This window comes from Falco cherrug, chromosome 2 (assembly GCF_023634085.1).
Source record: "Falco cherrug isolate bFalChe1 chromosome 2, bFalChe1.pri, whole genome shotgun sequence".
NCBI classification, from domain to species: Eukaryota; Metazoa; Chordata; class Aves; order Falconiformes; family Falconidae; genus Falco; species Falco cherrug.
Window position 1 is genome coordinate 107,856,956 of NC_073698.1, and position 144,179 is coordinate 108,001,134.

Below are 144,179 nucleotides of genomic sequence, written 5' to 3' on the forward strand. Positions count from 1 at the left end.
GACAGAAACCTGATCTGCAAGAACCTGAAAATCCGTTACTCCCTAGGAGAGCAGTGCTTAGCAGAGGAACAGGTGATAAGAAGCAAAACCGCATGGTACTTCACATTTTATTTCTTGGATTAGTAACTACTTATTCTCCTCCAGGATGTGTTTGAGGGGCAGGTTTCATCTGCATTCTCCTTACTTGACTAGATGTAAAATAGGCAATAAGGAAATCTCCCCTCACCATTGATATAAAGAGGTAAAAGCTGCCATGGCTGTCTCACTGTTGAACCATTGCATTCAAAGAGCACTGTGAAGTTGCAAAAATGCACCAGAGCACTTCAGGGAGAGAAGACGAAAAGTTTTTACATGGGAGATTGTAACCTTGGTGCAGGACACCCTGCTGCTCTCTCCAGAGACAGGGTAAGAGAGCAGATGAAATGCAAGTACCCTGCTGCAGTGTAATGTGTTGGGCCAAAACCCCTTCCCAGGTCCCAGATGGTCTCGGTCTGCCATGAAAACTGGCACCGAGAGGAAACGTGAAGCCCCTGAGGAAGGGCTTTCCTTGTGGGTGCCCACAGCCATGGCCATTTCACCACAGCACCCGGCGCTGTTCCAAAAGGCCGTGGCCTCAGTAGCCCCATGTTGTGCGATAGTTGGGGCCATCGCTTCACTGTTTCTGCCCCAGGGCTGACAGGGCAGCTGCCCATTTCGCCTTAGCTAAAGGTTGTGGAAGACGAATGCCAGTAATAACCATAAAAAAGAAATAACAATTGCTATAATTATTTTTAAAGGCCAAAGAGTTCTAACGTGCGCTGGTTTCGGCAGTGCCAGATCTACGGTCTCTAACGCCTCACGCCGGCAGCAGGGTGCTGGGGAGGGGGGAGCGGGGGGCGGTGACTGCAGCGGCGCCTGCCCGGGCCGGCCCCCGCACCACGCCCCTGCCCGGTACCCCGGCTCGCCACCGGCCCGTGCCGCAGGCCAGGAGGAGGCTGGAGGCGGGCGGGAAGCCGGGCGCCATTACAGCCCCAGGCCGCCGCAGCGGCGCCCAGCGCGCCCCACACAGCGAAGGCGGCCGCCCGGGCCGAACTACCGCTCCCAGCAGGCACCGCGGCGCTGGTTGCGCATGCGCCTGGCGAGGTGCCGCGCATCCTCCCTCCCTCCCTGCGCCGCCCCGCCCCTGCTTGCCGCCCGCCTCTTCCCTCAGCCCATTGGCTGGCGCTCGCCGGAAGCAGCGCGCCCCGCGCCCCCTGGGAGCTGTGGTTTTCCCGCCGCCGCGGCGCGCCGCTGCGTGTGAGGGGGCGGCCCGGCCCGGAAGCAGCCGTTAGCAGCCGGCGGCCGGCGCTGCTGCGGGCGGCCATGGCCGGGCAGTTGGCGGTGCTGGGTGAGCGCGGACGGTGGCCTAGGGGCCCGGTCCGCCCCTTGGGCGGCTGCGGGGATGTGGTGACCAGGGGGCGGGCGGCGGTGGGGCCGGGAGAGCGCGGGCGAGCGGCCGCCCCGCCGGTGGCGACACCCGTCTGGCAAGGCCCGGGTGCCTGTTGTCACCTCTCTTGGGGCGGTGGGCGCCGACCGCCAGCGCCTGGGTTCGCTGGGGCTCTCGCAGTCTCTGCCGGCGGCTTTTCAGGCTGGCGCGGCGGCGGCGTTCGCTGCTCGGAAAGCCGGGGCGTGCGGTGGCGTGTTGCTGAGAAACGCCTTAGAAGATTCTCGGCCAGAAGTAAAAGTTCTCTTTCTCGCTATTCCGTTTGAAGCGTACTTGTGACCACCCTTCCTTGCTGGCAAAAAGTTTGCCCAGTCTTTGAAATTTAACCTATTTAGATGTCTCTCAGATTTTGCATGTTGGTGCTTGGTTTTCCACTTCCAAGGCATTGCTTTTAGGTAGACTTCTTGGTTTCTTGCTTTGTCGATTATATGTAAAACTAGAAAAACACAAACAACCCGACAAAACCAAAAACCCTGTTCTGCACTTAAACTAGTCTACCCCTTGGTTTCAAAGCACAGAAGAGATTGAGAGGTGTGGGAAGATGCTCTTTGGGGGCTGTGACTGAAATTGGAGTTAGCATGTCTTGCATCTCCTTATTTTTAGACTTCCATTGAAGTTGGACGAGATGTTTGAGTTGGGATTCTGTTATTTCAGTGTGATTCTGTGCAGCCTCATTAACTAGATGTCCCTTAGGGGTTATTCATAGGCAATTCCTCCCAAAATACTAGTTAGCCTATATTTTTGAAAGACCTTGCAGAAAGAAAAAGAATCACAAGGTGGTGATAGTTTGCCTTTGCTGTGCCTCTTGGGCATTTAAAAATCAGTTTAGTGTTTTGTGCCTAAGATTTTTGACTCTTCTGACCACTTTTTATTGAATTAAGAGACCTGAATTTGCAGGTGCCCGATTTTGAAAACTAAGGAAGTAGCTGAACAGGCTTTAGACCCTGAAATAAAACTGCATGAGCTTTAGTGTATAATACTGTGTAATTTGCATTGATTTCGAAGTTCGCAGCAGTAGGTATTCTAACTCTTACTTTTTAAAAATCTGTGTTTCAGGTTCGGCTATTCTGGCTCTCTGGTTAGCTGGCTATCTAGCACAGCAATATTTACCAATGCCTACACCAAAAGTAATTGGCATTGACCTTGGCACAACTTACTGCTCTGTTGGTGTCTTTCTTCCTGGAACAGGGCAGGTGAAGGTTATTGCAGATGAAAATGGGCACAACAGCATACCAAGTATAGTCTCATTCACAGACAGAGGTGTGTATGTAGGATATGATGGCCTAGAACTGGCTGATTCAAATCCTCAGAACACCATATATGATGCAAAACGATTCATTGGCAAAATCTTTACTTCAGAAGAACTAGAAAGTGAAAGTAGCAGGTATCCCTTTAAGGTAAGTAGCCATCTTATTCAGTTCTCTCCAAGCAGTAAGCTATAGGATGCTTGAAACATGTAGTAGGTGACCAGCTTGTCAGACGTTGAGTCATTTGGCTAAATCTGATATGCTTGAAAACTGTAAGAGGTATCCAGAGAAGGGGGGAGGAAATGGTTGTAGAAGTTCTGTTCCTCTGTGTGAGAGCTGATAGTAATTTTCCAGAGGACTCTGTCTTATACTGTGGAATGTGTTTCTGCATAAACTTCCATCTACTTCTATAAAAGTATAAATTTCGACTGGAAATTCCAACTGAAACTTGACTTCTTTTATAATATTCTAAAAAAAAAAGTCATGTCTTCTCTATCCCAGTGCATTTTTCCTCTAGTATTTTTCTAGTGCTTACTCGACCAGCAGCAGATCTTGAAAGCTGTTTTTTAAAAAAAGTATTGCGTTAGTTTAGCATAGTGCAGTATTTGCTGAAAAGAGACAAATTCTCAGGTACTGCATTCGATCTTTGCTTTCTTTCCTTGTTAAGAGAAGCTGTTCCAGTACCAACCTGTTTACTTCCTTTCAGAAAGAACCACATGTGGGAAGCTTTATCAGCTGGCTAGACCTAGTCGTTAAAAAGCATTAATTTTATCTCTGAGTGTGGTATTGAAGATTACTACGCAGTTGCTAGGTCTTAACTTCTTAATGTCTTGCCTGTGCATAGTGGGTGTCACTACTTTGGGTACACTCACACCTCTTAAGTAGCATGTTTTGTATAATACTTGTGATCAAGGAACAAAAGTGATTTAGGAAGTGGCAAAAGCACATTCATGTTTTTCCAGAATAAACAGACTGTATGCAAATAAAACACTTAGCAGGAGCAGGGGGGGACAGCATAAGAAAAAGACTTCTTACCTCTGGGTTGTGTTGCTTTTTCCTCCTAGATTTTCAACAACAATGGATCAGCTGAATTTTCTGTGATGACTAATAAAACATTTCGTATCACTCCAGAGCACATTGGCTCTCAGCTGCTACTGAAATTGAAAGGAATGGCAGAAGACTCTCTTGGCATCCCCGTTTCAAAGGCGGTCATCTCTGTGCCAGCAGAGTTTGATGAAAGGCAACGGGAATCTACCATTAAGGCAGCTAACCTCGCAGGTGATGTCTTTTTATTCCAGTGTTTTTGTGGGAAACTTTTAGGTCTATTTCACTCACAGCAAAGTCTTTGGGGAGGTGATAGAAAACCTTAGAATGGATATTACTTAGTTTTTTTACAGACCATTGACAATTGTGAGGAGCAGCAGAGACCTCTTGGGTAATGACAGGTGCAGCTACTAATGCACAGATTGCTAGAACAACTAAGTTTTACTTCAGGCACAGCAATGGTTTTAGTATTCTTTAAATAGAGAGTTTTTACAGAGTACCTTTGGACAGTAATTTAAGGAGAAACAGAACATGTGAAATAAGTCTCCTTAGCAAGGTTTTCCTGGAAGAAATGTGTTTGAGCAAATCATCATACATTACTTTGCCCTGATGCTGAAGCAGTGCTACTTTAGTAGTACTTACCTTAAATAAGGAAAAGAGTTCATTGAGTATTACTGCTTAGAAGACTATTTTCTTTAGATCTCATGTTTTACTTCGGGTAAATTTGATGGGGGGGGAAAAACAACCCACAAACCAAAACCACCCAGCTAATGGCAAATGTCATTATGATGTGAGAGCTGCAGGTTCTTGAAGTGTACTGACTGTTGCTTTGTATCTTTGCTCTTTGTAGGGCTGCAGATTTTGCGAGTAATCAATGAACCCACAGCTGCAGCTATGGCTTATGGGCTCCACAAAGCTGATGTGTTTAATGTGCTGGTGGTGGATTTGGGTGGAGGAACTTTGGATGTGTCTCTGTTGAACAAGCAGGGAGGGATGTTCCTCACACGAGCTATGGCAGGTGAGAAAAATGCTTTCTTTCCTCAAGGAGGAGGGGGGAAAGGAAAGGTACACCTAAAGTCACTGTTAGAGGGGCTTTTTTTAAAACAGAATGTGTTCCCAGCTGCCTTTCATGCAAAATTAGGTTTGTGACTGGTGTCAGAGATGAAGATAATGTTGTGGTTTAACTCCAGCTGGCAATCGAGCACCATGCAGCTGCTTGCTCCCTCCCCCCTCCCAACCTGGAGGGATGGGGAGGAGAATTGGAAAGGAATGTGAAACTCAAGGGTTGAGATAAGAACAATTTAATAATTTAAACAGAATAAAAAGGAAAGAACAACACTAACAATAATAATAACAGTTACAATGGAAAGGTGGGGAGAAGGATAAAATCCAAAGGAAAAGGGAGAAAGGAAAACAAGTGATGCATAGTATAACTACTCGCCAATGCCCAGCCAGCCCCCAAGCAATGATCCCCCAGCCCCAGCTAACCCCCCAAGTTTATATAATACCAAGCATGATGTCCTGTGGTATGGAATACCTCTTTGGCTGGTTTGTGTCACCTGTCCTGGCTGTGTCCCTTCCCAGTTTCCCGTGCCCCTTCAGTCCTTTTGCTGGCAGGGCCTGAGAAACCAAAAAGTCCTTGACTTAGTGTAAACATTACCCAGCAACAACTAAAACCATCAATGCGTGATCAGCATTGTGCTTTGGCTCTGATGTGAGAACAGCACTGTACCAGCTACTAAGAAGAAAGTTAATTCCATCCCAGCTGAAACCAGGACAGATAAGCTTACAGGTTTTGGTTGACTGAAAGGAGTAAGTTGTGGCTTCCTTTTATCTGTGACTGTTAACTTTTGTGCCCACTAGTAAAGTGCTGGTGAGTATTAGAATTACTTTGACTGGACTTTTGGAGTCTGGGAGTGTTACAAATCTTTCTATTGCCATTGTCCAAGCTGGAAATACTTGCCAAATCATTGACATGTGCCTTAGAACATCCTCGCCTTGTGTTTGGCTCCACCTCAGTTGGGCAGGGCTTGGGAACTGTTAACCCAGAGGTAAGTGTTGTGATATGTATGTGCCAGAGTGTTTAATCACCTGACAAAGAGTTCTGGCAGCAGTGTTTGGTAAAACTGTAGTGAATATGCAACTGCTTTTCAGATGACCTGGATTCAGACAGGTCTGAGGTGCAGTGCTGTCTGCGTTGCCTTCAGTCAACAGTTCTGGATGTGAGCTGCTGTGCAGTCCAGTAAGGGCAGAACAGCAAAAAATACTCCAGCAGCTTCATTCTGATTTATCTTGACAGAGGTTCACTAGGTGAATTCCTGTTTTCAGTCAAAACAAAATGGTGGAAACTCTTGAGAGTATTGTTCAACACAGGTGAAAATCTGCAGGGCGTGTTTTTCACTATTGAATGGAAAGCATGAACAATTGTTGGAAAGGTTTTGAAAACATGGTGCAAAAATAATCTTTCAGTTGAGGTTGGTTATATATTATACTTTTTTCCCCTTTCTTTCTGAAGGCTAATACAAGATACACCTGTTAACAGAGCTTGACGTTCACTGCTTGCATTTTATCATTTCCTTCTGCTTTCAGCAGGGTTTATATATACACTTCAGTAGCATGTAGCTTTTTGTGTGGGTGCATGAAGATGTTGAATAACTTGAAACTGTTAGAACAATAATCCAAATAAAGCTGTACTGCAGGCAGAGAGAGAAATTTGAAACTGGGAATTTTAATTGGAAAAACAATTTGCTGTGAGACATTGCACTTCAGTTACAGGGTTCCAGCTAGAAATGTATCGGTGTTTTCTTCTATAGAGAGTACCTCTGAGTTAACAACCGCTGCTTTTTTTTAGTTCCAGGGAGAAAATGTTAAGGAAGGTGGATTCTGAAATAGTTGTTAAATAAAAACCTGGAAATTACTATCCATCATGTGTTTTCCAGCGGACAAGTTACCTCTGCTCTTGCAGTGCTGTGAGCTCTTGGCTGTGCTTATGGTCCTATTATCACTGCTCTGGCCCCTTGAACACAGTCTCCCAGTAAAAAAGACAGTGTGTGCTGCTTTCTGAAGCTTTGAAGGTGATGTGTGTGATGTCTTCTATTCTGATCTTTCAGGTAACAACAAACTTGGAGGACAGGATTTTAATCAGAGGTTGATGCTGTATTTGTATGATCAGCTCCGTCAAACATACGGTTCTCTGCCAACAAGAAAAGAAGAAATACATCGCCTCAGACAGGCTGTGGAAGCAGTTAAATTAAATCTGACTGTTTATGAGGCAGCTACACTAAGGTTGTTGTTGACTATGCCAGAAAGGAAACTTACCAAAGAACTTCCAGAAAGTGAGGTAAAACCAGACACTATGCTAAAAGGCAAGCCTTCACAAAAAACACAAGATCTGAAAAACTTTGGAGACACTTCAAAAGTAGAGAACAACTTTGTCAAAGTTGTGTTTGAAATGGAAATCTCTAGGAAGCTATTTGAGATGTTAAATGAGGATCTTTTTCAGAAGATTCTTGTGCCCATTGAACAAGTTTTGAAGGAAGGCCACCTGCACAAAGCAGAAGTGGATGAAATCGTGTTAGTTGGAGGTTCTACCCGGATTCCTCAAATACGCAAAGTTATTCAGGATTTCTTTGGAAAGGAACCTAACACCTCTGTAGATCCTGATCTAGCAGTTGTAACGGGCGTGGCCATCCAAGCAGGAATTGTTGGTGGGTCCTGGCCTCTTCAAGTCAGTGCTATAGAAATTCCTAATAAGCATTTACGGAAGACTAATTTTAACTGAAAAGAAACTCTTCCCCAATGCATTCCATCTCTCCACAAGTGTACTCTGATGGTGTATACCTGTCTGACTGGCAGTGGAGCCTAATTATAGCTGTATTATACTTCTCTTTAAATCTATTCCAGTTTGGTGTCGCTGTATGCATAACTGTTAAAGTTAGATGTTATTTTAAAGGTACAAGTAATTTTTGAAGTTCTGAAGTGTCCTGTATTTGCTTGTAGATTGGACTGTGGATGAAAATGCTAGTGATGACGCACCCATGTTTTCTTGCTAAATTTTATTAGCAAATCCTGAAGAGGTGTATGTTTAAAATACAAAGGGCATGTCACCAAAGGTTAGGGATAATGTGGTGTGGTACTGTAGATGTTGCCAGGTCCAATGTGTTTACTTGGAAAGAATGTGAAACAGTGTTAACGCACATAGCACTAGCAGTGTTCAGTTTAAATGTATTTATTACGTTGAGTCATTTGAGCATTTAAACACCTTTCTAAAAGGCATGATGCAGCTTGAATGAGATTTAACACATTCACTTGATTCTTCTGCTGTTCATAACAGCATAGTGGTATTACTGAGGCTATATGGCAAATTGTCTCATGTTTCAGCCGAACTATATTAAAACTTGTCCCTTGCTAATGTAGAGTTACTCAGTGTGTCTCCAAGGGCTTATTACTTCCTGATCTGGTTTTGATGGTTAACATAAGGTGTTGCTGTCATACCACTGATGTTCTCCACAGAGAACAAGGGCATATTGCCAGTTATTTATACCTCCCCTGCCTTATTTGAAAACTGCAGTAATTTTACGTGTCTTAAAGCCACACCTGTATATCTTTCCTTGAATTTGACCAACATGAATTTCATTCTGTATCTGCAAGCATGTGATGTCTTACCCCTGGAGTACCCAAAACCATGCTGTTCTCAGGGAGGAAGTGTGGGACAGAAGGGACCACCTGGATGAAGTCTAGTTCCTGTAGTCCTAGTACATGAAAATTCACCCAACTACTTCGTACTTCTTAGCTTGTGTCTCTGGTTTAAGTTTTGTCATACCCTCACTCTAAACTGAATGTGGATCAGAGACTGTAGCTGTTCTTTTGGGCAGGCAGCAGTGTGTGTAACTCGGGATTTGAGGTGGAACTTCTTAGGACTTCATTTTAGGCAAATAGTTTGCTACACAGCTATCTGGCAAATGCATGAGGAGACAAAAATTAATGACCTGAAGGAAAAAAAATAATATTGGTGACGTTCTGCTCTCTTTGGAATGTGAAATCAGTATCTAAAGGTGGGTTGAATTCTTTTCATTGGAGAAACTTCTACACAGATAAAACACTTTATTCAGCTAAGACTGGCTTCATCATCTATCAACCCAGTCTTAGTCGGGTAAGCTCTAGTGACAGGTGGTTCTATGCATTTTCTTGTATTCTCCGGAATAATTTTGTTTGCATTAAGCTTGCCATGATAAAGCATGGGGCTTAAATTTATTACTTAATCTATGACTCTATTAAAGTAGGCTTATTATTCTCCTGGCGGTAGGCCTGACTTACGGTACTGCCAAAGATCAATTGTGCTGATTCAGCTGTTTGTATAGCTATTGTCTAAAGGTATCTTTGAAGTAATCCAATTATAAACATCTTGAATTGGATCATAGTTCCATACAACCATTCTGTCAGCATCGTTTAACTTCGATTCCCAAAATACTACCAACTAATTTCCTCTATTAAACCAAAGGGACTTTTTTTTTGAGGATTTTTTTTTTTTTTCTCTTTGTAACCTCTTTGAAAGTGACCCTGTCTAAGTCTGTGTGGAACTCCAGGAACTACATCTGCATTGAAACAAGTGCCTCTTCAGTGAAATCATGGCTTAATATGCCAAGATATGGTACGGTTCTCGTACGCAGTTGCTGTTTGGGGCAGATGTAAACATGTATTCAACGTATATTCCAGTGTCTTTGGAGTCATTGTGGCCTTTCCTTCTACCCTGCTGTAAATTTCATCTCAAAGTCTACTGGAGTTACAGTAGATCTTTAGTCTTCATTTTTTTAATGCACTGTGTAAAATGAGAAGACCTGTATAAAAACAGAACCCTATCACAGTGAAGTTTAAACTACTGGAGGCTTTTTGCAGTTTTGGGACTGCGGGTAGGAGTGTGGGGAGTAACTTGAAACTTAAAACTCTCAGTGCAAATAAATGAAGTACTTTTTTTCTTTCATATACTCCTTCACTTGGAGGAGTTAAATCTCCTTCAGTGTTAATCTGTCAATTGTAAGGGAAGGGCGAGTTGTTTATCTTAAATATTTCGCGAAAAGGTTATTTATTCAGATTTCTATGCAGATTATTTTTTTAGTAGAAAAATGGCTGCACATTGGGTATTTCACAATGCATCTGTATTTATTAAGTAACTTTTCTGAATTCTGCCATAAAGTTATTTATTTTGTATCTTTTAATTTTAATACTGTATTTTGGCACAAACTGTTGGATTTTAAGATGAGTCCACTGTACTAAGTGGGTATTTCCTGCTGTGCACATATACTGCTTACCAGAAGTCTCTCTTTAAATGGATATTTGAAGGCTGAAATCTTCCTGCAGTCCTTGAAATCTGAGTGTGGTTGCCTGTGGTGGTGGGTGTGTAACAAATTTATTTAGCTAAAGCTTGTTTCACGAGTTAAAATTCTGAAAGTATAAATGTCTCACCAGTTGTATGTTCCTGAATTGTTTCCAAGTGCAGATGTTGAAATGCATTTTATAAATAACATTTTAGAATATTTTTAATAAAAGCAATTTCTGTCCCTTGGACATTTGTTTCAGTTTTGCAGGGAAATACTGTAACGGCACTATTTCCCTGTCTTCCTGAGATGCCTTTGGAGGTTAGAGGATGAGGTTGTAATCCTTTAACTGGTCAGGGGGTTGCTGTACCCTGAAATGACAGTGCTTCTCTGGGAATTGACGCAGAAGTGCTAGGAAGTGGGGTGGAAGAACAGGAAAAAAACCCTCTTCAAGCTGCAGTTTGGGGTGGAAGAACAGAACTGTGGAGAAAAACGCGGGTTGGTGCAAGGAAAAGCAAGGAGTGACTGGGAGGAAGGGGGAAGCACTGACAGGGAGGGAAACCCAGGTCAAAGGGGGCGATGGTGAACTATTTGCTCCTGTTGGGCATGGGAGCAGTTCCCACCCCTCCTGTCCTTCCTGTCCTTGTGCCCTGCCTGCTGGACGACAGGATGTGGGGCAGGAACAGAGCCTGCCTTCCTCCTGTTGTCAGCACCTGCAGGATGGATGTGGGGAATGGCTCCCTGCAGGTGCAGTGTGGAGGATGCAGACAGGTTCACGCAGAATATGAGTAAATGTGATGTCTGACAAGTTGCAGGTTGGGAAGCTTGTCCCAGGTAGGTGCCAAATTGTTCTTTGGTATTTCCAGCTGTGAGAGGCTTTCTGCATGTATGTCATCCTGGCATTCAGGCTGGGAAATGTAAGGTCTAGACAGCCTGGATGATGGTGCAGTTTCATAAATTAATCTTTTAGCCTGCACTATGCGTGTTCATGGACTACTGCTGCCCAGAAACAGAGCCAGAGAAAATGCTACAGCGCATTTGTGAGCCTCTTGCTTCCCCAGGGCAAAAGCCATGATGATGATCTCGAAGCCTAGTCCAGCCTTCCCCCAACAGGCAGCCAGGGGCAGAAATGGGGATGGTCCTGTGGGAGAAAGGCGGCGTTTCCCTCAAACGTCTTCCCAGTTTCTCCTGTGTTGCTGCCAGGGAAGTGTCAAGCAAGGGCTAGAAGCAGGACTGGGGGAAGTGGTGCCTGAGCAGGTGCTGCCTGTGGGATTTTTGAATGTTGCAGGGAAGTTGAAGCAAAGCATGAGCAGGTTCTGCTCCACGCTTCTCTGTGAAAAGGAAAAAGTCATCGTGCCCTTCTGCACCTTGATCTCCCTTTAGACTTTGCCCCAACACCCTGGCTGTCCCACCCTTCCCTTCCTTAACCCCAGCAGCCTAGCTGGAAAAGGAAGGGAAGCAGCAGCTCCTCAAAGGGATGGACAGTTGGGTCCCTCACGCCATCTCCAACCAAGCGGAGCCCACCTGCCCAGGCAGAGGGCTCTCTGAGAACAGCCCCGAGCACTTTCTCAGCAGCCTCAGCAGTCAGCGGCCCCTGGGGGCCAGAGCCTTTCCCAGGGGGTGGGTGCCTATGAGTAGCCCCAATGGGACAAGGCTGGGACCTGACCCCCAGGGGTTACTGCAAAATTGCCTCTCCCTGCCTACCCTAAGCCTGTTAGGTCATTCACTTTGGTCAGCCGTTGCTGCATGAAAACGTATCGGGAGCACATTATGCTGCCTCTGTCTCTACTGCGCCTCCTTTTCCAAAGTACTGCTATATGGGAGGACTACAGCTTGCAGAACGACCAGGAATGGCTATTTGGGTTTTGCTGACGCTAGTCCACCATTCTATTTTTTCTAAGACTTTGCAATTACTGTCAGCAGCTTTCTCCAACTGTGGTCTGAAGGTAGGACAAAGCTGTACGGCGATGTCAGCCCACCAGTAAGCACAAAAAACCCTCCACCCCACAAATAATAATAATTAAAGTAAAACTTACCGTGCACTAATGCCAGTCCTCAGATTATTTTCTGTGAACTTTGTAAAAGGGATTGGGTTTTGAGGTACTGGAGTCTCCCTCCCTGGGCCTTATGCCTGAAACTTACTAAGCAATTTAGGAATAGGACTCATTTCGGTCCTTCCCTGTTCCTCTTGTGATACTTCCAGGTAAGGGTGGGTTTGGAGGGGAGCACGAAGGTGGGTGAGGGATGGGGACAAGGTTGGGGGAAGCAGAGCCCCAGGAGAGCCTGCCGGTGGCACTTTGAATGTCACAGGGAAGTTAAATGTTGGTATGGAAAGGGTCTGCTCTGTTGGGAAGATACTGTTGGCCTCACTTGAGGGCATGGGGGAAGAGGAAAATGAGATGAAAAGCAAAAAGCTGTGTTCTCTCCTGAGAAATGTTGTCATACCAGTCTCTTCCAGACTTGGGTTTTATTTTGGTTTTTTTTTTAAAGCAGTTGATGGGGATCTTCTCTCAGATTTTGAAGAGAAGATTGCATTGATTGATTCGGTATTAAATTTAAAGGGTTTCAGGGACTATAATAAAAATTAAAATTAATGTTTGTGGCCTATACGGGTTTAGGTATGTTTAACTCGCACTTTCAGCAAATTTACACAACCTGTCCTGCTGCTGTAATTAGCATTGAGGTTTGCATAAGAATCTACAAGCAAAGAGATAGCCGCACCTAACTCCGTTTTTCTGGGATTCATTTACCATGTGATTTTGTAATGCTCAGTTAGATACATAAGATGTGGGTTTCAGTTTCTTGAAATAATTTTTTAGTTATTCAGAAATCACAAGGGTGAAAGGAAAATTAACTTAATGTGGCAAATTTATTGCCTCAAGAATTACCTAAGCGTACAGGCAAATACGCGTGTCCTAAAAACCAGCACCAAATGACCTCTGCCTGTATGTCCATACAACAAGCAGTTCTGTTTTTTTTATGAATTTGCAATTATATTAAGAATGTGTTAACTAAATAGGCATAATGTCAGAGCAACCTAAGTACTATTTTTTTAATTAAAACCAGTGTGTGAACAGCAAGATTTATTTTTCAGTCTTTACTAGTGCAACACTTAAAATATGCCATGAAAATCACTGCTTCATTATGTTTTCCAGTGCCAGTATGATCAAAATATGTGATTTGTATAAAATCAGAAAGACATTTTAAGAAACTTGATCAATATACACAGATAGTAGTTGTAGTAAATAGCAATGCTGTGAGGAGCTTTTGAGTAAGCTAGTTATTTTATATGGAATATCATATATTCCATATAAAATATGTGGACTGCCAGATATTCCTTGAGTGTTTACTGGAGTAAGGAATTCTCATCTTCATTAAGAAATCAGTCATTAGTTGTCTTTATGTTCTTATGCCAGCCTCTGCAACCATTTCAGAAAAGGCACCTTTTCGTTGTAACAAATTATGTGGTGTATCATATTCGAGAATCCTTCCTGCATCCAGAACGAGCACTCTACAATGCAAAAGCACAGATTACAGGAAAAGAAAAACCAGCCCTTCACCCATTATTTTCCAGTCCTTATACAGATGTTTGTGGATACTGGGAACTCTTATTTACAAGAAATATCATTGTACTAGGTAATTCGTTGGTTTCTAAAGCTAGGAACTCCTATATTAAAAAAAAAGCCTTTTGAAACTGGCATTTACGCTTAATTGGTAAAAATGCTACAGTGTTGTCCATTTACTCTAGAGAATTAAGTGGTCTTAATAGCAGCTTATACCTCTACCTTAGCAGGAAAAATATTAAATTAATTCTATAATTGGAAGGGGAAAACAGAACACAGTTTATCAATAATTAATATTGCTGCTCAAGTCTTTTGTGATACCTTGGATTGTACAGATACAAAGATACTAAGGATAAAAAGTGTAAAATTTAATTTCTGAAAACTGATGTCTTTAAAGGAAGCCCTTTATTTTAAAAATGGCTTAGCAAAACTTACCTCTCTGAATCCATGACTGTATGTAATCTGTGGGCTACAGTTAATACTGTGCAGTTGTAAAACTCTCTTTTGATGGTGGACTGCACCAAATTATCTGTTTCCATGTCAACAGAAGCTGTTGCCTCATCTAGGACCAAGATTTTTGTCTTTCGAAGCAAAGCACGAGCCAGACAGACCAACTGTCTCTGCCCAACACTGTTAAAAAAATTTTGAGGTCAGGTCAGGCACACTGAGGAAGGGGAGAATAATATAAAGTAGAGATTACTGTAGAGCCTACCTGTTCTGTATTTCCTAACAACACTTTAGACTTCTGGAAAGACTAGTGAAATATAATCAGCTCGTTTTAAAGTTTTTATTTCTTATTGCTCAGCATACCAGTAACAGTTAAGGTGTGACTCTTAAACACCTGTGGCTGAGCTCTGTAGCATAAATGCAGTCTTGCCTTCGATTTCTGTAAGCCAGATTGAATGCTAAAACATTTTTTAATACTGTTCACTGTAAAAGTCTGGATACACCTATATGTTAGCTGTGGTGCATGCCTTCTAGAAACTTCCTCCTGAAAATGATCTGTCAAAAAAATTAAAAGTTGATATTCAGTACACTCCATTTAAGACCCGCCCCTTTGCTGCCAAAAACTTCAGTATTTGCCTTCTTGAGCTTAAGAGTCCTTTTATTCCAAATGTCACCTTCCTTACATAACTATGGGTTAATGTTTTACAAGGAAATAATCGGTTGCTTTGCTTAAGCAAATAAAGCAAAGGAATGAGCTTTCTCCAGTTTTGCCTTCTTTCCAGGTTTGGCATTTTTGGAGGTTTGTTTTGTTGTTGTTTTTTTTTTTTAATTTAAATAAACGAGCACTTTTCTATCTAAATCTAATTAGGTGGTGCACAAATCGCTCCCCTCCCTGCTCCTTGATTTACACCTACTTATATACTTGGGCTGCAAATAGTCTGCTTCTTGGCTTCCCATGCAGCACCGGCCATAGACTTTACAGAGATGTGACAAGTTAAGCCACCTCAAAGAAACTCCTACTACCAGAATAATTCTATTTAGAATGATGGGAGAAGTGTCATTTTTACACTGATACTTTCTGAAGTAAATTCTCTGAAGGAACACACAGTTTTACAGTACAGAAAATAACTGCAATAGCACTATCTTGTTTACGTACCTGAGATTTTCACCGCCTTCTGAAATCTCATGAAGAAGCTTCTTTGGGAGTGACTGGACAAAAACCTTTAAGTCACACAGTTCCAGTACCTCCCACAGTTCAAGATCTGAGTGTTTTCCAAGTGGATCCAAATTTGACTGCACTGTCCCAGAAAACAAGATGGGGTCCTAAATAACAGCAGAACATGAGTGCACAATGCCAACACAAACCTAAAACACAATCAGCCATAAATCCTTATGTTATTAACATAGGGAACTGGGACAAATAATTTTGGAAATGAAGCTTTGCGAGGTAAATTGTAACGTTTTGAAGCTGGTGGATGAAAAAAAAAATATCTTGTGGAGTCTTTGTGTGCTCAGTTCTTCCATAAAGGTGAAATATGAAGAGCAACAGATTTCTTAGGCATTCTCTGTGCTGCCGGGTCTATGGCTGACTTAAAGACCTGCCTGGCACCTGGCAACTGCAAAACCACATGAATTATTACTGTTGTCAGCTTTGCCAAGCACTGGATGCTACATTCATAAGCACTTTTAAGAAAAACTAGCAGGCTATGATTGTAAGTCAAATATTCTTTATTTTGTCCAGGAAAGGTGACATTCAGCAATAAGAACAAAAGCAATTATTGCATAAATAAGCATCACTAGCTTTTGTGCACTGGATACAGCAGAGAATGTCTGGAACGCTAGACGTAGACTAGTAAATGCCAGGATGCATATGGATCACATCTAGTGCTTACAACCGTAGAAACAAGTACTCTAGAAACAAATTAAGTCTAAAACAACTCGTAGAAACAAGTTAAGTCTAAACACCTTTTTTGGATGCACACGAATTTTTTTTTCTTAAAAAGGCGAATTTAAGAAAACAGTACTTGACAACGTACGAATACCTGCACAGATTTATAAATGGAACCAATGTTTCTAGAGGCAGTGAACAGACACCTTGACTAAGTGCAGTCACAGTCACTGTGACCCAATAGTTAGACTGTGAAAGGCCAACACCATTCACTAGCAAGTTCCGTGCAAACAGAACAGCGGTAATTTTGAGGGAGCTAAGCAAACAAAAAGGACTGTATGAGATCTTGTGCATATTCCTCATTTAAACTGCATGTTACTTGCATTTAGAACAGCATCAAAGTAATTTGCAAATCTGTACCTTTCAATATAATTGTTAAAAATCGTTTGTATGAGATACTTTTTCAGATCAGTCAAGTGAATGTGCACACTGAAAGCTCTGGTATCTTGCCATGCCCTTTTTTCTGTCCCAGACTTTTATCTTTGTACAGCTCCATTCTACTGACCTAGGCAGTTCAACCCTCCACACACCACCTATTCTCTTCAAGCTCCAGTCTCCATTTTTCCACCCTTCCAGTTCTAGTTTCCTTCTCTGGTCCCAGCTTGCTAGTCCACTGAACTTTCCTGTACCTCTCTCAACTTAGTTGCATTAATGTGGATCCGACATACTCCGTCCACAGTAAACCAGACCTGCAACTGCAGTTGAGAAAAATACTGTGCAATTTACAAATGTCAGATGTCATCCAGATGTGTAGGGTATTAGCTGCTTAAAACAAGAAAAAGGTAACAGCCAAGCATGTGTGAATTGTTGTGTTTTGAAGTCCTGCAGCATAATCTCATTTGGTTCAGTATTCTCATTTCTGAACCAAAAGTTGTATCAAAACCTGTAAATTTATCATTCCCCTGAGCAAATATATTTCTCAAAGGGAAAGCAGCAAAGGATTTGAAGGAATATATACGCATTTTTTTCTATTCAGCCCATTCTTAGAAAGACCCAGCCTATTCGGTTTTAAATATTAGCCTTGTCTCCATGCTCAGTCTATGGCAGAGACACATAGGAAATATTACCAGGATTAAAGCTCCAGAAAAGCAAGCAAAAAAAACCCCACAAAACAAAAAACAAACCTTCCTTTGGAAAATATCAGATAAATTTATTAAAAATTATGTTCACATCACCCATGCACAAAAACGGTTTTATGAATGGCACTCAGGGAACTGGCAAAAAGTCTTCAGGTGACCATTAAATTTGTTTTCTAGGTTTTACTTTACGCTAGAGCATTTGAATGTAAATCAGTGTACCAGCATGAACACAATCCTAATGATATGTGAACATTTTTCAGGAAAGCATTATGCCAAAAGTACTGAAGATTAATGTCTAATCAAATAGCTAAGATTCTCGAAAGTTCAATTCTAAAACCTGATAGACCATAACAGACCTATTTTCAAAGATCAGTAAAGTTCTATTGGCGTTTTATGCCTCTGTCTCTTGGTAGCCTGTGGACTTCAGGGTTATAATTTCTCAAAAAAACCCAAACAAGTGTCTTGTGTTAGTACAGGGAAAAAAAAAAAAAGTTATCGCTAAAACACATCTTACCTGTGGAATAATGTTAAGATTTTCACGTAGGTCATGGAGTCCAATAGTTGATATATCGATTCCATCAATAATTATTTTGCCTTGAGATCCCTCTAGAACTCTAAACAAGCAATTTGTGAGTGTTGATTTACCAGCTCCCGTTCTTCCAACAATTCCAACCTGAAACAAAGTATTCTGATGAAGCCTTTAACATTCCAATGTACACATTCTACATGAAAAATTATTAGTGAATTCAGTTTCAACTTCCAGTTCCAAACATCAATTTCTTTGATCAACATACAACCCTATAGGTGGAAACCCACTTTCGGAACACGTGACTGACAATCAGCTCTCCCTCAGAAGCTGTGGAAGCCTACACCTGGTTCCCTGGGAACCCTTTCTGTTTCTCCTCCCTTTTGTCTAGCACTCCTCAGCTCCATCCAAGGACTCTAAACTAGGTCTTGCTTGGTGTTCCTTGATCCCAAACCCAAAATTGATTAGCACCAATCTGGCAGCGTATTTCTCTACATAAATATTCATCACAGTGGACAAGAGGTTTAATTTCAAATTTGGACTTTCCCTAAAACTACCAAATTCATAAAACATTATCTCAGTTTCTTACAGGGATAAAAATGTCTACATAGTAGAGGAAAATACTTTTCCTTTTCTCATTTGTCTTCTCTTTAATGTCTTACCCACTTAACATCTTCCCTGTTCAACATCATCTTGCCATATCTAGTATTGGAGTTTCCTCATATGAAATCTTTTTGAAGTAAAAAGTTGGAAAACAGAATTTTATACCCAGATTTATCTCTTATTATATACAGTACCTTCTCTTTACTCCGTGTCTGAAAAGAAACATCATCCAGTGCTAAACCAAGATCCTTCCTGTACTGAGCCTTGTAGTTAACAAACTCTATTATCCCTCTATCCGGCCACCCTTCTGGTGGCCTTTTTGACATTATCCATGGTTTCTGGAATTAAAATCATTGGTATTTCAGCATATGGCAGTAAAAATGTTGCAAATTAATAAAAACATTAGGAAGATTACATATTTCTTTAAAAATCCCAGCAGGTTTAGGATAATTCCAATGCCACGTAATGGAAGGAGAACCTACTTTCATAAACACAACTTGGCAGAAGCACCCTGACTGGGTTTTTGGTTTGGGGTTGTGTCTTTTTTTAACACCTTATACACATTTAAAAAAGTAAACTCTGTGTAACTGGGTAGTTGCTAATAGTATGGTATTTGTTCCATCAATGGACAGGAACTGAGTTTAATCTGATGCCTAATCTCCCAGATATTTAAAATGCATGGGTTTTGAGAAACATTTTGTTTTAAGAAGTAGAGTAGGAGAGAACAGGAAGATGTGGACAAAGGTTAAGAAACATAAACATGGCAGGAGGGTAAAAGAGAATGACAAAGTAGAAAAGCATCTTGTTTCCAAGACAGACCAAGGCTCTCATGCCTCCCTGACATGGGAACTGCTTTCAGAAAAGCATAATAACCAAGGCAAATTGGTTTGAAACAAATATCTCTCCACACATGAGGTGAGTAACATTTAGGGGTCTGCAAGGCTTATCTTCCTCTCTTCCCCTCTTAAAATGTTTCTCTTGGTGGCACGTAGCATAGAGAATTCACCTGAGCTGTAGCTGCATTAGTCTTACTACAAAATCCATTGCTAAGAAGAATGCCAAGAAATTTACTACTCAAAATAGGAATAAAATTGGTATGACTATATATGTAATGAAGAAGCTACATATTACTCTCAACATAAAAAAAATCAGAAAGTATTTAATAACAAATTATAACCTGCTATTACCACTCATCAATATTAAAGTCAGTAATTTTCTATACACATAAATTATGTGTATAGAAATTATGTTCAAGAAGAATGCTCACCATTTCAAGAAAAATGCTCACCTCTTTATCCATTTTTGCAAATTCACAGATTCTTTCAATTGAAACTGCATTGGTCTCGATTTCACACGCTTTACGCACCCAGAAATTTAGACTCTGAATTATCTGGGGAAATAGTTCCATCAAAGAACATAAAAATTTTACTCTGCTAAAATAAAGCATACTGATTTCAAAACTTACCCTGACTTTAATTACCTCATAAGCTGGATGCTTAATCACAGAAGCAAAAAAGTGTACAGAAAATGATGGTACACCAAATGAACTATCTCTTAGAAAATCACTGATCTGAGCATTCCTCTGAGCAGTTCTTGTCTGCTTTCAGACTGCCCAATGGCTACTGTAATTTTCACTAACATAACAGCTCCAGAAATCTGAAACTACTTCAAGATCAACAGAAAGTGCAAGGTAATTGTACGATACGTTGAAAGGAAAAACTTATATGGCTCATATTGTATGTACATTATTGCACGACTCCCATGTAAAGTAAACCAGCAGTACTTAACAAAGAATTTTTAATGAAGATATTTGTCTACCATGTCTACCAAATTTGTCATCTTCAAGCACTGGGAATGCTTACACACAGAGAATAGGTACCACTCCCGTGGCACCAATTCTGTGGTTAAATATTCCCACTTCTGTAGGAAAAAAGTGAGCCGAAGAATTCTTGGAGTCAACCATTTTGAGATGCTGTATGTAACTAAATAAAGAATGGCGCCAATTTGACATCAGATGAAGCTGAAAAATTGTGCAGTACCTGTGATTGTCATCACCAAGATTAAGATGATATAAAGGAGATTTTTCTATCTCTGGATAATAGAAAATGGAACTTTTGTGATTTGGGGGTGATGTGGTTATGCCACGACAGGTCTATATATTTTTTTGTATTTCTATTCATGAGTATCTCTCAGCTGCGTTTCTGAAGCACTCACCACAGTGAGAATCTGAACACCACTAGACTCCTGAGTATCACAAGAACATAAAACTTGGATGCTTAGCTTCTGTATACATAATGCTTAGGATTTACTTTAACTAGCAACTTACCAGTACAGTTTACCTTACCTCGAGACACATTTCAAATGTGGCTCTCATTTATTACTTTTACAAGGACAACACCCAAGTAAATGATTTTATTAGTAAGCATTCCTACATAACATTTAGTAAGTGAACAAGAACAAGAAATCAAATATGAAGTATGGCTGTGCATGACTAGGCTTCTTATTTGGTTTATCAGAACACTTAAAAACAAGTCATACTCAGTTAACTTGATTTTTAAGTATGTTTTAATAGTTATTGTTTCATCTAAATTCAAAAGTGGATAATAATTGATGTGAAGCTTCTCAGAATTAATGGAATGCAAAGGAAAACTCTGTTCTGCCCATGGGATTTAGTGTTGCTAATGCTACTGTGCATATTCACCTACTCAGCCACATTGTATGTATCCTTCTTTTTTCATATGCAATGTGGTAGCAGCAAAAAAAGAAAAACATTACTTACATTTAGAGCATAGGATATTGATAAACCCACTGTAGAAGAACTCACTGTATTTCCAGCCAGTACTACAAACACTGCAGCAAAGAAGACCATTAAATTTCCCAGAAATTCAAGCCTGACAGACAGCCACCTGTATTAAATCAAGGCAAAGAAAAAATGTGAATTACCTACAAAATTTTTGATAGTACAGCAAACATATTGCTAATATAATGACTCTTTGAGATCATTGTATTAGCCATATACTCACTTTACAAAAGAGATAAGTACTATTATTCCCATTTTACAGGTGGACGGGGGAGGGAATATAACATGTCTAGAACTGGCAGCACTGTTAAAAACAAAATGCAGGTGTCTCAACTCCTGGCTAGTGCTCCCTTTACTCTTCATACTGCTTTCCTGCTCTTCCTATCTGGAAAAAAATCTGGTGTATGACTGAAAACCAGATCTGAAAATCTTCACCTTGCTAATCTCTGCCCATAGCTGAACTGAATCACAAAGGAAGGAGAGGAAATGGACGTATTTCCTTAAACGCAAGATTCCACTCTCTAAGACCCGCCCAGTGCCTGTAGGTACAGACACCAGGTTACTTTCACGTGAACTACCAAAATATAAATTCAATTTGTTCGTAAACTTGTAAGAGGAACTGTTAGCTGAAAGTAGTACACTCCATGCTCATGACCTATTGGTAAACATTTTTTTTAAATTTTTTTTCCTGTTCGTTGTTGTTGGTTTTTCGTAACAGGCTCATCCCAGGCAGTTTATGCATATTTTCTATAAACCTGCTAGTTTCTGGTACATAAAGAAGAAACCCTAGTGCTTAGACATAATCTACCCATCATTACAAAAAGTGGTGGATAAATTGCTCTTGTCCTCCTTTTTCCCAGTGGGTTCCTCTGACTAGAGGTAAACCCTTAGTTGTGGAATTCTACAGAAGAAAGTCTTAGTCACAGATGCAGATCAGCTGTAAAGTACCTGTTTGAGATAACATTGTTGTAGAAGTACACTAAGTTCTCATACACGACATCATTATTTCTTCTAATGAATCTTCCTTGGTGGCCAAACCCTCGAATTGTTGAGCGCCCTGCAAGAGTCTCACTGAAGTGGGAGATCACAGGAGAATGCGATGCTCCTGCTAGTCGTCGAATTTGTCGTGAACTCGCTATGTAGTATCGCTAATAAAACAGTAGAGACAAAACAGACATTTTAAGTCACTACAGTTTCTTTTACCTTTTTTTGTTTAAAATATTTGCCATATGTATTTCCAGTTAAGAAATCTGTTCAGTAATTCCTGCAAATTTTGAATATGAAAAAGTTGAATGTGTCTACACATAAAAAAAGCTATTCACAAACATTGTAGAAAAAGAAAAATCTGTCTCTTGGGACACACCAATATTTTAGTGCTGACATAACTGAAATATATAAATTACTGGCAAGTTTAAAATAGGAGACTATTACTTCCAAATTCTATAGAAAACGTGCTATAGCACAAGAGGTGTCTAACAACCGACCAAAACTTTTGTGTAAACTTCAAGTTAGAATGTTCTGTTTCCTTCTCAGATGAAATTCAGCCTTTATTTCATTCATTATTAAGGAGATATTATCTGTATTTAAATTATTTAACAGACTGAATCCAGGCACTCTTTTCCTTCCTCTGTATTCTTATTTTAAGAATCTTTTAAGGTCTTTAATCACAGACCACCCTTTGAGCATCAAGAAACAAGAATGCAGCTGTTAGTCTTCCTGAAACATTACTTTTTGGTTTCTCAGTAGTGTAACTGGCACTCTAGACAAAAAACAGCACAGGTAGTTTAGGCGTTATTCTATTTTACATCTGTTGTTTCAGGGTTACCCTTCAACTTTTAATTTTCACTATTATATACAGCGTTTTTTTCAGGTAACTTAATCAAATTTTTCAGTGGGATCTGTATCAATACTGTATCTTCCTAAGAAAAAGGCAAATATAAAGAGAAAAACAGAAGATGTTAAAATTTCCCAAGCATTACAGGATATATTCAAGAAGAGTTCTAATTTCCTTTTAAGAAGCTGAGGATTTTTTTCTGAAAGCAATTTCACATGTGTTCTGTATACATATATATATATATATGTATGTATGTATGTTTGGGGTTTGTTTTTTGGTTTTCGCAATAAAGAATAATTTAAGCCGGTATCCTTGATTGTTTTGAACATTTGATCCACATATATTGAGAAATCCTTATAAAAGCTTAATGCACTTACTTGGATAGTAAAATAAATGCATCCCAGGGGAATAACTACCACTATGAATAGTGGTGAGGCAGATGTGATAACCAGAATGGTTCCAATAACATCTAGTGTACAATTTAGCCAAGTTCGTAGGTAGTAATGGAAACGTATGTCCACTATAAATAAGTCCTGTAACGATGCACAGAAGAATCAATATTTTATGTGTAAATTCCACTAAAAACTTCAAGAAAGTATCTTTAAAAATGGAATAAAACTGAAATATCTAGTAGCATCCCCCCTGATTATATCCTAATGAATGTATTCATATATTATTATTTGCCTAAAAATGAAAAAGACATAATAGCTTTTAGACTACTTGTATGTCAGAGAACAGGCTCAGAGTGTGTAAAGTCAAAAAGAGACAGCTCTTGCTATTTTGTTACTCAATATTATTTAGCTTACATAAAGCATATCAGACTGAAAGGAGGCCAGGAATTCAAATCCTAACTCTGTATACTCCTGTTCATAGTTCTGGAAGCATATTGATCTATTACTAATCTCTTACTATATGTGGTAAAGCTTTTTCAAACCCAGTTTATAATATATCACTACCAAAGACTAGGGGCTTTAGTGAAACCTAAATCAACTGATCTTTTAGTGTATTATACAACCACTCTTCTATTCTAGAGAGCAGAGCCACCAACAGTCACTGTATTTGAAGTAATCAGTAATGCATCAGTAATGCAACGATCTAATTATGATGAGAGTGGGAAGTATTAAAGTCACAGTGAATAGCACTTGTATGTGTATTAGAGGTTCCAGTTAAAGCCAAAACACCACAAACAGAAAATAACATCCACTTTATGTCTATACACCTCCAAGAACATGAATTTAATGTATTAATTGGTTTTGACAATAACATTTGATTCTGATATACAGTATACTATCTAAGAAAAATACAGGTTGGTTTTTTTTAAAAAAAATCAGGTTTAGGTCTCGTAAACTCATTGCACTGCAGCAACAGTTTTAGAGGAATGGCCTCCTAATAGTCTTGGATAAGGTCTATACAACTACTAATAATATGGTTTGATGGTTTTGTAAGAAAATAGCTTGAGACAGTTTTTTAAGATTTTATGCACTGAAACAGCTTTCTACTGCTAGATACCGCATTCACTTATTTTGATATCTTTAAGTTTTCAACAATACTAAATGGAATTAAATCTGTAGTCACTCAAGCTTCATTCTCATAAAATGGAAAATACGCATGATTTTTCTCCTTCACCTTTGTGAATCTATTGATGATCTGACCAACTGGATTAGTTTCAAAACACTGAAGAGGAAGGTGCAACACGTCATCTAACAGCTGATGATGCAATGTCCGAGAGGCAGACAGGGATCCCTTGGTGAGCACATAAGCACCACAGCAAATGAGAAGACCTTGTGAATGGATAAATTAAAAGACATTATGAATGGTTGGGGAGGGAAAGGAGATGGAACTTGTTTCTGTCACTTTTCTACCACAGTGAGCAATCCAACAGTTGTGCTTCACATCTTAGTTTTACAAATGCACATTTTTGTATTTTGTTGATACATGTGACTATTTCATAAGTATGTTTTTCCTGCAGTTAAGTCTTTCATGTTAGCATGCCATAACACATCAACACTGATTTCCTTCCTCATTGAGATGCCAACATAACTTCATTTGGTTACGCTTTGATATTCCAAAAATTCACAGAAGTATCATAAAATTAAATAGCATTTTCTTCTACATGTCTGTATATTTCTTCTCTCCCCAGGTTAAACTATTATACTGGTTTGCATACAATTCTGTTTATGAAACAACCAGGACTATTTCTTTACTAATACACATTCAGGCAGATTAAACTCAGCAAATGGTGAGAAAACAGTCAAAAATGTTTATCCTTGCCTTGTATGAATCCCAGAAGCCCATAGATGAGAAGTTTATAGTTTTGTGATTGTTTCCACTCTGTAAAATCACTAATTTTGGCTGTTTCTGCAGTCCAGGTGCTCAGCCACAGATTCTGTCCAATGGCTAGTGCATTTTGTGCTAAATAAGCAGCTATGGTGAGCCACATCCATCGCCAGCTGAAGGCTTGGAGGTATTTCAAAACGACTGATATTTTCATCTAAATACATTTAAAAAAAAAGAATATATTTTTTAAAAAGTTACCCTTAAAATCATTATCATTGTAAATACAGATCCAAGTTATATAATGGGAACGGGATAAATCTAAATTATTTTTTAAATAAATCTGACAACTTAGGTATATGAAGACATACTGTAAAAACACTTCCCCTCCCACTACACTCTGCTCTTTAAGGATACATATCATAGGCAAACTTGCTTGTGGTATTTTCCAGTGTCAAGACTTAAAAAAACATACACATGTAGATTATACGAAACAAACAAAAAAACAAAACAAACTAATCCCCCCCAAAACCCAAGGAAACAAAAGTGCAATTCCTGGGCAGTTTGTATGAAGCAAATCTTACTCTATTCATCAATGGGACTAGAAACTTTAGACCTGCCACTCTGGGCTGCCGGAGTCAATGACATTAGTGTCAGCAGGAAAAATCTCATCCTTGGTGTAGATGAGGACTAATGGGACCAAACTCAGCTAGGCCACTGGAAAGGCAGAACTTGCAGAAGCAGAATAATGACAGATTCTTGGATTTCATTACAGGGTCTGAAGTGAAATGAGCTGTAGTTGGCACAAACTTTTCTGTCTCTTCTGCAAACTCCTTTTCTCAAGCGTCTATTTCTACCATCTTGCTAGAAACTCACACCTTCTTCCCCCCTTCTTATTTTAATTAAACTACAGCTTCCCAGTAAGTTTTGACCTTCTCCACACTCCTGTTTCACTTGTTCTTTTTCCCTTCCCTAGCAACTGGCACGTTTTTTTAATGGAAACTGCAGAAAGTGTGCTTCTAACATAAAACAATACTGCAGTAGTATTACCATGCAAAATTTCTACTCCCTCCTCCAGTACACAGGTATTTATAAACTTCCTAAAGGTAAGACAGGCAGAATGTTTTTCTAACAGAGGTAAAAGCTTTTTTCATCTTCTTCTTTATGAAATATGCAAACCAGACTGGAGCTAGATGTAATGTGAAAATACAGCCAGTAGCAGATCATCAAAATAGAAAATCTCAGATACCTACTTTAAATTTGATAAAAACCTGTAAAATTTATTTTAAATTCAGTAATGAGATGTCAGGCAACCTTAACAAGAAACAGAAAACTGTAACTGCAAAATAATACGTTTATGGGAAAAAAATAAAGTCAAAGCTTTTTCTATTAGTATACTTACGCCACCAGTGGTAACTTTTTCTTTATTGTTAGTGAGTGTTTTCCATTGATCGAAGGAAGAACTGCAAACAAGAAACACTTTCAAGTCTTCTTGTGAATCCTCATACAAAGAATAATCAATTTATTTCTCAGCAAAAATGGTTACTATAAAATCTTGTAATTTTTTCCTATGGAGACACAAACTGTCCTCACGTGTACTGTTTTTCTTGTTATAATAATATTATGGCCAGAAGACACACTAGGTATGACCTTTTCGTTTCTTGTATAATTACGTGTAGAGAAAACTGAGCTTGCCCTGCATAAACATCAGCGAGAGATGTAAGACTGCCCTTTTCTGGGCCATGTAAGTGTTGTGTTGTGCAACTTGGCTCTCAGACCTTGTCTGGGCCCAGGATTAGGGCTTATTATTTGACGCTTCCAGTCCTACTACTTTTGGACCAGGGTGGTTAAGCTTAAGTGTCCTGCATTCTCTGAACTTTCTAGGTTGAGTCTCATCTACTTCATCTTTGCACTACCTTACATAACTGCAAATACAGCACTACAGTGCTTTACAAATCCATCTAGGTGGTTATTCACTATTAGAAAGCCCAGAGGTTTTCTTAAAGGTGGATAAAGACAAATCAATATTACAAAGGAAAAACAAAGAGCATAAACAACTTGTTAATATATCAAAAAGTCAGATTTCTGCCAGGGAATTGTGGTTGCATCCACACCAGTGACCTCAGTTGATCTTCTGAAAGTCCCCTTCATTCCTGCTTAATGTACTTTGGTACACACTGTGAAGCAGCCCATGAACTGGACCTCCTGAACTCATGCAGCACATTAACGAGACTTCTTTTGTATAAAGTGAAAACAATGTGAGCTCCAGATACACGCTCTCAACTGCTAATGGGCATTCAGGCTTAACCCGTGTTTACACAGTGAAGCATAGTGGTGCAGCCTTCAGCACTTTGTGTTGTTCTAGCACTGCATCACTTAAGCAATGGCTAATTTTTTTTTTTTTTTTTCAAAATACTTACTCTTTATATTTCAGCAGTTCTCTTTGTTGCAGACTCCTGCCCAGCTGGCCCCCTTCTTTTGAAGAAATCACTGTAAGGGGGGGGGGGGGGGGGGGGAAATAAAAAATGTATTTTCAGTATTATACCACGAGTAAACAGATACAGTACAAGAAGTTAAAAATAAAAAATGGGAACAAATTGATGCATTGCAATAATTTAAATTACGAACACCTTAAGTCGACCTAGTCTTGGAATAAGTACTACACAAGACAGACACACTTATGACCAAATGCTAGAACTGTGAGAGCAGGTAAATCTCCCCCATGAGCCTAGAGTCTCTTTGGAATTCCAGTCTTGCTTAAAGTATTACTATCCCTGTAAATACTAACGTTAGTGTTTATCTCAAAGTATTCTTGGATCATGGCCTGCATTTCTGTTCTTTATGTGTTAATGAAAGGAGTCAATACTTTTTTCTTCCAGGAATGTATTTTTTTCTTCTTTTCATATTTGATGTTATTTTTGTCCACAGACCTGTTAAGACATAGATATGTTTCCTGCGTCCATCTATCCTGCTGAATGTGCCTCTGCTGTATAATTTTGTATCACAACACATTGCATACCATTTCTTCTCTTCATTGCTTTGGTTCCCCTTCCCTCTCTTTATTACGTTTCACGAATAATACATGTTTCCTTACATGGCTACCTCATACCTTCATCCCAACACAGCTAACTCAAGACTGCTCACTGCTTTCTTTTGCAAATTTGCTATTCTGTCTGTCCACTCCCCCCTGTCAAACCCCAGCAAATATTTGAGAGTGCGGGCTCCAGTACAGGGCCTGAATGCACCATTTGTGCATTGTACAGGCTCAGTTTAGAGGTGCTAAGCTAACTGGAAACCAGCATTATAAACGTCTGCAGATATTCATCTCTCATAGGACTCCTCTGTGTCATGTGGAGAGATTGCTTCTCTCATAATTAAATAACCACAATTAATATCCTCTTGAAGTACATGATGAAAACAGGTCAAACAGACTGCATTGTCAATGTACGTGTTCCTTTCCTGCAACTCTATAAAGGGCCCGTATTGAATAACTCAGGTACAGAAGCTGAATCCCAATCTATATGAATGATTTGTAAGTATGATTTTTTTAAGGTACTATGCAGTATTTGTTTGTTTATGCTGTCTACCTGTTGGCTGGAAGTATTTCATATGAGTACTAAAAGGTTTTGGTTTTGCCTTTTTAGCCTACAAATGGACCATATTCTCCTTCCCTGCTGTGCTCAACGATTACAGCAGTCTAAGGTGATGGAAACAGGAACATCCAATATAAATCAGGACATAATCACTGACACTGCAAGATTAATTTGAAATTTCCATAAGTTATTTATTGGGCAATAAATCCTTAGCAGAATCAGGTAACTTTAACAGGTAATTAATACAGTATGTAAAAGAAGCAAACAGCTGCATAAGGCAGTTTTATCACACGTTCATTAGTTGAAAGAGTAAACCATTTGATCTCAAGACATTAAAGCCTGATTTTTTTTATTTTATACCCTATAATTCTATACCAAAACACAGACAGAAATACCCTACATTTTCCAGCAATTACTGTATTCATTTACAGGAAGAAGAGGAGGAATATTTTGACAAGCTTGAATGAAAACTAAAAATACTAAGCAAACACAGTATACAAATTTTCTCACCTTCCACTGGGGTTGTCTTTTCATTTGTATGCTCTGCACTGAAGACTTGAATAAGCTCAGTAAAATTAGCTCTCTTTGAAATTAGTTCTTGGTAGGTCCCCATTTGACTTATTCTGCCCTTTTCCATTACTATTATAAGATCGGTGTGAGGCAGGAGCGTTACGTTATGGGTCACCAATATATGAGTCTGGAACACAATGTACCATATAAATACAAAGAATACAAAGTGTATATTAGAAGCAGACATTATATTATGATAGCTGGAAAGATATGGAATTTTTCTGGGATTTTGCTCATTTATTTGTCTATTATTATTATTATTGTTACTTATTGCCTACTTTATTACATGAATTTTAATTGTTGATTGTAATGTCAAACTTTATGCCTATAGCTATTTGCTATGACTTGCACTTATCTGTCTCTTAATGTGTATCTCCTGGTCAGGAATGGTTTAGATTAGGTTGTAAAGATAAGAGGTAGATATTACAGGTTTTAACATACTACATGTAGTTTCATAATCTCAATAACAAAATCTGCTTACAAGTCTACCATCACTAGAGTTCTTGCTTCTGCCAGACACTTATAACCCATGAAGCAGATAAATTAAGAGAAGGGAGAAGCGAGAGAGGGAACGTGAAAGACATTTACTTTATAGTAAGTAACATATTCATAATAATAAGTATTTCATAGTAATACATGTATTTTGTGGGCATCAGCCAGCAGGAATGATTTGTCCTAATTCATGACACTGAGGAGAGATTTTTTACAAGCTGTCTTACTTTCCCATGTGAACAGCTTTTAAACAGGAGAGTCTATTCCTTCTGATTCTACTTCCCCCTAAGAATTTCTTTGTTCAACAAGAATCCTTTCTTTCTATAACCTATACTGGCTATAACCTATTTACTGCAGTGAGGCATCAACAGTGACCATGATCAAGAGTGATCAATATGCAGATCACAGCACTCCTCAAAAGCTGCCAGGAAAGAAAAATGAGCAAATATTATATGAATCTTCCAGGCTCCCAGGTCAGGCCAGCCCTCAATCTTTTTTTTGGTCTGTGCTATGCCTTCACAATAGGCTTCAAATTGGCACAATCAGCTGTGCTTTTTATTTAGCCCCTTTCTTCAGAATGACTTTCATCAACATGCTAGGTAAGAGATGAGCGTTTGCAGAATGACCGGGACCTCTACTGTTGTATTGTACAAAGCAGTTCATCCCCAAATTGAAAGGATGACACCCTACTTCACCTTGCTTTTTAGGAGACCTGAAGGTCCAATTAGCTTCTCAAAAAGGTGTTTCCCAATGTGTACATCCACAGCAGACAGGGTGTCATCCAGAAGATACAAGTCAGCATTGCTGTACACAGCTCTAGCGAGACTCACTCTCTGCTTCTGCCCTCCACTTATATTGACACCCTAAGAAAAGAAAGACAAAATAATCCACATTTAAATATGAAATACTAAAGAAGACCAGTGTATCACACTCAGTTGCATCATTATTTTTTTCAGGTAATCAAAGTAAATTTTATACTAGATATGAAAATAGAAAGGTTAGCATTTGGATTTTCAAGTAATTAGAGCAAAGCCTGGCCTCTGTTGATTAAATTCCCACTCCAGAATGAGCAAATGCAAATACTTTAGAAAACTACAAAATAACTTTTATTTACAGTCATACAGGCATTTTTAGAGTATAAAGGAAACCTGGAGAACAGGACAGGGCTGACTCAAACTTCTGTATAGAGAAGAGCTATTTTAATAATTATAAGAGTTCAGAGCTTGAACAGAAGTTAAGTTCAAAGTAAGTAAGCTAAGTAAGGAGATGGGCTAGATGTATTTGGCTGAGGACTGATTAATCATCAGTGACAATTATAAAATAGATAATATATAAAACCATAAAAGCCATAACTTAACTTATCGCATCATTTCTGACACCTCAAATTCTTACCCTTTCTCCAATCTCTGTTTGGTCTCCATTCAGTAGCTGTTCCAAATCTGGCAGTAAAGCACAAGACTCTAAAACAAGTTTGTAGTACGGCATATTTAGATTTGCACCAAAAAGAATATTTTCCTGTAAACTGTCATTTTGAATCCAAGCTTGCTGAGAAACATATGCCACTGAACCCTGAAAAGAATAGGAAACAATTTTTTTACTTGGGCTTTCTGAACATGAAAAATAGCTTTTAAGAATACATTTTAAATTCCAGCTTTAGCTCAAAGTAACCGGTAATTACCTCCAAAACTTGAGTATTATTAAACAGTTAAAATTTTGACTAAGTCAGATAATAAAACGAATCAGTTGAATATTCCTGTATAACAGCTTGCCTGTACTAATTTAAGAGCACGTACTTTGAATAAAACTAACAAAGCTGGGACATATATTGAGCAAAGTCTTGCAGGAAAGATGTCAGTGACAAAAAGGCATTGGTTGTAAGATTTACATGCAGCAATACAATTTGATTGTGTTTTTACATAACATGCTGTGGAATGTGTCAGTCATTAGAAATTAAGGTTACAGGACAGAAGTGATAATTAGAAATGCTCCTAGATCTTTTCTTCCATTAAGCTACATGACCTGTGAAAATCTATTAATTTTACAACAACAAATTGATAGCACACACTTACTGGGTATATGCCTTCCTTGTTAAGATTCTACACAGTTTATCTTTTTCCTCTTAATTCCTACTCTCAGATTCAGAACACCTCAACTTCATATTCTTCCCCCATCCCCCAAGAGTGACAGAATACTGTACTAGATTTCCATAGGAGTGGATTTTTATTCAACATTTATTTTCAAGGCTGAGACACTTTTAATGTTGCCACATCCACTTGCAACCAGATTAACCCACATTGTGCTTATCCATTGAAATTTATTGGCTCAAACACTGTAGTCGGTTTTCAAATGTTAACTCCCTCCATATCTATAACCTATAAAAAACTTTCCTAAACTCTTTTCTGGGATGGGGACTTTCCCTGCTCTATGTAACTACAAGACAAGTTAAGCTACAGGGTTTCCTATCACCAGGTAAGCCAGCACCTTAATTCCACCTCTGCATAAAGTTCAACTTTTCCCTCTATTTCCATATCCTGTATCTTCTCTACACATAAGCCATTGCAAGAAACATGATCATCTTCTACAACAGTTTATGACTGCTCCAACTGGGTCATGTCTGTACAGCTGTTCAAAACCAGCAACCATTAGATGTTTGGGCTCAATATATGACTTAAACACTCATGATTTTTGCACTGAATTATACAGATTATAAAAAAATGAAAATAGCTTTGTAATCACTTTGGTTGAAAACAAAGAGAAACTGTTACACCGTTAACAAAGTGTCATTGTGTTGCTTTTCTTTGAAGATTTAGGAAGCTGGAGCTACCTTTGCCAGTATTTATACAATCATAAATAGTTGAGGAGGAAAAACTACACTTTCAAATGCAGTTCTGCTTAATTTAGGTATTGACGAGTGGGCAAAGCAGGGCGACACGGACAGACAATCTTACTCTTCTCTGAACTGTTCCTTCAAGTTTCTCCATTTCTCCAAGAACAGCAGAAAGAAAAGATGACTTTCCAGATCCAACCTGTCCCACAACAGCAACTAAAGAGCCTTCAGGAATGCTGACATTCAAGCTGGAAATATTGAGGAAGACAAGTTAGTTATCCTCTCTGTAAACATTCCATCATGTATGGGTTGTGGTCACTGAAGAAAGAGATACTCTATTTTACTCTCAGAATGATGAGAAACTAGTACTTCAGTTTGCATATCTTTTGACTATATACTGTTCGGAAACTTGCAATAATGACTTCAAGTATAAATTTATTTGTCTGCAAGTTAAGAGATTGTGCTTTCATCTGATCATAATAAAAATCAAATGGGAGACAGTCTAACCAATAGGTGGTCTTATTTCTAAGGCCTGCAGTGCATGTTCCATCTTACTCTGACAATCACCTGCTAGACTTCTCACGTAGCATCTACTGTAGTCAATGAGTGATCCCTCTTAAGGGAGAAAATAGCTGTTTGGGTAAATAAAAGCTGCCCTTCGTAACCTGCAGATTTTGCTGTCAAAATAAGTACAATGTGTACTCATAAACTTTACACAAGGAGAGCCACTTGCTGCATCTGCACCTTATGCTATCTGGATCTCAGTGTGTTCTGATTTGAAGGCCCTACGCTAAGATAAGCATAGTTCCTTCACACTGGAGCTTGGAGAACAGATGAGGTAGAGAAAGACTGTACCCGGAGACTATACCAGACTTTAATGAAGTCTGTATGTGATGCTGAAGACAGCTTATACCTGGGTACTATATTGCAGGCTATGGTGGCTGAGATGTAGACACTTGAATGCCACGTTACGGGAAGTGATCCCCCCAGCCCTGAGAGGAATAAGGTAGATAATGTGGTGAGAGGGTTAGACCAGCTGGGTTGCAACCTCTTCAGCTGCCTTAGCAAAATTTAACAGCTGTAGAGCCCTTATCAAATAGGTTTCTCATTCCACTTGAGAGCTTTGTTACTCCCTCACCTTACTAACCCTCCAATGCGTAGCAGTTTCAGGAGAGCGTAATTTACACCTAAGCAATACCTTGTTAGGTATTGTCAAACAAAAAGAGAGGTTATTTCAGGCAAAAGAGAAAACTGTGAGAAAAGCGGATTTAGTGTTTGTTTCTTCTTTCCAAAGGAAGTCACAGCCCAATTTTAAGATCAGTATTCAACGCAAGGCTGCATAAACTACCTTAGCTTACTTGTCGGCAATATAAAATGCTACAATGGCAAAAAGGCATCTTGGCAGTTAATGCTCCCCAAAATGCAATTCAGGAAACATTGATATTATAGTTAAATCTCCCTTGTGCAAACTGAGAGGACAGGTGGTAGGAAAGGAGGAAGGAAGAGGGAAGAAGAGCACTGGCTTCCCATAGTACTTATCCAGTACTATGACAGGGAACATGCACTTTATGTGGTTCCTCTTGGAGCATCAGGGAGACCAGGTCAGACTTGATCTTCCAAAGCACACACATTTATGTTCTTTTGGCTATGTAACATCATGAACAATTCTGAATCAGAATATAGTAAACCTGAACAAAATCTCTATAGACATCACATTCTGCCAAAGGAGCACATAGAAATAAGTAAGAAACAGCTTACTTTTTTAAGACTGGCAGGCCATTTTTTTCCCAGCGGAAAGAAGCACCAATAAAGCCAACAGCATGATCTGTTTCAGTAAATAAAAAAAAAGCAAAGCGTTGCTAATCCATCCCCTTAATTGAGTTTCTTAGTGATCATCCATATCAAATGATGAGCAATTAAAAATTAATAGTTACTGCTTACTTCCACTGTAGTTTGTATTGACATCCTCAGGGTTAAGATCCTCAGCACACAGAAAATCCTCTAAACGGCTCAGAGAAACTTTGGTCTGCAAGATGAACATATATATACATATATATATTATTTATAACATGTCTGTGCTGCCTAATTTTTTAAATAATACTTTAAAAATTCTAGATATTATGGAAAGATATATTCCTTATCTGAAGATAGACAAAAAAGGTACTTAGGTATTTAAAAATTATTTTCCTTAAAATACTAAACAATCTAAAGTAATAAATGAGTGGTTTTTTTCTTTGAGGATCTACTGCTTGGTAGTTATAAAGTAACAGAGCATGCTTGACATAATTCAGTGTTAGAAGATATAGTTAATCAGTGAATGTCTGGTTCCTTTGACTCAATTAGTTTGTTTTCATAAACCTGTGGTGAAAACATTTTAGGTGGTTTTGTTTTTTTAAAAAAACAGTGCACAGTAACTCTCTCTCCAAATAATGAAGAAAGACAACATTTTCCTGAATGCATCATGAGATGTCCACTACTGTGCTGTGAAAAACTGAGATGAGATTGTGCTAATTTTTAATCTATTAGAAGTAAACCTTAGCAAAAGACAAAGTTTCGATATTACATTATGCTAACCAAAAATGAAATCAAATCAGGAAAAGTATTTGCTTACAGTGGTCCCCTTCCTTACAAAAAACTGATTTGTGTACATGCTGTGACAGAGCACGTTCATGAGCAGCTCATATAATATACCCAATAACAAAGTCTTAAAAGCTAGCAGTTCCCAACTCATATGGTAACCCTACTGGTGCACTATTAGGACTGAAGGTTGTTGATATGGTATCTCAACAGCTCTGCTCCTTTTTTCTCCACTTCCTTCAGTAATGATTTGACAAACACAGTATTGCAGAGTCCACAATAGGTCTTCCCTGCTTGGTACCAAGGGCTCCAATATGTAACAACAGCTGAGTGATTCAAACGTGTGCAGCCCCAATTGTTCATACTTTGTCTTCAGTGTATTATGAAAAAAAGTTGAGAGAGTAGGAGCAGAAGCTGAGACTAGCCTACTGAAGGAAGAATAGTGAGAAACAGAATGCTCACTTTTTTCAAATAAAATAATAATTATACACATAAAATAATAATACAAATTAAGAACAATTATGTGTTCTACCCAATTTTTATTCTACTTAAGAGACTGAGAGACATCCTTTAAACACAGCCTTCACACTTAATCTTTCCATAAAAATACCGTGCAGTTTCATATCAATAAAATGGAACTTAAAAGAATTAAATTACTTAATCACTCCTAGAAATAAATGAAACATGACTTGAGTATAAATATCAGCCTTTTACAGCACTTGTTCATAATATCTCTACCTGGGCTACAGCAGAGATCACAGATGGTAAATCAAACAAAGGCAGTCGCAAAATGTTAAATAATGAAATAGATGTAAAAACTTTAGTTGCTGTTAAAGCATTCTCTCCGTCCAGATGAAAGAAGACTCCAAACGTAGCCAATGAGACCTTTTAAGTAAAAAAAAAAAAAAAAAGAAAGAAGAAAAAGATATATCCACAATCAAAATCACATTATAACTACAATTTATACACAGATACTATTTTTGTTTGCATTTGAAAGGTGTGGGATCCCATTTCTGCTCATGTATAAACAGAGACTGTAACTGCTGCACACAGACACTACTGCATAGCTGCAATACTGAGTGTAGGAACACATACTATAATTTTAGTGAGCAAAAAACATGGGTACTGCATTTGACCCAACCAGATATACATGAAACTATATGAATTAACTTTCCCATCTTAGGAACTGATTTCTTCATTTATAAAACACTCAAACATGACGTTTCAGGAAATTCATATTTTTTTTCTCTTGCTATGATATTGGACATGAAATACAACTATTTACTGCAGGTATTTTTATTTTGATCACTGGATATTTTTTTTTTTCCCAAAATCTAGTCAGTAGTCATCAGAGAATAAGATGGGCTCTCACACAACAGGTAGTCAAACCTTCAGACAGAAAATGCTGAATTTAACAACCTGTCCTATGGGGTCTCTTCTGCTTGTTGAGTTTAATAGTCTTAAACTATACTAGGAATCCTAAACTAAACTACTTATAAAGTATAAGGACTCCTATAAGCCCTAAATAACAACTTGATTATTTCACTGCATTTAGTTCAAACTTTGTATTTTTCTTGCTCACTGCTTCAAATATTTCAGTTATTATCAAGGTCATAGACTGAAGGATGGCCTTAATCCTCCCTTTCACTACTCCTAAGGAATATTCCTTTTCACCTCTGTGAGTTAATGACTAGAAGATGCCAGTTTGTGTAAATGAAGTTAATGGCAGTCATTTATCCCTAAAGATTTCAGTTTGATCCATAGAATTATTCAGTTTGGAAAAGACCTTTAGGACAATGAAGTCCAACCGTTACCCTAACACTGTCAAGTCCATGACTAAACCATGTCACTAAGTGCCACAGTTACACATCTTTTAAATACCTCCAGGCATGGTGGCTCCACCACCTCCCTGGGCAGCCTGTTTCAATGCTTGACAACCCTTTCGGTGAAGACATTTTCCCTAATATCCAATCTAAACCTCCCCTGGCACAACTTGAGGCTGTTTCCTCTTGTCCTGTTGCTTGTTACTGGGGAGGAGTCTGACACCCACCTTGCTACAACCTCCTTTCAGGTGGCTGTAGAGAGCAATAAGGTCCCCCCTTGAGCCTCCTCTTATCCAGATTAAATAACCGCAGTTCCACCAGCTGCTCCTCATAAAACACATGCTCCAGACCATTCTCCAGCTTCATTGCCCTTCTCTGGACATGCTACAGCACCTCAGGGTCTTTCTTTAGTGAGAGGCCTAAAACTGAATGCAGGATTCCAGGTGCAGCCTCACCAGAGCTGAGTACAGGGGGACAATCCCTTCCCCAGTCCTGCTGGCCACACTGTTTCGGATACCAGCCAGGCTGCTGTTGGCCTCTTTGGCCCCCTGGGCACACTGCTGGCTCATGCCCAGCCGGCTGTCAACCAGCACCCCCAGGCCCTTTCCCACCAGGCAGCTTCCCAGCCACTCTGCCCCCAGCCTGTAGCGCTGCGTGGGGTGGTTGTGACCCCAGTGCAGGACCCGGCACTGAGCCTTGTTGAACCTCATACAACTGGCCTCAGCCCATTGGTCCAGCCTGTCCAGACCCCTCTGCAGAGCCTCCTGCTCTCCAGCAGATCAACACTCCTGCTCAGCTTGGCGTTGTCTGCAAAATTACTGAGGGTGCACTCGATCCATTCATCCATACAATCAATAAAGATATCAAACAGGACTAGCCCCAGAACTGAGCCCTGGGGAACACCACTTGTGACCGGCCGCTAGTGGATGTAACTCCATTCACCACCACTCTTTGGATTAGCCAGCCAGCCAGCTTTTTACCCAGCATAGAGTACACCCATCCAAGCCATGTCCAGACAGTATCTGCAGGACAATGCTGTGGAAGACAGTGTCAAAGGCTTTACTAAAGTCTAGGTGAACAAAATCCACAGCCTTTTCATCATCCGTTACATGGGTCATCTTGTCATAGAAGGAGATCATGTTCGTCTAGCAGGACCTGCCTTTTATAAACCCATGGTGACTGGGCCTGATCTGCTAGTTGTCCTGCACATGACACATGATGGCACTCGGGATGATCTGCTCCCTAACGTTCCCCAGCACCAAGGTCAGGCTGTAGTTTCCCAGATCCTCCTCCCGGCCCTTCTTGCAGATTGGCGTCACATTGGCTAATCTGCAGTCTGCTGGGACCTCCCCAGTTAGCCAGGACTGTTGCCAAATGATTGAAGGTGGCTTGGAGAGCACCTCCACTCCCATCCAGTGGGACTTAGACTTATGTCTAAGTGGTGTAGCAGTTCACTAACCATTTCCCCTTGGAGTACGGGGGCTTTATGCTGCTCCTCCATCCCTGCCTTCCAGTTCAGGGGGTGGATATCCTGAGAACCACTGGTCTTACTATTAAAGACTGAAGGAAAAAAGGCATTAAGTACCTCAGCTTTTTCCTCAGCCGTCATCACTATGTTTCCCCCTGCATCCAATAAAAGATGGAGATTCTCCTTAGCCCTCCTTTTGTTGCTAATGTATTTATAGGATAATTTTTTATTGTCCTTTATGGCAGTAGCCAGATTAAGTTCTAGCTGGGCTTTGGGCCTTCTAATTTTCTCCCCACATAACCTCAAGTCATCCTTGTAGTCCTCCTGAGTTGCCTGCCCCTTCTTCCAAAGGTCATAGACTCTACTTTTCCCCTGAGTTCCAGCCAAAGCTCTCTGTTCAGCCAGGCTGGTCTTCTTCCCTGCCAGTTTATCTTTTAGCAAATGGGGATGGACTGCTCCTGTGCCTTTAAGACTTCCTTCTTGAAGAAAGTCCAGCCTTCTTGGACTTCTTTGCCCTTCAGGACTGCCTCCCAAGGGACTCCGTCAACGAGTCTCCTAAACAGGCCAAAGTCTGCTCTCCAAAAGTCCATGGCAGCAGTTCTGCTGACCCTCCTCCTTATTTCTCTGATAATTTCATGGTCAATATGCCTAAGACAGCCTCAAACCATCACATCACCCACAAGTCCTTCTCTGTTCACACCCAACAGGTCCAGCACAGTGCCTTCCATAGCTGTCTCACTCACCCACTGTATCAAGAAGTCAAGCTGAACATTAAGTTATGAGGAACCTCCTAGACTGTTTCTGCTGTGCTATATTTCCAGGGGACATCCAATAAGTTGAAGTCCCCCACAAGAACAAGGGCTAGCAATCACGAGACTTCTCCCAGCTGCTTACAGAATATTTCACCTGCCTCTTCATTTTGGCTGGGTGGTCTATAACAGACTTCCACCATGATATCTGCCTGTTGGCCCCTTCCCCTGATTCTTACATATAAATACTCAACCCTTTCATCACCATCATCAAGCTCTATACAGTCAGAACACTCCCTAACATACAAGGCTATCCCACCGCCTCTTCTTCCTTGCCTATCCCTTCTGATTTTTTATAACCCTTTTAACCCTTCTGATGGTTTATAGCCATCCATTGCAGCACTCCAGTCATGTAAGCCATCCCACCATGCTTCTGTGATTGCAACTATATCACAGTATTTCAGCTGCACAATGGCTTCCAACTCCTGTTTGTTGCCCATGTGGCATGCATTGGTGCAGATGCACTTCACTTGGGTCACCTGTTTTTTGGGGGGAAGCCCTAATTCCCATGTGATCGTTCTCAGGCACTTCCATGGTTTCTAACACATCAATAAACCTTGTGTCTTTGCTGCCACATGGATCTCCATTCCCTACCTCCACTAAGATGGCAGGCTAAAGGCCCTCGCTAGCACACCCTCCCTCAAACGCTGGCGTGTTGAGCCCAGGCTTATCTCTAGTGAGCCTGGGTTTACCCCATTCCCCCTTCAAATCTAGTTTAAAGCTCTATCAATGAGTCCTGCCAGCTCCTGCACAAAGATGCTTTCACCCCTTTGAGACAGTTGTACCCCATTTGTTGCCAGCAGGCCTGGTGTCCTGCAGACCAACCCATAATCAAAAAAACCCCAAAATTCTGCTGGTGACACCAGGCTCAGAGCCAGACATTGATCTGCGGGCTCTTCCAGTTTCTTCCCTCATCGTTCCCTGCAACTGGAAGGACAGAGAACACTACTTGTGCTCCTGATCCCTTAACTATTTGTCCCAAAGCCCTGAAGCCTCCATTTACCTTCCAACAGAGTTTAACAGAGGGACTTAAAGATCCAAAAATCTGAATGCATTCCTGATAGAATTCCACTGAAATAAGGCCAGGATGAATTTGGTTCATATTTTTTGGGTTTTTTTCTTTTTCATGTATTTAGAAGTTTAGTCTTTGAAAAGGGATAGCTAAAAATTACAGATCAAAAGTGCATTTCCTTAAAAAGGGGTATAAAGAAGGTAGGTCATTTCTGTGTAATTGAAACAGTGAAATGAGATTCAGGAGCTTTGGATTTGATTCAACTTTCTAACCGAGGTCTTTAAAAGCTTGGTCAATTCATAATCTCTCTCATTCTTCTCCAGTTATATACATACATACTATTAGAACCTAGAGAATTGGAATATATTGTGTTGATTTAATGTTTACTGTGAGGCAACATTTGTGAGCCATTCAGCTACTAAAGCAACAGGAAACATGAGAAATACTCCTGCATAAATGAGTATTTTTATAAAACAAACCATAAAAGGAATACACGTCAATGTTAGCATGGAGTAAGTCGTCAGGTACCCAGACGACTTCAAAACATCCACTTCATGTTCTCTAATGCTCATGAGCTTCCTTTGATATGCGGGTTCCCATGCGTAAAGTTTGAGGATCTAGACAATCAAACAAACATATTTCAATAAAACAAAAAAGCAGTAACCATGGTGCAGAAAATAAGCTTAAGCTCCAAATGTCATTTTCGAATATTCAGCAATGCCAAACTACAAAAATTTAGATGTTTTACAAATGAAAGCAAGACCTAAGATAACTCTGAAGTAGGTTGTTCTTATGGAAGATATACTCTAGTCACTCTTTAATTCTTCAGATTTCAACTTGTCACTTATGTATCATAAATGATGAGCTGGTTTATTTCAAAATGGGATAAACAACAAAAAAGCTTTTCTTCTATGCTAAAATTTCACTCTGCTACAGGTTTTCAGACATCTATTAACACATTTTATATTATCATTTAAAATGTGGTAGTAAAATTAATGCATCATGGATACTAAGATTTTCAGATCAACTTAAACCAGTAAATATTTTCCAAAAACACGTTTAAGCACATTATGTTAAAACATCTTCACTTTACATTTTTATCATTATCACTAAAGTATTAGTCATAAAACTTTAGTCTTTTAAATAACTTACTTTCTATCTTTATGTCCTTACAAAAAAACCAGAACACTTATTAATTGTGGCATTACCTTTATTCCATGTAACATTTCACTTAGTAGCTTGACTCGTTGATCTGAATACCTCATTTGGCTTTTCTGCTTAAAAGACAGCAATGTTTTCATTTTAAAATGAGCAAAAAATTTTGGAAAGTAAAGTATGCGGTGAACTGTAGGCAATAAATACTTTTAATACTATTTTTACCTTGCTGAATAACATACTATCACTGCAGTTATACCTTTTTCAGTTATACATGCAGGGGAAAAAAAAGATAGGATAAAGAATTAAGTACATCTAAATAACATTTTCTCCCTAAAATATCTTAACGAGTGTATTTTAGGTTTTTGTCTTTTTTATTTTTATTAACCTTGAATTAAAAACTTAAGAGGCTTCCAGTACCCAGGGCATTCAGGAATGATAATATGGTTTTAATCTTCAAGCAGGTAAATACAGACTCAACAACAATACAGTATAATACTATATACACACATATATGAATATATACGTAATAGTGTATGAATATAAAACATTGAATACACTTATATGTACATATACAGGAGCTAGGAGGAGAGTTTCCTGTTACTGATTAATACAGTGTTATTGAAAAAAAAACTAATTAAAGAAACGCAGAAAGTCTTCTCCCTGCTATGCTACACTCAGGCTCTTCTGCATCTCACATTTCGAAAATACCAATTAACAACCTCTTTAATGTTTTGAGTCTTATTCATACAAAACAACAAGTTGCAAACTTTTAGACAGAATGATTTTTTTGTGTGTCCTTTGTGTTTCTTCTCTCTCTCTCTCTCATATCACAGTAGGGATCTAAGTGCATATGTAGCTGCTGCACCTCACCGGCAAAAGAGGTGAGAGGTCTTTGAATTTGTTTTGGGGTTTTTTTCCCCAATGTCTCTAAACTGTCACAGCCGTACAAAAGAACTAATAAGGACCCACAGTCCTCACTGAATGTTGCACCATCAAAGGCAAAATGAAACAGAGACAAATAATTGGCTTCATAGCAGTGCAAAACTTAGGGTTGTAGCTAGATTTTTTACTTTTTCAGTGGAGCTCACAGAAGTTATCAAAGTAACAGGCAATACAGTGCCAAGAGAACTGTAGCATCAGAGAAGCAGAAAAGAAGTAGGAACACATGCAACACCTCTATGGGAATTCCCATCATCTCAGGAGAACGTGCTAAATTTGAGTGAGCAGCTTAACCTGAGTAATAAAAGTGGAAGAGAGCCGTAATTCTAGAAAATCCCTTATTTAATGGAATAACTCATATAATATGGAAAAACATAGCCGTTTCCAAAATTTGAGTTATACAGTAATTCTTACTAATACAAAAGTATTGTTTCGGTATAATGAAAATTTAGCTATCCAACCTAAATACTAGTTTAGCTATCAAACATACGGCTTTCTTACTGCAGTTATGCTTCCCCCCTCAAAAAAAAACAGTTGCAGCTTGGTATTGCTTTTTCATTTTGAGTTTGATTTAGACGTACCAATATTATTTTATACATGCATAACCTAACCCCCCTCCTTCATTCCTCTATTATGACAGCTTATCCTCTCCTTACTATACTTATTTAAATATCTCACCTTCAGATTTTTTACTTTGGCTGCAATCTGTGCATTTACAGGTATAACCAAAAGGAGCAGCGCAACACCTGCCAGGACTGAGGGGCCAAGCTCTTTCCAGAGAAAGACGACAGCCATGACAATCTGAAAAGGCGCCGACCACAACAGGTTGATGTTTACAGTCATCTCCATGAGTTGCTGAGCATCTGCTGACATCAGGTTAACAATTTCCCCAGTCGTATAGTTTTGTCGTGAGGCATTTGCTAAAGTTAAGGCCTGCAACCAGAAAATACAGTGGTCACAAAAATCCACAGTTTTGATGGGTTTAGCCACCCGGGAGAAGCTAAAAGGGCAATAATTAGAGCAAAGCTGAGCTCAGTGAAACACACTTGCAACTCTTTATAGTAAATAAACAGGACAGCTTGGCACAAGAAGGGCTCAGCAAGGCCCAGCTTTGGCCTAGTTTAGAACCTCCCAGTGCAGGAGCCAACAGCAGGCTTCACTGCAACCACGTGTAACCTCAGTGTGGCAGGCAGACAGCACAAGTCTCAAGTGTCTCGGGACTGACACCCAGACAAACACACACGCACACACATGCTCTCCCCTCTCCCTCTGTGTTAGTGCCTCACAGTTCTCCACTGTGTCACCTGCAACTCCTGCATGTGACAGGACAGTGCTGCAGCAACTCATCTGACCACACACCCCACGCGCAAAGCACAAGCTGACGCAGCGTTCACTGCCCAGCTCAGAGAGAGGGAGAAGCTCTGTCTCTACCTTGTGGATGTGAAAGCTGGCCAGAAGCCATGCCCACCCCAACCGCAGCCTCTACTCCGCTGTTCGTGATCTGATGAACTGACACACCTTGATACGTAACTTGAGAGAATGAATTCCTTCAACTGATTTGCAATTTACAAGTAAAATTTCATGTACTGGTTCAGAAAATACCTGAGAAGTCTATGTCAAAAGATCAGTTTGACTCTCTTGAGAAAAGAGGCTGTATTTTAAATTAACAAAGATGGTAATTTATTTCAGATTTGTATTATTTTTTTGCTTCCTTAACTTGTGTTTCATAATTAAATACTGCAGTAAAAATACCAGCGTGCCATGATCGTAACACAGTAAACTAAAGGTGCAGCACGGAGAAACCAGCTTCATCTCATATGCTACGTATTAACAGTATAGTAAACATTTTTATGTTTTGCAGGTCAGACAGCTACTTTTACATTACTAGCACCTGTATTTCTTGTAGCTGATAATGCTGCCACCTCAGTATACATTGCTAAGGAGGGATAAGTTATAGATAGATTTCTACTATAGCTATCTTAAACATCTGAAGAATAACAAACCTACTGGGTACTCAACTCAACAGAAAACCAGCTTCACTAAAATCAGGTGGAAAATATCGGCCTCCAAAGGAGACAATCCAGCAAGCTTCAGCTTCTCATATTCACTACTAATAGATAGTAAAAACAGTGATCATGTATACCCTTACTTCTTCCCAGACATGCAACCTAGAAAGTTTTGCCAGTTTATTCAGTAAATTTGGACATTAACCCATAATCAAAATAGTAACAGTTCAGTTTCTACATGTATCTCCAATATTATGTCTGTACGGGTGGCTGACAATGTAATTTCAAGATTAGAGTATTACAATAGAAATGCTGCTGAAATTCGGAATTATTATAAATAAATCATAATGAAAATATAAAGTCAATCTGTTAGCCTGACACTGGTGTATAACATCCTGGCTTTTAATCATGCTGGTAAGCGTAATGTCTTTTAACACTGTATGTTTATTTCAGGTTTTGTTTTGAAAAGTAGAAGAATACATTATTACCTTTTTGTAGATGAGGCCAACAACTGCAGTCTTGATTTTGACTGCAGTTAGCATGTTGTTACGCTGATATAACTGATGGAGAAGAGTTTGTGAGAGACCTACAAAAAACAGGGCAATAGCATAGCCATATCCACTCTCATACGAACTTGGACGATTTTCCCTGACCATTATCATTGCTCTGAAAATGAAGGAAAATAAATTTTAAATTCTGTGCATTAAGTCACCAACTGACAATAAGAAGTGCAATAAACTGACATACTGGCAACTTGTTTAATTAAGTCAATTTTGGATCCAGATATGGTGGAAGGTCACAAAGAAATACAATGTTAAAAAAAGGCAGGTCTTATCTTTGTTTTCCAATTTGTTACCTTAGAAAAAATTCTCAAATACTATTCTAGACATCAGTGTGCTATTGCTGACTTCACAAGCAATGGAGTACAAATAAAGAATGGCATAAAAGGAAAAGAAAAAAAAAAAAAAAAAAAGAGGAAGATATTCATACTTGGAAAGGTTGTAACTACCAACCATGAAAGTTAGAGAGAAAAAAATCTAGAGGAAAATTCTTATTTTTGTGTAAGTAAGAGGTTATCTTAAATAACCAGCAACTATGATGCCTTTAAATGGATTTTATGGGTAACAATTTTTTTCAGGATTACACTGATTCAGGGTATAGTTTGGAGGTTAACAATAATTATGTTCATTAATCTTTTCTTTATAAACACACAGGTATTTGATAAATTCTTAACACCTCTGTGGTAAGCACAGTTTCTAAAAACCATTTCCATCAACCTTGTTAAATTAACAAATCATGTTACCAACAACATGATAAGAACAGTCACTGCAGTTTTCCATTAAATGCTGAAGGTATAGACTTTATTATATGCTTAAGTGTTGGGTTTTTTTAAATAGATGTGGAAAAATATTGACAAAAAAGCAGGGAAATTAAATATCTTGGTACTCCATTTTTCTTAACATTTGATTTCATATTAAAGTGTATTAAATGCTTAAATACAATACTGTGGAATGGTTTTGCCTCAGTCCGTTGGTTAAGAAATTCCTGATCTCTTTGAGTTTTCCCTCATTAGCACATTTTCAGATAATCACTGGGGCAGGTGGGGTTAGGACAGGGAAATAAAGTCTTTACACATCTAAGCTATTGTTCAGTTTGGTTTTGATACTGGTAACCCTTTAGCCTTATTATTACTGTTAGTGTCCAAATATAAAGTGAAACACATTAAAAACTTACTTCATTATTTGAGGACTCATGAAAGCCAGAATGTCAGCTGTAACTTTCAGAAATGCAACTTTAATCAATAAAAATTTAAATGTTTGCCATAATGGCAAAATCAAAGATGGTTTATGGAAATTTTTTTTCTTAAATAGCACTCTTTTGATGTAAGAAGCCTGCAAGATTACAAAAATATGTACAGAATTAAGAGAAAAAAATATTTTTTAACTTCACCCACATTTACGAATATAAAATATGTAACGCTAGAGTGTCCATCTAAAGCCATCACTGTACTTATGATCTGAAAAAGCGCATTTCCTACAGTTAGGAGAAAAGTTTTGGGGTAAGAAACAAAGTCTGGTTTTATTTATCCTGGCTAGCAGTCTTTCAGGAAAGGATAAATATAATTTCTAGGGCTGTCCCAAACACCCATGAAGATACTCAGAAAATAATTTAATCATCAAATGATTATCACAGGTCAAAAAAACTGTGTAGGAAACACAGAGGTAAGCTTCAACATAAATGCATTATCATTTATAGCAGGTTCACAGCAACTTTATATTTAAGATTGAATAACCCTTCTATTCTTTCAGAGTATTTTCAGTTGTCAAGTAACTATTTTCTCCAGTTTGAATTTATCTTAAACAATTGCAAATTTTTTTGAGTCCTTGTAAGAATAAAGGTAAACTTTCTTAATTACCAGAGTGATGAAGGACAGGATACTTTTTATATATTACTTGCATAATAAAAACAGTATCTGAATTAAAATTATCCGTATTGAAAAACACTTTGGCAAAAGGGTTGTGGTGTGTATACCATCAGTGGAAGAGAGGGCAAATCTATAAATAGCTAAGAAAAACACTGAAAAGATGCAGTAAGGTCAAACTCTGCAGAGCCCTCTTCTTAGTAAGTCATTAAAACCCAAAAACTACACTCTTGCTGGACTCAGAGGTTAGGTCCTCTCTCTTGTGAACTTCCTAACATCACAGAGCTCCTAGTGTACTTTAACTACAACAACAAAAAAATAACCGTGACTGAAACTGTCAAGGATTTACATGAAAATCACACAGGATAAGTCAAGCAAACCCCCCCAGATATCTGTAAAACTTAATATTGTTAAAATTAAAGAAAACTGAAGCCTGTTTTGTGCGTTCTGTAAGCCAGTTTCTACTGACAAGGAAGCTGAAATACAGATGCAAAGGTAAGACATGGGGAAACAGACAAGTTTAGAGAGAAATTAGTTGGACAAATGATAATTAATCACCAAAGTAAAAGTCATGGTAGACTCTCTATCAGTTGAAGTGTTAAAATGTAACCAGATATCTTTCTAAGAGGTAAGTTTGAACATAAACAATTTAGAAAAATCCTATAGCCACACTAGAGATCACTGATCACAACTCTGAGTGGCCTTTGTGATACACAAAACGTAGGCTGTTTAATAAACAAGATTATAAAAATCCTCTCCAGCTTCTAGACTCCTTAAAACTAGAAAAGGATATTGCCTATTGTCAGAATTATAGCTACCATGAATCCTGTGGTAGACTTCTGGATTTCTTTTCGCCATTGCTTTTCAAAGTTAGGACACACACTGTATGGTGAATCACTTTCATTCAGTTCAAATAGGTCATCCCTTTCCAATGGCTTCTTATAGCCTATAGATATTAGTCTGAAAGAAAGCAATAAATTTATACAGCAAGAAATACAGCAGCCAAACCAAGCAGAACTACTAACTCAAGAAGCTAATGATATAATTTAGTGTATATACATGAACTTTATAATCCCAATAACATATGCAATCCTCCAAAGACCACAAACTACAGTGGAACATACTTACAGTCACCTTAAATACTCTGAAATTCACCTGAAGTAAGAAGAGCCCAAGCAGATTGTCACATCTGAGCAGCAAATTCTGAGGAAACCTCAGAATCTGCCTACATTTATGATCCCATATTTCTTTACAGGAAAATACAATATTACATAAACAAATGCATAGCATCATTACACACTTACTATTGTGATCTGGAATGAAATACTTTTTCTATCACAGGACTGCATTATCATAGAATCATTGAGGTTGGAAAAGACCCTTAAGATCACCTAGTCCAACTGCTAACCTAACAGTACCAAGGCTAGGACTAAACAATTTCCCTAAGTCCCACATCTACCTGTCTTTTAGATACCTCCGGGGATGGTGACTCACTATGTTGCTAGTCATACTTGTTCAACCAAGGTAACATTAAACTTACGGGTTTCAGCACAAGTACAATGGAAGTTTCCTTACAGCAGATCTTCAGCTGTTAAAATTTTGTTTTTAAAAAGTGCTTTTACACACTTTAGTGTCAACAGAACCTAAAGATGCTCTTAAAAATGGCAAAATAGGGATGACTAATACAGTGAACATGAGGGAACTCTGAAAGAAAATTAGACCATGTGGAATTTTTGACAAGCATGTCAGATTTATGACAACTCAAACTGTGCCACACCATTTCTGAGGTGGGAAAAATGCAAAAGAATTAATGTTGACAATGTTCTCTAACTTACAGGAAGTCCCAAACACCTAGGAATCAACGAGAGACACATGCATAGATGGAGTGCGTGCCCTAATGCTTTCCAGCTGGTGGGAATTTCCTTCCCTGCTGCATGCAACACAAGCGCAGTGTCTGTCTTCTCCAGTGTGCACCTCCAGCATATTCCTCCTGTGCCATCAGCGCCAGCGCTGGCCCTGGGGCTAACGTGTGCCTCATCACAGGGCAGAAAATGACTCAGAAACACTTTTTTGCAGATTGTCATGTTCCTAGTGGGGGTGGACCTCATTATCCCCAAGAGCCACCCAAATATCTACTGAAACTGTAACATTGATAAAAAGTGAATTTGCTTGATAAATTAAGGCAAAAATAACATAGCTTCTCACTAAAAGTGCCACTTTTTGAGACAGATGAGGAAAGCAAGCCCATTGGTACTTGAGTGGGAACTGTTTAAGAATTCTGCATAACTCATCTCAATGCCAAAACTCACTGCTGCCAGAGGATAGATAGATCTACCAAATGCCCTCGGCACTGTAAGCTCCAGATTGCCTGAATTCCAAAGTAACATAATATAGCATTACGGGTTTATTATGTAACAATTAATTTGAGACTTCCTTATCTAGGCTGCAAGCACTTAAGGTAAGTATATATTAGCCATAATATATTGTGTTTGCTTGTGTGACTGCAAAGAGGGAACATATCTAATGTTCACAATATTAGTTCAGTTGAATCCAGTTATTTCATAGCCAAATAAGCTCTAAGCAGAACCAAAATCCTCCCCCCCCCTTTTTGTTAAACATTGTAGAATTTGTTAAAAAATGCAAAGGATAGCCTAGCTTGGACATATGGGCAAACAATGACATAATAAACACATAAATATCATGTAGAAGTGTTGCACTCAGTATGCTGCATAACTTTTCTAGAAAAACTGAAAATTTGTATTTATGGTGTAGACCATAAGGACTGGTAAATAAACAAAGCTACTCTGAAACTGACAAACTTCAAGGACCAGAGTTTAACTGAATACTCTGAATCTTTGAAACAATCTGATTGTTTTGTCTCAGCTTCTGAACAGCAAATACCATTTCCTTTCTTCCTTAGAATTAATAATATTGAATAAAGCAAGAAACAGTTATAATAGTTTCAATTTTTTTCCTCACTTCTAGATTTTTGAAGTGTGTATATATCTGATTCAAATGGTTTTTAAAGCAGAAAGAAAAATATTAAAAATTAGTAACGGTCACAAGACATAACACATGAAATTGTTTGAAATAACAACCAAAATACTAAGTGACAGGAAGCTGCATGAGTTGAGCTTTCAGTTCCTATTTTTCAGAATATTTTCCAAGAATCATTGTTGTTTATGAGCAGGTGTTCTACAGTAATAACATGTGCCTGCCATAAAAGAGGGAGAAAAATGAGCATGAAATTGGCTACTTGGAAAATACCTTCAATGTACTACTGAATATTTGTTCCTGGATATCTAGCAAATTTTTGTATCACTACATGGAGTATAAAGGAAACCTTATATTAATTTTTATCTACTGCCACTCTTTACACAGTCAGATAATAAATAAAAAAAGATAGCCTAATTTGTCTTTTTATATCCCACTGTCTAAAAATATTGTCTATTGTGACAAGAGAAGTGCCGGGTCCTGCAGCTGAGCAGTAACAACCCCACGCAACACTACAGGCTGGGGGCAGAGTGGCTGGGAAGCTGCCTGGTGGGAAAGGGCCTGGGGGTGCTGGTTGACAGCCGGCTGGGCATGAGCCAGCAGTGTGCCCAGGGGGCCAAGGAGGCCAACAGCAGCCTGGCTTGTGTCTGAAACAATGTGGCCAGCAGGACCAGGGCAGTGATTGTCCCCCTGTACTCAGCACTGATGAGGCTGCACCTCAAATCCTGCGTTCAGTTTGGAGCCCCCCACCACAAGAGGGACATTGAGGTGCTGGAGGGTGTCCAGAGAAGGGCAGTGAAGCTGGGGAAGGGTCTAGAAGTCTTATGAGGTGGAACTGGGGTTATTTAGTCTGGAGAAGAGAAGGCTCAAAGGGGGACCCTATTGCTCTCTACAACTGCCTGAAAGGAGGCTGTAGGCAGGTGGGGAGTACGTCTCTTCTTTCACACAAGTGACAGGACAAGAGGAAACAGCCTCAAGTTGTGCCAGGGGAAGTTTAGCTTGGATATTAGGAAAAATGTCTTCACTGAAAGGGTGGTCAAGCATTGGACCAGGCTGCCCAGGGAGGTGGTGGAATCACTATCCTTGGAGGCATTTAAAAAATGCGTAAATGTGGTGCTTAGGGACATGGTTTAGTGATGGACTTGGCACTCCTGGGTTAACACTTGCATGATCTCAAAGGTCTTTTCCAATCTAAACGATTCTATGATAAGAACATTGTGCTCAGTTATCAAAATATTAATGTTCTATATAATGCCATTAGATAACATACAAAATGACTGCTACTATGTATAAACAATACTCCATAAAATATTTGAGTATGAGGTCTAAAAGTTGTAAATTTTGATTTTTATACAAAAAGCTAACAGCAATCTCAGGCTTAGGCTTTGGCTCAAGCCAGAATCATGGTGTGAAATTTAAGTGGGTGCTCTGTAATTCTGTGAGCATCAATGAACATCAACAAGCAGTTTAAATTCTCACCTGCTAAACCAGGAATATGTTAATTTACTGAAGAAAAAAGCATTCTCTTCAGGGCTGCGTTTCTGTTTAGAAAAAAAAGGAAAAAGTATCAATGTTACTTGAAAGACTGGAAAAAAAGTTGGTTTGGGTTTTCCTTTTCTTTTACTAAACACGCAGGGTTTAGGAGCTATTTAATTCTGAGGTATAATAAGGTCTATACTTACACTTACTTGCCTGGTATCTTCTCCCACCAATACACTCTAACACAAGGTATGAAGAATGAGAGATCTACAGTCTTGTGACTAGATGAACAACTTAACTTGCTGTAAAAGGAGATGAACCACCACCTTGGCTTGATTTCAGTTTACACATAAACCTTGAGTATATCATACTCATACATGAGTATGATCATGCCAACAGTACAGCACAGGAGCTGAACTTGATGATCCTTATGGATCCCTTCCAACTTGAGATACTCTGATTCTGTGTCCAACACAAGCAAACCCCTCTTACACCTCTGACAGTTAAAATCCTGCAGTGTTACCCCCCTCCCCCATTTGAAAACCTAGCTATCGGAAGTTATCAACTGCTAATACCTAAAGAACAGCAAACTCCTTTCAGGCGCGGAGAGATGAAGTGCTACTAACAAGTTCTGTACACACAGATGAGGAGAAGAGCATGAGGCTGGTGCACTGCTGCCGATGTTGTAAGCCAGCGGAGGTAAGTGTAGCAGAGGCGAAGAAATACGAACTCTCTCACACTTCTCGAGGAATGTGAGTCCACACCCAAGACCGACCTCAGCACACCTAGGGAGTAAATTCTCCTCCTCAGTAGTTAACAGCTTTAAAATCGTTTCTAACCGACGATGCAGTTTCGGTGCCTTTCGGTAGGTGGTGGAACAAGCCCAGCTACCGAACCCCTGTGCGGCGGGCGCTGCCAGACCCTCGGTATTTTCCACAATTTTTCTCGTACTTTCAGTAAAAAGCCAAATAACTAAACGATAACCCAAGAAACAAATACAAAACAGTACGTACGCCCTCCCGCTCCAACACCCCCCCGCCTGGGCACCCGCTCGCCCCACTGCCGGTGTCCGCTCGCCACGGCCGCGATGGTGACACCCGCGCAGCGCTGCTGGCTTAACTGTCGCCTTTTACTAGTGCTATCGAAGGGCACAGCAGAATCGTGGTCACAAACACGCCCTGCTTAAATCCTACTCCTATCTGTGGCAAAGTTCCTATTCCCTCCAGAAAAGAACAAGACGTACTGAACAAACCCCTGTTCCCCTCCTCACGAACCGAGGCCACACCCGGGGCGTACTGTCACCTGCGGGGGTTTGGCACACCCCGAGCACGAATCCTACACTACGCCCCACCGGCTCCGAAGCAGGCCCCCGCCGGGGGAGCAGCAGCCCCGGGCGGCAGGTACCCCCGCCCCCCCGGGACCGCCCCCTCCCTCCGCCCCCACGCGCTCTCACCTGCGCGCTGCCGGGACGCGGGTGCCGGTAGGAGCCGCCGCGCTTCCCGCGGGAGGCGGCCATGGCTCCCTGCGGCGGCGGCCACCGGCTTAGCGGCTGCCCCGCGGGAGGGGCCGTCGGGGGAGCTGGGGCCCGGCCCTCCTCCCCCCGCAGCCGGCGAGGCCCGTGGAGCGGCCCGGCCGCAGAGCCGGCGGCGAAGGCGCTGTGCGCGCAGAGCGGCACCTGCTGCCGCCGAGGCGGGCGGCCCGGTGGGCGGTGGGCCCGCTGCGAGCCGTGCCGGCGGGCAGCGCCGCGGCAGACTGAGGGGGCGGCCTGCGGCGGTGTCTGTGCGTCCTGTCTTGTGACTGTCTTGTGTAAAAACCCTTGGTTTTCCCCTTCCCGCTAGCTGCCCGCTGGATGTCTGCTACCAGCACTTCATCCGTGTGTCAGAACGTGCCAAATCAACCGCCCTTGCTTAGCAGTGGGCCCACAGCGAGCCCTGGCACCAGCCATGACCCACAGTGCCGGCGGGTCGCTGCAGGCCGTGGCTGCCCCACACATCCAGCTCAAAACACCCTTGGACAAAACCGAGGAAGCCCATGTGTGCTGTGGGGCCGGCAGCTGAAACTGGCCTGTCCCTGGCCGATGCTGTAGCACTGGGAACACTGGCAGAGTGTGGACCACATCAGCAAGCTTTGACCTTTCTTATTTACCAATACATTTTAGTATTTGCTTTTTGGAGGATTCATACAGCTTGCTCGCTAGTATTTAGGTGTAGAGGTAGGAAGGAGTGAACCTATAATAGCAATTTCCATTGCTGTAGTTTTCTTCTTGAACATAAAGTTTTTTGAAGTTACTAAAGATCAGTATCTTGATTTTTTACTCTTTAGTTAATATCGCACCTCCCCTTTGGCTGTTGTTGACCTGGCACGTTGCCACCTTAAATGAGAATGCATCACTGACCACAGCGATGCTGATTTGTCCCACGTTTGGGAGATTGTAACGGAACTAACCATGCACTGTGTTCCCTGTGATACATACATACAGAGAAACAAGTATAAATGCAAGACCTTGTGACAGCAGGGAAAGCAAAGTCCTGCGGCAGGCTAGTAGCATGGGAAGTGAAAGACCAGGGCAAAATAACAATAATTTCAAATCACAACTAACATAGAAAACATTAATTTCATATTCACAAAGATTTTTTAAAGTGACTGAAACAGATAGGGGTTTGAGGCCAAATTCAAATGTTTTAGCGTTTTTTTTCCAGTATTTTATTTCCTAAACATGGTGAGAATGTGGTTAAAGTATCAACAGGGCCCTCACTAAAGTGCTGTCTTAAGTTACAGATGTGCAAAAGAAATTTTGTTACAGCTGAAGTAACTTAAGCACATTGCCACATTCCCAGCTTTTCTGCATTTAACACCCCGATGAGTTTTAGGTAAACGGATATTGAGAGGTGTTAAAATCCGTACATCCCTCAGGAAAAAAAGAAAAAAAAGACTGGGAAGAAAGAGAGTAAGAAAAATTGTTTCTTTAGAAGAACTGTATTGATATTTTACCAGCCATATGCAATATGATCCTCCTTGACATTCCTTTTGTAGAGTGTAATTGCATAAAACAGATTATCTTACTATCCACTAGGGAAGTCTGGAAGGACACATTAGCGTAGACCTGACTAAGCATCTCTTCCTGTTGGCTAACTCTAGTTTGGGCATGTGTTTTCTCTTCCATTTGATGAACTTCACTTATAACTTAAGCTACTGTTAACATTCTTCCTCTGCTTGATTAAATTTCTTTAACATAGGGAACAGGTTTAAAGAACTCCAGTGTATTTGTTAACTTTTTCCATTATTGCGGGAACTTTTGTGATCAGTGACCTACTGGTATAATGTCAGCATTGTATCTTCCAACAGAAGTTAGATTATGTCTACATAGCTTAGTCTTGAAGATACTAGTGGGGAAAAAATGGGAAAAAAATGAAAAAGGGGCACATGTTTGTGTGGAAGGGTAGAGAAGAAAAGGATGGGGCAGACTTCTCAAGTTTCTTAAAACATAAGGTATAAATCTTACTTAAGGCACAACTCTTTGTTACCCCAAGTTCTTTCTAGAGAAGATTGAATGCAGTTGCTGATGTCATTTCGTGGTTGCCATCCTGTGGCGTTATAGGAATGTCTCTTAGGCTAAAGAAGTAATCCCTTTGGAAAGTTAAAAGCAGCATCTAGAGAAAGTGATTTTATTAGCTGTGATTTATCTTATTCAACAAAAGAGAAATCATTGCAAACTTAATGTTCTTCCACTTCTGAAACTCATTTGGGCTTGTAAAACACATCACCTTTAAACCAGTAAACTTGGATATTCTTTCTCAACACCAGCGTAAGGATGAAAAGTATTCCTTTCAAGCAACCAATATTGTAACCAATAAAACTGAGTTTAATAAAACCAAAATCCCTTTTTTCTTAACACACACTCATTTGAGTATTGACATTGCAGTTATGTGCATTTGCACTATTTTACCTCAAATTTATTACTGGAAAAAAACAGTCCCAACAACCATACAAGGGTGATCCTATCTGAAAGTAACAACAGAGCTAAATCAGAAAAAAAGTTACAGGTGTTGATACTTCAGTGATGAGTACATCTCATTTACAATTTCTAGCCTTCTCACCTCTTCAAATGGCTCCAGAAAATTTTTACACCATTCACAAAAATACATTCTGTAAGTGATAATGATACATATGCTTCATGAGTGGCTGTAATTATGTATTTTCATACAGTCCTATGTTAGTGAAATAAAGGCCTTCCATGCTTCCTGCGGGGGGGGTGGGGATGGGATATGAACAGGACACCAACAAGGTTTTTTCCTTTATTAGGAAAACTTTAGCTTCTTAAACATTTCCTATACCTTAAATAGTACTTTCCTTTTTAAATAGGTTGAGACTAAATAAAGTATCAGTATACTTTATGCAGAACACATTTCAAAAATAATATGGATCTTGAACATTCCTTTTTTAATAAAGTGCAAAGATGAAAGATTATATTTATCTCAAATAAAAATAGCAAATAATGAAAAAAGATTAATCCAGTTACACAGTATTAATGCGCCTTTTTCTTAGTTTTGCACTTCTTGTATTTTTGGTCACGCTCTCTTTGTTTCATTTTGTCATCCTCAACACTAGTGTCACTGTCACAACTTTGCTGTTCTCTCTTTCTTTTAGAGGTGCCTTCATCCACCTGGTGCACTTGACTGTCACTTGCATGTGGCAGGGCCAATTCAAAAGAACTCTGTGCAGACTTAAAATTTGCAGCTTGATTCTGATTGGGAGAAAAGTATAAATTTGAAGGCAGTAGTGGAGTCATCTGATAGTAAGGAAATTGTTGACCCATTGGACTCTGTACTGCATACTGCTGTGCTAAAAAATGGTTCATCTAGAGAAACAGAAATCTGAGTTGTTAACACTGTAAATGAGGAAGTTCTGAAGAATTTAAATTTGCATGCATTATGGCTTATACAATGAAAATACCAGTAAGTTATAAAATAACACAGAATGTTTGAGAATAAAGCTTTTATGTTTTATTATATCAACTAGTATAGCTGGAAAAAAGTAGACAATTTTTTCATGGCAAAGTTAGAACAGTGACATAATCCAATTTAAGATTAACCTGCTAGTTACTCGTTGTGTAAGGTAATCAAACGGCATTCCTTTCAATTCTACATCTATGTATTTTATAAACATTTGTAACTGCAGCACCTACTGTTAATGTAAAGACATAGACGTCTGCAATTTTTTTTTAACCTGGGTAAACTAATTTTAATATGGAACAAGGCATTCCAACAAGGTTTAGTGAATCCATAAATCAAAGCACATGGGACAACACAGTAAGTGCCCAGCTTATTGCTGCAGTCCCTAAGTATCCCAAGAGTACCTCTCATACAAAATGCACAGCCTAAATACAGGCATAGAATTACAAAGGTCAGGAAAGATCAGCTTTCTACCGACAGACAGTAATGAGAGTGACGGGGAGCATCTCTGAGTATGTTGTATGAGCAGGCAGACTGCGAGTGAGTTACCTGCTGGGCTAACCCAAATAATGGTGAGGTAGATGTGTGAAGGCACACTGTGACAGTATCACTTCCTGCTGAGGCTGCAACAATCTATCACTGCAGACATACTGCATCCCTTCTAGCAGTCAGAAAAAGGGATGAAGTTGGTTGTGTGTGCTGGTCTGCTGCGTTTGGTCTCTCAGTGTTGATGTAGTGCATTGTTAGTGAGGAGTGGGTTCACTGGCGAGCACAGTGGGGGAGAGGGTACACTCCCAAGCTTTCCAGCCACTGTGGAGATGGGAGAGTTTGTGCTAGCACCAGCTCCTCTCCGAGGGCACAGCCTGGGAAGAGGGGAGGCAGGCCACCGCCACACCTGTGCAACACAGAATAGACCTTCTCCATTTTCCTGCTGGGACTGCAGCTAGCAAGAGTAATCTGTCCAGACTTCATCCCTTCCACAGTTACAAAGGGCTGGCCATTCCCCAGTCAGACTGGGTGGCAGCAGTATTGTCCACAGCTGTACCTCACATTAAATGCTGGGTTTCTTCAGTCTTACCAATCCATACTCATCAGATTCAGAAGCTTCATGATGTGTTTGCTGAGTAGGGCTTGGCCCACAGGTTGCCATCTGAAGAGACCAGTTCCCTTGCCTTGTGGAGTACCTCAGACAAAAGATAGGAGGACAAGAATGGCCAGGTGTGATGGGGTCTGTTAGAGGGTAAGTGGGATATGGGTTCTTGCCATCTACTGCTGTGAAAGTAAATCACGAATGTGAAAACTGCAGGGGCATGTAAAGGTCCAGGCCAGAAACCCTCAAACTGCTGTTGCCCTAACCTGGGCAGTGGTGATTTGTTGGGTACGTTTAGGTTTGGTTTTAGGACATTTCAAACTTTCGCTGGGAAATTCTGAGTAGAAGAGCTAAAAGGTTCCTTGACTGAATTAGCTGTATATGAAGAAGCTATTGCTTGCATGGTTTCAGTTTTACTAGGTTAGCTTGTCTCATCAAGGCAATTTGATTTGGAACACAGTACAGGAGAGAGCTCCGTCTGTAGACTTCGACATTTCTAGCCTTCCTAAGATATATACCGTTAAGACATTCCTGGAGTAAGAAAACAGTTTGGTTTGGTAGATCCCCTGTTACAGTACCCTTAAGTGCTAAAATCAATAGACCTAACACCATAAATGTTAGCAGCCTAAACTACATTTTGAGACATTAAATAAGGCACCATTGTTTGCAGAAATGCAGAACACAATCAACTTCATAAAAAGCTGCCAAATTTTAAACTTTTAACACAAACTCACCATCTTTTGAAAGCCTGAGTATTCGTGAGGTAAACTATTGTTCTCTGGAAAAGGAGTAACAGGAAATGGAGGATTTCCATAAGGCTCTTGACACCTAGGAAGAACAAGCAAACGTACAAATACTAGAGGTCCACCACATACTGCTTACCAGAGTGCTGAGACTTAACTCTGGGGCTATAATGAGAATATCCAAGAGGAGAATTGAGATATTAACAACTGCAACCATGAAAAAAACTGATAAAACAAGGAAAATACACCCAAAGGCTCAATTAATGAGCAATCCTCACAGGTACTTAAGTGCAGATGCAAGAGTTCTGGATTTTTACCATGGGACTTTAGCTTCCATAGACAGTTCTGTCACATTTGTACATAAAAACATTGAAACATTGGAAAATACTGAATCCAAGATCCAAGGTGTTCAGACTTCCATTATAACAGGTTTATAACTCTGTATTCATATGTGCATGACAGCTGCTTGCACATATACATACAAAAAACACAGATATAAACTCAGTGGTGTTTGAAAAGATTATTTCCATTGTCATGTTCCCGCCCCCCCCCAGCTACAAGCTCTCTTAGCACAAAACCCGTATTTCAGTATTTTCTCATAGTCCTCTATCTTGCAGAAACAAATAAAGAATGGGACAATCAAGCTAAATGAACCTCTGACAAGCTAAACAACTAAACATTAAAATTAACTACAGCCTGTTGCAAGACATCAGTAAGTATGCAATTAAAGCATGCAACAGCTGTTTTAATGAAAAGCCTGAAGATTGGTCTACCACATCAGCTCATTTTCTTAATAGGATATTTAAAAAATTATAATCATTCACAGGTGATCTTTGTTACCTATACGAAGGTGAATATAAGTCAATAGAGTTCTCAAAACCATGTGTAGGGCTGTTTAGTTCTGATGAGTGAGAACTCCCTGTAAATAAGACAAGAGCATAATGACTATTCAGTTACAATTGTTCAATTAACAAGTTAAAAACACAGAAAGTGTTCTGTGTCACCTGTAGTGTGCTAGTATATCTAAGGTAGTATATAAAGGTAAGGTGCCATTTTATTGTAGGTGATCTATAGAATAATTTTAATAATTGCAAACATTCATTTATCATTTATTCACTTACAGAAGCATAAATCAGAGCTGTTGAAGTAAAAGAATAGTTCCCATTCAGTTACAGGCACAGGAGATGCTTCTGATTTTAGGAACCTCACCCATTCCACTTAAACCCAGCAACTGCTCTGTACAGCCTGTGAAGGAGCAGCAGAGTGCACAGCAGTACACGAGTCTTTAATGTTTGGGTTGCAAACACTGCCCAATTATTAGCTAGCTAGAAAGTTTATTTTCATAAACATAACATGAAGAATGTGCCTCTGATTTGACTGTACTTTTTGATTACAATCCCTTCCTGTTAAAACAGCTCAAATAATTCTGTGGCTTTAGTATAAAAACTATCAAACAGCTTGATAGTTGCTGCACTTACCGAATCAAATTTTCCTGCCAGAGTACAGATTCAAGCTACACCCCGATTCCTAAATGTAATCTGGTGTGAAAATCTATGCTGCTGTATTTTCCATACAGTGTGGTCTGAGCTGGCTTGCAAGTTATGCTGTCCTGAACCAATGTACTGTATTCTCTTTGTAAACAAAAAAATGCAAAGATTGAATCCTTCCCTATGCAAAAGCCACAAGAAGTTTTTGTTTCTTAAAAAAAAAATTAAGTGCAATTTGTTCCAACTATAAATCTTCATCTTTTTAAAATCCTGTAGGATTCAAAAATAGTAATTAAAACCCAAAAATTTACAAAGACATAAATAAATCATTGACACTACTAAACATACCAAACCGATACTGCACTTTAATTGGTCTTCCATACAAACGGATTCCATTCAGCAAAGCTATTGCATAAGGCACTGATTCTTTGTGCTTAAAGCAGACAAATCCAAAAGACTTAGGTTTTCCTTCTTTGTCTTTACAAATTGTCACTTTGGTTAATGGTCCGGCCTGAAAGAAATTTGTATTATTTTCTCACAGAAATTAACAGAGATTGACACTTTGTTCTATGTTGAATATTTCAGGATGTGTATTTTGCCAGTCAGAGAGAGTGTAAGTTTCTCACTGTAAGAATCTTTACCTAATTTTGAAAACGTCTCTCCACATTCCCCAAGCTCAAATTCTGAGCCTTCTACAAACAAAAATCAGCTCCACAAATGTTAAAAAGGAACTAAAGCATCACTCTGTAAGTGATGTTTAGTTTTTAATAATCAGATTTTTTAATTATTCTTTTTAAAGTATAACGATGATAGCTGCTAAGGGGGAAGACTACTTTATGGACTCCATAGCAAAAGTTATCTTACGCATGTACAGCTGCTAGTACAATTATTGCACAGGTTTTTTGTACGGCTAACATAAAAAAGCAAATTGATAATATCAGCTGTGTAAAAATGACCTACCCTATTAAAATGCATCTATTTTACTCTTCCTTAAATTCCTAAAATAGGCAGCATCAACACTGTGGGAAAGCACATCTGAATAGAGTAGTGCTTCCAGAACTACCACAAAAAGTTTTCTGTACTGCCTGGCCCTCATCACAACCGCATGGCAAGGAATCAAGAGACCCTATCATCTATCTCATCAGCGATAACATACCGTTTCTGTCCCATCCCACCCCCTAACCCCCCCAAAAAAAGCTCCCCCAAACCCCACCAAAAGAAAACTCCAAACCACACCCTTTGGCTGAAATATCTTCACTGAAGAGTTCCATTTTAATCCTTGCATAGTACATCTAGAACCAAATCAAAGTAGTGATATTCCACAAATACTGGCTCCACTTCCGAAGAAACTGTCATGTTCATAATAGATATCAAAGATGATGAATCTTCTCTACACAAGACTGAATCAGTGTATTAGTCACCAAATGAACACTTTCTCATCAAAACAAACTGTGCATCTACATGGCTGATTTAACAGAGTGAAAGTAAGTGGCCAACAGCTACCTCCTGCCACAGCTCAGGAGTGTTAAAGACGCAACAACTTACACTAGGTGGATATAATATCCAGATAAGCAATGAATGGAACATAAGTGACAAAAAAATTAATCAGTAAAAAAATTACTGTCTAAATTACTGTAGTAGATTAATTCACTGTTCTGAATAAAAAGACAGCACTCATTGGTAGAACTGGCTTCTGTTACTACTACTGATAAATACACTGTACTTTTCAGTAGAAGTCACTCAGGAGTCATCTATAGCTTCAGGCAAATACAAGCTAACTCACAGCAGCTTTGAAGCAATTAAACAGTATAAACAGTTAAACATTCAAAAAAACCAACACACAGCATATGCTCAGATGAAGAAAATAAACAATATAAAGTAATCTACTATTCTGCATTTTCAATGATTACTGTCAAACAAATCTGCAGTTTGTCTGCTGTGAGCATTTAGTGATGATGTGGAACCATCTCCCTTCTTATACCCTCAGACTGAAGATACTGAGAATTGTCATCTGTGATAATGTCTAATTGCTGTATGCTTTTGCCAGCTGTGTACAAACTAATCCTCAATTAAATATGATGCTTTTGCTGAAAAATAAAACACACCCCACCCCCCATAAAAGCAGGGAAGTCATATAGACAAACACAAAGAATCAAAAATAATGTACCATTTTTTATTATTGGTGCAGGTGATCAGGCTATACAGCAATGGATACTACCTAGGTTGTCCTGTGCAGGAATCTTCAAAATGTTGATCTTGTCTTTCCAAATATCTTGAAGTTCGCTGGTTTTTTTTGTTTGGTTTTCTTTTGTTTTGTGTTTTTTGGGGGGAGAGTTTGTTTGTTTGTTTTTAAAGGGATTTCAGTAAGATTCTGAACATGTCTGGTTTTGCTTCAGTTGGCTCCTTAAGGCATTTTTGTTGTTGTCCTGCTCTACACTGCAGGTTTAAAAGAAATTACACATACCCAGTCTTCTGATTATTTGCCTAACGAGGCAGATCTGGTTCCTCAAGAACTAGAAGCAACACACTCAAGTCCTTTGCAGATCAGTTTTTTAAATATGTAGTCTTCCTGTTCATAAATAAAAATATTAACAGTTTAGAAGTAATAATAGGTACTTGCTTATAATTTGATGAGGGAAATAGTACAGGTCAGGCAAAACTGCATCTTTAGGACTATGACACAGCAGGAATATAGAACTGTATACTTTTCAAGAAAGGACAATACTGCCATGAGAAGCATAAGCTGTTGCAGCAAAAGACAGAGAAACCTGAGTGAGAACAAGACGATTAGAAAGAAAACCATAAGTAGGTGTTACTGGGATGACCTAAAGACCCAGGTAAGTGTCAGCAGTTGGATGACTGCTGCAGATTATGCAGAGTCTGGCAAAACTGCATTCTGAGAACATCCACTTTTCTCACTTTTGTAACACAAGATATATGGTATTACTCATGTCCCCTGGTAAGATAAGCTTTCTTAACCTAATATTTAGTTTAACAGACGACTGCATAGAAAATAAGGAGGTGAGGTGGGGAAGAAGAAGAAACAACTGTTTCTCAGCCAGTTTTAGGGAAAAGTTAAAAACTGAAACTTAGGAAGAGATGGCAACAGCTAAAAACCCTAAGGACTAAAATATACCAGACAGAAAGGCCTTTTGATGCAAATGGGGTAGCACGCTGAGGTCTTGCCTGTATCAGATTATAAATATCAGATTAATCAGTGGAATAAAACTGGTGAGTAGAAATAGTTCCATTTAGCAAATGAAATAGGAAGAGAACAGATTATTCTGCCCACCTCGGTTTTTGCACTCTTTATTTTGCAAACTCACCAGAAGGAAGCAAGGTTCATTCTGAGACTGGGGAGAAATTAGTGGACTGGTAGAAGCAAGTTTGTCACCATGCTATCATCTAAACTGTCTGGGTCAGAGTCAGGGACTTTTTAGCTTGACAGAGGATGACTGGATCACACCAGGAGGGAAAAAAAAAACCCACCCAAACCCCAAAACACACCATGAACAAATTCAGGAAAAGCCCCAAATCAGCAACTACTGTCAATAAATCTTGTCACTTGAAGCTTGCATTAGTGATAGAATGGTCCCTCCCCTCCTTTTTTCCTGCTTTCCAGTTAATAAGCCTGGCTTAGCCAGAGATGTTGTCAAAGTGAGAGCAGAACTGAAGCCCAGTCAGTGTCATTAACGTTTGCTGTCTTTGCTGTTTTCTTTCCTCCTTGGCATACCTTATTTCCAAAGAAAGAGAATTAAGCTTAGGTTTGAAAGGTCCAGCTGCTTAGAAACTTCCCAGCACCTCCACGAAAATCTCACCGATGGAATTTCTAGTATCTTCTCAAGCATTAAAACATAAAAATATTTTGATACAAAGGTCATTTATAGGTGGAAGAGCCCCACCTGCGGACAGATCATTCCTACTGCCTCTCGTGCTCTGTTAATGACTTGCAAACCTGCTCCACGCATTTTCAGGTTTTACACTAACTTCTCTTAATCAAATTATTGATCAAAAATTTCTTCCCCTGAACATATTTAAAATTTTTTAAAAAGATTTTTTCCTTGGGGATTTTAAAAACAATTTCAAACCGTTTAGCTTCCTCAATAACTTGGGGCCCGTCTGCGGCACCACAACTTGCACAACCGGGAGGGAACAAAACCGAGGCAGGGGAGACGGGCGGGACGGCGCGGCTCCCGCCCGCTGCGCACCGAGGCGGCCACCAGGCCCAGCGCCCGCAGCGCTCCTGCCCGCCCCGGCCGCCGGCTGCGCGCCTCCCGGCCGCCCGCAGCGCTTCGCCCCGGCGGCCGCTCGCCGCAGGCCGGGGCCTCGCCTCACCCCTGCCCGGCCCCGGGAACAACAGGGCCGCCGCGCCCGGCTGGGGCTCGCCGAGGCCTCCGCCCTGCGGCCCCGTCCCGCCCCTGGGAGCCCGGCCTCCACCTGCAGGAAGAGCTCGTAGAGAATCTCCTCCCGCACGCGGCTCTCCAGGTTCCCCACGAACAGCGTTCGGTCCGCCTCCTCGCACCGCCCCGGTGAGGACATGGCGGCGCCGCCGCCGCCGGCTCCCACCGCGGGAGGGCTCGGGCGAAACGGCCCCGCTGCCGTAAAGCGCCGCGCCGCGCCGCGCGACGGGGCGCGCTGCTCGGGGGCGGCTCGGTGTCCTAGCAACGCGAGCGCGCGGGAGCGCGGGCGGGTGCCGCGGCGCTGCGTGCGAGGGGCGGGCGGGGCCGTGGGGGGACGGGCGGGGCCGTGGGGGGACGGGCGGGGCCGTGGGGGGACGGGCGGGGCCGTGGGGGGACGGGCGGGGCCGTGGGGGGACGGGCGGGGCCGTGGGGGCTGCCGTTGGCCTCACGGCGGGCTGGGGAGGCGCTGAGCCGGCGGCCAGTTGCTGCCAGGGTGGGCAGGCACCCTCTGTGGGGGCCTTCAACGTTGTTAGGCGCTTATTTCAATTTTTTTTTCTTCTTTTTTTGTTGTTGTCAGACGTACGGAAACACGGCCTCGCCCCGGAGGGTTTCCTTCCCGCCTGGGTGAGGCCGCGGGCGAGCGGCGAGGACGGAGCAGGGGCCGGTGTGGCCGCCGGGCCAGGAGCCGCAGCCGCTGGGCCCTGCCTGCCCCCGGCAGGGCCCCTGCGGGGCCTTGGGAGCCTGCAGGGCCCTGGAGGGATCTGGGCATCCCTGCGGTGAAGCGTTGTGGTAGTTACTAGTAAGAGATACGTGTAGAGTGTCAGATGGTGTACGGTTCGCAGTGTTCCAAAGGGAACTGGGATAGGATTGCAGCCTTCAAAGTTGAAGTTATACCTGCCTCTTGACCCGTTGTTGCAGGGTTCCTGCAAACTGGTTTCCAGCATGTACGTTTACTGTTCAGTATCTATTTTTTTTAAAGTGTTGTTTTATGAAGGAGCACGTTTCAGAAGTTACCCTGATGACGAAAACATGTTACTGAAGATTTTCCCCCTTGCCCAAGCATAGATTGTGTGCTTTGCCAACGTGCCCATTATTTTCTAATGGAGGCTTACTTAATGTCTTGTCAAATCTATTTAGAAAGGGGTTATCAATTTACAGGAGTTACAAGCCTCAGTGTAGAGTACACAATGAGCCTTAAATTTCTTCCTGCATTTTTCCCTTTGTAATCTTCAGACAGCTTTTATACATCGTTAAATATACTGCATTGCAAAAGCCAGGTGTGATTTCAGCCTGCCTGAAAGGGAGCAGTGCTCTTAAGCTAGCAGTTAGGATTTTTTCCAGAGAAGTGGCTTGATTCTCAAGAGAAGTGAGAATTGTTAAAAGAAAGGGATTTCCCAAGATTACGAAATCCCTGGGGGCAGAGAGAAGATTAGAAGGGGAAATACATGTGACCACAGATCAGGATATCAAGGCTTGCGTAAGAATCCGATCTTGATCTTGAAAACCACACTGTAATGTTTTTAGCTGTTACTTTATCAGAAACTTTTGGGGATTAACTGAATTGTAAAATTGCCATTCTATTACCTGTAAATGATAATAATCTTGTGCTGTAATAAAATGAAGGGTTTATGTGTTTTTTTCAACTTAAATACTTGATCGGTCTTGAAGGGTTTTTAACAGTTGTCAGACTATAGGCTCCCCTGAAAGCATCAGGGTTCATCCAGGAGGTACTGCTGCAACAGTCCTGAGCTCTGGGGGGGACTGTCAAAGTCCTGAAGAGGCTGTGCTAGCATCCTCCGCTGGTTTGCAGAAGGCATTTTCAGAGCTGGTAATTCTGAATTCCAGTTGGAGAAGAAGTGTACCCTTGTGAGAAAAGCAACGGACATAATATGCAGTGAACCGGAACGGGCAGTAGCTGAACTTTGAGGGTCTCGCATCTTTTTGATAGTGCACCTGAAACTTGGAATCACCTTGAAGGTTTTACCTGACAGTGGGATGTCATTAGAAACTACAGTGTAAACAGTGCCAGTTGTTAAGATTTATGAATTTCTAAGTGGCATAAGTGCCACTGTTGGTGAACAAAGTCTCTTTGTCATACGACAGAGAGGTGAGTCCAACAGGCACTAGTTCAGCATCCTGATTAATACACAGAACTTTATGGACATTGGTTTAGTAAGGGAGTTCTTTCGTGACACTGGTTTCAGAGGGCATTAAATCTGTTTCATGGATTGTTATATCAACATGGGTGGTGCTGTATTTTACTTACATGTAAGTTGACCTTACTGATTTTCAGTTCAAGAGGGAACCTAAAATTCCCTTTCTTTTCTGCATTCATGTATAAAAGAACATGCAGTTCATTCATAACTAGTGGCATTAGGTGTATGTAAAGGTACATATATAAGATTTCTTAGAAGATAGGTGACTGGCTCTTGGCTAAGCACAGCAGATGTACAAGGGCTATTACTGCTTCATTTTTAGTGGTGTTGAGCTCTGCATACTTTTAACTTGTATATGAATGCATACTGTATGCTGAGCGCATGCTGAGGCTGCCTAACTGGTGGTTGCTTGGGTGCTCTAAGTTTTTGTTGTAACAGTTATCTATATTAAAAAGTAGGGAGGGGAAAGAGCCAAATTGACACTGCACCATTACTTGTTCTAAGTAAAATGGAATGTCAGTAGGGCTGTACTTTTTAATAATAATAATTGGACAAAATGTCAAAGATTTGAGATGAAGAGGGAATGCAAAGGAATAACAGGAGCTACCTTAGTGAACTTTACTCAGAATAGGGTGACAAATTTGAGAAATGGAAGCAAAAAAATAAGAAAAGGTCATTGATGAAGCTGAATAGATTTTCATATGAGTAGGTACACTCCGTCATCTTTTTCTTATGGCTGCATTCAAAGCAGAAAAGCCTTTGAAGAACCCTCCTAAAGGCTATCCACTGCAGAAGCTTGTGTACTGCAGCTTTGTTGAGCTGCTCAGAATCATAAGGCTAGCTGAAAAAGACCAATCACTTAAAAGTAGTAACAAAACACACACCATCACTACCGTTAACTGTTGTGGAAGGAAGAGAGGGAGACCTAGACCTAATGTTTAGAAGGACTGTGAAGGTTACACTATGCAAGAAACATTTCTGGTATGTGCCTGCATCATATTTGAATGGTTATGTTATGTTTTTCTTTCTCCTGCAGTGGAAATAATTGGGGGCCAGATATAAACAAACTGAGCATCCAGACTTCTCACTTGAATAATGCAGAGTTTATCTGCATTATTAAACTCCAAGAAACTGAAGTTTGTCTTCTTGTATTTACCCAGTGAATTGGTTTGTAAATAAATGAGCTTCATAAAAATAAATGTTTCTTCATCTGTTTTGTAGTTGAGGACACAGAGGGAATGAATTTAAGGGACATACCCAGAACACCCAGCAAGTCATTCTCTGGGTGAGCTTTGTGGGTCTCTAAGCTCCATCTCTCTCCTAGGTAAGTGTTTTCACAGACCTTCTCTGCATTTAGATTAGAGAATGACTTCTTGGAAAAAGCTTAGAAGGTAATTTTGTGCAAAAATAATCTATGTAGATACAGTTCTCAGAAGTATTTTCAAGTTCTTATAGAAAAATCCTTCTGTCACCAGAATGACTTCTTGTTCTAAGTTTCTTGTGCCCATCTCAGTGCCTCTAACTGCATTTGAGTGACAATAAAAAAAAAGACACATGGTGGGTCGGGTCTTGAATGTGTACCGCTAGTTATTCTGCTTCCTAAATTCCACACATGTAACAGAGTTGTCAGTAATACATAACATTGATTGCTTCTGTGTAAATCTGCTGATAGCCAGAGCGGAAAATGGATTAAAACCCAGTCCCAACCCTTAAAGACCAGAAACTACCCTACCTACTGAAGTCATTCAATAGGAGGAGTCATGAATTGCAGAAGCTTAAACACAGCTTTGCTTTCTGCTTCCTGCTCTACATGTCACTTAGTTCATCAGTGGCATTGAGTTAGGTTAGTAGTCTAGCATACTATAAAGAAACACTCGGTTTGCCACTTGTCTGTGGATTATTACATATCGCTTTTCTCCATTTCCACATGCTGAAATTGTGTCTCTTCATCTGTTTGATACACTGGGTGAAATCAGGTAAGAACCATTAAGCTTATTTGTAATGTAGTCTCTCAGCTTTATTCAAGCATCGAAAAATGAATATTCCTTCATTTAAATTAACCAAAAGATTAAAACTTTTAAATTATGCCTAATGGAGCAGATGATTAGTAAAGAGAATTTGATCACTTTGAAACTAGGACGTAGGTTTTCATTTTAAAGTAAATAGAAGAAAGCCTGATACTTTATCTCTGGCTGTACTTTGCACAGAGACACACTCAGGTATGTGCACTTAGTACCAAGTAAAGAGGAAATTGTGAAATAGTTTTAACGTGTTAACGTAAGTTTATTATTTATTGCTTATTTGATAGGTTGACAGGTTTTCAAGTTACGTGTTATGCTTTAAATAGTAATTTTTTTTTACAAAAAAAGTGTGCACTTACGGTGTTCCCCTTTTAAACCACAGAAGATACAACGCTTACAAATGTACATAGGAAAGTTAAAATATTAACTGAGTTAAAATGCACATGTAACATCCCAACACATATCTGTATGTTCTGAATGTACAGAAAAGTGTATGTGACTACTCCCATAGGTGTGCAGAAAGGGCAGCTGGGTATTCCTTCCAGTAATCAATCAGAAATAAGAGTTTGAAAAACTTCCCTTAATGACTCCTTGCTAAACAATTAAAAGTATTAAATCTGTAAATCTGTTTACTGTGGAATTAGGTAAATACTGTAAAGACATAATATTTTTTTTCTCTATTTACTTTTCAAAGAATAACTGCTGTCATTTCACAGCCATTTGTAAATGAGTTGTTTCCCTTTGACATTTGCTAACTATTAAATAGGTTTCATCAGTTAAAATAATTTCCTTGGAATTTTATTTTATGTATAAGTGATTTCTCACTTCCATGAACCAGACTGTGTCTCTGTTTTATGTCCCTGTCATTCCAGTAGCTTTAGAAGAATTCTTATTTCTAGCAATCAAATGTTAAGAAATCAAAACATTTGAGTGGATATGGAGGAACACTTCAACAATATCTTACCATGAATCTTTATATGTTAGACGTGTAGGAGTGAATTATAAGGATCAGCGCTTAAACATGGATTTAAGAATAATATTTGGCAAAAATGAAATAATTTCCTGTTCTAGCTTTGCATCTGAATAGCAAATGTATTCAAGTAGCTGGTTTTTATTTTAGCTTTGTGTATGACATTTGGGTAATAGAATTTGCGTTCTAGTTTTTTCATCCTAGATCATTAGATGAAAACTAGAGATTAAATGCGACACATTCTATTAACTTCTTAATATCATGTCACATGTATGGCATTTTACCAGGGTCAGGTTATTAAAATTATTTTCATTAAATTCAAATTGCAGCTGAACAGCTCTCAGTTTCAGAACTTCTTGGATAAGTCTGAGAAATGAGATGAGTTGCCTTCCTGTTAGTTAACTTGTCCAGTAACCTCAGTAAAAGTTACTTACATTATTCAGTGTCTAAATTAGGAGAATGATAATACTTACTTTTAAATGTAAGTAATTCTGACTTTTCCCACGTGTAATAATTGCAGCTATTGTGATAAGGTAATAATAGGCATAAAATTTTTGTCTGTTTGATTTCAGACAGGCAGTTTCAGGTCATTTCTAATGCTCTGTAACTTCAACCCTGCTCCAGTTTGCAAATACACATCGGTTTTATCAGGTCTAGTCCAGAGGTGACTGGTTTAATCATCGTAGATATATGGTCTTTCCTTGAGGTCTAGATTCCTATGTGAATTTGTGTCTTTATTGAACCTTTAAGGCACCCTAAGTGCTGTAATTCACATTGTTTACCTTTGTTTAGGTCTGCACTATAGCATCAAATACATTTTTCAGATACCTTGTACCCCCTGCCCCTGCACTTGCCCTTTACTAGTGAGGGCCCACTGTCTGTCTCAGATGTGCAAATGTAGTGGATTTGGTTCAGCCTGCTAGCCCCTTGCTGGGAAAAGGAGAAGAGCTAGAGCTGCTTCTCCTACAACTCAAAAATTCTTGAGAAATTCAGCACTTTTAAAATTAATTTTTAAGGAACTGAGTAGGCACTATTTCTCTTCCTACTTTTGCTTTCTAGAAGTTGACTTGTTTTAGAAAGTTGTTAGCAACAGAAACATTGAGAAAGATGCCATCAAATATCAGACAAAAGCCTTGTGTAAAGTAGCACAGTCCACTAGAAGTCAAGAGATGGGCCCAAATTTCTTTGGCCGTAAACCAGCTAATACCATAACGAAGGCAAAGAGGCCATACAGAGCAGCCATGACAGGCACTGGTGGTGTCCTCAGAATGCTGAGGTGGCTTATCCATGCAAGGCGACCTTAGCAGCCAAAGGATACATTTTAAGCATTAACTTTTGATGTTAATAAGCACACCGAGGGCGGGGGGGAGGGGAAACCAAGTCTTTTTTAAACCTTTTTGAAAAATCTCAACTCTTTTGTCGATCCTGACCGAGCTACATCTTAGCCTTGTGTACCATAACACTCTGAGTACAGAAATGCTAAATACTGCAGGTTTTCTTGTGCCATTATGTATGTTGACATTACAGATTCTTACTATTTCAAACTCAGAACAGGTTCCTGTGTTTCTTCTTTCTTTCTTGGCAATGGTGTCTTTATGGTGATCCAAAACTAGGGAAGGGTTCTGGGTCATCCCTGTACTACCAGGCAGCCATTTCTTATCACTTGATCAAACAATAAGGCCTTAGGGACTGGCAACTTTGCTACCCTGGCCAAAAGAGGAAGAACGAACTACAATGGTCTTCTGTCACAGCACTTTCTAAACTACCCAGATGCAACAAGGTCTTTTACCATCTCATACCAGCATAGGTGTCATATAGTCCCTCTGCTGCCTTCTTCTTGTCTCGCCTCATCCAGGGCCTGCTCTCTCTTCTTCTCTTCCTCGGCTCTCAACCACTTAACCAGCCACACCTGCACCTTATCTTCATCGGCCAACCCACCGCCCCTGAAGCCAACCCACAGCTGTATATTATCAATGTTAATTAACCCAGCTTTATTCTTCTACAATTCCTCCTTTTTTTTCTTAAAATTTCATACCTTGTGTTTTTAACAATCATTACAACCTTTTTACAAATAATTTTCATACAGTCCTCTATAACTCCTCTACAAAGCCTCCCTTTTTTTCTTTCTCATATTTCATACCTCATGTTTTTACCAATCATCACAAACTTTTTACAAATAAACTTTTCATACAATTCAGACAACTTGTTCCTGAACTCATACTCATATTCCTTCTTCACTTTTATCTTGGACTTTTCATCTTCTGCAGGTTGATCACCTTTCTTCTTATCTGCTTTCTTAGCATTTGGGATTTTGATTTCTTCAGAGGGTGGCTCTGATGAACTTATAATGCCTTGTGCTTTCACCTCTTGAGTCTCACTGGACAGCAACCTGAGTGAGCTTTCAGCAGCAGCAGATCTAGAATACAGCACTAACACATCATTCTGTGTCCTGAAAAATTTCTTAACATCCGTGTTGTGGCCCATTTCTTCTTCAACTGGTGACACCTTCAACAAGCACATAAACACCGGCAAGATTACCACCAGGCCGAGCAGCAGCAGAAGCAACGGCAGGAGCCACTCGTGGCACTGCACTGCTCCTGCACCTTCCCCTGGCACAGCCGTCACCGCTGTCTGGCCAAACCCGCTCTGGACCTGCCACCGCTGCAGGCTGCTGCCACATCTGGCTGTGTACTTTGCCACTATCACCCATTACCCTCAGTCTCTCAACTTCTGGGCGATCAGGCTTCCCTCTCTTTGATCCCAGTAGCTCACCTTTACCAGTATCTGATCTGAACCCCCAGGCTCTTCCTGCCTATCTCAACACGATCTGGATCGCAGGCTATCCCTGCCTGTCTCCGCTACATTGGATCACTGCCATTACTGTTTCAAACATCCCCCAGCACAGCCATCACCGCTGTCACCACTCAGTACACTCAGTCTCATAATTTGAAGGGCCTCACACGGGGCGCCAATTGTCACAGCACTCTCCAAACTATCAAGCTGCAACAAGGTCTTTTACTATCTCATACCAGCATACTCTTTGTACAGTCTCTCTGCTGCCTTCTCCTCACTTCATCCAGGGGCTGCTCTCTCTTCTCTTGCTTCTTCCTCAGCTGCTCTCTCTTCACTGGTTCTCAACCACTTGACTTAACCAGCCACAGCTGCACCTACATCTAGATCGGCCAACCCACAGCCCCTGAAGCCAGCCCACAGCTGTATATTATCAATGCTAATTAACCCAGCTTCATTTTTACAGCCTTCTTGTTCATGCAACACGCACTAGTTGTGACAAAATTCTGAGAACCTGAATTTGATGGTTAAGCAGAGAATCTTAGCAACACCGACTACTAATTTGTATTTGTTTGCAGAAAATACATTGTTCAGGAACACTTAGAAAGCTCAATTTTGTATTTGAAGAGTTCAGAGGAGCATAGTGGTTTCTGTAGAGCTATTAGTTAAACTGTGGCTCCTCATTGTTCACTGTATGTTCTGGCGCTTCATTCCAAAGGTCTAGAGTGAACAAAATGGAAGTTCTTCACTTTTAGTGCAAAAATGTGGAAAGAAAATTGCAGAGGTGGTATTTCAGGTGGTCTAAAATGAAATGACTGTACTGTTTTAATCTTTTTCAGATGAGGAGAAAAAATGTCCTGAATTTACAGACCTTAATATAGGCAATGCTTTGTCTGGAACAGAACTCCAAGTCCAGCTACTACTGTACACACGGGAAAATCCAAATTGTTCTGAGAGACTGATTGAAAACAATGTTACTGCATCTGAGTACCTTAATAACTCCAAGAAAATTGTCTTTGTTATTCATGGCTTCAGACCAACAGGATCTCCACCGGCATGGCTAGGTGACATAAAGGAGCTTTTACTGTCTTCAGAGGACATTAATCTCATTATAGTTGATTGGAATCGTGGTGCTACAACTGTGAATTACATAACTGCTGTTGAAAACTGCAGAAAAGTTGCAGAAATACTGAAAAACTATGTTGACCAGATGCTGGTAAGGCAGAGTTGCATCTGTTCTGAATAAGTTTCAATAGCATAGTTTGAATGGGAATGGATATTTAAAATATGTCTAAAGAGAAGCCCAGTGAACAATATCAAATTACTGAAGTATTTACAACTTTGCATGCAGTTATTACTGCATATGTTTAACTCCACCTGAGCTCTTATTTCCCTTTCACTGAAGTATGCCTGAGAGAGCATCTGATTTCTTTAGGCAGCTGGAAGTTTTGGGTCTTCTGGAAAGAGTGAATGCACCAGTGGGGAGGTGAAGTGAGAGATATTCAAATGGTATCCAGCATTAAAATTTTACAAAAGCATCACACTACTATTTTTAATATTAAACTATTATATTTAAAGATTTTAAATGGCAAAGAAATCACAGGCAGAGATATAAATATTTGTTCCAACATGATATAAGCTTCTTGATTCTAGAGGGAGTTGCAGAAACAGTTGTTGATGCCAGTGGTTTTAACTGGGCTTTAGATTTATTGCTTAAGCAAATGAACAAAGCATGTTATCATCTCATTTATGCTATTGTTAGATTTATCACTTGACTTTTCTTCTGTTCTCATCACTTCTTTTCCCTCCTATTCTCTGAAATTTTCAGTGCTGTGCAGTAAGAAAATACTCATGTGAAATTTGAGTAAAAACCCCAGCATTCTAAGAAATGCTTGGGTGAAAGAAGAGAAAGCATATCAGGATCTGTCCTCTGAGACTAGATACAGTGATAACAAATTGCAGTTATGACAATAAGTTTATTGTTATGGGATTGCAAAATGAAAAAGGTCTATCAGAACAGTCCCCAATCCAGAGTGGGTTAAAAAGGTGTATTTTGCAAATTTCTTGATACAGATTTTTGGTGAATTGCTGGTTACAGATCTGCCTGGCAAAACAATGACAGCAGGGCATGCTTAAGCCAATCTTTTTGTGCGAGTCATCCAGGTGATGGTGGTGGGGTATGTTGTGTCCCTCAGCTATCAGTTTCATACTGATTCATGGCAAGCTGCCATGAGGCCTTTGTTAATTCATTTTGGGACATATCAATATGTCAGACCCACATAGCATCCCATCACTTTGCAGAGATTCCAGCAGGCCTGTTGGAATTGTTTCAGAGTTCTTCAGAGTTTTGGGGTTTTTTAAATACTGCCTGCTTTGTAGAATGGGCATCGTAAGGCTTTCCTACAGGTGTGCATTTGGCACCATTATTCAGTGGTTCTGTGGCATAAGGCTTTGTTAATGGTATGTTTTAAATTTATTTTCTTTGAAAAATAAGTCAGAGGGAGATTTTATTTTTTTCCTAGTTCATAGTTTTGATTCATCTTTCTTGTATCTGGTGAATTTCTTCCTTTTCTCTCCCTTGCTCCCCTTCCAGTATGACATTTGGGAAGAAATGTGATTCAAGCTTCCTTTTTAAATTTTTCTAGTCAAAGAATTTCATATTTACTACACTTTTTAACTAGTACAGAATGGCAAACTGAAAAAACTTTGGAATTTACATTTGTTTATGAAGTTAGAAAGTTAGAGATATAACTTAGAGTACTGACAACAAATGAAAACTAAAGCAGTCTGGTGATGTCTGTTCAATTAACTATGGTTGTGGCTTTGGGTTTTTTTTTCCCTGATAGGTGGATGGAGCTTCTCTTGACTCTGTGTATATGATTGGAGTTAGTCTTGGAGCTCATATAGCTGGTTTTGTTGGCCAGAAGTATAATGGCAAACTTGGCAGAATTACAGGTAAGGCTTTTAATCCTGATACATGTATTCTAATGTACCTTCTATTGTTGTAGCTACAAATCACATAGATGCTAGCACTATTGACAAATGAGAACTGACTATTTAGTAACATACAGGAGGGAAAATGTATCCCTGATAAAAGTATCTCTGTGAAAGTCTGCCTTCAGGATGTAAGTTACAGATGACATTTTCCAACCTGCTTACCTCTAATCTCTCAAATGAGAATTGAGTGCTACATCCAGATGCCATGGAAGCTAAATGATATGCTACCTGAGTTTCTGTCTGATTGACAGAGCAAGTCAGGTCCCTGTGAAGGGAAGTTCAAAAGCTCTTGGTCAGACCACAGTTATCGGGCACAAGGATTTAGTTTCAGTTCGAGGTATCTGAACATGATGTAGGCTTTAGTACTTTGAGCTGTCTCATACAGAAAGCTTAGATCAGGTGTGCAGCCTGTTTATGGATACTGGAAATTTTACCTCATCCTTGTTGCATCATCAGCATTGCCATCTGTGGGAGTGATGCGTACAGTGAACACTGAAATACCCTCATGGGGGTACAATTTTCAGGACCACACAAAGTTTAGGATTAACTTTTAGATGCTGGTTCCTAAGGCAGAACCCACAGCACTGATTTGAGTGCACAGGCTCCACGTACTTCTTGTGGTGAAAGCAAAACTCGCTGCAGCTAGCCTGTTGAGAAGGAAGCTGACTAAGCTAAGTATCAGAAAAGGTGAAAAGGGGAGAAGATTGTTGGATCCTGATAGTGTTTAGGATTTAAAAAAGCAGCTGTTTCCAGACTGAAAGAAGACAGTTAGCTCTCCCCGAGATTCATACCTCCCCAAACCCTCTCTTTGGGTACTCAAGTAATTTTTTCCCCCAAATGTAAGAGGAGTCAGTGGCCAGCCTTAAGAAAGGGAATTAGGGACTCCTCCCCTTTTTGTACAGTAATCTGAAAGTCAGGGCATTTTCTAAGAGTATGATAGGCTCCAGCTATATTCTGTTTGTTAAGAATATAATTTCCACTTTACACAATTTCCTAGAGTTGCCATCACTGGTTGGGGACAGTCTTGACTGCAATGCTAGGCTAGCAGGTCTGTGTCCTCTCTGTACATTAACTGGGAGCCTCACAGATCCGTATCATTTCTGAACTCAGATGCTCACAGTCTAATGGAATTATATGAAATGTTTCAATCACCTTCTTATAATTACAGATATGGATGACTAAAGACAAAGACTGAGTAGTCCAAATCCACAAGGCCCGTAACCTCTTATGTGACTATTTTGATACTTTTTCTTTCAAACAACTTGTGCCAGTGTCCCAAGCTGATGTTGCAAAAGTGAGATTTTAAAAAGGAAAAGATATTTTCTTCATCACTGTTTGGAGGTTTTGGAAATACAAAACTAATTATAAACAATTAAAACAATGACCTTTGTCACCTGGGGTACTATAAACGTGAATTCCTGGCATTCCATGATACTTTGTGGTAGTCTGGGTCTTGGTTATCTCAGTCTTGAGAGAGAACCTTCCTAGACTATTCCTTACAGCACATCTGCCAGTTAAATCATAATACAAGTTTTGATAGTCTGAGGTCATACACTGTCCCTTTCAGTCCATGAGAATGTAATTAGGAGTCATTTAAGTGTAGGAATATGTTTTGCATTGACAGTTGTATTTTCCATCTTTGCTGCTTTTTCTTTTCCTGTCTTTGTGCTTTTGTTGTCAAGAAAATAGGAGCAGAGCAACCCTCGGCTAACAATTTTGCTTTCCTGTGAAGGACAGAAATTACCATCTTGAAAATTATCAGGCTTCAGGGCTGCACAAAAATAATTCCCTATCCCTAAAATGAATGACAATACGCAGTGTTTATACTTCAAATACTTTGTCACCCAAATCCCCTCCTCCTTATATAAAGTGCTTTTTGTGGATCTCAGTTGGAATCTCTTGTCATAGTTGAGTTTTGATGTTTTCACCCTCAGGTGAAATTGTGGTCAAAAGCTAGTGTTTCACTTAGTTGTATATAACAATTGTTTTTCTACAAGTAATTGCAACAGCAGCTGATAAAATGATGGAGGCATGTTTGAAATTGTCTCCATCCAATTTGATTTCTTCATCTTGTGTTTTTTGTGCATTTTGTTTTTAGGAAGTACATAACAGCTATGACATTTTCTAGGGAAAAGAACAAAATTAATTCTTCCGAATTGATCCCTAATGCTTTTGGCTTATATTCATCTGGAGAACTGGGAGATGAGCACAACTACTTAGGGAAAGAGAGAAATTCAAAGATATGGGTTGATCAGTTTTGTGGTAGGGACCCTTGCTTTGCTTAGCAAGTTGAAGAATAGAAACTTCAGTAGAATTGTGCTGTTTTTTTCTTTCTATTATTATCCCAGGAAAATGAAGTCTTTGACAAATAATGCTCAAATGTTGGTCTTGTATATATCTGTAGAAACAGAGCCCAGGATTTGTAATGCTATTGTTATTTTCATTCAGGACTTGATCCAGCAGGCCCTTCGTTCACTCGACAACCTCCAGAGGGGAGACTGGATCGTACTGACGCACAATTTGTAGATGTAATCCATTCAGATAGTGATGGTAATGACATAATCTTAACTTTCCTATTTCAACTCAAAAGCAGTAAAGCAAAAGAGAAGGGACAAACTATTTCAGTAACATCAAAACTGTGCTGCAGAAGTATATTTTGTGTTATTAGATGGATTCCTGTGCTGTTGCTTTTTAACATTACCTGTACTTTTTAAACTGTACTGTATGTTATTATACCTATTCATGAAGAAATTGAAAGTCAGCTTTGCTAATGAATTAAACAATAATGAACTGTTTTGTTCAGTTCTGACATAAGTAGCCATGTTATTGAGTTAAATTTCATGACTGAACCTGAAAATATCAAAATAACTTTTATGTCCAACACCTAACAGAAGGCATATGTAGATAACTGTATAGTCATGGGTCCATTTATTGTCATGCAAAAATAGCAACTACACCACTGTCATTTATGTCTTGTTATAGTATATTCCTTCTGAATACAAAAACCTGAAGTCTGCACATTGGATAAGGTGTGCCTATTGCATTCATTTATGATACTGTTATTTGAGAAATAGTTCAGTGTTAACATTGTTTTGTTGTGCTAGTGTGTATGAACATAGCAGTTGTAAGGACATGATTATCACTGATTTGGTCCCTTTTGAGACAGACAGTCTCAGCTGTATCACATTAGTACACTACAAATCCACTGCTTAAAATTCTAAATCGCATTACTGTAGCATTAAAGTGAAGAACATTGTGAAGGCTGCTTCATCCATGCTATAGTCTGTTACTTTTTTTCTCTCAAAAGCATAAGTAAACCTTTCAAACCTACAAGACATGTCCTATTATTCATGTAATTTCCTATCAGTTTCTTGAATAATATTAAAAATTAAGCATTTTACTATACAAATTTATATGTGAAGCTGTAAAATACCAATTTTTGTAATGCTCCAGTTATGTGAATAAAGTGTGGTAAAAAGGAAGGTAGGTGAGACTGAGCTAAATCTTACTCATGGTCTTCCATAGGTCAGATACTGATTTTTCTACTTTGATATGCTGCTTACTTTAGCATAGCTCAGAATCCAATGTCACATGCAAAAAATGGAAAATATTACTCTAATGAAAATTACATTGGGAAGGAATTTTGGTTACTGGAGAGAACATGAACTTCATAAATTTCTTTGTGTAAATAATGCCTCAGCTACAGCACTGAATAGTTGCTTCTGTTCTTTTTTTTCTGTGGCAATAGGAATCTTATGCACATTTGTACACGTTTGTGTACAGCGTTTTACATGTGTATAATTTTCTCAAAAAGAAAAAACCCATGGTTTTTAACTCATAACATGACTTGCATTTACAGAACTAAAGAACAGTATGATTGCGAAAAGAAAAATTAAGACCTTTATGTTATTTTTAATGAATGTAATGATAAAATTATTGACTGCATAATGTTGTTTATGGTTTTTTTGGTGCATAATCTTTTTACTTTAGCACTAGGTTTCAAGAAACCTTTAGGAACCATTGATTTCTATCCAAATGGTGGAATGGATCAGCCTGGTTGTCCGCAAACAGTATTCAGTGGTAAATAAAAATGTGTTCAATTAATGAGAAAAGAGTTTGAGATCAAATCAAAAAAGATTAAACTGAATTCAATGGACAATGCACGTATTCAATAATATGGCAGCTGAGGCCATTGTATACTTTATTTTTCATCCCCACTCAGCAAATAAGAAATAACAAAGACATTTGACATCTTTTATTTAAATAAAGATCTTCCTATAAGCATACATACTCCATCATACCATTATTATTGGTATGATGGAATTATTATTACATATACAGTCTGCATACAGCAATCATTATTTTTGTGTGTTTATATATGGCTAGGCATGGGGAAAGATGTTTGTATCCAAGTGGTCTGGACAGGATCATTTCCATATGATGTGGAAGGCAAGGCTTTCAAGTCTTCCTTGTGTCTTAGGCTCCTCCTGGTTGGCAATGATGAACTAGGGTTTGGACAAGTCTTTTAGGCTCTGGGATGAAAGCAGTTTTACAACACGATCTTTTGTTGTGGAATTTTTCTTATTTCAACCTCCATAAATCTTATGCAAGGTTGCTGTCCATTGCTTTTGTTTACTTTTTTTTGGATATGTTTGTGTCTGTCTGTGTTTCTGTTTCTAGTCAGCACAGTGCTGCTACAAATTAGAGCAGCTGTAAAAGCATAGGGCTTCCACAGGCTTGCCGTGAGTATGGGAGAATCCATTAAGACTCAGGATCAGCTTTATCTGTACAATTCTCATAGTTTGTTTTGCTAGGAGAGGAAGGAATTTATATATAGAGAATAATCTCTGAAGTGTTCTTCATGGTAATTTTTCTGCCAAAATATTCTGCACTGGATGCAATGTGGCAAATTTTAACTCAGACTCAGGCTTTATAACAAAAAAATATATGTTTGCATTTTATATATCTATATACATATAAAAAAAAATTGATGGGATTTAGTACACTATTTCTTACATATAAAACACTGTAACTTTTTGCTTTACTTGTAATATTCAAAATAGTCTTCAATTTCTTCTTTTTCTGTGTGTACATCCAGTTTTTACACTTGGTGGGCAAGTAGCCAAAGAATAAAGGCATGGGTAACTAAGAACGATTCAGCTAAATGGGATTACTGGATTGCTTTGACAACACCTCTTCTTTGATGAAGAGAAATGATTACATATTCTTTGTATATTTTGTTTTTTCTTTCCTGAAGGACTTCAGTATTTTAAGTGTGACCATCAAAGATCTGTTTTCCTCTTCTTATCATCTTTGAAAGGAGAGTGTGACATAATAACATACCCTTGTGACTCTTACTTGGATTACAAGAGAGGAAAATGTGTTGATTGTCAAGCTTACCAGCCAATGTCCTGTCCAGTACTGGGTAAGTGTTACTATATCTGCTCTGGGCTGGGTAAGATTTTCCAGGGAATCCAGATTAGCTCTTTCTGGGCCTTCTCCAGAGATCTGTAGTATTGTGTTAAGGGATCTGTAGAGACTGATCACAGGCAGAGCTGCATACTGCTTAAAGTACTTTAAAGTTTATGTCTTCGTCTGCTTTATAGTTATCATTTAGACACAGGCTCTGAATGTTCCTAACCTTTGATCATTATGCTTTCCAGTCTGAAATGGGTTCACAATGGATCTCCTTGCTATAGAGAAACTGCTTCTACTTGGTTCATCACTTTAGGCTTTCACAGTGTGTTATCCTCCATAGAATACATGTGGTTTTTATTTAACAGTAGTAGTGGTTACAGCAACTTCATGGTTTCTCTGGCTTTTCTTTTGGAATCAAGCTTTTATTTGGAGGGGGTTTTAGGTGTTTGGGGTTTTATCGCTTTTAGAGAGGAATTGGGGACAGTTTGAAAAGAGCTACGGTAGTGTGAGCATTTTCTAGTTGTCAGGGGTTTCTCAAGAACGAAACTTTAAAAATATTTAATTAAAAGTTAACATTCAGTTTGTACCACATCTTTTTTACATCTTTATATTGGGATTTACACCCTATTTTAGTTAGATCAGGTTTGAAGAAAAAGCATAGATAGATCTGTATGCTATTTTATAATAAAACCCAACCATAACGGGACCTTATAATATGGCAGAAAGACTCCAGAACTTCCCCAGAAAGGTTATTAACCACGCCTGATGTACTAGTACAGAATGCCCAAGCTAGAGGTGGAGAAATCTTTGACCAGTCAGATGCCACTTTTTTTTTTTTTTTTTTTTTTTAAATAACTATAAAACCTATGAGGAAATGGCATGCACCTGAATCCAGGAGCTGGGAAGAGAAACAGCATCCTTTTGCTGCAAGCTTTCCTGCTTACTGGCGTGCAGTGACAGCTCTGCAGTCTGGAATTAGCCCTTGTTGTCCAGTCTAGGTAAAGAGATCAAGAGGAAGAGAATATGATCAGCCGTTTTAGAAACAAGGACTAGTTGTCAAGTCCCAAAGACAATAAGCATGGAACTCAAAAGTTCTTTCTGCATTACGTCGATAAGCTTAGGAAGTTTACAGAGTATCTAACATTTTATTAAATAATATCCACAATTATACACTAAAGAGTTTTAAAATACTTACTTTAATGATTAAAAAAAAAAAGGAAGAAAGAAATTTTACCTAATATGAAGATGTTCTGTAACTATTCTCTGCAAATATATGGGCTACTTCTTTGGGTTTGTTTTTATTAACTCTGCAGGAGTTTATAAGCACTATTTTTTGGAGTTAGTACTCTAGACTAAATAGATTCCAACTATTACCTTATGACAACTTTAGTGATGCTAAAATATTAGAAGAATGAAATACTTAACCTGCTACGTTCTACTATACTCAGGGGATTCCTGCGTTTTCCAAGTCAATTTACTTTCTCAGAGAATATTTAAGAAAATTAAAGCCAAATCTGTCACTTTGGATGAGATTCTTTTTTGTAATTGTATGTGTGTCATGGTTTTGCTAAATGTCTGAAATGAAATATTTAAATTTTGGATTACAGGTTATCATGCTGATAGATGGAAAAAACTGTTAATCCCAAAGACTTCACCAACAAAAGCTTATTTTGATACCTCGGACCGACACCCATTCTGCAGTGAGTGACTGAATACATACATACCAAACTTCATGAATTGTTATGGCTGTTATTTGTTAGCTGATCTGGAGTGAAAGCATGTTTAAAGTAGAAAGTTATTGTTAGCTGCTGTGTAAAATGGTGTAATAAACCATGAGTGTCAGTTCACAGACTGGAGGAAGAAGAATGATTGTGGCAGAGTAGGCAATAAGTGAACTGAGAAAGAAATGTGACTTTAAAAGTAATGGGATGAACTACCAAGAAGTCCAGGAGGGAAGAAGGAAGCCAGAAAATGAGGATCAAGTGATAGGAAAAAACTGGAAGTGAGAGAACCTGTTTAGATATGATCATTGCTGCCATTTTCCAAGAGCAAAAATGGGAAGTGAGACTGCCCTAGCTGGGGCACAAAAAAAAAAAAAAAAGAAAAAAAAAGAAACCTGTCTTTCATTGCTGTTTCTTCCAAAGGGCCATGGAGAGGTTAACAAAGATGTGACAGATTTTACATAACTCCTATTCCCAGTGGTCTATCAGCTCAACCCAAACACGCTACCACTGTTCTCCCTGGCTCCTGTCTGCTTGGGTTTTGCTTTTTCCTGCTCTCAAGGCTGCACAGGCCGCTAGGTCTGTCTCTTCTTCGTTACTTTGACAGAAAAATACAGATTTGCTTTCACTCTCACACACACTAAAATCTCGGAATTCATCAAAATTCTTGATTTTGGTGAATCTTGATGATGGAAGAAGTACACTGCAGAAGAAAAAAGATTATGTATGGTATTCTGGGACAGGAGTGGTAGACGAGAGAAAAGAGGGGGACAAATATTATCAAACACAGGAGGAGGCACATGGAGAGGAATGAGAAACCTTGTAATGACAGCGTAAGTTTAAGGGAAAATATGCAAAGTAAAGAAGAAAAATGAGTCTACTAAACCAGCCTGAAACATAGGTCCTTTGTTAACTAAAGCCTTACTTTAATTCTCAGTATATAAAACCATGAGGAGAGAGAAATTAACCAGAAGTCTTAACTAAGTGAAACTGTAAACCTGAGCAGGGCAAGTTTTTCATACAAGGTGAGGCTTGGTCTTTTAGAAAAGAACGTTAAAAAGCAATATAAAAAACAAAAAGAAATTTTGAAATTGGCTTCCTTACTTTGGGAGTAGTAAAGGTGTGTTTCCTCTGGGTAGCCATAGCACAGTTACAGTGTTGGTGGTGGTTACAGAAGTGTGGTGGAAGGCCAGGTCAGGGTTTCTGAGGGCTCAGCGGGGCAGTGCCCGCCCCAGGTACCCAGCCTGTTGTCCTGAGGCCGTGGGCCCTCCAGGAAAGGGGGAGAAGGGGCTGGAGCATGGGAGATCAATCAGATACCTCTCCTCTTCCTGAGTCTTCCCCATGAGTGTCTAGTATCCACACAGAGGTTTTGGTAAGTTGACTTCTCTGAGGGAAGGGTGCTTGGAGGACCTGTATTGTTGCACCTGCTTAGGCTGGGCAATAGCAGCAGGGAGAGGGGAGGAACAGCATCGGCACAAGCACGGGAATAATGTCTCTTCAGCTTTACTGCCCGATTAATCTGCTTACCTAGCTAACTGCCCACTTTGCCTATATATAAGGCTTGTGCCGATGCTGTTCCTCCCCTCTCCCTGCCAATGTATCTCAGCTGTTTTCTGGACATGTCTCTGGTGGATAATGTGCTAGTCTTGCCACGCTAATGGCTGTAATATCACCTCTTTGCAGAGCTTGCCAAAACCTGAAGGTGCTCGTTAGGGCTTAATTCTGCTTTTTTTCCTTAGGCAGGTCAAACTTTTCATGCTACTTCTGATGGTAGCTTTCTGATGCAAATCCTTTTTATGTAAGAACTGGAGGAAATTATACACTAATTACATTCCAAGCAGCCATTTGGTAGAAGCTATTTTTTGTCAATAGCTGCCTTATTCTGCTTTGAGCTGGTAACTTAAATGTAGAGTCACTATTCCTGTCATCAGTCACTGAATGCTTTTAACAGGGTGATAATAACAACTGTGTCCTCTTAAGGTCATTCTTTGAATCTTGTTATTTCCTATTTCTTTTTGCAGTGTATAACTACATACTGGATATTACTACTTGGAATAAGAACATTAGGAGAGGTTTCATTAAAGTTAAAATAACAGACTATGCTGGAAACACAGTAGAATCAGAGATGAATAGGTATGTTGCGCTTTGTCTCTGAATCTCTTTTATCACTTTATAAGAATAATTTTCTGAGTTTCCTGAACTTTTAACTTGTTAACTTGTAAGTAAAAAAATTATAATGGGGTTGTTAAGACTTGGCCATGGCTCCTGTTCATGGAGATTGCTCAGTGTCAGAGGCAATGCTCCTCACACTGAAATGATCCTCTCTCCATTTATGAACTAGCCCAGGTTCTTGCACAGTACTCATTTGAATCCACTTCAAGGTATCTTTGTTCTGAACAATCAGAGTTGATATATCTTGCAAGATTTCTGATCTTAATAATGCTGCTTAGCAATAATGAATATTACTCGGCTAACAAAACCCTGACTAGCTATAATGTTTTTCTTCAGTGAAGCTTCAACATTTCAGCAATACAAAAGAGTCAAAGTACTAACTGGATTTTACCAAGACCTTGACAAAATATCAAAAATTTCCTTGACCTTTTCTACGAAGACTTTACTAAGCCCAAAACACAAGCTTAGGATTCTCCAGATGAGTCTGAAATCTCTTAATAATCCAGAAAGGTAAGCATTTGTCACATATCAAAGTTGTGTATCGACTGAACTGCTCAGCATGTTTCCTCAGAAATATGTATTTCCCTCTATTGATTTTTTAATAACATATTCCTAGATGCATGAATATCCTTCTCATCCTACCCAAGATCAAATTTATCATGGGGAAGTCACGCAGGCTGCTGCTGCTGGCTGGTCACAATGGGTTTTCAAGGACCATTTACGTAGACCAGCCTGACTTACACCTGTATGGTTAAGTTCTCCTCCAGAAGATAAATTTTAGTAACACTTTTCTGATTTTAATCATGTGTCCATACACAACTTTTCACACTTGGTTATGAAATTGAGCACTTCAGCTACTTGTGTGACTAGCATAGGCTTTTGGTCTTGTTGCTGAAAGTAGAGACCTTCCAAGACCAAAACATAGTCTATGCTTGCCTATGCTTAAAATTAAATCACCTGCATTTTTTAATAATTAAATATCATTGTTAAGCTTTTATTAATTATTGCTGGCTTAAAATACATTAGCGTTATTGCCATATGTTCATTTTTTAGATCTCCAGAGTTACTTGTACAATAGCACTAGCAATTAAATTTTACTTTTGCGTCTTGTTAAAGTAACATATTATATGGATTAGGTAAGAAATATCCAGGAGCAGCAAGAGTACTTTATTTTAGAGTTGTTACATTTATTTGCTTCATATGAATGGCAGACTCAACAAGGTCAGAATTTAAAATAAAACCTAGTAATGGTTATCAAATAAGTAATGAGTGGGAATAATATTACAGTAAGATTAAGTCTTAAGTCAGTCTATTTTATTAACTTGAGAAATAACATTTAAGGCTTTCTGATAATAGCTTAGTAGAAATTGGGTATGGTGCTTTGTAAAAATTATGAAACCTTGTTAAATTAATCTATTATTTCATATTTACTGGAAAAGAGGAGGAGATGGGTGGGAGAGGCTTAGGAAGAAACAGAACACTTAGTAATCCAAATAGTACCCCAGAACGTATATCCATTAGACTTTATTACCTTGTTGAAGGCCATAAGTCTCAAGCTTTCAGGTGAACTGGCATGATTTTATTTAAAAGCATTTGGTGATGAGAGATAATCAAAGCTCTAAATCATGTTAATTTTTTTTTTTTTTTCTCAACCAAATGGTGATAAATCAGAAAATATATTTCGTGCAAGGCTATCAGCATTCAGGACTTTTTCAGATAATGATCTAGGAAATAAAGAAGATTTTCAGTGAACAGCCCTTATTGGTTTTGGGTTTTCATTCCCATTATTCTAATTCCTGTTAGTTTTAAAGTAAGATGCTCTTGATTTGCTTTAATATAGAATACACTAAAGTCCTTCTTTGTACAGAGCCTCATCAGATGGCACTCATATAGGCACATTAGATACTTTTAGATAGCAGTGGAAAATAGTGTATTGAATCACCATGTGGAGGTAATTTAAATGCAGATGTTACAACACTATTGGTTGCTATAATTACATAATTGCTCATTGTAATTATAACTACCTATATTTACCTTATTTAGTTACATATAATTACAACAATTACTTGAATACAGGATAATCAACTAGAAACCACATTAAAAATATTTAAATTATTCATATAAAAACTAGTAGGTAAAAAACAGGGGACAGGTGCAGGGATAAAAGACAACAGGGTTCTCAGTCTCCCCAGATCTGGGTTAATAGCAGACAGTGGAAGTTTGGGGAATATCACTGACAATTGTCTACTGGGCTGGGCCGTTGTTCATGCAGATGGTGTGGGAATGTGGGAGTGCTAAAAGGTACATATAAATCTGAGACTCTCTTTCTGGTCTCTGAGATAAATCATTCCTGCTCACCCATAAAACCAGAAAGCTTTCCTAACTTGTGTGTGTCCAGGTGTCAGCTCTTCCAAAATCTTCTGAACCTGTCAGTCAGTTCAAATGCAATTTATGGGGAGGGTGAATGTCTCAAAGATATTTAGGCCAGCCACCTTTGGATTTTTTAAACCAAAACAACAACAGGAGTAATAAAAAAGAAGACTTTATTAATACCGCTACTGAACAAGAGAGTCTGGCATGCCCTTGCTTTTTAGTAGAGAGCAGAGAAGCCACATGGGGTGGGGGCTTACGAGAGCCTTGCCTAACAAAAAAATTATTTGTGTTTTGCTCCTTGTTGGTGAACTGGAGAACCTGCTGCTTGCTCAGGGCTACTTTCCTGTAAGGCATTCTGGGTACTCAATAATCACAGGCTTAGATGGATTGCACTTCACATGGGATCAAGTATGTTGGAAACCCTATGATTTTATTTCTACTATTCATCATTATGGTCTGTTGAAGTATTGTCCCCCCTGTGGTTAGATAGAGCCCTTCCCAGGTGATGACCGCTGTTTGAGAATGACCATGCTAACACATTGTGCTGCTGTGTTGCAAATACGGTTGCAAATGTGGTAAAATACAGCATCGTACTGTTAGGTGAGATATTGAAAATCAACTTGGGAAATGGATGCATGCAATAATTTTATATTGTTATGGTCAGAAATTTGTCCTGTGAATTCTTTCTTATAAGGATTTTTAAAATGCTGGCAATTTCAGTGCTTTTATGTCTCTTTTTTCTTCCTCTACAAAAATAATATAATAGTAAACCATTAAATTCAAACCAAAAAAAATTGTGCATGAAGGTTTGGATGAAGTTCTATGGTTTGCATTATGCTGAATACCAGAATTTGTCTTGATCTTCTTAGTCATAAAATCTACTGTCTTATCTTTGTGGCGACATTAAAAGGCCTCAAATTCTTACACAGAAATCCAACAGTCCTTTCACATGTAGACAGGTGGAGCCGTGACTGGCTGGAAATCTTGCACTAAACGGCAGCAACAGAAGTGCCTGGTGCAATGTTCTTTCTCAAGCTTTGTCCTTTAGCTGGTCCACTGTACACTACATCCCAGTCTGAGGTGGATTGTGTTGTATAGCCATATCTGTGAGTTCAGAGAAATATAGAAGATAATTTTAAATAAAATCATAGCTTGTACCCCCTTAGAGGGGACATTAGAGGGTATGCTAGTCATTTGTCTGTTCAAACCAGCTCTCACTGTCTATAGTAGCTCATGAAGGACAGAGCTATGACCTGTCTCTGTCCTAAGAGGCAAAGCACCTATCTTGATGTCAAAAAGTAAGATTTTGTGTGTGACTCCCTGTGTGACCTCTGTGTGTGTATTCATGTAGTATTATGCAGTTCTGAGTTTTCTAGGTCTTTAGATGACAAATTACTCTTTTGCATGAAACTTTCTTATGCGTGCTGTCATTGCAACTGAAAGAGTTAAAAGATATTATGATGTGGTTTTCTACTTTCCTCTGTGGGATGAAAGCAGAGAAACTTTCATATCTAGGGAACTCAAAATAAATTATTCAGGCCCAGTGTTAACAGGAATTGAGCTGTTCTTGGACCATTGTTATAAAGAATTAATTTGAGAATTAATGGATGAAATATTGCATCTTTTTAGTTCAGACTAATGTGATACACTTCTTACTTGTGCCAGTTTGCACCATCCAGCTGATGTCCTGGTTGTTGTTCACAGTCTAGCAAAACCACTCAAATGATGCGTAAAATAGGGTGTAAACTTAAGAAGACATTTCTTCCTGTCCTGAGTACTGTCTCTGAGAGGTCGTAAATACTGGATGTTTAATAATTCAAATACTGAGGCTTTTTTTCTATTAATGTTAACTTTTTCTGATGTGCACATTTTTTTTTTCTTTTTCTGTATTTCTAGGCTGCAGCTGTGCAGATACGATTTTGTACTGATGGAGAACATTGAACTGACCTTCAAACCTATCCCTTGTCAGGAGAGGGGGTACATGAAGAGAGAGCTTCTAGTAACTTAATTTCTCTTATAGCAGTGGCATTTTGATTCTTCCTCAGGATAAAGACTGCAATGAGAAAAGAAATGAGATATGCTAGATTTATTTTCAAGAGTCTACCTGGAGATACTGGCTTTGAGTGCCTTAGGGTGAAATTAATTGAAAAGTACAGATATCTATGTATCTGGGAAATATGAATAAAGTAAATGTATCATGGTGGAGAACATGCAATGGTCTATTCATTATTATTTGTTAGCAGTGAAGCAACTGCTGAATTAAATATGAATTATCTGCATAATCCTGGCACGTTATTTGTCAAGTCATACATATATTTAATTATTTATTATTTGTAATGGCTTTTACATGGAAACAGAATTATCTGTCTACTAAGTGAATTTAATATACTGTACATGTGATCTACAGATCTAATACAGCAGTTTTGCTGTACTATGTTCATTGGATAATGTTTTCTCATTAGATAATGTCAGTCTGAGAATTGGAACAATAAGATTTGTGAGCACATATGTAAATTTGCTATTTAAATTAATTATCTTTATGTTCATTGTCGATGAATATTATTGCATCTATTCAGATTTTTTGGGAAATGGACAGGGCAGCGATGTTTCAGATAGGAAGTAATTCTAAAGTCTGTTCTGAAGATAACAACTTGAAGATGAAATAAATGCATTTTCATTCTGTTTCAGTTTGGGCTTCTTGGAATTAGAGCTGCTGCTCAGGTTGAGGTCCATGACAGCTTTGCACCTATTGGAGTGTGAGCAGGAGTAAGTCCTACATAAAGAATTCTTCCTCCAGTTCAGTAAAAGGTTTTCCAGTGCCAGACTGCCTTTGCCTTTCCTGATGGTAGTGATTGAAGAAGAGATATGTGTATTTTTCTTCAAGGTTGTTTTATGTATTTGACCCTGATTTCTTGTGTAAATGTGTCCTATGCATGTTTTCCTTTTCCTTTCTTATGTCCCTGCTGTCTCTGCTCTTGACAGCAGTATTTGGGTGAATCTATTAACCAATTTCATCGGAGTGTCAATGGAGCGGGATGTCGAAAACTTATGAATTGTAAGTGTTACTGAAAGTCAACAGTTGGGTTAGAAGGAAGATGGAAGACATTGTCCTAAGGAAGGGAAAGCAAGTTATAACTTCGCCCTTTTCATTGCAAGAACTAGCTCCAGCGTGCTGGTCAGTATGTGCAAAGCTCTGAAGCAGCCACTGCACATGCTTTACTTGTCAAGACACACCAGAAAAATACAGAACGGTGGACAGACTTGCTCATGGACTGACTTTTTAAAAAAAAATATTTCTTCTATAGAAATGGTAACTACTTAACCATAGGTTTTCTCAGGTGATACCTTACTCAGCTTTATTATTTTATTGTATACTTCTTTGTTCCTTTCCTCTGAGGGAGCCATTAGGAGATGCACAGGAAAAGATGCTTTTATCTGCTTACATGCATGTGTATGGAGGGGTTGTTGTTTTGTTCTTATTTATCCTCCTTTTTTTTTTTTTAACAAAAAAACCCTGCTGTTGTTCTGCTTGTTTTCATTCTGCAGGTTTTTCTCCAACCTTGCTCTGATCAACCCTAGTTTCCCCTTTCCAGGTCTCTGAGCCTCCTTTCTTTCATCACCTTGGCTCCAAATACCCATTTCTTATATCACCTTAAAAAAAGCGTAGAGACCTAAGAGTACATTTCAGATAACTTGAACTAGAATCTTTTAATGGGTGACAGATGTTCAGGCAAAGAAATGTATCGGATGGCTTCTTAAATTTCCTTTTAATGTTGCTTTCTGCAATTTCTCTGAAGTTTTACATGTTTTTTAAAACCCTTTATATTTTTTATGTTTTATATTTTTGCTTTTTTTTAATTGATTTTATGTTCTCCTGAGAAGAACTGAAGTGCAGAGGTGTGAGTATGATTTTTGACTATAATTTTTTTTTTGCTTGATATACTCAATTGCAAGTTTATAGATAGAAAAATTAATGAACTTGTATTAGCTCTAAATTGGCAGCTTAAAGGGTAGATATACTGCTCTTTCCAGTAGTGGAACTGAGTGCTTGTTTATTACCACAGCTATTATTGATGTAGTTGTCAAACAAGTGGGTTTTTTTCCCCTATTTTGTGAATGTAACCATACAAGCTTGATTTTCAACAGCTTACTCTATTTAAAGACAGAGACACATAAAATTCTACCTTTTCAGCATTTGCTGGTGTTGGCATTTTCACCCTTTGCCATTTACTTGCTCCCCAGATTAGGGTAGAACTCTGGTAATGCAGACCTTGGAAAGGAAACTTGCACTAATATATACTTGTAGGCAGTAGTCAAAACTCATGTCCCATGGATTACAAGTCTCCTGCATCCTTTATCTATCATACAAACATACTGACAAAATGATGGCTAGACAAGCAGTTGTGATATATTGAGTTGTGGGGTAGAACAAGACACGAACAAGAAAATGTGCAGAGCTGAGGACTGAGATACCTTCCTGGAATTTTTGTTACAAATGCTGGAAATGTAAGGTAAGATGTGTTGAAAAGATACAAGGAGGCATACAGACATGACCAAGTGTTGCACAGTGGTGCAGTATAAAGGTAATGATAGTATTTTCATATTTAAACATACCTACAGAAAGGGTCGGATAGGAATAGTGACTTGTTGCCTTGATTTGGGTAAACTTTTGGTAAAAAGGAAATAAGCGTCAGGGTTGATAAAAGAGGCTCCAATAAGCAATATGAGGCAGAAAGAAACTCCCCCCCCCTGCCGCCCCCACCATTTTCCTATTTTAGTTGGTAATTTCCACTTCAGAAGAGGCAGTGCATTTCCAGCTCATAATTGCACTTCTCGAGTGGCTAAGCACTTGGACTGTAGCCTTGTGTCCCAGCACCAAGAAAAATGTGCTGTAATTGTTCGGGAATGCAGTGCTTTTTATGGGTCACTGCCACGTGCTACTTTTTTACTAATTCTTTCACCTCCCTCAAGCTCAGCAGAGGATGCCAGGGTCAGGCAGAAAATGAAAATCTTTCAGGGGGTTCCCTGCTCTGAGGCAAATGATGATGGGTAGTTCAGTAGAGCACACTTCTGCATCAGCTGTAGAGAGCTGCACTCATTGCACTACTATTTTGCATTCTCTGTCAGAGTACAAAATATCCATTAATATTTCTCATTTTATTACAAAAAGGTGAACATATGTTTTCATTGGGAAAATTCAGAATGAGCTGAAAACCCAAAATCAATTTCCATTGAGAAAATCTAAAATGGAGAAATAGGTCATTTCAGATCAGTTTGCCTTGGAATGAAATATTTGCTTTATACAACTGCTCCAAATGCTCCAGTTCTTTCTTGGGTCAGTATTTGGCAATAAGCACTGGCCTTCTGGGTGGCCTGGTGGTACCATCGTGCTTTGGTTTTCTCACCTGTAAAATGGAAAATTGTCCAGTCAAGAAACACTTCCCAATTTGTAACAATAAATTTTATTAACTTTATTTTAGAAGTTTGCTTTTTATCTAATGTGTTTAACTGTAAGGAAAAATCTCTTTACGTACAAAGAAAGGTATATCCCATGAGTAAATGAAGGCTTTTTAAATAACCAGTATATGGTAGTAGTACCAAAGGGATCTCATTAGTATATACTTGTAGTAATGAACTCTAAGTTATTTCTATCAAATGCAACAAGATATGGAGATTTCATCCAGTGTTTATATTTAGTGTTTAGTCATGGGGAGATGAACTTTTTAAGTGCCAGGTTTATAAAACTAATATAAGCTTGCTTTTCCTGTGTTTGTGTTAGACCTGATTAGTATTTGATAAATTCATCTTTTCTTTTAACTATAATGTTTCAAATGATGTGGCAGTGAGGTTATGTCAAGAAACTCATTAAGCACTAGTAATCACTGGCATAAGCAGTAGCTTACTTAGATGAAAGACTGCATAATTATAATACAGGAGATGTTCACTGCATCCTCTCTTAATTCACAATAAGTTGAAGTGGTCTAGATTAAATATATGTAGAACAATACCATTTGCTAGTTGAATTTGGGATGGCTTTATTGATTTCAGTGATGCTATATAGAGTTAAGGCTGTGGTTTATGATCTCTGCCTCAGATAAGGATTGATTTCACATTGGGATTATTTATTTGTATAAGGTGAAGTGCAGCTGTATGTTGGTGGAATTAATGGCTAAGTTTATATGCAGCTGAGTGGAAAGCAATTTAGTAAAGAGATGCTGAAAGGAGGTCAGGTATCTTTTTAGGAAGAAGAAAGCCCTGTAAAAAATCTACTCTTTTTATGTGAATTTTGTAAATAAGAGTTATAGGTTACTTCTAAAGGAGCATTTCATAGTAATTAATAACCACATGAGACATTAATGTCTGAATGGCAAGTGATGGACTAGTACAGTGCAGCTGATATGAGTGAGGAAGGAAGGATTCAGACATGGGGACCTAAAAAGGTACTAAATCATGATTTAGGCAAATTCCAGAGTTACCTTCTGCATTTGACAGCTGCCACTGAGAGTACTCAGTGGTGAGTGGGTGCCTCGGCTTATTTTTTCACATTGAAGTTTCTAAGTTTTCTTCTGAGCATATCCAGATGTGTGCATCAGTCGTAGTGCTGCTGAACAGTTTGACACTGCCTCCTCGCTAATCAATATCCCAAGTCTCAGCAGGTTTTTCACCTCACGCTTTAGTCTGGTGGGCATGCCTCCTGCACATCTAATGCTTTGAACTGAACTCCACACAAAAAGTTGAGATAGAATCTGCCTTCTGTTAAAAAAGTGTAAGGAAATTGTTATGGTATTGCTCCCTAGCAGATACAGTTTATAGTTAAGACACCCTGTTTGGAGCACAAGTTGGTTGTCCATGGCATAAGGGAGATTTAGGTCTACATCTATGGTTTCCCAAGGCAGCACTGGTGCCCTCATGCTCTAAGCCATCCTGGGCTGGACCAGTTTTCCCCCTCCTCTTGAATGTGTGCTGGTGTAAGAATGGGACCAAGATTGGCTGGCACAGAGAGAAAGCACAGGTGAGCCCAGCAAAGGGAGTACTCAGTGGGAGAGGGGCTCTTGGGTGACAGAGCTGTGAGTATATTTTTTACATTAAATGTTCAATGTGTAAAATGAGCTAACCCTTAAAAGTCTGTGTTCAGTTGTTCTCAATTCCAGCTGAACTCTCTGTCCTTTCTTACAAGGTGAAGAAGCAGCAGCCTGTATGCCTGCAGAGCCTTGGATTTACTGTAACTGCCAAAGAGGCTCTGCACTGTTGCATCAAAATCCAGCCCTTGCATCCTTCTGTGTAATGGAGGAGTGCAGGAGAGAAATACTAATTCAGAGTTTTATGACCTAGAAAAGTAATGTGGTAGCTTTTAGATAAGCTTAGGTCCCTGACCTGTTGTGACTTCAGTGCAGCTGGAGACAGTGGTTGTGGCCATCAAGTAGCACAGCTCAGGAGGAGAGGGTTGGTAGCCTTAACCGTTGATGTGAGACTTGATTACTCACCATGTGCTCTAGCTCTAGCAAGTCCTCAGACAAGCTCTGTTCTGGTCCCACTGACTGACTCTCCAGTACTGATCGGAGTGCATTAGGTGTGCTTCTAGAAAGCATCTTTCAATTTCATTTAATTTGAAAGCAACCCACTCTGCATGCTCTGAGACCGCTCAGGGATGCAAGCTAGGATGTAGTAAGTCAGGATGGTCCTGACTCAGACTGAAAGGCTTATGGAAATACTGCCAAAATGCTGTGGATAAAGGTATCCATGTGTTGTGGTTTAACCCTGGCCAACAACCCAGCCCCACGCAGCTGCTCGCTCACTCCCCCTCACCCAGAGGGATGGGGAGGAGAATTGGAGTGTAAAACTCAAGGACTGAGATAAGAACAATTTAATAGGTAAAGCAAAAGCTGCACACACAAGTGAAGCAAACCAAGGAATTCATTCCCCACTTCCCATGGGTAGGCAGGTGTCTGGCCATCCCCAGGAGAGCAGGGATCCAGCACGTGTAACGGTTACTCGGGAAGACAAATGCCGCAATGCCAAATGTCCTCCCCTTCCTCCTTCTTCCCCCAGTTTATATACTCAGCATGACTTCATATGGTGTGGAGTACTTCTTTGGCTCAGGTTTGGACAGGTTCAGGTCACCTGTCCTGGCTGTGTCCCCTCTCAGTTTCCTGTGTCACTCCAGCCCTCTCCCTGGCAGGGCCCAAGGAACCAAAAAGTCCTTGATTTAGTATAAACATCACCCAGCAACAACTAAAACCGTTAATGTGCCATCAACATTGTTCTCAGACCAAATCCAAAACACAGCCCTGCACCGGCTACTGAGAAGAAAATTAACTCTGTCCCAGCTGAAACCAGGACACCATGCAATGGATGTGTCCAAAAAAATGGCAAGGTGACACCTCTTTAAAAAGTGGAAGTGTGACATCTGTGGCAGTTAATATTTCCACCATGCCTCAGAATACCAGACATCCACTTGCCTTCTGCTTGACTGAGTAATGGAGAAGTGGTGATTTTTATCATGTTTGTCAACTGCATGCAGTTTACACATTAATTGCATAGTGTATTTAACCTTCTCATACCTATGTTTCTTACATTGTTCTGAATATGAGTGTAAGGAAAAGGGATAATGGTCCTACTAATACAATGTACAGAGAAACAAAGGATAAACTATAAATGGAGATGTAAGATTACAGAAGAAATGAAAAAGTTGTCAGAAGAGGGCAGCCTTTTCACATAAACTATAAAGCAAAAACAATGCAGACAACATCTTAAATTATTCCTTTCACTAACTATTCCTTTCACAGTTAAACGTGCCAGTGTGGGGTTAACCTTGTTAAAGGAACTACAACATGCACAAAACTCATCACAACAAGAACGCTTCTCTTTTGTGCTACCTTCAAAGGACAGAGGCCTGGCTTTGTAGTAGTAGTATTTTTTTTGCTGTTATGTTCAGACAATAGAGTTAGAAATTATTTTAAGACGAGTCAAAGGGAAGCGTGATCGTCTTTTTTTTTTTTTTTTTTTTTTTTTTTTTTAGTTAGGGACAAATGAACTTTGAATACTTTGGGTGTTAAGGTCAAAATACACTTGCTTAAATATTATTGCAGAGAGTTAAGCCAATATTTAGATTAGGAACTAACAAAGCACTAGTAAATTAAATGAATGATGCTTTATTAATGTATTCTTAATCATATCAATCTGTCTCAGTATTTATTCAAATACAATATGTAGTCATGAAGTCTGTTGCAAATAGTGGAATTTATATCATAAGCAGTTGGCAGACTACGCTGGTTTTATACAGAGCTTCTTGCAGTCAGTAGACTCCAGCTGCAACTAGTCTGTAACTATTCCAGTGAATATATCACTGCAGTGGAAAAAGAAAACCCCTAAAATTTGAATGAACATCATTTGTGAAGTGATACAAGAGATTATGAAGATGCGTTTGGTTTAATTTCTGGTTCCTGAGTGGAAGGAGTAGCCTTGTGGCTGTGTCTCTGCACATAATGGAGTCCAGAGTAGGTCAGGGCAATGGAGCAGGATCTCCCGAGGTGGCTAGGTAAGGCGTTATGAAGATCGCCGCCAGTGTAAGTAGTTACGTGTACATGACAGTTACATGTGCTATGTATCAATATGTATTGGAACTTTTCCACTTTAAGACCTTTCCTCAAATCTCAAATTAAAATGTCCAGCATCTCAGCAAAGCTTATTAACTCGGCCATTGCTGCCAAGAGACTTCAAGACCAGAGGCACCTCACAGCCAGCAGCTCAGAGCAGGAGCAGAGGGAGCTCTCATCTACCTGTGCATAATCTATGGTCTCTGGACAGGGTAAAATGTAAAAGATACAGGCCAAAGAAGAAGACTAGAGTCAACTCTGTAGCTATACCTTATATCAGCAGAGTTCCTTGAACTTGCAGGGATTTACACCCAAAGTAAAAGTAACCCAAGTGTTTTGGGACCCCCTGTTCCAAACAGCATATGCAGAATATATATCTGTTGTGTTCTAAGGATGGGAACCCAACCTACTCGCTATGCAAGACAATGCAATTTGAACACATTTTGTCTGTTCAAAAACAGAAAGGAAAGGAAAAGCAAGGCAACTGGAGGAGTTGGAGTCTTGACTTTCCAGGGACTTAATATGCTTGTGTATATTTAAGATGGGAACTCTGCCCATTTTGAAGTGCTTCTAACTCAGGTTGGTGCTTTATTTTAGTTGATGTGTCAATGAATTTCTGCAAGGTGTAAGATGACACAGCCACTTCTTTCAAAAATCTTTAGTGAATTAGATTCCGAAGCATTTTAACAAAATGGTCTGAAATTAGAAGAAGTAGGTGGAAGTAGTTTGGTTTCTTTTTTAAGGACTGAAAAGCAATAGCTCCTGTATGTACTGGTATTAGGTTTTTCCTGTATTCGAGAGGAATCTATTGTACTTACCACAGAAATAATCTCTAAAAATATATTTTTAAGTTGAACAAACTAGGAGTCTAATTTAACTGGCTTGATGTTAAACCTTATTTTCTACCTCAGAATGCTTTCTTTATAAATTAGGAGGAAAGTTTCATGAATCAAAGTAGATTCTTGAGGCCTTCTGATAGGTGAGAGGGAGTGACAAGTGATTTCCAAGAATGAATTGAAAAACCCTAGGTAGCTGAAATAAAGAAATGTATGAGATCAGTGCAAGGCTGGTTTGGCTTTCTGTGTTTCAAAAGAGTCGGATATCGGCCAAGCGAATGTGAGGGACCCCAGACCTCTCACTTTTAAAAATATAAATCAGACATATCTCCAGTGAAGGAAATTATAACCCTAGAGTTATGTTGTTGGAAAGGCAGTAGGAATGAAGGAGGTGAAATCAGAAGAATCATCAGCCGTATATCTGAATATTTATTGATGCAATTCTGTAACTCCAAGTCTATTTTAATACGTGTCAAGTGTCAAAAAAATCCCCAAATCTCCTTAAGGTTTGGAAATCTATTTTGAGTGGAAATCTAGGTCTAGGCATTTGGCTGAGTGAGGACTCAACTTCATTTAATGAAGTTTTAGACCTTAATTCAGTAAAGCACTTAAACTCCAGGTGATTCAAGTGATTGGTTAAGATGAGAATTAAGTAAACACTTAAACAGGAGCCTACCTAATTGCAGTCTCAAGCAATTAAGTACGTTTTACTCAAATATCAAAGATTTTCTTAGTGCTCAAAACTGTCATAAAATATTTATTGTGTGTATAACATGCATGTTATGCCTTTGTTCCGGTTAAGAAACAAATACACAGCATAAGGAAGGAGCAAACAGTGTCTAAAGGCTCTTTCAGTCTTCTTCCTCCCATCCACCTACTCCATGCTCATGGATGCTTTTAGTCCATGGTTTCCAACCTTCAGGCATGTGTAAGGGGAAAGTGGGGAGTTAATCATAGCATGGCATACTGCTCAGCCTGCGGTGCATGCTTTGTCATGTATTGGATGCCAAGACATACCCCTATTCCTATAAAATATAGCAAGATATCTTCACTGTGGATGCAGAGCAGATGGGGCTTTAGCTTTTCAGTTCTTATTCAAAGCAATTCTTTCACTTTAAAGCATTTGATTTCCAGCTGATTCTCCTTAAAGGAACAGAGGGCTGTATGAAAGGTGTCAGGAACGGCGCTTATGGTTTGAAGGTGGTGTGGTATATATAACACATATTACCGTATTCTAAGATAGCTGAATGTTGGATATTTCCCAATGTTTTGACTAGCAAAACACATGGGATCCTGGTAGGTCCACATTATTGAAGACACATACAAACTGGAATTTTTCCAGAAACAGTACGACTCTGCCTGTCTGTTAAGATCTGTCTCCTTCAGAGCCTGGTTGAATTGGAGGTAGTAGGCTTGTGTACTTGTCTATGTATATGCATGCATGATGGGTTGACCCTGGATGGATACCAGGTGCCCACCAAAGTGGCTCTGTCATTCCCCCTTCTCAACTGGACAGGGGAGAGAAAATATAATTCAAGGCTCATGGGCTGAGATAAGGACAGGGAGATCACTCACCCATTACAGTCATGGAAAAACAGACTCAACTTGGGGAAATTAATTTATTACCATCAAATCAGAGTACAGCAACTTTTTCCCCTTAAACACACCCCCACCCAAGGCGCTGCCCCCGCGGCTGCCGGGCTCGGCCTCGGCCAGCGGCGGGTCCGTCCCAGAGCCGCTGCCACGGGCCCTGTGGGACATGGGGGCAGCTGCTGGCAGCTTCTCACAGGGGCCGCCCCTGCAGCCCTGCACCAACACCTTGCCACCCAAACCCAATACAATGCAATAAAAGCCTCACCTCTCATATAGGTTACTGTCAGTGTGTCAATAAGATCCCTAGGCCATCCTTGATTATCAATAGTTGGATCTAATTAAAAGAAGTGGGATATTTTTCTTTCTCATTTTTGCATTCCTTTCTTTCTGAACTAAAAAAGGAGAAAGACTTCTGGCCAGCAAAATTGTCAGATTTACTTTGAAATCATATGTCCTTATTGGGGAAAGAATACTGCAAAAAAATTTCTTAAACTAGAACCATTTTTAAAACAAATATAAAACCCATATAATATAATATACAACGGTATTGTGTTTAACTCTACCAAGTGAAGGATTTCTGCTGATTTATGTTGTATCTGGTCCATCTGCCCTAACTTCTGCAATCAAAAAATATATATATTTTAATGTCTCTGAATCAAAATTTTTTTTTGCCATGCTGTTACTGTCTTTCTAGTTCTTCGAAGTACCTACTTCTATATATTAAATATGATAAACTGATGAAAGACAAAGAATATAACTGGGTGAAATGAGGCCAAGGGTTTCACCAGCTGTTCAGCAGCCAGCGCAAAAGGATTGTGGGTTGTTGGAGATCATTTTGAGTGGGGAGGCTCGGAGACGTCAGGGGGCAGGGGATAGGCAGATCAGCATCTTTATTGTAAAAAAAAAACAAACCCAAAACATTTGTCCCATATGTGCAAGTAGGTGTCAAGACTTGAACAGAAGCTGACTGCAAGTGCTTCCCTGAGGACTGATAGATGATGCAGAGCGATGCAGACAAAATGCAATCAGTTGCTGGGACAACTGGCAGATCCCTGCTGGCAACCCTTTGGACTTTGGCCTTTCCTGCAAATCTAATTGCTACCCAGTCTACCTCAGTGTATTTTGATTGGTATCAAAGACCTACTGTTTAAATTCCTCCAGCTAGACTGTGTCACCTTCATTGGGATAGGCTAGAAAGCTTGTAGATTTAAGAATATTGTAAGTACCAGAGCAACAGTGGTGACAAGTTGCGAAGAATGGAGCCAGAAAATAATGCAAATCTTCAACCTGATCAGCAGTGTAAAGTGAGAGAAATAAAGAAAACTGTAGGAAGTCTTTCAGAAGGAGAGAAAGTCAAAATAATGACAAAAACAAGCTCTGGAACATGCTCTGGGAAAAGAGGGCAGGTTGTTTGGGTGCAGTGTTATTTGGGAAAAGAACTTCAAACTGCTAAGAAGGGACCTGTCCACTGAGGGGACTTTGTTCATAGGACATAGCTGCGTTCTGGGCTGAGCCAGATGGGGTTCATTCTGGTTCAGATGAGCCAGTTTTAAAGTCAGAGCTGGATCCTGAACTGTCAGCTGAAGTGCTGCCTCAAGCAAGTGCTGCTCTCCACCCTGGTACACTCTTTACTGGGAGCTATGCCACCCAAACTTGGCTCAGCAGGCAGCTCCTCCTTCCCCTGCCCACTCAAGCACAGAACAAGAAGTCCCCATCCCTGGAACTGCCTGCAAGTCTGGCAGCTCACACGTTCCTGCACCTCCCTCCAGCAGCAATTTTTCCTCCCAACAAAAAAAACCCCACAGGACCACAAAATCTAGTTCACTGCTTGGTTCTCAAGGGTGATGCTTAGTGACAGAATAAGCTTTGTCCTTAAAAAATAAAAGTGTCCATCTCACAAAAAGCAATCCCAATCAACAATAACATTATTGACAATCTTCAAAGTGCAAAGGCTGAAAAGAGAAAAAATTAAGCATTACAGTATCTAGTCCTGAATGGTTTTCTGGTCACAATTGAAGGACTGGAGCAGTGTGATAGCTAGTGCCAGGATGCCTCACTCCATGCCTTCTCTGAATATTATGCAGAAAGCTCCAAGTTTGTTAGCTTGCAAGGTACTGTACTTTATTTTGTTTGTTTGTTTACTAGGTCTTGAAGCATTCAGCAGAATCGGTGGAAGGATTCTTGCCAATTGCAATGGCCTTGGATCAGCCCCACCAAAAAAAAAAAAAAAAAAAAAAGAAAAAAAAAGAAAAAGTAGAAAAGATTATATCAACATCAAATCTAAAGCCAATGAAGGGTAAAAAAATCTATAAACACTTACCTACATCAGGTACAATGCTAATGGAACTTTGAAAATGCAATCCATTTTAAAAAATAAATATAACCAGAGCTCTTTCAGTAGTTTTATCACATAATCTACAGGGCCATAAACATTGCACTTTGTTTCTGTCTCATGCAAGACTTTGAAGAAGAGATAGTGCTTTGCAGCATACAAATCACTAGAAAAAAGATCCAAGATTGAATAAAATAAGCTTGAAATGATTCTTTAGATGGAGATGCAGCTTTTGCCTACAGCGTTAATATATTACAGTTTGGCATCTCTAAAATATAGCTGTGAAGAATGCTGTGAACCTGCTAATTAATAAAACTCTTTTCCTCAGACATTTCATTAACCTAAACTTTTTAGTTTTCTGTAGATTGAATGTATGCATGCCTGTTTTTAACCTTTGTACAATGTCTCCTAATGTTATAATTAATTTATTCCCACTAGCAACAGGAGACCATTGGGTTATAGAAGTAATTCAAAATGAAGCATGCATTATTTATAAGGATCAATATTATGAAGTATAATATTTTATTTTCTCTGATGACTTTTAATTTTATAGAAATGAGTCCAGAGGAGACATGAACTTAAAGAGTTAAAAATACCTTGCTTGCCCAGGTAAGATCTCCAATTACCCAGGCTATGTCCAGTATCTTCTAACAGCATCCTATATGGATGCCTTTTTATTTATGTAGTCCAAAAACTGCAGAGGGGTAACTTAATCCCTCTGTTGCACATCTGCCTGGAAAGCGAGAATACTTGGCTGAGGATATTATCCAAGAGCTAGAAAAAGTCACACCATGTGCATGATGGGGGTGCAGTAACAACTACACCCGGTTGCTTTTCACCCTGACGCTCCACAACTGGAAAAGGCCGGCTTCACTCCTCACTTTCCCCACCTATTTGATCACAAAAGGAGCATGTTTGGCAGTTCGTGCTGAGGACTGTTGCACTCTGTGGGGGATTGAAAGGAAGCAAGGGGGAAATTTTCCCTTCTTGCAAGACGGGGCTAGTCAGTTTTCTTTGTTTCATTCTGCTTTGATTTCTCTCCAGCTGTATCCATGGTAGAGGAAGAACCACAAGGGTTTTGTTGTCTGGTAATCCAGGCGGGAAGTGACCTGACAGGAAAAGGGTGAAGGGCATCAAAATACCTATTCTCTGTGAGGCCACAGCATAGCAAATAACAACCATCAGCTCTCCTTTCATTTTTAGCCAAGGAGGGACTGAAGGACTGTCACCATGTCCGTGGGCTGACGAGCACCTCCTAAATAGATTGGGGCAATCATAGGAAGAACGATTTACTGCTGAGAAATTATCTCAGATTTAATGAAGCTGCAGCCTAATTAAAATATATCCTTTGCATCTTGTCCTTCTTCCCTTTTAGCCTATTTTCTTCCTTCCTGGTGTCATTGCTGATGCCATCACTTTGCAGAGCTCCAGGAGGAGAATTTGCTAGTTTGTTGGCTACCTGCATTCACAGGCACCCAAAGGCTGTATGTCAGGTTGCAACACTGATGCTAGATGAAATGGAAGGAATACTGTAAATAACTCACCTGTGAAAAGCTGTCAGTTAATTCACACATTTTTCATTAATGTTTAAGGTTTTGTTTCCTGTGACAGATGCAGTACCAAATATAACTAGCTGGGTACTTCTTCAGCGTGGATATCAGTTAATGTGAATTTTACCACTGATTTAATTCCTTGTGAAGTTAGATTTAAGTCCCCATGAGAATGAGGCCTTTATTTAACAAGCGAAGGTGACAAGAACACTCCATGTTTGGGAAAATAAAAGACACTGCTATAGCAGTAATTGGTTTAGGTATGGTAATTAGGAACGTAATATTTTAGTAAAAAGGGATGTGAAGGAGGTGGATTAATACTGTTTAGAAAAAGGGTGTGGTAACTGTTGTGGATGTAGGCTGCTGCTCTCTGTGTTTTGCGTACCTATGTAGGTGCGGCACAGAAAGACTTTCAGTAAAACTTTGCTGCTGAAATAAACCCTGTTTTTCTTGTTAGTGTAGCAGGTTCATATTGCAGTATTTGGGTTTAATCTTGCCAGTAAGCAGCCTAAACATCTTATTTTAAACGATTGATTGTGCTCTTACTCTATTTTTTTCTTTTTTTTTTTTTTCTGTATCATCTTTTACGAAGCAATTTCTCATGTGGTGCCTATATGTTAATGTCATCACAGCTGGAAAAATTTGATGAAAAATAGGTTTTCAGGTATTCAGTTATATGCAGACTGGTTTGAATTCATGGTGTTCTTCGGTGTGCAGATGGATTTGGTTTTGCTGCTTTATTATTCATTTTGTTATTCTCCTTGTGATTGTTCTCCTAATTATATGCTTGCATATTACAAAGTTTAGGGGTTTGAATATCTATTATGTGCCTATTCTGCAGCTCTTCATACATTTTTTCAATATGCTTTGACACCACAGTCATTGCAGAGAAGATCACTAAAACTATCCTTAAATGTCTTTTAACTTGTTAAGGGTGGCACTTCAAGTTTGTTTTCTTTGTCATTCTTATTCCGTGTTTTCCTGCACTAGCATTTTGGCAAAGTGAAATGAAAACTGCAGCATGGCAAGAACAGCAAGCAAGCCAGTAATTATCTACTTTGTATGCTTATGTTGTGAAGTATTCCATCCTGAGTGTTTTGAAGATTTATATGGATGAGTGCTTATTCAGAAACTCGTAGGATTAAAATTTTTTTTTTCTCCAGAAATGGTCTTGTGCCTGCATCAATCTGCTCAATTTAGATCTTGTCGCATCCTTTTTTTTTTTTTTTTTCTCTTTGTAATTAAAAATGAAAGAAGCTGAAACTCCTGTCTAAGTGATCCTCAAACTCTCATTTACTACATGGCCAAAATGTAATTGGAAAAGACTAGCTTGAAAAGAATATCAACAAAAGCAGAAAAGAGCTTTTGCAGACCTAGCTTAATTCCCAGATACAGTTCACAGCACACCCTCAAGGACAATCATTCTGGCTCAGTTGAGACCCTGGCTGCTGTGGCTCCAGTTACCTGTCCCAAAGCTAGCTAGTTTCAAGGTCATGCTATTACAGCTGTTGAATGCACTGTAATCCTCCTGGGAGTTGGGAAATCCCTGCTGTGGTTGGAGCAGTTTGCAGTCTTGCTAGTTGAATCAGACTTTCAGCAGATCAGTCTATTCAGCTCTTAACCTTTCTGGTCTGACTGCTTTTCTTAAATTGAGAAGCTCATCTGAAACATCCAGTCACAGCTTCTTTTCTTCCCTCCTTCCCTCATTGTGATTTATTGGTTTCTAATTTCTGCCAGCACACTGTTAAAGGGGTGAACCAATCAATGGAAAAATCTGTGTGGTAAAAATAAGCTAAAAGACATCTCTGAAAGATTTTTATTTTTTTTTAACCCAGCAAATTACAGAAATATGTCTTACTGAACTGACTTCCAACCAGTTCTATGGGATAACTCGGGAAAGATTAAATGAATCAGGAGTATAAGAATGGTCTGGCTTTACCACAAGAAAGAAATGTGTTTTAAAGCACACCTTTAATCTGTATTTTAAGTTTTCTTTAAAATTGTTACAGCTAGATTGTAAATGGTAGTTTTGTGAATCAGTACAAAGATGGTTGGGTACGTGCCTGTTGCCGTGTTTTCATTAGAGCAGACACAAGAGGCATATTTCCAAAGAATATAATGAATCTTGTCTTTAGAAGTGTCTACGCTGAATAGTTTTGCAATATTTTTTTTTCCATCTGAAGGTAACATTCAATTGTTCATGTTGGCTTTAGAGAGAGAATATGAGTAACAGAATGTTTTAGTTGTTATGACATGTCAGTAGGAGTTATTGCTGTTTGGATGTCATGTAATAATGGGACACAAATCCAGAAAGAAAACAAATTAAGATTTTAATTTTGGTCTACTACAATATTTTAGCATTTTCTGAAACAAATTAGAAAACTTACCCACAGCAAATTCCAATTTTTTAAAAAATATCTATAGGAGTTCTTATCGAAGCCAATATAATGCTACATAAATATTTGTTTACTCTAAACACTTTTTCAGCAAGAAAACTGTCACAAAATAGCTACATGTGTAAGTGAACAACAGCATTCAGCAATGATCTCAGAATTTTCCAGTTCAATGTACTTCATTGTGCAGGTATTTATGATTGGTTTGGTTATCTATTAAAGTAATCTGGTAATTTATGTAAGTTATGATCACATGACATTTTTCTAAACCCAGGGCATTGCAGTTAGTAGAGACGACTGCAGGTCTACTTCTCCCTGAATTTCACTCTTTCCAGTTGGATTCCTTATTAGGTGCTTTACTTGTTAAATAAATAGCCTTCATTCCTATGTCCATGCTTTCCATACGTGAAAGCTTTCAATATTGAAGTACTCAACCCTTCTGTAAACTTCTATTAAAAAGAGGAGGAATTTTGTCTGATTGCAAAGCACTGAGAAGGACCTTATCTAAATGCTGCCTAACAGCTGCTCTTACAGTTCAGACTTCCCAGACTGAATTGCTCTGCAAGAGTTTTATTTTTCGAGTTGAAAACGAGGACATAATTTTCATTTTTCAGTTATCTGTAATGTATTGGAGGAGTTTTAATTTCTGAAAGAGGAAGAAAGCAGAAAACTTTTTTTTTTCAAGCAGGCATTCCTTTTATCTTATTAGAGCCATACAGAGTGCTAAAAGGATCAGAAAATATAAAACAAATTCCAAGAGACTGATCATTATAATCAGTTTTGTTGAAGTGCTAAAATTATCAACGCAAGCAATGACTACCTCTGATTACATCCACTTGTATTAAGAATTCAGAAGCATTACAGGTTTTAGAACATGAACAGTTCAACTAAAGAAGTTCACATGAGAAGTAATGTGGTTGATTCATCAGATTTTTATGCTTTTGCTTTATCTAGTAGACACACTTTTAAAAGATAAAATATTTTAACCTACAGACAGAACAGATGAGAAAGAATGCAGTAGAGCTGGAGAAGAGTTCAGAATTTGGGAGTATAGGAAAAATATGATCTATGCAGGCATACTATGAATATGCATGTGTATGTGTTTGTGGAAAATACCATTCAATGGAAAATGCTGCAGGAAAAGGCAGTGGAAAACTCAGAAATGTTTCAGTTGTGTAATCTTTTTGTATTATTTTCTTCTAAGTGGAAATTTTTTTCTGTATTCTGGAATGAAGTAGCATGTATTTGGAAGGAGAAAGGAATTCAAGCTCATTTACAGAAGGCCAGAAAAACATAAAATGCAGCATTTCTGGGAACACATTCTGATTCTCTATAGTGCTGGTGCCAAGTTTACTTTGATACTGCTGGCTTAAGACATTAGGGCCATGGAAACTATAAGTAACTAAGGGTTTGTATCATTTTTTTCAGGCTGCTCGCCAGGACAGTTTTGTGGCAAATCCTGCAGAATAAATCTTGGTTGACTCTGTTCCCTTCTCGTGATGATGACACCTGTTGACAGCCATAAAAAGCGAGTGGTAGGAAGCATTTCTCGGTATTTAGGGCAGTGGCCCAGGAATCCAGGAAGTACAATTCAAACTGATGGGTATGGTCAAAGTGTTCCCATTCCTCTGCTTCAGTTCTGCATCTGTAAAATGAAAAATAATGGTATTCCTCTGCCTCCCAGAAATGTTATAAATGCATTAAGGCTTGTGAAGCACTTGCTATTTAGTGATGAGGAATGTAGAAGTATAGAAGATGGAGTTCTTTGTGAAAAGAGCTTTTTGCTGTTAAGAAATTCTCTGTAGCATTTATTTTACCCCTAACAATCAGTTTTAGCTGACAGTGTTTTAGTACTAGAGCTTTCAGACATGTCTGCTTTTTTGTTTTATTTTTTTTAAAAAAGTTCTTTTTATTACAAGTGTCGTCGACACTTCCAAGTCAGACCAAGCTGTGCAGGACTCAATGAAAAATTAAGACTTTTACCTTACAAGATTCCTCTGAGTTCTCTGCCTTTTGCAGCGATCAAGCTTTTAATGAGTCTGGACATACTGTTAACATAGCTGACTTACCCCAAAACAAGCTTACCCCCAAAAAACACTTGCTTACCTGTAATCACTGCAGTGTGGGTTTAACTTCTTGCGGCATTGTATTTAACGACTAATGGGAATAGTAACTTGGAGTTAGTTACCTTCTGCTGTTGGTGTAAGTTCTTCAATTGAGCTTCGTACTAGGAGGAAGCGAATCGGCACTGGCGATGGGGAACTTGAGCCCGTGGCCATCCTGGCCTCGGAGGGGAGAGTGGCCGGGCTCAGGCCAGCCCCGCTGAGCTGGCAGGGGAGCGCTGCGATTCCTCACCGCCTCTGCTGACAGACCGCTGTGCTGCGGAGCACAGCGGTGTTAAGCTGGCGTGGACAGTGCAGAATCAAAACTTTAAATGATGCTGCGCATCGGCAGGTTTCAGTTGGATGAAAAATCAGCACCCAGGCCCCGCGTGCCTGGGGGCTGCCATCAGCCGTGCCCCTGCTCCCTGGGCCTTGCTGGGCCAGGCACCCCCAAAGGCCGACCTGGTCCCTCCCTGGCTGGGCCGGGGCCTGCAGTGGGGCCTGGGGGCGGCTGGGCTGTGGCAGACCCCCGTTGCCTTCCCTGGCCTAGCTGAGGCTGGGGAGGGTGGGCACCGCCACCTCTGCCCCCGTGTTGCCTGGCACAGTTCAATCCACCATGTTTCATACTGTTCTCATGAGTTGTAATGTCACGGACTCCTTGAAAGTCATGTTCCCAAGTGTTTGATGGTTTAAGGATGTATTCAGCCTGTTGCCTTGGCGCCAGTGCATTGACTTTTTTTTTTTTTTTTTAATATATTCTGGTATAGGGGGTAGATGGCAGTTAGCAGGTAACGAACAGCCTCCCCAACCCCGTGTGCCTGTAGCGGTAGGAGCAGCATTCCTGCCACGAGGCCCTGGCACAGCAGTGCCAGCAGCGGCACGCCGTGAGGTGTGAGCTGCCTGGCTCCCAGCACTGGCAGCGGCTTGGCAGCCGAGAGCGAGGCCATCTCAGCTGCTTGCTGTGACAGCGCTTCGTGGCATGTTCACTTTCCAAATCCTTTTGTGAAGATATTCTCTCTATGCGGGATATGAATTGGGAACAAGAACATGTCTGTGTCTCCGCGCAATTACAGAGCTGCTTCTCTACACGGGTGGCAGGTGTAATTTTTGATGCTTGCAGGATCTGATGGCCGCTCTGATGGCCTCTCATGAAATCTTTATGATGGGAAATTCCTGATTCCATTAGGAATACTGAATGAGTAAAGTTGTCAGGGTTTGCTGTGGTACCACATGGGTTTAAAAGTGAAATTGTACAATCAAATTATGGCTTAAGACAGGAGTAATTGTTTTGAGAGGATTGCTTTGGGCCTTGGAACCTGGTTTGATTGTGTGTCGTGTTTTAAGATTTAGTAAATTATTTCACACACGTGAGACTTTGTAAAGCAATGGGCACCCTGTAGTTTATACAATGAAATAAATAGATCAGAGACCCAAATATGCTGAAATGCTTCTCCAAACAATATGCGGTCTAATACTTTCTATGGAATTAAATAAATGTAGGCCTGTCACTTTAAATATATGGAAATCTTTTGACTTTAATGATACAATTGCAAGACCTTCCTACAGCTGCAAAGCACATGACTCATCTGGAGTAAGCCTTTGAAGTGCAAATTGTACATTTCCCACCAAACACTTGAAGTAAAAGATTGGGAAACATCAATTTACGCTACTGACAAAAAAAGACTCAAGTTTGTCACAAGAAGAAAGGTTTTAAATTTGCAATTTTCATCTATAAGATAAGGTGTTAATGAATTTTATATTTTATCCAGATGGGTATGTAAATGTCTTCTGAACTTTGTTACAGAGCATCTATTGTGGAGCTACTGAAAAGCATGGAGACTAGGCAGTTGAGGAGGAAAACATCTAATTTCCCTTGTCATGGGTTTTTTTCCTAGTTCTTTTGTGGGTTCTGACATGGGAGCCTCGTCCAACACTGGTTGAAATCAGTGGAAATACATCTTTCTTTCTTTCTTTTTTTTTTTTTAATATTATTTTTTTAAGTAGGTTTCAGATCAGGCCACTATTGGAAAAGGCAGAAAAATCTCCTTTTGAGTTTAGTCAGAGTAGACAATGTTCAACTCTCCTACCAATTTTTTTTTCTTTAGATAATAAACATTCAATAAATTAAAAGCCATTTCTTGGGGGAGAGATGGAGGCTTCCGTATAAATGACCTTGATTCTGTGGTCCATCAATGGCAAATAGTGAGTGCTCATCTAGTTTCTCTGTAAAAGCAGAATAAGTGCTGTAGAGCAAGAGTTAATTTCCTAAAGACAGATCTATTTTAACAGCAACGAAAAAAAACCCCAAACTGTTGATCTGTGATGTACAAAAGATTTTGTTATAAGGCATGACTTTTCTATAAGTTGAAATACTGCTTTACGCCAAGAGTGGCCAAGTAATTTGCAACAACCTAATAGGAATCTTAAGTATCCACAGTTAGAGGAACCAATGTCTAAGTGGAATATCCTGTATTTCCATTTGTGCTGCCTGTTGCCTCTTGTCATGTCATTGGATACCCCTGAGAAGAGTCCGGCTCTGTCGTCATTACACCCATAATGCCTATGTAATTATGATGAATGTGTTTTAAGCTTGTAGCTCCAGATTAGAGTAAGTTGAGCAACTGATTTTGTTCTGGATTTATTCCATTTCCTCCTTCAACTCTGTCTCTTGTATTATGGCGTTTGTTTTGGTGTATGAAGTTGTATTACAGATACAGGAATTATGCGACATGAAGTTAAGCCTTTGTTAGAATGTCAGGAGCAATCACCTTTACAGAACCATTCCTTACAGCTAAGTCCAAAGAACTATTTCCTATCTGAAACGCACGCTTAAAGTCATAGGTGGCTGCATATATCTGACTCTTCATAACAATGCAATCCCTGAAACATTTTAAAAAAATTGTTCTGGAAACACTCCTCAAACACAAAATCTGTCTTCAATTACTAGGAATTTTTCAGCTACAGACCACTTTCTAAGTGCAGAACTGAGTCCAACCTAGATCTATCTCATGTATGGAATAAATCACTGGGACGAATTTCATGCTCGGCTACAGCAGCCTGAATGTAAAATAGATCCATTGAAGTCAACTGGGTAACTGCAGATTTATGCTGCCATTAGTGAGAAGTGATTTGCTGGAAATGTTTGCTTTTTTTCACTCCTTGATTGCTACAGTTTCTATGCCAGTAAAATGTGTAGTAGCTATTATTTGGCCTTAGTAGCATTCTAACAATTAAATTACAAAAAGTTATAACTTACCCAAATCGGGCTTAAACAGTTATTTTAAGTGCTTCCTTCCTGTAGGTAGTAGGAAACCTGAGTTCCCTGCGAGCATGTAGGTTATGGTGTCAGGCTGCTTCTCTGTCCAACTGTTCCTTTGAAATTTAACTCTTCTCTTTAATGAAGATACTATAGAGAGAGTAGCTTTTGCATTTTGTGACGGTAGGTGCTGCATAAGAGGCAGATACTATTAGCTCACCCTGAGGGAAAGAGGCTGTGGGGTGAACTTAATGCTAAGTACCAGAGAAGCCGTGAGGGAGAAAGACGTTACCAATGCCCCACTCAGAGGAAAACTTTTTCCAGAATTCACATGTAGTTATTACACATCAGAGAGCTCAAATAGGAAACAACATCATACAACACGTTTCATGAGCTTTGTTGTTCCTGTAATTCAGCAGACTGGTAAATAGTAGCTTCTCTGAATTAATATTATCTTGTGTAAACAGGGGAAAACAAAAGCATACTGGAAAGGCGGTGGGTCACTGCAAATTGCTAAAGGGCTGTTTGGGTAAGCCATTCTTGCAAAATTATTCTCCCTATTCCAGTAGTATGTGAAAACTGTAGGTTTCCTAGCCACCAGCAGCACCAGATCTGGAGGTCTGTTGCAAGATGGGGTGATGGGGGAAGAATTCTAAGAAACGTCAGCCTTCACTTCTTTTTCAGGCCCATGATTATGGCAGTGGCCATTAATGGTAGACTCCATTGGAAGAAAAGGGCAATGGAAAAATATTTTTCAGGCCCACCTGAAATAAGTTAGACATCAACTTTGTCACGAGCATCTCAAGAATGGCCCTGTCCATTAGCATTTATCACCGTAATAGTTATCAAGCCTGGTTAATGCTACATTTTTTTCTGTGACAACTGCTATCTCTATCACAGCAAATACAATGTATCAAACCCTCGGCATTAATTCAACAGATTGATAGTGTATTTTAGTTTATTTCAATCTTACTGGTCTGCAATGCATGTCTTCCCTTGTGGCTACCTTCTCGTCTTTGGAAAAACACTTTCAATTTAGCAGTTTATTGCCCAATGCTCTTCTTAAAATGTCATACAAAATTGAATTTTAATAGACACAGTTGGTAATAATCAATGACCTTTTAGGAGATATTGTGCCAATAAGTGGTTACAGACTATCTTACCTGAAATTCCTCCAGGAATTTAATGAAAACTTTGCAGGCTAGTAGACAGGGCAAATAGTCTCTCTTGCCTTGTGATTGTGGTGTCTGGAGAGAAGGTTTTTGCAAACAGACCAAATGTGTAGACTAAATTGTAAAATATTGTATTATGAGAGACCATATACAGAATCGTCACATCTAATATAGGTTGTGGCTGCACTGAGATTTTTAAAGTGAAATTCCCCTTACCCCAGCCACCTCGCTTGGAGTGGGTTTGTCTGGCTATGCTGAGCGAAGCTACAGGTTTGTCTGGCTGAGCACCTCCCCTGAGGTCCCCGGTGAGTTAATACAGCTAAAGTTTAAGCCTGCTCTGCTATGGTTAGATTGTTACAAATACCCAAATTAGCTAGATTGAAGTTACACACAGTGCAATTACTGTTTGGATTGTGTTTCAGGTGGACACTCGAAGAAGGATTCAGCTATGGGTGTCTGTACTAGAAATATCAGTTTATGTGAGTGGAACTAATTGTGTGAATTTAGCAGCAGGTAACTGCCTTTCTCAGGGAAACAATTCCATTAGTTTAAAAATTGTTTACTAAAAGGGTGACACTAGGATCAGCTTATATCATAAGCTGCCATCTGCAAAATGTTAAGCTTCATTAAAAGCTTGGTGTCCTGTGTAGCACATTTGACTGACTTGGTGTACTATGAGACAACTTAAGAGGAGGGAATTGTTCTCGACATGATGTCCTTCAATTCTGTCCCTAAGCAAGGACCTTGATCAAGCCTGGGGAACAGGTTGCTGGGCAGGCAAGAAAGGACACAGGGAAAGAGAAAATACATAGAATAACTTAGGAGGTGGTGTGGGTTGACCTCAGCCAGCAGCCAAACACCCACACTGCTGCTCACTCCCTCTCCCTCTCCCTGTGATGGTGTAGGGGAGTGAATGGGAAGAGGAAAAAAGAAAGACAGAAAACTCATGCGTTAACATAAAGACAGTTTAATAGGTGAAGAAAGGAGGGGGTGCAAAACAAATAAACAAGCAAAAAGTGATGAATGAGCAGTCATAAACCACCTCCTGCTAGCAGACCAATGTGCACACAGTCTCTGAGCAATGGCCATCTCGAAAACCAACTCTCCCTGCTGCCCTCCTCCTACTCTCACCACAACCCCCTCTTCCTGTACCCCATGATGTTATGGGGCATGGAATATCCCTTTGGCCAATTTGGGCCAGCTGTGTCGCCCCTCCCAGCTTCTTGCCCATCCCCAGTTTACTCACTGTGAAGAAAAAGAGGAAGGCTTGACTCTGTGGAAGCACTGCTCAGCGACAGGCAAAATATCAGTGTGTTATCGACACTGTTTAGTCACAAATCCAAACCAAGGCATCATACAGGCTGCTGTGAAGACAGTTAACTCTATCCCAGCCAGAACCAGTATAGGAAGAAAACATGGTCAGTAAAAAGAAGAGCTGGTTATCTATGATGAGTTTTTTATGTTCTATAAGTAGGAGAAACTCAGTGATATTTGTCCCTAATTGAGTCCTGTATAAATAAAAGAGAAGTTCAATGCCCAGTGCTTGATGTTTTCTAACTCAAAATTATGAAGCAGCCAGAATTTTAATTATCAAAGGTTCAAGTGAGGATGACTTACTGAAAAACATCTGAAAGGTGCTTTTGGACAGTTTCAATCTTTTCTGAATATTTTTAGGTTTATCTGTGGAGATAATTCTACATGTTCAATACAAAGTAAAACAGCAGCTACAGATGCAAGACTGTTAAGAAGCATGGCTTAACCTGCCTATGAGGGTAAAGATTTTTTCTTTTAAAGGAAACAGCCAGATTTATAACAGTGTGCCAGTTAAGAAAAAGGTGCTTAAAATAATTTTTACATAGGACATGCAGGGTTTCCATTTAGGATTGTGCAACGAAGTTTTCAGTGGGAAAGCTGGTCAGTAGGTTTTTGCTATTTAGATATAAAATCTGTTTATAGTGCTACATCCACTGCTTATGACAGTCTGACACAAATAATTGTGTGATAATTAATGGCTTGCCAAAAAGCTTTTCTTATTTTAAACAAAAATATATTCAAAGGGAATTTTAAGCAGGCACTTTGAATGCTCAATTGAAAGTGTATCTTAGCAGACACTATCTGCCCCACTGCTTGAAATGTAACGAGCAAAGTTTGATACACTGCAGAGATGGAACTGAAAAGGAAGTGCAAAACACTAAATAGAAGTATCAAAATGCACTGAACTCAGTGAAATGCTTTGAAAGACATCATATTAACAAAAGGTGACAGTGGAGGGAGGGTTTCCTAAACCAGCAATAACACATTTGTGGCCAATGGAATACCCATTTTCCATTGGAGACATAATCATGTGCTTCAGGAGAGCAATAAAAACCCAAATGAGGCTATGTTTGCTAACCACAGACACTTCTGAATGGGGAGAGGTTGCCTAAATGTACTCCAAATGTTAAGCCATTGAAGTTATTTTTAGTGAGGTTGAATCTTGGTGTAGAATTGAGGTGAATTCATTTATTTATTTATTTACGTGATGAAATCACATTGAAGCTTAAGGAACTCTATCAGGCTACATTTGATATGCATGGTAGCTGTGACCTGACAGTAATGGTTTGGTCGGGCACCCCACTGAGTGAATAGATTTCTCTTAGTTTAATTACAGTGAATGATGAAAACAATTACCGGGATCAATTCTGTCTACCTCTTTTCTTACTGTCATGGTTTAACCCTGGCTGGTGACTAAGCCCCATGCAGCTGATTGCTCTGTCCCACCACAGTGGGATGGGGCACAGGACTGGAAGGGTAAAAATTTGAAAACTCTTGGGTTGAGATCAAGACAGTTTAATAGGTAAAACAAAAGTTTTTTCTTCCCCCAGCTTTATATACCCAGCATGGCATCTTATGGTATGTAATATCCCTTTGGCCAGTTCAGGTCACCTGTCCTGGCTGTGTCCCCTCCCAATTCCCCGTGCCCCCCCAGCCCTGTCCCTGGCAGGGCCTGAGAACCTGAGAAGTCCTTGACTCAGTATGAACATCACCCAGCACCAACCAACCCCATCCGTGTGCCATCAGCATTGCTCTCACACCACAGCCCTGCACCGGCTACTGAGAAGAAAATTAACTCTGTCCCAGCTGAAACCAGGACACTTACATAGACAGAAACTTCTGGACTTCTGCTGTTTGGGTGAATATCATTCTTACCATGACTGACAACTGGAGAATGTTCTTTGTTTTCTCCATTTTTATTCAGATAAATTGCTGGGTTTTAAGTGGCAGATCAGCTATCAGGAATTCTAAGTTCCATGACAGCTTCTGCTAGTAATGTCTTTTTTTGTTTTTCATTTTTTCCCTTTAACTTTCACTGAAACTCAGCAGCTCTGTATTTCACTTTCTTGTTTAATAACACATACCTGTTTTAAGGTTGAAATTCTTAACATACATAAAGCATTGTGTTACATCAGTAAAATCACGGAAATTATTTTACGTTAGTCTAATAATGAAAGTAATGGCATTGTAGAAATAGAAGCCTCATTATTCATTGGGATTCAGACTTAGATTAATTGGCATATCAGTTAGGCTTTCTGAGTTGAAAAACCTGACCTAAATACTTTTCCTGTATTCAACCTTATCAACTCTTTAAAGCTCATCTTCCTGATTTAAGGTGTGGATTCCTCATTATTTGGCAAAATGTAAGAGAATTAAGAGGAGGTGTGGATGGTTCCGGAGTGTCTGGAAAGAGCTCAGGCAGCCTATATTTGACCCTCATGTATATGAAACTGAAATGTCACAGTAAGAGGAACTCAAGCTGAATATGAAAGTGATAGAGAAGTTGCTTAACAAACATCTCTCTGATCTTGCCCTACTTTAATAGCAGAGAGATCAAGGTAAAACAGGAACCATTGCTAGGAGTGTAAAACTTAAATTGCACAGCTCCTTAAGGAGCAAAAGATTTAACATACCATCCTGTGTCTTCTATAAATAATAGTAACAGGTTTCTTTTTCCTAGTATGAAGTAAGAAGATAGATGCAAATAACAGAAATAATTGTTACTTCTTCTGCTGCAAGCTTGATTTTTTAAATTTTTGTTATTTTCTTTTTAATTGATCAATTAATGTACGTAAGTGGTATGGACACTGCCATACCTAGTGTAGTAAGTGGCAGGTACTTGCTGAACTGTGATTAATTTACCTCATTCAGTTACATTTGCAGCCAATACTTTTACCTTATGTTTCTCTTACTAGCTGTGGTTTTCAGGAGATATTTTCTTTGCATGGCCTTCTACCTTTTCAAAACTGGGAAAATGACATGCAGAAAAAGACTCTTAGTAAGTACTTGCTGCTAAAGCCCATATCCTTTTAAAATTTTTGTAAAATATAAGCAGTGAGTGTTAGAGACCATACTTGAGAGCATACATAATGCTTCACAAGAGGCAGAAGTAAGTAAAATAGAGGTTTGTCTGTCTCTGCAAAATCCTTTTTCCCCACACCAGCTTTCTGCTATTACTATGAGCCTTGCATTATAATGATAGCGTACTTGAAATTGAAAGATTAGTTCCCTAGTAGTCGTTATCTCAGTACAGCATTTTTAATAAAAAAACATTCCTAATCACTGGAATATTTTACCATTCTGTCATTAGCAGCTCTCCTTTTGTAGGGCTGTTCCTAAGGTAATGTTGAATGAGGAGTGTTTTGAATACAGCCTTTAGGAAGGCTTATGTGTCTTATATGTGTTTGTGCTAAAAAACCAAGTGCAGCTGTCTCCTGCTTTGTATTATTTTCATACTTTCATTTGTATAGGAAATAGTCATGTCCATCCATACTCACCTACCATTGCTGTAATTTATACAACAAAATAAGAATTCTGGCATATTTTTGGACACACATAGCAAAACTAAAGTAGCAGCTTCTGTGCAGCTGAGAGTTGCACGAGCCTGTCTGATCTAATTTCAGAGTTCCAGCTGCTCCGAGGTCAAGGAGAATGGTGAGTAAGATGGAAACAACAACAGCAGCAGCAGAAAGTGGGAAACCATTAACTAATTGGAAGAGAGAGGTGTCCATCCTTTGGTCAGAGAGAAACCTTGATTAAAATATGTCAAGGGTACAGCTGAAGAAGTTGTTGGGAAAAGGAGAGCAAAATGCCTTCCTAAACATTGTGATGTGAAAGGGAAGGTTAGAAAAATTGCCTGAGGCAGTACAGAATTATTTTTGACATAAGAGGAGGCAATATTGTAGACTTATACGATATAGCTGAACACTAGCTATAGATAGTGACATTAATATAGGTATAGGCCAATGTAAAAGGATGAAAAGAAGACATGAGAGTAGCTTACATAGTGGATTAAAGAACCGGGGAAACAGTATTTGTTATTTTCCCTGCTCAGTCTGGAAATCTGCAGGTATTTCCACAAGGTTTCCGTACAGGTTCCTCCAGCTTTAATATTTCATAAGTATAAACTCACAAGAAGGAAGGGTAAAGTCTAAAGACCCTATGGTTCTTTTTGCTTGTCCAGAACCTTCTCTTCATGAAAAGTTAATGGAATAAACTCAAACCTTTCAAAAATATTCTGCGTGGATTGTGACGTACCAAGTGTTTCAAACCCAAACAGCTGCTGGGTAGGGATGAGGATGTGAGCACCAAAGAGCAGAGGATGAACATTCATTATCTGGGTCATAATCCAGATTTTTCCCCAGTTGTGTTCTGCCCTTTCATCAGAGCAGAATGTGAACTTCCAATTCTGTTTCCTTCAAGGATAAAACAGCCAGATGCAAGAAAAAGGAGCTCAGTAAAGCAAGGGAAAATTCAGGAAGAGGAAGATACAACTATCATGCATATAAAGCATGCATACTCCACACTGGAATTTTTGAAAAAGCCACTTAAGATTTCAAAAGGTACAGGTATCACCAAGCATGTGATCCCGTGGTACTTTCTGTGGTGCATTTGTTCTAAATATTCCTTTTGGAGGCTTCCCTGTCCTGTGTGATTTAAACTGCTCAAATTACAATGTATTGTAACTGTCCCTGAAAAGCTGCTATGCCAGGCAAGGATGGCTGGAGAGCAGTTTGTTCCAGACTAAAAGTTTCTAGATCCATCACCAGTACCTAGGGAATCCCTAGTTAATTGCTTATATTTGCAGCTGTCCAGCTCATCTGTCCTTATGCAAAAGCAGAGCACAGGTGCTATGGGACAAAATTTAGCTCAGGACATCCTTGCTCAGGCAGCGTGTCCAGTAGTCCAGTCTTGTGCCACTTGTGCCAGTGGGCTAGCTCAAGGCAAGAAGAGCACGCTGCCTCTGTTAGCAACAGTGCAAGGGTCAAGACACTACAGCACAGAAATCAAAGTAATGAAAGTGATTTTTACATACATTTAAAGTCCTTTGATGTGCAGCAGAAGGAAAATTTCAGAAAAAGCGTTGCTATATATGTGCTTGTCTGCTTTTAACATGAACTCACAAGAATATATGAAAGAGGATTTTAAGAAAACAAAACAAAACAAGAACACTGTTTTGTTAAATCCCATCAGATGAATCTGTTCCCTGGAACTTGTATCTATTTAAAACTTTATTACCAACACACAGAGTCTTCTTTTCCATACTAGCTGTATGTTCTATAAAACACAAATGTAAGCAAGAACAGGAACAAATTGATAGGAAAACTCTTCATAAAATAGTGATAACTTGTTCTTATGGATATTTCTTCTGAGCTGTGGAATGCAAGGTACTTTGCTTGGTCAAATCTAAGAAGAACAGATGAACTGGTGTCCTCCTTATTCTAAGCTTCCTAACCAGTATATTCATGCTTGGTAGTAGAAATTCCCTTTGGAATTTGAAGTTACAGTCATAGAACTTTCTGGGAAGTTATATAAAGGAATGATGTTGAATCATTCTTTCTAAACCGGAAAGTCTGATTTGGTAGCTTTCTGACCAGTTATGTCTCAACAAGTTGTTTTCAACGATGGACTTCTATTGGTAAAAAGGCAGTTAAAAAATATGAAAATTATAGTATTTATCACTGTCTTGCTTTGATTCAGAAGGAGGTATGCTTTTAAGCTATGAGAAGTTTGCAGGTAAAAAGCTATATTTAATGTAGAGGATCAAGAAATGCTTTCAAAGTTGCACAAATTCTTACCTAATTAAGATGTAACTTCTCTGCAGTCAGATTCTTCCTATCAAGGTCATTACAAAGTATTATGGGATGTGATATTATTTTCCATTTCATGATGACTGGTTCCATTGGTTTTGTTTGCCATACACAAAACATTAATCTTTTTTGAGTATATATTAATCTATTCCTATGGTACCTTCTTCAAAGCTTTCTATTGATTTATGCTTTCCATCTGTCATTTACAAGTAACTGTTGCAGCTCCTGTGATTTTTTTTAAATCTATTCCCTAGATCCCTGTTGCTATTGATTTTTTTCCCACTTTTGTGTGCTGTTTTCCAGAATTAATCCTTTAATATGTATAATAAGAAAACCTGGAGCAATCACTTGTCTTTCTAATAAAAGACATAACCAATAGCTGTGGTGCTATATTTCCAACTCCCCATCTTTCAGAAACATATTAATGATTTTTTACTACACCTATTACAGAACAGAAGCAAAAGGAATTGAGGTTTCTTTGAATATACTAGCTCATTCTCTTTGTTACCTAGACAAAAATGGTTTATAAAAATAATCAAAAATCTAGTTTCCCTTTGGGGGCGGGGGGGATGTTCCACCCCCACCCCCTCCTCCAATCATATTCCCTTCCTCCTCTTAATTGTTTTTTAAAATGCCGTTTTCTACTTCTTTTTAATTCTGCAAGCAGGCTGGTGCCCTGCAGTATCTGTAATGGAATATCACACATAAAATCTGTGAATAATGGGCCAGCAAAGAATTGCAGGTCTGTAAGGGTTCAAGTGAGTTGCAGGTGTTTCGATGGTTTAAAAGCCAACAGAAGTACCTCAGAAATGCTTCATAAATTAGTTCTTTATTAAGTTAGGTAGGCTGGGAACAATAGTTACAATTTTTATTTTCCAATAAAGCTTAAACAATGTGGAGGTACAGAGCACTCTACTCATCTGTGCTTTAAAATGCAATTGGAAGCTTGTTCCTTTCATACATAGTAAACAGAAAGATTATTGTTAATTTTTTTTGGCAATCTGTTGGGCATACAAACATTAATCTCTCCTGTGCTTGTAAGGAGGTAGCTAGCATACGGGTACATGACTTACCCTGCACCAGAGGAAGAAAGTCAACTTCCCCAGCCTAACACTAAAACCAAACAACCCTCCATCTCCTAGAAATGTGGTTTCATGCGTCTGGAAGTTAAGCAGTGCATCTAATAATAGTCTGAAATAAAATAAAATAAGTCTCCTTCCTGAGTCTTTTAATTGTCCTTACATTATTGTGTGTGTGAATCTAGTCCTGACAACATTGCTGAGGTTTCAAAAGACACCTTTGAAGATAGAGAGGAGTGGAATACATATTTTTGTTGTTGTTTGTAATAAACATTTTGTGCCAGAATCCCTATCGCTATTTTGGGGGTAATTTGTTTTTCCTAATCCATTTCGAATTGGTTTACCACATATCCAGTGATCACTGAGAGCTGCTTACTGGAAAGCATCAGAAATGGCCTGGCTTCCTTCCTTTCTCCTCGTATAGCCTCATATTTTTGGTTCGGTTGTGATGGCTAAACTCACCCCCCTCCCACTACTGTAAAGGTGTAATTATTTGCATAAACAACCCCTTTATTAGGAGCAATTGCCAGTCTTTTCAGTTATGATTTTCCCCACCTGTCCATCTGTTCCCTGCAACATGTTTTCCCAGCACAACGTAACCTCCATGGCTGGGGGCAGCCCTGAGGTTCTCTCCCCTTGCAGCGCAGCGGCCACTGGCATTTGCCTCAGCACTGTGCCCTGTCACTCAGCCTGCTGCAGCCGCTGGTGACAGTCCTGCCCTGAAGCAGGCATGGCAGGGGTGTTCGTTTAAAAGGAACCAAAGGCTTGCTTTCTTCTCTGGTGCTCAGGTTTTTTGCCTCTGAGGCAGAAGAGGAAGTGTTTGAGGTTTGAGGGTTTTTTGTTTATTTGCTCATGTTAAAGAAAAAGTACCCAATAATTCATCTGGTCACTGTGTAGTTTTAGGGTCAGATTACTGGCTGATACAAAACCAGCACTGACCTTTGATTATATATTTTTAAAGGAATTTTGCTACCAAAGAGCTGAGAAGATGAGCAAAGGCTTTCAGTTCAGTTGGTAGAATGCCTGTTGTTTTCTGGGAATGGGAAGTGAGAAATCGAGCTTTTTTGTGAATGCCACTTACTGGTCAAAAGAGACAAAACTAAACCTTTGTTATTAGTGAATTTTTAAAGAAATCTTATGTGCTGACTCATTAGTTGAAGTCATGAACAAAGTGTTCAGAAGCAACAAAAGACAGGTAGATGCTGTGATATCCCCCTGGAAATAGAGTCCCTCAAGCATCAAAATGCTTTTAATGCTCATCAGCGGGGGGTTGATGTGGAGAGTGCTTTTTTTTTGGGGGGGGGGGGAGGGGTAAGGGGTGGGGGGTGGGGGGAAAGCCCACAGTTTCAACTTCACATTTAACAGCCTTGCTTTTGGTATGAAAGGCATACTTGACAAGTGAACCCATTACGATAATCAGGAGTGCTGCTGTAACAAGTGCTGTCAGGGGGAGAGCTCCTGTTCTTACCCCCCCCTCCCACCCCCTCCTTTACTTAAAAGCTAAATTCAGTGAGCAGACTCAAGCTGTAAATAAATAACGTAAACTGGAACTTTGGGGCCTGGCTTTCAACTTCTACCCTTTCCTGTCCCTTCTGAAATAAAAGAAAAAAAAATTTCCTTTTAGATTTTGATTTTGCCTTACAAGAAGTAGCTCCATGAATCAAAGAGGTGTTACTGCTAAACATCAGCTTACTGTTTTAAATGCCAGGATACAGGAGGATGGGAAATGCCCATCCAATGTGACCACAGCTGTATCACCACAGATTAATCTTACATAGTAACAGAGTAGCCTGTGTGTTGCATGTGTTAGGCATATATAAGACAAGCCATATACTGGTATAACTATTTTGGCAAGAAAACCACGCTCTTACCAAAATAGTTGTGCTGCTCTATTAAGTATGTCCAGATTCACTTACGTATTTGAACTCTGTCCATTTACAGATTGTGTGATTACTCAACATGTGGGTTTTGGTTAAGCACGGATTCCAAAATTGGTAGCTGTGAGAGTAATTAAGATCATTATCTTACTATTGAACATTTTCAAAACAATGTAATTGAGACCAAAATTTAATTTCTTTATTCCCTGCAGTTTTATTTGTGGTTTTGCCTTCCATTTGGAAGCGGAGCCAAGGTCACCGGATATTTCAATAACCTAGAGTCAATGGCTGCTAAATGTCATTCCCTTGAATACAATTACAACTTTAAAAAAAAAGTGCATTGTCCATTTGCTCTAAATGCATCTTTGATGGATGCTTCTGTATCTTTGTGATAGATTTTTTCCCTCTCCTCTATAACTCGATTGGATGAAGTCTTACACTGTTGTAATAATCAATGGTGATATAAAATCAATTAGAAGTTGGTCTGGCATTATGAAATTGAGATTCTGGGTCAGATTCTAGATACAAGGAAATCAAAGTGCATAACCTTCTACACTATAAGGATTTTAGGGGTTAATTTGCACTGAAAAACATTATTATATTTGTAATTAGGCAGTACTGTTAGTAGTGTAACTGCTTTTGACACTACTTAAATCAAATTATCATTCAAAGTCTTAATTGTTAAACTGAGTAATTGGAAAAAGGTAAATGACCTTAGTTCATCCAGGTTATGCAACACTACTTTGTGCTGATATGACTGATATCACAATGATGGGTTTGCTCTTATTTGTCCCATCAGTTTTCTGTTGGACGTGTCAGACACCCTTCAAAATGGGCACCGCCTTTCAGCAAGGAGAACGTTAATCCGGCTTTTAAGTCAAGACTAACTGGGGAGAAAGAAAGGGGTTAGTAAACACACTTTTAAAAAGATAATGCGACTCACAGCAATGATGGTAGTGATTTGCACATACTTCAGGTTTAATTAGAGGTGTTTGACATATATGGTTTATTCTCCATCCTCCTCTCATTCTGTTGACACATTCCTACCTCATGCCTACTAAAAATTGTTTAAAAATCTTCTGATTCTGCTGAAATCATTGTCAAAATACCAATTCATTTCAATGTGCCAAATGTTCATACATGAAGTTCAGGCTTCATGAAATCTATACAGATATATATCAGCTTACTGAGAGGAAAGACAGTGTCTCTAGCTGCTCTTCCTGTTTTGACTACAAGAGGTGATTTCCTGGTTTGTTTGGTTTGGTTTGGTTTTGTTGGTGTTTTGTTTTGTTTTGTTTTTTGTTATTTGTTTTTTTCCTCTACCTATTGGTAATAATAGTATCTTACAAAAAACGAAAAAACAAAAACCAAACTGACCAACCAACCAAAAAAACCCAAACCAACCCCAAGCCCAAACCAAAAAACCAAACAACAAACAACTTTGCAACCTCTCCAGGAAGATACATTTTACAGCAGAACTAGGATGATTCTTACAAGAACATTCTTGAGTAGACTATATGGGTTTAAAAAACCTATATGGAACACAATTGGTACATAAAGGTGAGCATTTCCTCTTTGCACAGTCAGTTGATACCTATCACATTTAGACCCTTATCCTGGGGGAAGACTTGAGCAATAAATGTGACTGACCCTGAATGGCTGGGCCACCATGATAGTAACTTTCTAGATTTTATTTCCCTTTCTCTCTGTTTCGTGTATCTCTGGCTCTATTTTCTTTCAGCACAAATGGATGAAAACAAAAAAAAAAAACCCCAAAAAAAAAGAAAAAAAAAGAAAAAAAAAAGATGCAAGACATCCCCTTAACACTGTTTAGGTGACATGATTAGAAATGTAGATCTTCTGTATACTTGGAGAGTTTTTCCTAGGTAGTAATTCAGATAACACTGGTTAGAAGGCATGAATACCCTCTTGGATGGTTATAATTTAATTAGATAGTTTGTACTCCTTTACTAAAAAGCCTAGAAAAGGAAATTCATTCTGCCCTACAGTCGCTAATCTTTTTGAGCCTGGATTGCTACTGGGAACATACAATAAAGTTAGTATTGCTTGGTGGCGTGTTTTTAGGAGGGAAGCTGATAAGTTTGTATGTGTGGACAAGTAGCTGCATTACTTTGGTCTCTTTCTCCCTCAGGCTTTTTCTTTTCTTGTTTTATTCACATTCAAATCTTTCACATCTGCTTATATCATTGCAAAACCAGTTCAAAGCCAAGATTTGATTTTGAGTTTTATTCTTGACTCTCACACCAATCTGTTTAACCATTTATTAAGTGTCTGTCACAGCAGTCTCTTTCTTACCCTGTACACATATTGGGAATCATTAGCTTTGTCACTAGAGGATAAGCATCCACATGGAAAAGCTCTGTAGCTCACACAAGGTGCAGTCTATTGACATTACATCATATGCCTTGTTATATTACCAAAACAATTAAGTTATCTGAGTATCAACACTGCATGTACACATCACATCATTTTTAAATCATAGCACTTAGAAGCAAAGAAATGAATAATTAAGAACACATAAAACTTTTTCTGCCCACACACTAAGTACATTATTCTTATCAAGACTTTTACCGTACTGGACTATAAGCTCTTCATTGAAGGAAGATTTTTGTGGCTGCTATTCCACACTTGTCTGCTGTCTGACATAAGAGGATGCTGTCTATCTATAGCAAAAGCAGAGGAAACCAAGGAAGATCCCTTGTCTTAAAAATAATACACAATTCATCTATTTCATTTTAATTCTGATCTAAGCTGATCGTTAGCCAGTCCCTAATAATTTCTGAGTATAACTGCTTGGCCATTGTTTAACTTGGATTTTTTGCTACTTGAGCAAAAATTGTATCCTGTGGAAACTGCACTGACACCACAGATGCCAAGAACACATGCCATATTAGAGCAATCTTACCTGCACTGCCAAATATTAACCATAAGGATGTTTTTGATTGTCCTGTAAAATGAGCATACCAAACCGGTCACTACTCTCAATGAGCCTCCTGACTGGGAATTAGTGGTTAGCACAGGGAAGCAAAGAAACTCTTCTCTGCCACAGCAGGATATGTCATACATTGCTTCGTGCAGTTGGACACATTCAGTTCATGACTTCTGCCACTAGCATTTTAGCTTTCTTCTTCCATGCTTCATCTCTCAGACCATCTGTGTAGCAAGGTGACTTGTGAGTCTGAAGCCATAGCAGCCTGGATTTTGACACAATCACATCCATAGTCATGTACCAGTACTGGATGTGCTCCAAGACACTTTCACTAAAGAGGCCTGTGTCTTCACTGCACAATCTGTGATGAAACTAATTGGCACACCTGCTTTCAGGCTGTTGTTGGGAAAACTTGCATGACGTGATTTTAAGTGTGTTACTACTTTGAAAACCTTTTTTGAAGCTTATGTTCCTGTCTACCTCTCAGATCCTGAGATTTCAAAGTCTATATTTCCTCTGGTTTTGCTCCATTTTGCAAAATGTTGTAAATGCCTGGCATTACATTTTGTCATATGTGTATAAATGTGTGTGTATATATCTGTATATTTTTTTTTTCGCTAACAAGAAGTTCAGTAGGAAAAGAAGACATTTTACAATATACTTTAAACAGTAAAAATCTTGGGAAGACTGTGAGGAATTGCATATATAACAAAAAAATGAAATTGCATATATAATAAAAATAAAAATGAAAAAAATCAACTCAGCATTTCAGTTCTCATAGTCCTTTTAAGGTTAGGCAGAGAATGCATGAGCTATCACAGTTTAGTAGATATTTAGAAAGTTGAGGGGTTTATTTCAGAGGATTTCCATCCATTCAGCCTTCCATACTCCCTTCCATTTCTACAGCTGTTCTCATGTTGTACATGTATTTAGAAAATGCATGCACGTAAATAGATCATATAAGTGTTGATGAACTGAAGAGTCATGCAGTATTGTTTTTAAGATTCACTTTACCTAGCTCTTGTCTGTCTTGATCATTGGTGAACTTTCCCCAAGCCTGCCTTTATTTTGACCCGATTCCTTTATCTCTGAACTATTTCCAACAATCAGCAAGAGGTGAGGTCTGTTTACTCTTTATATGAATTATTAGTAATGAAAATTTTCTTTCTCTCCATAATATATTAATATTTGTTTCCAAAGTAACTTAGCTGCACTCCTGTAGCAACGCTTATTCTGCAATGCTGAAGCAAAGTTTGTTTGTTGTCCTGGAATGCTTATTTAATATTTCATGAACTCTGAAGATAGCAAGTATTTAATTTCTTGTTTGCTGAGATTCACAAAAGGTGAATTCTCACCCTTCTGATTGAGAGACCCTAAAATGTGAATTCTTATTCTGCTTGCTTAACACTCATCTCTGTGTAGTTAAAAGGTCCACTTCAATTCTCATGCTCCTTATTGACTGTTCCACACAAAACCATGCTTTGTTTTGGAGTATTACATTCACAATAGTGACTTTTTGAATTTGGAGGACCTTGAATCATATTTCAGTGCTTGCATGAGGTCTAGAAAAGATCCAGTGTCAATGGCCAAGGTATTGCTTGCAGTGTCATTGAGGCACTAACACGCAAGGACCAAGGAAGAGGGAAAGAAATGACCTTGGGAGGAAGAGGATCGCACAGGTAGGTACACTCAGATCTGGAGTCACGCAGGGATCTGGCTCGATGTGTGTAATCTCGACCATCTCTTCATCTCTATCCCCATGTCCTTGGCTGCAGAATAGGATGGACAGTATTTACCAGCCAGCAATAGCGGATCACTAATCAGTCAGAATACGTGCAGTAAAATGTAATTTATCTGTATTGGTAGCATATTAGTGATTATCCAAGCAATCATGACCTGATTCTTATTTTCAGCGGGTGACGGCTGGCAGAAGCGCCTTGGCGGCTTGCCAGGCGGGTTAACCCCCACCCTTCAAAGGGTGATAACAATTTGCTGTTGGAATAGCTCGCCTGGAAGCACAGTCGATTTTCCATCGTTCGAGGTATTTAGCTGCAGAACGGGCGAGCTTGGGGACGCGGTGGACCAGGGCGCACCCGGCAGCCAGGGCCGCCCCCCGCCCCGCGCCCCCGCCCCCGCCCCGGGCCGGCCCGCCCGCCGCTGTCCGCGGTGCTGAGCGCTCCCGCCGCCGCCGCGCCGCAACTTTCCCGCCCCGCCGCGCCGCGCCGCGCGGCCGCTCGGGCGCATTTCCCGGGAGCGCGGCCCGTAATTACACGAACTCCTCCCTCCAGCGGCGGTAATTGCACCGCCAGAAGCCCGTCGGAACGGGTGCCCTCCTCTCGCTCTCCTTCCTCGCCCACCCACGTTTTTTCCCCCCTTTAGCAGAGCGAGTCAGCTTGCTCCGCCCGGGCTGGGCAGTGCCCCCCGGGGCCTCCCGTTCCGGCGGGTTCTGCCCGTCGCTCTGCCCCGACAAACTTCGGGCACGCCGCCCCACCTCCCGGGACCGCGCGTCGGGGCCCCCGCTGCCCCCCTCCCGCCGCCCAGGTAAGAACCGGGGGACTGGGGCGGAGGGGGAAAAAGGAGGGGGGGGACGGGGACGGGGACAGGCGGAATCCTGCGGGTTAGTCCCCCCGAGGCGGGCCGGGGTGCCCCCCGGGGGGCGGGGCGGCCGCCTCCTTCCGGGCCGCTCCCCGCGTCCCTTCCCGGGCGCGGCGGTGCCCACTGCCCCGCACCGCCCCGCATAGCTCCGCGCTGCCCCGCACCGCCCCGCACCGCACCGCTCCGCCCCGCACCGCTCCGCCCCGCGCTACCCCGCACCGCTCCGCACCGCCCCGCCCCGCTCCGCCCCGCACCGCGCCGCCCCGCGCTACCCCGCACCGCTCCGCACCGCCCCGCCCCGCCCCGCTCCGCCCCGCACCGCTCCGCACCGCGCTACCCCGCACCGCTCCGCACCGCGCCCCCGCGGCAGCGCCTCCCGCCAGGTAACTTCCCCAAGTTTGGCCGGGGCTGGAGCGGCGGCCGGGGGGCATCCGCCCGGGCGGGGGTCTGAGGGTGGGCGCGGAGCCCCGCGGCAGAGCACGTCCCGGGGCAGCACGGGGGCAGGAGCGCCCTTCGCCGCCAGCCGGGCTCGCTCCGGGCGCCGCTGGAAATCTCGGCGCCAGAGCTCAGGGAGGAATCGGTAAAGTGCTGGCACGGTGAAAGGGCACCGGAGTTTCGGTTGCTTGTCCTCTTTTACTTACAGTTGAATGCATAAAAATGCCAGAGCCTTTTATTTCAAATTATGGCTGACGCTGTACAAAGCAGTTGAGCTCGTAAAAGGTATTAGAGTGTAGTATGTAAATTGGAAATTGCAGGCTGCCTTTATTAATTTGAAACTGGCATAATATATTCAATTTTGTTGATGTTAATGGTAAGAAAAAGGCAATAAAAATAGTTGTAATTACCTTGGGGGAAGTAATAGAAATGCAAATGAGTCTGATGGCACTTCAGTATAGGTACATTGCACCAAAGAAAATCCAACTGTATAAATTTAAGCTCTCTGCAACCAGCACAACAGGAGGCCTTTCTTTTGCACTTTTCATAACTTTGAATAAGAGGAAATCTGTCCATTGCATACATATATGTACAGATAAAGAATTTATGCTCAAGAAGGAACATTAATACTTGAGGTGGGTCCTTACGTAGGCCTTCGGGGTTGCAAAAATAGTTTCTAATTTTATTGTTTAAAAACTTGGGTCAAGAATAGCCAGCGTACCAGCTGTAAATCTGGGGAAATAACTATCCTGCTAGCCAAAGACAGAGCTTATTATTTAAAGTTGTTGATACTGGCTCACGTATTTCAGTTTTAACCTACTATATGTACTTAATGAATTAAAATACTTGTGCAAAACCAACCCTATTTTATTCCTAATGTTATTAATTTTGGAGTCACATGGTGCATATTAGGTTTCAGGTACTTCTTTGCAGCTGGTACACATTTCACTGTTTCTCTGGCATTTTTATAAAGCTGGAGATAGCAAGGGCAAAGGTGGTTGCTTTTGGCCGTTACCCAAAGTGTAAGCCAGAAGTACAGAGACAAAATTTATCAAAGGATTCACTCATCGCTGGGCAGCAAGAAGTAGGTGTACCCTACTGCAGTTCAAATTGGATGCAAGTAGGAGGTGTTTACCTGCGTTTGCCTGTCCAAGACTCCATCAGCAATGTGAGCTGGAGAAATGAGAATGATTAATATAGACACAGTGTTTTCATAAGGATATTGGTAGAACTAACAGTTACAATGTACATTCGCTTGTCAGTCTTGGTAATGTTAATAACCCATGTGCAGTTGAAGAAAACTCAAAACAGATGTATAGGTTTCTTTTTAGTTAATAAGTAGAAACTGGGTGTAAATGTGTGTTGTTCCTTTCTTAAATGGCCTTTACCTGTATGCAGAGGACTGCCACCTGATCTACGTGTTGCTTGAACCCCTGATACATTACTTATAGTGTGCTGTTTCTCTGAGTAGTTGTCAGTGTCAGTGGCACATTTTTCCTTGACTTAAGAATGAATGAGAAAATCTGTGCTGACGTCAGTAGAGCTCTCAAATTCAACAGAGAATGTTTGTACGGAGGATTCCTTTATTCCAAAATTCCTAAATTAAGCAGGCTGTAAATGAAGATCAGAATACATATGAAAAAAATCCCACCAATCCTATATCCAGTTATATAGAAATGATAAGGGAAAATAAATAACCTTATGGATGAAATCCATTTCTTAGTATGTTTTTACTAAAACTGAGTAGAGTTGATGTTTCTGATTTAAATTTTTGTGCAGGTTCAAGTGCTAGGTGGGCGCTATTACCTTGCTTTATCCCTGTCCCTCACTGACTACTTGTTTGTGCTAAAATTAAGTTTCCCAACTGCAAGAGGTCATCAGGCTTTTTCACAAGTTGCAAATGACTACAAAATTGGAAGCTGAGTCATCTGTTTAAAGAATGTTTTGAACTTATGTTTTTCTTTTTCAGCTATCTGAGCAGTGGAGAAACTGTTTATCTGACATCAGTTCCTTTGGAATGTGTGCATTTTTCTGTGGAATAACTGATCTTAATGAACATGGGGAATTGGCATCAGATTAAATCTTTATCTATGGTTCAGTTCATTGAAAAAACTTAGGATTGCCTTCACCTCAAGGGCTTTGTCTTTAAGTGTTGAAGGTGGAGAACCTGTTACAGGGTCAGCTAGAAACTATAAGGAACAAAACATTACTATTTATGAAGTCTCTGCTGGTGAAATATTTTGTGAGGAGGAGAAAGTTGTCTGCACCTTTTGGGAGGAGGGAGGGGGAAACCAACCAAAACCCTGGAGCCTAAATACCTGTTTATCTGAGTATCACAGCCACGATATTTAATTAATCTCTGATATCCTACTAATGCACATGTAGCTTGCTATGAGCGGAAGAAGGCTCTTTGGAGTAAATAGAATAGCAGTAGCCTGAGAGAAACAACTGGACCCGAGGCAGAAGTCACCCATACTGGACGACATGGAAAAGCATAACTTGACGTCAGGGGTTAAACAGGTGAAAGTAGAGACGTAATGGTAGTCTTTGCCCAAAAAAGCCCTCAGTTAAAGTGTCAAAATGAGATATTGCTTTTATTACTCTGTACTGACGCTCAGGCATTGATTTTTCTTTTATCTGCTGGTCTGCTTCTCAGTTAGCAGAATTTCTTCATCAGCTGTACCTGGCATCTCACAACTTCATGGGGTCTGACTGGGAATTGTGGCTGGGCCTCTGGAAGGTATCATGGGGCTGTGGGGAGAATAATGTTAAATACTATGCTGATTTTCACAGTATAATATTTTCTCCTTTTCTTACCTGTTTTAAACCATGATGTGGAAAGCAGCTTTGCTTTCTTCATTAGGACATTCTTACAAAACCCAAGGCCTCCAAGAATGCTAGATTTTCTTTTAAATATGACAAGTGCCCCACAGCAGTAAGTCCAAACAAACAGCTCTAGAAGAATTTCCTTCCCTGTTCAACCTGTAAACAAGAAATTTTTGTCACAGAAATATGCTAGCTAGAGCCTGGAATCACTGATATAAAATATTGGATGAACGATGGATTTAAGGTGACGTTCTCAAGAAGCTTGTTCAGAATAAAGGCCTCTGCAGCTCACAGATGGCAAGTGCCTTCCCTCAAAGTTACATGTTTCTAACCCTGGTGGATGAGGTCTTTTAAATCACTAGATGCAATATTGTTATGCATAAGAAAGTTACGCCAAGACTTTCCTGAGGATGTTAAAATTTACTAGCTGTAGTCCTTTTTATCCTATAGAAGCCCAGGCAGCTAAACTCTGGAGAGATTCTTTAAAAAGAGATGTAAATATAATTCCAATAAATATTAAAACCTGCTAGAATACTCTCAAAACACTTCTTGGTAAATTATGCTCTCTCTGAATATATGAAGGTGTGGTTACTGATATGGGTAGAACATTAATGATCTCATTCCCCTGGGGTTTATGGCCACTTGGATTTTACATACCTAATGTAGCAGGAAAGAAAAACCTAACAAACTGTTCCAATCTCTCAATCTCTGTTGGCACTCACACTCAAAAAAATCAGTGAATTTTTGACCTTTCTCATTCTTCAGAGTTATTCTGCCCTGTATTTTTTCTTTTTCCAAGTCCACCAAGATTATATTAGGTTAGGCAGGGGGGATTTACAAGAATAACTGTACCAGTATTCCTTAGTACTGGTAGTACTGTAAAAATATGTAGTATATCAACAACACTATAGTAAGTTATTAAATTGTTATCAGATCTCTTAACTATAGTATATTATATATATATTTACACATATACTATATGCCTTTCTGACATGTATTAAATAGATCAACTTCCAGCTAATTCAGTTTTTCTAAACAGTCTGTAAAATATTATTACATACATTTGTAACTGTATAAAAAAAAGAAAAGCAAAAGCCAGCAGGGACTAAACTTGCTCTCAGGCACATTTGGAAATCCTGTGCACATCAGATAGCACAACTGGGACTTATTTATTCATACATTGGCAGTTAGGGAAGGTGGCAGTCTTTGATGAACCTACTCAGGCTTTACCATGCTGTTTGTGTGCACCTGAGCTTATCCGCAAATCAGGCTGCCATCTCCCATCCCTTAGCTGCTCTCCATTAAGACTTGCGAATCTATTGACTGCTGCAAGAGACTCAATAATTGATTTCTGTGACTGTGCTGCCATGTTGGGGAAGCTGTAGCATGGTTCTGCTTCTAAGCTCCCAGGAGTGCATGGGGCTGCACGGGTTCCCAAGCAAGTTCTAGCAGTGATTTAGCATTCCCGTATGTGTATGACATATCCAGCTCTTTCAAAGTGCTTTCCAGTCATTAAATATACATTACGACACTCCTGCAGATAGTTATTATGCCTGCTCTTCTGACAGGAGTCGGGATTTTTTCCCCTTAATTTTTCTTGTTGAGTCAGAGCACTCTGAAAATTCCCCTGCTAAATTCCACCTCTGAAGAGATGAAGTTATGGTTAGAGCTTGTTAGCTGAGCCATAGTAACTGCCTTCATCCTTCTAGGCAGCAGGCTAAAATGTATCAGCATAAGCATGCTTGCAATGAAGCACCTTTACATTGTTTAGGTCACCTTAGGTGGCTTGGAAACCCTGCTTCCAGTCTCACCAGACCAAAAGGCACCAGTGGAGTGTCTCTGTGCTAACTAAAAGAAGTGAAGAGATGCTTTAGCCAAAATGTTTAAGGATCCAGAAGGAAACAAACATGTTACATCAGCCTCTGTGCACTTCTGATTTGTATCAGAGACAGAACAGACCACTGTAGCACGTCCAGGACGCGAGAGGTGGGCAGGTGATACACATCACCTTTTATTCCATCCTTTTACAGAAATGCAATTATCTTATCTAGTTTTTCTCTTTCTCCTTCAAAGTGTAACAAAAGAAAACACATCTTAAACCTCACCACTTTCTAATGTACATGTAGAGTGGGGAAAAGAAATCAGAGTAATGGATGCTTCAGAAAGGCACTTGTGTTTCAAGCTGTGCATTTTGTCCCTGCTCCTTTTTCTCTTGTTTGTTGTGGACCATCGTCTCAGAAATGAGTATTTTTCACAGGTTTTTTTGGTCCTAACCTTTTAGTATTTTCTCCATGTGTGCCTGAGATCAAAATTATTATCATCTGAATGTAATTTAGTACACCTTTCTCTGTGTGATGGGCTGCTATTTCAGAGGGTACAATGCCACTATTAATCATCATAAAGAAAATGCATGAAAACAGTCCAAAATATGTGTCAAGCACTTCAGTGTGATGGATGCACAATAGATGGCACCATTATTATCACTCAGCAACTTGAAAACTTTTGGTCTTCATATTTTCTCCCCTTCAAACACCATTAACTTGTTCATGGGATCCAATACTTTGTGAAAAATATGTGACTCTTCTACCCACTTTTCCTCATCCTTCATGCTGTATTGACAGAGCCAGTTACCTGAAATTTCTTAATGCATTGTAAGTTTACTTCTTAGTGTATGAGATAGCAAAGAAAACCAAAACAAATGATTTTATGGAACAAAAGTCAATTATATTGATTTTGATCTGTTAATGCAAAAGCAGTTTGTATGAATGAGTGTAATTAGGAAACTTATGTTTATTGGTCACAGTTTTATTTACTCTTTGGTTTTGTTCTCTTTTATGAATCAGAAAGACTTAAAGGCTAAAATATCATAGTGTCAACTGAATGTGGATTATATTCTGCTTCATTTAAGATTGTTACAAAACAGGTTTTAACAGTTGACTTGATGATCTTAAAGGTTTTTTCCAGCCTAAATGATTCGATGTGTCTAAAAAGGATGTGCTGTCTGGGTTCAGCAAAGTTCACAATGCTTGGAATAAACTGGGGTGGGGGCATGTTACAACTGGTGAGAAATGTTTGTATAGCCGCACAAACTAGATATGCTCAGGTGTAAACTTACAGCAGTTCAAGTACCTGCTGGCAAGGGCTGTTACCTGATTATGGATGCTGTTGCCTGGTAATAGGTGATGATGGCTGCATTTCAGTTGTAGTAGAGGGGGAGCAGGGCTGGATGCAGTCCAGTGTGGAATGGGGAGGGCTGTATGGCTTTGGAGTCTTTCTCTCATGTGCCAGGCAATACAAACTGTACCAGGTGCTGCTGCTGGTGGTGGGAAGACCTGCTTGATTTGTAAACAGTTTGGTACATTTAGCCCAAGGGAAAGGTGCACCAAGTGGTATATATGTGGACAGTGTGCTAAGAAGACAGCTTACCTTATACACCAGCAGCACAGAGGCACTTGCTTTCTGCCCCTCTGGAAATCCAGGCACGAGAGTCTTGCTGGAAGACCTATGAGCTGCCCATTGCCTGTGCCTGGAGCCTTTGTAAGACTCAGTGTTTCACTGCTACAACCACGATATCACAGCTCCTTCCCGTTTGTACAACCCAATCTGTGTGTGAGCGGTGAGTGTATCCCTGGTACGCAAATCTAGTGAGATGGGCCACTGCAGACTGTGGGTTTTCCCTGCGTGAGATCATTTGTGGGATGTGTTCTAACCATAACCTGCAGGAGACTATGTAGGGATGTGTTTTGAATGTGGAAATTGAGCATTATAAATAAGGTTGCAAGCAAGACTTCTGCAAGTTTGGTGTAGCTGGCTATTTCAAACTAACCCAAAGCCTGTTGATGTTGTGTAACATGCTATATACATATGTTGGAAAGGTGGCTTTTTTTTTTTTTTTTTTGGGGGTGTGTGTGTGTGTGGGAAATCAAGGCAACCAAGTCAGATGTCTACTTTTCACCATGCTGCATTTCATTTTCCTGCAAGAAAGAACATACCTGATTTAAGAGGTTTCTTTTTGTTTCTTTATGAGCTCTTTGATACTTTGTATTTTTTTTCTAAAGCATCAGTTTAAGGCTAAGTGCCTTGCTTAGGAATCTTGGCTTTCAGCACTGAATTTTCCTGCTGTTTTGTGAAAGGATTGAAACTGTAAATCCTAAAGGCAGCAACATCAGAATACAAACAAAAAAAATGACTTTTATTTGGTCATTTGTGAAGTAAACCAATATTTTTTCAGTGGTGGGTGGCAACAGAACTGTTTTTAACCACTTGTTATAGTTTCCACAACTATTTTCTACTCTTTGTAGTGAAACAGCCAATTCCTGTATCAGATACTATCATCTGAACAACTGTAAGAAAAATCTTAAAAGCTAAAGTAATCCAATAATTAAACTTTCTATTGCAAAGGAGATTCCTACGTTTTTGGGAAAAAAAACCCCTATTCAGTCTTAATGAAATTGCCATGAACGTCTGCAGTGTTTTATAAAAGTGAAATTGGTAAGTTTCAATACACAGAAGAATGGGAAAAAGTTCTCTCTAAATGCTAAATACCTACGTTAAAACATATGCCTTTCATTCAGGTACCATTAATTCAAAGTTACAGTATGCCTGCAGGTAACTTTTATTTCTCTTAGCACTACACGTTGTTTTCTTTACAGCGTTAATCTGATGTTAAAAAAATTCAATTAAAAAAATATTACAACTCTTACATTTTTCACTTTAAATTTTAATCAGAGAGTATGGAAGAATCAATAGTTACTTAAATTTTGAAAGGTTCTGAAAGCAAACCTGATTATAAGTTAGTGAATTAATGATTTAGTATGTTACTGAATAATCAATAATTGCTAGCTGATGCTCTGAATCACTCTTACTAAATATGTTTTGGAAAGTTTGTAATTACACCATGTAAGTTTCTGGCAGGCATGCCTAACTGAAGAAGCCATCACAACACAGGGCATATGTTCTGATATCACGAGAAACTGTGTTCCAGCAATGGATGAAGGAACGCGCTCCAGTGGAGAGCTGGAGAGGAAGAGGTGTCCGTGTGAGCACGACTGTGCGCCTCAGCCTATTTTATGCTTCACTGGGGACAAGCTCACTGACCTCCTCCTGTAGCCAGGGGAAGACACAGCGTCTACACTGCAGCGAATCTCAGCTGGAGTCTAATTTTGGTGCTCTCCAGTGCCCTCCCAGGGGGTCCTCTTTTCGCTGGCTATGGAGGAGACATAGGAAGACGCCTCCTAAATTAGGAGCCTAGTGTTGGTGGGAATGTTTTCTCCAGCCTTCCCAGCCCCTTCACAACTAAATATTCCCTCATCTTCATGAATCTGTTGTGGTTTTAGGAAGGTGGAAAAAATTCTGGCATGCCCTGCTGCCTCACGTACTCCAAGCCCACTTTCACAGAAAAGGATGAACGTGACTTTCCCCCTTGTGCTGTAGCACAGCGCAGAAGGTGTGCCTGCAAGGTAGGTGGTCTCTGAACCCTGATGGTATCTCACTTGTTGATATCTAACAGCTGTCTGCAAACTGACAGGTGTATCAGGTTACCTGTTCTGTTTTCTCTGTACGGGGCTCTTGCAGATGTGAGGGGGAATTTCATGACTTCTCACTTTCTAATCACAAAGGCGATGGCTACCAGCTAGAAGTGAGGACCAGGAGTGCTCTGGCCCACTGATAGCAGCCCTGACAATGTCCCATGTGGTATGGATACTGTTATGCTGTTCCTGTATTGCTTCTGAGTTTAAATAGGAAAAATCTAACCATCACTGTGCATTACACTGCATAAACAATCCTGACGCTGCAGGGAGGTCCTCATCGGGTAGTATCTGGTCCCACAGATGGCCCTTTGAGGGATCTTGTATTTATAATGTCAAGGTTGGTGGCTAACAGAAATGAGGTTAAAAAATGCCATCTTTGTAACAGGCTAAGACATCAGTGATATATTCAATTATTTTAAATGCATTAGACCAGGTTCTGATTTCGGTTACCTGGATATAAACAGGCCTACTGGTACCACAGGTTTCTGTGCATGTAGGGAATATCAGGATCTGGCTTCGGGGACATAGATTTTGTTCAGTAAAATGCATTCAGTGTAGACTTTGCAACTGTATTAGCAAAAGTTTAGTCTTTCCATGGCATTTCCTTAGACATCAGTGATTCTGAATGATTATAACATTCAAAATACTTTAAAGGATGTTTTGTGGTTTTGGTGTGTTGTTGGGTGTTCTTTTTCCTTTTATTTCTGCCTGGCTATATAATTCCAAGCTTTTCACATACTTGCTGAAACTCTTGTATCAGATTTCCCTTTCAGAGAGATCCAGCTGGTGAGACACATGACCTATCAACCCTTTAATGACCGCCACTGATAAAATAGTTAACTGTGGGGTGGGGTTTAGTTTTTTGTTTGTTTTTCATCCCCATCTATTTCAAGTCTATTTTATGAAAGCAGTTTAATGTGATAAATTCAAAAACATGCTGACTACCGCATAAGTGGTTTTTTTTTTTTCCTTTAGGTGTGTATTTGCTATTACTGGCCTCCTTTTATTAGGGACAATTACAAATTTCAAATGTACAGGAATTCTTGAAGGAGAGGGAAGAGTGGGATTACTTTCTAAACCAAAGCACAGGAAGCTCCAGTAGGGCAAAATAATGCTTTCAACACCAAGCATCTATGATGCTCTTCAATTTTCAGACTGCGGTGTGAGCTAGGAATTACTGTCCTACACAGTGTAGCAATCTGCCTCACTTTATTCTACATACATTCTTTGAACAGTTGTCTTCAGAAAAATGTTATTTATAGCTGTATAAGCCATAGGCTGTAGCGGTAGCTGTGGAGTGTTAGCGAGAAGATGCAATGATTATTTCAATGTTTTCTTATAAATAAATGGATATCTTTTTAATGCATGAGTGAAAGCTATGTACAGGGAAGATGTCTGTATTAACAGTGGCCTGAGAAGCTATTTATCTGTTTCTGCTATCTATACCAGATATTTTGTTGGTGCTTTATGGAGAAAAAACCCCTATACTTTAAATATAGTGAAGTGACTAAATTGTACTTCATCTGCAACAGCAACTTTCGCTTTTATGAGGCAGCAGTGACATTCCCATGATTTAACAGAAAGCTGGCATGCTTTTTCTTGTCATTTACTAAACATTTACCAAGTCTATGCCTGCATAGACTAAATATTGTTTTAACTTAAGTTTCTTTACACAGTTTTAATTATACTAAAAAGGGTACTTAAGTCTACACAGTTGGTATTCTCAGTAAGTCAGGCAAGACAAAAGCATATGAAATAAACCAAGAAGCAACAGAAGGAAAGCAAAAAAACCATAAGTTACTGCCACCCCCAAATCAAATTCAGGAAAGCCTGTGGATCGTAATGGATCATGCCACAGAGATAGCAACAAATCTCTGGTAATGCAACTGATAGCCTCCTAGCTTTTCATGCCAACACTGCTTCAGGAAAAGTCTCATCTAAAACAAACTTCAGTCCTTTATATGACAGATTTATCCAGGTTAGCTGATTCCCTGCCAACTGACTGCACCTGGTTCACTCTAAATCAGTTACAGTTAATGGTCAACAAATGGGAAAGAGGTCCTCTTGCCATTATCTCTGGGCTGTGAAGCTGGCAGGTGTAGATCTTGTAGCTATTTTTCAGGTAGAGTATTGTTATGTGGAAAGTTGGGGGTGGGGTGGGGGCCAGAGTGAAAAAGTGGTGATAATGGGTGGTTTGTTTTTTGGGTTTCCCCTCCCCCCCCCTCTACTTTCTGGTGCAGGAGATGTTGTGTGAACACAGCTGCATTAAGTTATGTTGAGGTCTTTGCTAATTCAGCTGAACCCTGGTTGGAGAGACTATAAAGAAGGGTGTGGGGGTTGTCTGGTTTATTTTTCCAGTAGTGAAGACAGAATAGTGATCTAGAAAAAGAAGTAGAGAGAAGGGAAACTCTATAGGTAAGTTTTTATCCCTGGTGTATTTTCTTTTGTGATACTTTTCCTCTTCTAGTAAGTTTGCGTGTGTGCATGCTGGTAGACTAAAATATAGATTTCCCCTGGAGAATTAGATAGAATGATTAGTGAGACTTTTGTTCCTTGGAGGATGTGATTTATATCTCTCTTAGCTTTCCTTCAATAAGTCTTGCAACAACAAAAATGTAAGTATGCTTTTAAAGTCTGCTTGTCTTTTCTTTTTTTTTTTTTTTAGATTTAGTTTCTTGTTGTCTCTTTCACAAGATAACGAAAGAAAAAGAGGGGGCAAAAAGAAAACTTCATCTTCCCTTTTATGTCTTCTGACCTGTTGCACCTGCTGTTCCTGTTAATTCAGCATACTTATGACATGATTCTGTTCTTGGTTATTTTACTCCTGTTTTAGAAGGGCTGAAGCAACACTGGTGTAAGCCCAAAGGATACAAAGGTTGTTACTGACTTGGTAGTTAAGCTTTTCTACAGCAATGTAGCCTCTCAGAACGATTATGCTTTAATTAAGAAATGTGTTTGCTTGAGATAAACCTGTTTCCCGGCACCTACTGTGTGGAAAGCAAGCTTCAGGATTCAGAAGAGATTTGCATTTTCTGTTCTGAGTCAGTTTTTTGCTTCTCTAATGATAGCATCCTGTTGAATTTTCCTCAAAAAATAGAAGCTCTAGTTTGAACTTTGTTACATATGTGGCAGTGGCTTTTCTTTGCTTCTTTTCCATTACAAATTGTCTTGTAGAAGATAAGAAATGTGATAGGAATGGTATCTGGCAGGCTTAGATTCCCTCCCTATCTTTGAAGTCCTGGGTTGTTGTGAAGTGTACAGCTTCATCCCATGCCCTGCAGCCCCTTCTGCCTTGCTCTTTGTCCATCTTCTATGGATGGTTGCTGCAGTGTGAAGAAAACCTCTTGGATTAAAAATTCAAAGTTCAGTTTTTGCTTCTTTTGGTCTCGTTTTGAATTCTATAGATGTTGACCTCTAGGCTTCTTCCTAGTAAGATGGCTGTTGTCTTCCTCTCTTCACTGGTTATGAGCATCCAAAGAAGAACACCTTCTCAGAAGTCAGATGTTTCCTTGTGGGGTTCAGATAAGGCATCTTAATGCTTTCTTAGTTGTGGTATTTATATTACAACTAGTAGGGCTGTAGATACAAATGCCAGATTTTTAGGGAGGTCTAGCTTTCTGTAGACACAGCACAAACAAAAATTATCTTGGAGATTTTAATTAATAGTAGTGAAGTAGGTATATAACTAATTGAATACCATCTGTTTGCTTACGCTGAGAATCAGAAATGTATCTGTTAGTTTGGGGAAAGAATATTCATGAAACAGACTCTCTCTTTTTCAAGATACTGTTTTTACAAAACTGTTTCTTCGATCTTGCAGTGATAAAATATATGTAATTCAGGGCGTTTATTCATAGTCATTGTTTACACTTTTCCTTTGGGAATGCTGTTTTCAGTCCTTTGCTTCTCTTTTCCTCTTGGGGTTAAACAGCCTGAAAAAGGCAAGGCAAAACAAACAAACAAAGAGTAGCATCCCTTCTTCTCTTCCCTCCATATGCCTGCCTGAGAGGGGATGGGGAGGAACTGCTGAGTGCTGGCTGGGGAGGCCGCTGTTTTGCTGAAGTAACAGCTGTTCTGTTGGAGCCCAAAACAAACTCCTAATGAGGAAGTCAAGGTGGTTCTAACACAAGGTGTTGCAACTTTTCTGTGCAAAAGGGCTTCCATGACCAGTTTTGAAGCAAAAGCCAATTTTTATTCTGGACCGCTACATAGGAAGGTACTTAGTGGTCTGGGTCAGTGGTTGGAGCACTGATCAAGTTAAAAAGTGAAAGTCTGAGTGTCACAGCAAACAGAAAAAAATACCCCTCCCACCAAGCAAGAATTGGGTAGACAAAAATACCACAACCAAGCAAGAAAACTCTTGTAATTTCCATATCCTTACTTCTCGCCATATGTGGTGGTATGTGGGAAGGGGAGAAACTAAACAGTAGTATTCTTCTACATGACAGCCTGTGTAGTTTTGCTTACATTTTTACTGCACAATTTTTTTTTAAATACAGAAAGCAAAGATTGTTTTTTTATCAGTGATTATAGATTGAAATTGTGGACTGACGATTACTAGGTATAATTTCAGTTGAACCTTTTGCTATGGATGGCTTCTGCATCTGTGGGTTTCTAAAACTTTTTTAAATGAAACTTACTATAATAGCAATCTTTAAAGTATGCTTGATCAGCCAATATGTAAGATTCCCTTCTGTTAGTATTTTTCCTGCCATGATTTTTTTAAGTTAATTTAAAAAGATGCCTACAGTACTGCTCTCAAAAATTTCATAGATGTTTATAATGGTAAAAGCCTCCTGTGTTTTTTCAATACCATCTTTTTAAAAACTACTTAAGGCATTGTTGCAAGATTTTCCACAAGCTGGGTAAATTACCTAACTGTTCATGTAGCAATTTCTGTGATATTTGCCCGTGCTTTAGGCTAGGAATTACATCCTAATTTTTTTTCAGCCAGGGTCCAGCCAGGCCTGTGTAATTAGTACATTTCTGACAAGTTTGCATTTAATTAAACAGATCTTCTGTAGAAGCGGGTCTGAGTCAGAGTGCTAAAAAGGGGTGTGTGGAGGGGAATAATAAATAGGTAAATGTTGCATATGTCAGTGATGTGGAAACTGTAACCACTGGAAGATGCAGTTGGTCCAGGAAAGCTCATGATGAAATGCAGCTTTTACCACGACTCAGTGTAGTAAAACCCTAAATTTTTTAAAATTCAAGTTAAATGCTGATGAAGGGACTTCTCCTCAGAAGAGTTTTTGTACTATACAGCAAAACTTGTAGTGATGAAGTACTGCTTGTTCAGGACTCCTAAACCTGACTGGATTGAAACCTGTTTGTGTTTTCTTCTTTTTTGGTGAAGTTCAGGACCTATGTATGAAAAGTAAATTTGAGATTTTTTTGTTTTGTAGTAGCCTATGAGGTAGCAGTCTTGAGCAAATGTAGTCAGGGAGGTTCTGAACGAAAAAAAACATTTTTACCAGTGAATATTTATTAAAATAGAGAAATAGGTGTGTACTAAGGAAACCTGTAAGAATTTAGTTTGGTTTTCCTCCACCCAGAGGTATATTTCCCAAGAGTTATAACTAAAACATTCAATAATATCTCTTTGTGTAGTATCCAATAATGCAATGGCTGGAAGACAAGGAAGTGGCAGAGTAACTGGGCAGAGGCACTGGATATTAGCAATAATTCTGATGCTGTGGAGTCACCAGAGCAGTGGACAAGGACAAGGTAAGTGAAGATCTTTTACTACAAATTTGTTTGTGAAATATTGTGTAGCGTTGGTTGGAGAAGCAACGGTGAGGGGTGAAGTGCTGAACTTGTGTGAACTGCTGACAAAATAAGAATATAAAAATCTGAAGTACTTCAGTTAAAAAATCAAATGCTGTCTCAATGCCTATGGGATTATCCAGATGCTTGAATCTGTTTTCTTGTGCTCTGTGATTGGCATGTGTCTTGAAATAAACCTCCTGTTGTTATCCATTGTTGGCTTTCTAGGCATGGAGAAGTTGTTTAAGAGGTTGTAGATGTGGATGCTTTGCATTACTTGGCTGTGATATCTGCAATGAACATGCAATATTCAGAAAGGCTTTTGTTGCAGCACTATAAATACTTCCAATATTGTGTTCCTGTCTCACTGATGGTGGTGCATAATAACAGCTGCAAGAATGCAGACAGACAAAAAAGGAAAAGTCTACCTTCTTGGGTGTTTAATTCTGAAAAATCAAGCATTCTTGCCTGTTTCTGATCAGAAGACTGTATCTGAGGCTTGATAACTAGAGGTGATAACAGGCTTTTTGGGTTTTTTTTATATATTTAGTATAAAAGATGCTCCTATGTTGTGTCAAATGGGGGGAGCGGGAAATCTGTAAGTGATAATTTTGAGGCATTGGAATTAAAAGGAAGTGGATAGGTATTCCTCTTTAAGATGTGTCAGGTGGCTTTGCGAGATACATCTTACGTGTGAGCTGAGATTTCAATGTCCTTGATTTACTCTCTCAAGTGGGGAAAATGCTGTACTTTTTCCAGCTACAGGCTATCTACTCTATATTACTTTAGTCAATGGCTACCAGCATGATGCTGGCTACTGTTTGTAGCCTGTGCTACGTCCATTCCACCCCGCAGTTTGGGCAGAAATAGTAGTTCTTGGCTGTTGGAATGATAATGGCGTTTACTCTTGCTTGGTGCAATTGTAGGTGTAGAAATTGGATATAAACTGTGTGCTACAGTTCTGCAGCAAACTTCTTCACAACTTAACATTGCCTCTGAAGATGCTAAAAGCCAGCCTCACAGCCCATGGAGCACTTTTGTGGGGTAAGGGTCATGTTTTGCAGTTCACCAGACATGCAGAGGAGCTTTTCTGTGATATAAGCCATATTTTTGTACAAAAAAGATGGCTTATTTTTTAAAAGCTTCCATTTTGACATTTTAGTTTCTGACTTGGAAGAACAGATATATCTGAAGACTGACTTTTTGTAGTATTGTGCAAAAATGTAACAGGTATGGGAGATTTTTGTGTTTTATGAAATACTGCTGAATGGTATTGGAGAGAAACACAGAAGTAGTAACTTGAAAACAAACTCTTTCTAAGTGTTTAACATGAGGACACTTGTTCTGTGAAACAGGCTTTCCATGATTCTAAACCTACTTTAAGTTTCTGGCTGATGAGTGGTATTGAAGATTGCAGTCCTCATCTGTGAGCTGATCTTTGGGTCATTTAGTTCTATGTATTTCTGTTTTCTAATAATTACCAGACTAAACTTAGAAAAACGAAACTATAAAACATGACAAAATATTATGTTCTCACTGAACATAAACTGTCTTCCTAAAATTATCAATAACTCTTACTGGAAAAGGGATATGAACTTCCATCATGCTATTTTGCTCTAATTTTAAATAATTTTGCTAGGTTATGAATAATGTGCAGCTTGTGAATATTCAAGTAATACATTTAAGCAGGCCCAGTGACATAAAGCTGGCTGTGTTTCAGTCTTGGTAGACTTTGTATTCTGCTGTGGTGGAAGTTTAGTGTAGACTTTTGAGCATAAATACTGCAACTGCTGATGATTGCTTAAACTGTTACTTGAGAAATGTGAATTTTTAATTGTCTGGCAATGAAGTAGTACATTAAAAGCAAGGAACAAATATTTTCTTGGTATAATTACACACATGGTATTCGGAATATGCAAGATCTCTTTAAGTTGCCAGATATATACCGAATTTTGCGGTTGATTTCTATTAACACTTTATTTTAAAGTAAGAAGCAAAGCCCTTTGGGCTTGACTTGCAGGAACCTGGAAAACATTAAGGAGAACTTAAGTAATTTGAGAAAATTATAAAGTTTGAGTGTTCGGAGTCTATCAGGACAATAAAATGGGGAAATAATTATTCTGTGTCTGGGCATCAAACCAAAAGGTTTTAAAAGCCATATGGCTGCATTTAAAGAAAACAGCTTCTGAGTCACATAACTTCAGTGTGAGTGGGTTGCTATGGAAGTTAGAAAGAATCTAACATTTGTTCCACTTCCATTTCCAATTTGAATAGTAAACTCATATTGAAAACCCTTTGTTTTTCAACAGCTATTCCTATCTACCTCTTCTTACACATTAACCGAAACCATTCTCTGTCTTTTGAGGTCTGTGGAGCTGCATCTTGCTCTATTTAAGTGTTGCTTACCATTACTTCAGTCTACCCAGTGTGTCAAGTGGAGACTGGAATATGGAAGAAACTGTGTCTTTGTTTTATTCTGAGCTTTTTCACATCGGTCAAATGTGTAATTTTTAGTTTTGTATCCATTCTGCTTTTCTTGCTTACCTGAATATTACAGGTTCACTCC

At 39.6% G+C, this 144,179-nt stretch overlaps 3 protein-coding genes across 7 annotated transcripts; 2 read left to right on the forward strand and 1 right to left on the reverse strand.

The window, feature by feature from the left end:
- Nucleotides 1-1,265: 1,265 nt before the first annotated feature.
- On the forward strand, nt 1,266-10,315 carry HSPA13 (heat shock protein family A (Hsp70) member 13). The gene is made up of 5 exons (XM_055701358.1): nt 1,266-1,366; nt 2,519-2,859; nt 3,774-3,987; nt 4,604-4,771; nt 6,864-10,315. Exons 1-5 carry the CDS (start codon nt 1,342-1,344, stop codon nt 7,532-7,534), a joined length of 1,419 nt encoding a protein of 472 aa, XP_055557333.1. The 5' UTR covers nt 1,266-1,341; the 3' UTR covers nt 7,535-10,315.
- A 2,818-nt stretch (nt 10,316-13,133) lies between these two features.
- LOC102054530 (multidrug resistance-associated protein 1) lies at nt 13,134-64,262 on the reverse strand. Of its 5 annotated transcripts, none has more exons than XM_027815241.2 (32): nt 63,485-64,159; nt 61,750-62,151; nt 59,931-60,093; nt 58,936-59,014; nt 58,087-58,180; nt 51,311-51,372; nt 47,656-47,797; nt 46,150-46,307; nt 44,904-45,081; nt 43,088-43,342; nt 41,521-41,589; nt 40,792-40,929; nt 35,939-36,085; nt 34,565-34,649; nt 34,382-34,448; nt 32,745-32,871; nt 31,189-31,365; nt 30,492-30,659; nt 29,245-29,431; nt 27,562-27,631; nt 26,544-26,604; nt 25,139-25,358; nt 24,494-24,648; nt 23,245-23,400; nt 21,982-22,181; nt 21,013-21,139; nt 19,522-19,623; nt 18,428-18,571; nt 17,619-17,777; nt 15,234-15,400; nt 14,066-14,260; nt 13,134-13,578 (listed from the first exon to the last, which is right to left on the reverse strand). In XM_027815241.2, the coding sequence occupies exons 2-32, from the start codon at nt 61,750-61,752 to the stop codon at nt 13,467-13,469; spliced, it is 4,167 nt and encodes a 1,388-aa protein (XP_027671042.2). In that variant the 5' UTR covers nt 61,753-62,151; nt 63,485-64,159; the 3' UTR covers nt 13,134-13,466. The 5 variants fall into 5 exon arrangements, with proteins under 5 accessions (XP_027671042.2, XP_055557331.1, XP_055557330.1 ...); XM_055701356.1 differs by having other exon boundaries at nt 64,020-64,153; XM_055701355.1 differs by lacking the exon at nt 61,750-62,151 and having other exon boundaries at nt 41,521-41,586; nt 64,020-64,262.
- A 3,593-nt stretch (nt 64,263-67,855) lies between these two features.
- Nucleotides 67,856-89,282, forward strand: LIPI (lipase I). Its single transcript, XM_027815269.2, has 10 exons — nt 67,856-68,114; nt 72,759-73,135; nt 74,766-74,874; nt 77,365-77,466; nt 78,907-78,996; nt 80,174-80,341; nt 81,942-82,034; nt 84,077-84,188; nt 84,564-84,737; nt 88,497-89,282. Exons 1-10 carry the CDS (start codon nt 68,066-68,068, stop codon nt 88,606-88,608), a joined length of 1,386 nt encoding a protein of 461 aa, XP_027671070.2. The 5' UTR covers nt 67,856-68,065; the 3' UTR covers nt 88,609-89,282.
- The last annotated feature ends 54,897 nt before the right edge of the window (nt 89,283-144,179 follow it).

What these genes read in the sequence shown, in the direction of transcription:
- HSPA13 (XM_055701358.1), top strand. Translation starts at nt 1,342, where the DNA reads ATGGCCGGGCAGTTGGCGGTGCTGG. An exon ending in GTAGCAGGTATCCCTTTAAG is followed by an intron (nt 2,860 to 3,773) that starts GTAAGTAGCCAT and finishes TTTTCCTCCTAG; the next exon opens with ATTTTCAACAACAATGGATC. An exon ending in TAAGGCAGCTAACCTCGCAG is followed by an intron (nt 3,988 to 4,603) that starts GTGATGTCTTTT and finishes TGCTCTTTGTAG; the next exon opens with GGCTGCAGATTTTGCGAGTA.
- LOC102054530 (XM_055701354.1), bottom strand. Translation starts at nt 64,121, where the DNA reads ATGTCCTCACCGGGGCGGTGCGAGGAGGCGGACCGAACGCTGTTCGTG. An exon ending in TTATATTCACCTTCGTATAG is followed by an intron (nt 58,181 to 58,935) that starts GTAACAAAGATC and finishes TGTTCTTCCTAG; the next exon opens with GTGTCAAGAGCCTTATGGAA. An exon ending in CAGGTCTCCTAAAAAGCAAG is followed by an intron (nt 29,432 to 30,491) that starts GTGAAGTAGGGT and finishes ATTGTGTTCCAG; the next exon opens with ACTCATATATTGGTGACCCA.
- LIPI (XM_027815269.2), top strand. Translation starts at nt 68,066, where the DNA reads ATGCTGAAATTGTGTCTCTTCATCTGTTTGATACACTGGGTGAAATCA. An exon ending in CAAACTTGGCAGAATTACAG is followed by an intron (nt 74,875 to 77,364) that starts GTAAGGCTTTTA and finishes ATTTTCATTCAG; the next exon opens with GACTTGATCCAGCAGGCCCT. An exon ending in GTAGAATCAGAGATGAATAG is followed by an intron (nt 84,189 to 84,563) that starts GTATGTTGCGCT and finishes GTTTTTCTTCAG; the next exon opens with TGAAGCTTCAACATTTCAGC.